The sequence below is a fragment of the Salmo trutta genome, chromosome 10 (assembly GCF_901001165.1).
Source record: "Salmo trutta chromosome 10, fSalTru1.1, whole genome shotgun sequence".
NCBI lineage: Eukaryota > Metazoa > Chordata > Actinopteri > Salmoniformes > Salmonidae > Salmo > Salmo trutta.
Genome location: NC_042966.1, coordinates 31,421,387 through 31,543,282, shown reverse-complemented (window position 1 = coordinate 31,543,282; position 121,896 = coordinate 31,421,387). Strand labels below are relative to the sequence as shown.

The 121,896-nt window shown below is 43.9% G+C and overlaps 2 protein-coding genes and 1 pseudogene across 5 annotated transcripts; 2 read left to right on the top strand and 1 right to left on the bottom strand.

The window, feature by feature from the left end:
• Positions 1–206: 206 nt before the first annotated feature.
• LOC115201556 (proteasome activator complex subunit 4B) lies at positions 207–81,831 on the top strand. 3 transcript variants are annotated; one of them, XM_029765298.1, is made up of 44 exons: positions 207–799; positions 19,882–20,022; positions 20,520–20,636; positions 21,800–21,856; positions 24,109–24,153; positions 31,339–31,488; positions 31,848–31,911; positions 32,402–32,476; positions 34,849–34,971; positions 40,119–40,211; positions 43,674–43,939; positions 44,334–44,520; positions 44,668–44,822; positions 46,979–47,129; positions 47,202–47,370; positions 47,559–47,626; positions 47,955–48,170; positions 57,224–57,381; positions 57,858–57,953; positions 58,079–58,134; positions 58,261–58,317; positions 58,829–58,983; positions 59,203–59,265; positions 59,404–59,499; positions 59,729–59,860; positions 60,123–60,332; positions 60,738–60,868; positions 61,090–61,143; positions 61,436–61,565; positions 61,855–61,936; positions 64,065–64,288; positions 64,633–64,758; positions 65,037–65,189; positions 65,550–65,654; positions 65,919–66,010; positions 66,391–66,522; positions 67,496–67,704; positions 68,051–68,136; positions 68,236–68,364; positions 70,475–70,630; positions 76,933–77,095; positions 77,592–77,725; positions 77,966–78,107; positions 80,172–81,831. In XM_029765298.1, the coding sequence occupies exons 1-43, from the start codon at positions 603–605 to the stop codon at positions 78,098–78,100; spliced, it is 5,538 nt and encodes a 1,845-aa protein (XP_029621158.1). In that variant the 5' UTR covers positions 207–602; the 3' UTR covers positions 78,101–78,107; positions 80,172–81,831. The 3 variants fall into 3 exon arrangements, with proteins under 3 accessions (XP_029621158.1, XP_029621157.1, XP_029621159.1); XM_029765297.1 differs by having other exon boundaries at positions 79,976–81,831; XM_029765299.1 differs by lacking the exon at positions 21,800–21,856 and having other exon boundaries at positions 603–799; positions 79,976–81,831.
• Positions 81,832–90,104: 8,273 nt separating this feature from the next.
• On the top strand, positions 90,105–91,667 carry LOC115200874 (probable G-protein coupled receptor 75; annotated as a pseudogene).
• A 474-nt stretch (positions 91,668–92,141) lies between these two features.
• On the bottom strand, positions 92,142–103,024 carry LOC115201555 (endoplasmic reticulum lectin 1). Of its 2 annotated transcripts, none has more exons than XM_029765296.1 (13): positions 102,453–103,024; positions 102,023–102,127; positions 101,698–101,778; positions 99,562–99,639; positions 99,309–99,437; positions 98,876–99,099; positions 98,229–98,379; positions 97,912–98,073; positions 97,595–97,654; positions 95,741–95,865; positions 95,368–95,445; positions 93,467–93,542; positions 92,142–93,337 (listed from the first exon to the last, which is right to left on the bottom strand). In XM_029765296.1, exons 1-13 carry the CDS (start codon positions 102,594–102,596, stop codon positions 93,266–93,268), a joined length of 1,485 nt encoding a protein of 494 aa, XP_029621156.1. In that variant the 5' UTR covers positions 102,597–103,024; the 3' UTR covers positions 92,142–93,265. The 2 variants fall into 2 exon arrangements, with proteins under 2 accessions (XP_029621156.1, XP_029621155.1); XM_029765295.1 differs by having other exon boundaries at positions 99,309–99,440; positions 102,453–103,019.
• Positions 103,025–121,896: the final 18,872 nt, after the last annotated feature.

Sequence of the window (121,896 nt, the reverse complement as noted above, 5' to 3'; positions counted from 1 at the left end):
ATTAAACCCATAGAAGAAAAAAATTGGTTTCATCGACTTTGCTTGAGTTTTTTTATTTTTATGGGGACGTATCATATCATAAATAATTTAATGTAGGTTGACCGTGAATGGACTCGCATTCCAGTACAGTAAGTGGCGGTGTTTGCACTTTACGATCCGCCAACCCAATCCAGAAGAAGAAGAAACATCTAATGATTGTACCTTGCGAAAATGACTATTGGGGAGGAGCCGAATGCGTGGGATGGGTGTCTGGTAAAGAAACGTTGAAAGTAGTCAGATGGATATAAGTAGCTAGTTAAATGAGAAGGAACCCATTTTAAGTGTTAGCGCACTCTTACAAGAAATCATATTCGACTGAATCGGATATTTACATTTTTGTGTAGTCATATCAATGCCCAAAGTGTGATATTTAGCTAGCATGGTGTTACAAAGGAAACATTAAGATGTTGTAGCTAGCAAGCTAACATTATCAAGAACTTACACAGAAGGATACAAACTGATCATCCAAAGCTAGCTGACATACTACGAGCCAACGTTAGTGAACTACATTATCTTGTCAAGCAACGAAGAGAACCTACAACCTACATTTGGGAAATTATAATATGAAAGAAGACGTGTCGGAGAAATTAGGATTTGTCCCTCAAAAAGACATCGTCTACAACAAACTTCTGCCATACGCGGATATATTAGACGAGGAATCCAATGACCTTTTGGGTAAAATCAAAGGAAACTTGGGCCGGGCTGTCCAGCTTCGAGAGATATGGCCGGGTGTCTTGTTTTGGACAAGGAAACTTTCCACGTAAGTGCTAACGTTAGCTAACCCAGTTCAGTTGTCTGGCTTTCTAGATAGCTACTGTAGATAACTAGTTATTCAATCAAATGTATTTATAAAGCTCTTTTTACATCAGCAGATGTCACAAAGTGCTTATACATAAATCCAGCCTAAAACCCCAAACGGAAAGCAATGCAGATGTAGAAACACGTAGTTAATCATTCACCTGTTCTGTAAGTTAATTTGGGTCGCTAGCTGGCTAGCTACATAATACATTTGCTTCTGCCAAATAGTGTTTAGAAGCTGCCAATAGCTAGCTAAGGCTCGTTTTACGTTGGAGCAAGTGGGCTTCCCACCGGTAGCTAGCTAGCTAACTAACATATCTATTTGATCGGTGTTGGCATCACTGACTGGGCGGGCGGTTATGGATTTAGCTAGCTAGCAGGATTAGCCAGGCCAAGAAACAAGCTCTTACGTGAGGTAGCTAGCTAGATGTGTTTTGTGCTCAAAAGTGTAAGAATGCTAACATAGCCATGCAGCAGAGAGTAAACATTAAAATGTCAAGCCCGAGATAACAAGCAACATAACTAATGCCATGTCACGATATGATTCACGTTAGCAGTGGCCATAAGCAAAGCCATGCTACTACTTGCTGTGTCATTAGAATATGATGCTTGCTAACTGACTTGGCTAATACTCCCTAAGCATCTTGTTTGTAAACATGCTTGTAGTCCTAACTAGTTGGTTGTACTACCGGTAACTTGCCACAGAGTCATTACTTTATATTTCTAACATCAGTTTCCATGTTCCCTAATGGCCCAGCTAGTTAGCTACTTGAGACACTGAGCGAGTTTGTTTTACATTGCTCGGTTAGGCGGGGTTTATTCGATTTAGACCATTTCATTGGTCCAAAGTGAAATTTCCACTCACCCGGGACACCGGGCTATGCAAAACGATTTTGCCCAATGTCACTGACATGACCCTATTGCCCAAATCCCTTTTAACAAACCATGCCTTCACTTAGGCTGGCTAAATTGGCCAGCCATTGCTTAGTCACTGACTGTATCAGAAGCACGTGAAGTCTTAGCAAGTGATCACAACAGCCTTGGTTTAAAAAAATGAATAGGTTTCTTGAGTCGTCCCATTAGATTGTATATATGTGTTGATGGTTTTACATCAAAGTTCCATGATTTAGCTAGCTGTATTGATTAGAGACTACAAAACTAAACAATTTCAGAAAGTGAAACAAACATTTCTTAATTTCCCCAAATATTCCTAAATATAATCAATATTATTTTCCAGTAGGGAGTTCAGGTTTGCTGTCACATGGCATTCAGCTACTGGTCATAACTACACAACACAAGTAGGCTTCCCAAATTACCTTAGTCCCTAGTTCAGGGCTCACTAATTGTTCAATGTTTGCTTTCACACTCACTGTTCACATATAGCCTTATCACTGCCAGTCCTTATATGACATGCAGTCAAACTTAAATTCTGTGTGGTTTCCTGAGGTATTTGGTGACACATATAGTGCATTTGAAAGTTTACAGACTTATTCTAAAATTGATTTAAAAATATATATATATCTCGCTAATCTACACACAATACCCCGTAATGACAAAGTGAAAACAGGTTTAGATTTTTGTTGCAAGTTTATACAAAATAAAAAGCAAATACCTTATTTACATAAGTATTTAGACCCTTTGCTATGGATGCGGTCCAAACGCATAAAAGACAAACCCTCATCCACTTACCCTCGCCTTATGCCCTTGGGGGAATCACTGTCGCCATCTTGGAAGCCGGTCCAAATGATTAGCCAAGCAAGGGAAGTTTACAACGTAAGCCCATCAGCCCTCATTTTTAGTCGGCGTTGCGAGTGTACAATTGTTCACTCGGGCCTGAAACTTCCCATAATTCAATTTGTGACAATTGTACATCCGCTAAGAACAGTCAGTGAAAACTTAAAAACAACATCAATGGAGAAATTAACATACAAGTGTAAGTAAAAACAAATGCAATAAATTAGTAGCACAATTTCTAATGCACATAAAGTAAATGTTTTTGTTTGGTTATCTTAAGGGAATTGTGGAAATGACGTATTTTCCTTCAAGAAGTTCCAGCTAGGCAGGCTAACGTTAGTTAGCTAATTAATTTGCTAGCTATCATACAGTAGGCATATTAATAATATATTTAATATAAGTAGACATGCATTCATAATTGACTGAAGCGCATTTAAAGCACCCACAAGCTACCGGTGGCTGAAAACACAATCATCGCGGGATGAACGAGTGAATTTCCAGCCTAGGGTGGTCTATTTAAAAATCATTCCTCCTTCCCTTGCCCTGCAAGTGTATACTTGTCAGACGCCATGATACGTCATCAGAAGTGTCCACTTAATTTGAGGGCTGAGAGGATAGGGTGTGTCTTAAGTGTTTGGACCGGAGCCCAAGACACTTGAAATTGAGCTCAGGTGCATCCTGTTTCCATTGATCATCCTTGAGATGTTTCTACAACTTGATTGGAGTCCGCCTGATTTGGAAAGGCATGCACCTGTCTATATAAGGTCCCATAGATGAGAGTGCATGTCAGAGCAGAAACCAAGCCATGAGGTCGAAGGAATTGTCCGTAGAGCTCCGAGACAGGATTGTGTCGAGGCACAGATCTGGGGAAGGGTACCAAAACATTTCTGCAACACTGACGGTTCCCAGGAACACAGTGGCCTCCATAATTCTTAAATGGAAGAAGTCTGGCACCACCAAGACTCTTTCTAGAGCTGGCCACCTGGCCAAACTGAGCAGTTTGGGGAGAAGGGACTTGGTCAGGGAGTTGACCAAGAACCCGATGGTCACTCTGACAGAACTCCAGAGTTCGTCTGCAGAGATGGTTGTCCTTCTGGAAGGTTCTCCCATTGCTGCAGCACTCCACCAATCAGGCCTTTATGGTAGAGGGGCCAGACGGAAGCCACTCCTCAGTAAACGGCACATGACAGCCTGCTTGGAGTTTGCCAAAAGGCACCTAAACACTCTCAGACCATGAGAAACAAGATTCTCTGGTCTGATGAAACCAAGATTGAATGCTTTGGCCTGAATGCAAGGCATCATGTCTGGAGGAAACCTGGCACCATCCCTACGGTGAAGCATGGGGGTGGCAGCATCATGCTGTGGGGATGTTTTTCAGCGGCAGGGACTGGGAGACTAGTCAGGCTCGAGGGATAGATGAACGGAGAAAAGTACAGAGATCCTTGATGAAAACCTGCTCCAGAGCACTCAGGACCTAAGACTGGGGTGAAGGTTCACCTTTCAACAGGACAATGACCCTAAGCACACAGCCAAGACAACGCAGGAGTGGCTTCAGGTCAATGCTTTGAATGTCATTGAGTGGCCCAGCCAGAGCCCGGATTTGTACCTGATCGAACATCTCTGGCGAGACCTGAAAATAGCTGTACAACGACGTTCCCCATCCAACCTGACAGAGCTTGAGAGGATCTGCAGAGAAGAATAGGAGAAACTCCCCAAATACAAGTGAGCCAAGCTTGTAATGTCATACCCAAGAAGACTTGAGGCTGTAATCGCTGCCAAAGGTGTTTCAACAAAGGACTGAATAAAGGTTCTGACGCTCGTCGGATATGGCAGAACTTACAAACTATCACAGTTTAGAAAGGGAACCACAACTGCACGCAGTCCAGTGACGCGGGCCTACCAGATGAATTAAACCTCTTTGGGCTAGGGGGCAGTATTTATTTTGACGTCCGGATGAAAAGCGTGCCCAAAGTAAACTGCCTGTTACTCAGGCCCAGAAGCTAGGATATGCATTTAATTGGTAGATTTTGATAGAAAACACTCTAAAGTTTCTAGTGTTAAAATAATGTCTGTGAGTATACCATAACTGATATGGCAGGCGAAACCCCAAGGACAAACCATCCCCCCCCCAAAAAAAATTGGACTACCACTGTTTTTAATGGCTGTCACTTTTATTATAAGGCGAAAACCTCCCAGATTGCAGTTCCTAGGGCTTCCACTAGATGTCAAGTCTTTAGAAAGAGTTTCAGGCTGGTTTTTGGAAAAATGAGCCAGAAGTTGTAGTTTTTCTAAGTGGCTCCCATTTTGGCTGTAGTGTTTCCATGCGCGTGGAGGAAAGCGCTTTCTTTGTTATTTATCTCCGGTAATGAACATACTATTCTCCGTCTTAAAATGTATCGTTTATTTACGTATTAGGGTATCTAAGGTTTGATTATGAACGTTGTTTGACTTGTTTGGATAAGTTTATTGGTAATGTTTGGGATTCATTTTGTATGCATTTTGAAGGAGGGGAAACCAGTGGATCATTGACTGAAGTGCGCCAGCTAAAGTGAGTTTTTATGGATATAAAGGACTTTATTGAACAAAAGGACCATTTGTGATGTAACTGGGATGTTTTGGAGTGCCAACAGAAGATCTTCAAAGTTAAGGCATTTATTATATTGCTCTTTCAGACTTTCGTGTTGCACCTGCCTGGTTGAAAAATGTTTTTCATGGTTTTGTATGCGGGGCGCTGTCCTCAGATAATCGCATGGTGTGCTGTTGCCGTAAAGCCTTTTTGAAATCTGACACAGCGGCTGGATTAACAAGAAGTTAAGCTTTATTTTGATGTATTACACCTGTATTTTCATGCATGTTACATTTTTATATTTCTGTAGTTTGGATTTCACGCTCTGCAATTTCACCGGATGTTGTCGAGGTGGGTCGCTAGCGGAACGCTTGCGCTAGAATTACTATAATTTTTTTGTTGCTTGCTTCAAGGCAAGCAACACTGAACCATTCATGAGAGCTGTTCCGGACTGTGTGATCACTCTCTCCGTAGCCAATGTGAGTAAGACCTTTAAACAGGTTAACATTCGCAAGGCCGCAGGGCCAGATGGATTACCAGGACGCGTACTCAGATCAGCTGGCAAGTGTCTTGACTGACATTTTCACTGACTTATCTACATATTTCAAGCAGACCACCATAGTCCCTGTTCCCAAGAATGCCCAGGTAATCTGTCTAAATGACTATCATCCTATGGCACTCACATCTGTAGCCATGAAATGTTTTAAAAGGCTGGTCATGGCTCACATCAACACCATCAATGCAGACACTGGGGACCCACTCCAATTCGCGCACCGCCCCAACAGATCCACAGATGATGCAATCTCTATTGCACTCCACACTGCCCTTTCCCACCTGGACAAAATTAACACTTATGTGAGAATGCTGTTCATTGAGTACAGCTCAGCGTTCAACGCCATAGCTTAGTGATGAGCTTTGAGGGCACTAAAGACTGGGATTAAAAGCCTCCCTCTGCAACTGGGTCCTGGACTTCCTGATGGGCCGCCCCCAGGTGGTGAGGGTAGGCAACAACACATCTGCCACGATGATCCTTAACACAGGGTTTCCTCAGGGGTGTGTGCTTAGTCCCCTCCTGTTATCCCTGTTCACCCATGACTGTGTGGCTGCGAATGACTCCAACATAGGACTGATCACCGAAGACGATAAGACAGCCTACAGGGAGGAGGTCAGGGACCTGGCGGTGTGGCACTAGCGCAACAACCTCTCAACGTCCACAAGACACAGGAGCTGATCATGGACTATAGGAAACAGAGGGCCGAGCACGCCCCCATTCACATCGATGGGGCTGTAGTGGAGCAGGTCGAGAGCTTCAAGTTCCTTGGCGTCCACATAACTAAGGACCTATAATAGTCCAAACACGTCAACACAGTCGTGATGAGGGCCAGACAATACCTCTTCTTGGCATCCAATCGCAAGTCGTTACTGAGAGTAGTGAGTTTGGCCCACTACGTCACTGTGGCAGAGTTCCCTGCCATCCAGGACCTCTGTACCAGGTGCTGTCAGAGGAAGGCTCTAAGAATGGTCAAAGACTGCAGCCACCCAAGTCATAAACTATTCTCTTTGCTACTGCACAGTAAGTGGTAGTGGAGCGCCAAGTCTGGGACCAAAAGGCTCCTAAACAGCTTCTACCCCCAAGCCATAAGACTGCTGAACAGTTAATGAAATGGCTACCCACACTATTTGCATCAACCTCAATTTTTTTGTTGTACTGGCTCTATGCACACTCACTGGACTCTACTCTTACACACATGCATGTTGACGCCACAGACACACTTTCACACTCTTCACATACTCTGCTGCTACTCTGTTTATTATCTATCTTGATCAGGGCCTAAAATGAACACCTGAAAAATGTGGGTAGATTTTGACATTGGCAGGTAAGATGTCTATTTCACTAGATATGTTGGCAGGTGATCAGGGCTCCAGTGTGAGCATAAAATTTCAATTTTAAAGCAGGATAACATTTATAGCAAAATGTAATGCTGCAGCAGCTGTTTTCAATGTATTTCTGCCATTTTGTTTCATAACTGGCAAATTATTCCGATAAAGTCAAATAACTACAAAACATGTGATAGCCAATCCCACCTCGCACCACAACACTGTCTGGCTTGGGGCTGTGCGCAGGTGAAGAGCTGAGTGAAATATTCTTTTTAGAAGCGCTTCTCACTAGGGATGCACGATATATCGGCGAACATATCAGAATCGGCCTATATTAGCTAAAAATGGCAACGTTATCGGCCGATTTGTCTAGTTTCACGCCGATGTGCAAAACCGATGTCAAAGCTGACATGCATACCTAGGTACAGGTCGTAATGATGCCAAGTAAAATTTTCCGCTACACATGCAACACAGTATTCATAACCTATCCCACAATGTCTGCTGTGTGGATCAAGCAGTCAAGTCTCGCTGAAAATGTCTTACTCTTTCAAATGACTGCTGGACAACTCAGATGGTGAAATCCATTAAAGCCAAGATAATGGAATTTATTGCCCTTGACAATCAACCGTTCTCTGTCGTGGGTGATGTTGGCTTTCACCGACTGGTCGAGCACCGGTACACACTACTAAGTGAGCTATTTTTCAGATGTTGCCCTACCAGAGTTGCACAGTAGTAGCGTCACTACTATTAGCTTAAAGACATGCATACTATGGAGCGCCGTTTGGGTCTTTGTGTGCCAAAAATAGAGTAGCACTGTCAAAGCTGCACAAAAAAGTCTGCAAACACCTGCCACGAACGATGTGTTTACAATACCACGTTGGTAATAAAGCATCATTAGTTTGACCTCAACTTCTGGGGTAGCTAGCTTTAGCTTGGTACCTAGCTAGCACCAATACAACCAGCCTGAAAACAATGACCAGTAGAAACTGCAATAATTTTCATTATTCTTAGCAATGATTTAGGAATCCTTGTAAGTATTGTTGTTTGCCTATTGAAATTGAACTTCAGTTCATGAAAATAGATAGCTAGCCAACTGCTTAATCCTGTTGCCCAAAGATAATGTTATAGGCAGCCAGCTAGCTTCAACTGGCTAGTGAGGCTCAACCGGACTTGGTTATGTGTTGTGAAGCTAGCCACAATAAGGATTAGACACAATAGTGGAATTTGCGGTTTGACTTCAAAATAAAAGTATGTCATTGACAGTGATGCAAATTAATACAGATAGGATAATAATGCTGTACTTTTATTTTGAAGGCTAACCCCAAAGTCTACTATTGTGGCTAATCCTTATTGTGGCTAGCTTCACATAGAGGGGTCCGACCACCATTAATCAAATACAAACTGTCTTATAAATTAGGGTTATTTTAGATGACACCTAGCTATATAGTTAGCTAGCTAACTATATAGCTACTGAAACATGTCATTTTTCTATGTTTTTGGGGAAGAACATTGTTTGCATCCATGAGCTAGATAGCTATTTTTTATGACCAGCAATGTAGGTGCGTGAGACAACTTTACCAGCATCATAGCATACGTATCGATTAATCGTTGTGACAAATACAAGTGATAGTATAATCAATGTGTAATAACTACGTAAAAAAATGAATGAATGTGTTAAATTATGTGACGTGCAGTCATATTCAGGTCCTGATTGGTCAACAAGCTTATTTGACACATCAAATAGTGTTATCAACTGGTCATTGTTTTCTTGTTTGACACGCAAAGATCCAAACGGCGTTCCATAGAAATCCTGGTTGAGAATAAAACGACTGAACAAAGGAACAACGAAACAGCACAGCAAGTAAGTGAAAGAAATAGGTTTTGATTATGTTTTACTGGTGATGGGGACATACGTAAATGCCAACGAAACAACCTTTTGTGTGTGTGTGTGTGTGTGTGTGTGTACCTTTTTTTAACTAGGCAAGTCAGTTAACAAATTCTTATTTACAATGACTGCCTACCCCGGACAATGCTGGGCCAATTGTGCGCCGCCCTATGGGACTTCCGTATCACGGCCGGATGTGATACAGCCTGGATTCGAACCAGGGACTGTCGTGACGCCTCTTGCACTGAGATGCACTGCCTTAGACCGTTGCTTCCGTGTGTGTGTGTGTGTTAACTAACTGTAGAATGCTTAAAAGGCCGCTAAAATTTTTAGTATCTGTTATCGGTATAATTTTTTTTTGCAAGAAAATATCAGGTATCGGCCAAAAATAATATATTGGTGCATCACTAATTCGCACAGGTGTAAAAGTTGGTCTTATTTACTTGAAATAGAAGTCAACCCACCTACGAGTCAGACTCAATCTCACAGGTACGAACATGACTTGAGTTGCGTGCCCTTAAAGGGGCAGGTAGATGTTTGTCTCATCTGCGATCCTTTGGTTAAGACTCAGGTCACTAAATTAAACAGTATACCACATTACTTTTTACTACATATTAATACATTTGTTTTAGGAACATTACAAAGCATGTTCATCTTGTTTTGTGGTTGTCACTTTAGGAGGGAAAGTATTTTGGCTAGTAAAACAATCTGTGGCTGGTGGACAAAAAAGGAAACATCAAAGTATCAAAACAGGACTAAGATTGAATCCTACTACACCGGCTCTGACACTCGTCGGATGTGGCAGGGCTTGTAAACTATTACTGACTACAAAGGGAAACCAAGCCGTGAGCCTACCAGATGAGCTAAATGCCTTTTTTATGCTTGCTTCGAGGCGAGCAACACTGAAGCATGCATAAGAGTACCAGCTGTTCCGGATGACTGTGTGATCACGCTCTCCGTAGGTGATTTGAGCAAGACCTTATAAACAGGTCAACATTCACAAAGCCGCAGGGCCAGACGGATTACCAGGACGTGTACTCAAATCATGCGTTGACCAACTGGTAAGTGACTTCACTGACATTTTCAACTTCTCTCTGACCAAGTCTGTGATGTCTACATGTTTCAAGCAGACCACCATAGTCCCTGTGCCCAAGAAAGCGGAGGTAACCTCCCTAAATAATTACCGCCCCGTAGCACTCACGTCGGTATCCATGAGGTGCTTTGAAAGGCTGGTCATGGCTCAAATCAACAGCATCCTTCCGGATACCCTAGACCCACTCCAATTTGCATACCGCCCCAACAGATCCACAGATGATGCAATCGCACTCCGCACTGCCCTTTCCCATCTGGTCAAAAGGAACACCTGTGTGAGAATGCTGTTCATTGACTACAGCTCAGTGTTCAACACCATAGTGTTCACAAGGTGGTAAGGGTATGCAACAACACATCTGTCACGCTGATCCTCAACACTGGGGCCCCTCGTGTGTGTGTGTGTGTGTGTGTGTGTGTGTGCTTAGTCCCGTCCTGTACTCCCTGTTCACTCATGATTGCACGGCCAGGCACGACTCCAACACCATTAAGTTCGCTGATGACACAACAGTGGTAGGCCTGATCACCGACAACGATGAGACGGCCTATAGCGAGGATGTCTGAGACAACAACCTCTCCCTCAATGTGAGCAAGACAATGGAGCTGATCGTGGACTATAGGAAAAGGAGGGCCGACCAGGCCCCCATTAACATTGACGGGGCTGTAGTGGAGCGGGTCGAGAGTTTTTCAAGTTCCTTGGTGTCCACATTACCAACAAACTATCATGGTCCAAACACAACAAGACAGTTGTGAAGAGGGCATGACAACACATTTTCCCCTCAGGAGACTGAAAAGATTTTGCCTGGGTCCCCAGAGGGTAGTGCGTATGACCCAGTACATCACTGGGGCCAAGCTTCCTGCCATCCAGGACCTATATACTAGATGGTGTCAGAGGAAGGCCCAACAAATTGTCTAACTCCAGCCACCCAAGTCATAGACTGTTCTGCTACCGCACGGCAAGCTGTACTGTAGAGCCAAGTCTAGGTCCAGAAGGCTCCTTGACAGCTTCTACCCCCTTGAACCATACAAATATATCAAATTGCCCCCTGAAATATTTACTTTGACCCCCCCCCCCTTTGTTTTTACACTGCTGCTACTCTCTGTTTATTATCTATGCATAGTCACTTTACCCCTCTTCACTGTTGACCTTGATACTGGTGTTTTGCGGGTACTATTTAATGAAGCTGCATTTGAGGACTTGAGGCGTCTTTCTCAAACTATACACACTAATGTACTTGTCTTGCTCAGTTATGCATGGGGACCTCCCACTCCTCTTTCTATTCTGCTTAGAGACAGTTTGCGCTGTTCTGTGAAGGGAGTAGTACACAGCATTGTACGAGATCTTCAGTTTCTTGGCAATTTCTCGCATGGAATAGCCTTCATTTCTCAGAAGAAGAATAGACTGACGCGTTTCAGAAGAAAGTTCTTTGTTTCTGGCCATTTTGAGTGTCTACTCTAACCCACAAATGCTGATGGTCCAGATATTCAACTAGTCTAAAGAAGGCCAGTTTTCAGCTGTGCTAACATAATTGCAAAAGGGTTTTCTAATGATCGATTAGCTAACATAATGTGCCATTGGAACACAGGAGTGATGGTTGCTGATAATGGACCTCTGTACGCCTATGTACAGTGGGGGAAAAAAGTATTTGATCCCCTGCTGATTTTGTACGTTTGCCCACTGACAAAGAAATGATCAGTCTATCATTTTAATGGTAGGTTTATATGAACAGTGAGAGACAGAATAACAACAAAAATATCCAGAAAAACTTATGTCAAAAATGTTATAAATTGATTTGCATTTTAATGAGGGAAATAAGTATTTGACCCCCTCTCAATCAGAAAGATTTGTGGCTCCCATGTGTCTTTTATTACATTTAAGTCATTTAGCAGACGCTCTTATCCAGAGCGACTTACAAATTGGTGCATTCACCTTATGATATCCAGTGGAACAACCACTTTACAATAGTGCATCTAAAGCTTTTAGGGGGGGGTTAGAAGGATTACTTTATCCTATCCCAGGTATTCCTTAAAGAGGTGGGGTTTCAGGTGTCTCCGGAAGGTGGTGATTGACTCCGCTGTCCTGGCGTCGTGAGGGAGCTTGTTCCACCATTGGGGTGCCAGAGCAGCGAACAGTTTTGACTGGGCTGAGCGGGAACTGTGCTTCCTCAGAGGTAGGGAGGCGAGCAGGCCAGAGGTGGATGAACGCAGTGCCCTTGTTTGGGTGTAGGGCCTGATCAGAGCCTGAAGGTACAGAGGTGCCGTTCCCCTCACAGCTCCGTAGGCAAGCACCATGGACTTCTAGCGGATGCGAGCTTCAACTGGAAGCCAGTGGAGAGAGCGGAGGAGCGGGGTGACGTGAGAGAACTTAGGAAGGTTGAACACCAGATGGGCTGTGGTGTTCTGGATGAGTTGTAGGGGTTTAATGGCACAGGCAGGGAGCCCCGCCAGCAGCGAGTTGCAGTAATCCAGACGGGAGATGACAAGTGCCTGGACTAGGACCTGCGCCGCTTCCTGTATGAGGCAGGGTCGTACTCTGCGAATGTTGTAGAGCATGAACCTACAGGATCGGGTCAACGCCTTGATGTTAGTGGAGAACGACAGGGTGTTGTCCAGGGTCACGCCAAGGTTCTTAGCACTCTGGGAGGAGGACACAAGGGAGTTGTCAACCGTGATGGTGAGATCATGGAACGGGCAGTCCTTCCCCGGGAGGAAGAGCAGCTCCGTCTTGCCGAGGTTCAGCTTGAGGTGGTGATCCGTCATCCTCACTGATATGTCTGCCAGACATGCAGAGATGCGATTCGCCACCTGGTTATCAGAAGGGGGAAAGGAGAAGATTAATTGTGTGTCGTCTGCATAGCAATGATAGGAGAGACCATGTGAGGATATGACAGAGCCAAGTGACTTGGTGTATAGTGAGAATAGGAGAGGGCCTAGAACAGAGCCCTGGGGGACACCAGTGGTGAGAGCACGTGGTGCGGAGACAGATTCTCGCCACGCCACCTGGTAGGAGCGACCTGTCAGGTAGGACGCAATCCAAGCGTGGGCCGCGCCGGAGATGCCCAGCTCGGAGAGGGTGGAGAGGAGGATCTGATGGTTCACAGTATCAAAGGCAGCAGATAGGTCTAGAAGGATGAGAGCAGAGGAGAGAGAGTTAGCTTTAGCAGAGCGGAGAGCCTCCGTGACACAGAGAAGAGCAGTCTCAGTTGAATGCCCAGTCTTGAAACCTGACTGATTAGGATCAAGAAAGTCATTCTGAGAGAGATAGCAGGAGAGCTGGCCAAGGACGGCACGTTCAAGAGTTTTGGAGAGAAAAGAAAGAAGGAATACTGGTCTAGTTGTTGACATCGGAGGGATCGAGTGTAGGTTTTTTCAGAAGGGGGCCAACTCTCGCTCTCTTGAAGACGGAAGGGACGTAGCCAGCGGTCAAGGATGAGTTGATGAGCGAGGTGAGGTAGGGGAGAAGGTCTCCGGAAATGGTCTGGAGAAGAGAGGAGGGGATAGGGTCAAGTGGGCAGGTTGTTGGGCGGCCGGCCGTCACAAGACGCGAGATTTCATCTGGAGAGAGAGGGGAGAAAGAGGTCAAAGCACAGGGTAGGGCAGTGTGAGCAGGACCAGCGGTGTCGTTTGACTTAGCAAACGAGGATCGGATGTCATCAACCTTCTTTTCAAAATGGTTGACGAAGTCATCCGCAGAGAGGGGGGGGAGGGGGATGAGGATTCAGAGGGAGGAGAAGGTAGCAAAGAGCTTCCTAGGGTTAGAGGCAGATGCTTGGAATTTAGAGTGGTAGAAAGTGGCTTTAGCAGCAGAGACAGAAGAGGAAAATGTAGAGAGGAGGGAGTGAAAGGATGCCAGGTCCGCAGGGAGGCTAGTTTTCCTCCATTTCCGCTCGGCTGCCCGGAGCCCTGTTCTGTGAGCTCGCAGTGAGTCGTCGAGCCACGGAGCAGGAGGGGAGGACCGAGCCGGCCTGGAGGATAGGGGACAGAGAAAATCAAAGGATGCAGAAAGGGAGGAGAGGAGGGTTGAGGAGGCAGAATCAGGAGATAGGTTTGAGCAGAGGGAAGAGATGATAGGATGGAAGTGGAGAGAGTAGCGGGAGAGAGAGAGCGAAGGTTGGGACGACGCAATACCATCCGAGTAGGGGCAGAGTGAGAAGTGTTGGATGAGAGCGAGAGTGAAAAGGATACAAGGTAGTGGTCGGAAACTTGGAGGGGAGTTGCAATGAGATTAGTGGAAGAACAGCATCTAGTAAAGATGAGGTCAAGCGTATTGCCTGCCTTGTGAGTAGGGGGGGAAGGTGAGAGGGTGAGGTCAAAAGAGGAGAGGAGTGGAAAGAAGGAGGCAGAGAGGAATGAGTCAAAGGTAGACGTGGGGAGTTTAAAGTCACCCAGAACTGTGAGAGGTGAGCCATCCTCAGGAAAGGAACTTATCAAGGCGTCAAGCTCATTGATGAACTCTCCAAGGGAACCTGGAGGGCGATAAATGATAAGGATGTTAAGCTTGAAAGGGCTGGTAACTGTGACAGCATGGAATTCAAATGAGGAGATAGACAGATGGGTCAGGGGAGAAAGAGAGAATGTCCACTTGGGAGAGATGAGGATTCCAGTGCCACCACCCCGCTGGCTCGATGCTCTAGGGGTATGCGAGAACACGTGGGCAGACGAGGAGAGAGCAGTAGGAGTAGCAGTGTTATCTGTGGTAATCCATGTTTCCGTCAGCGCCAGGAAGTCTAGGGACGGGAGGGTAGCATAGGCTGAGATGAACTCAACCTTGTTGGCCGCAGACCGGCAGTTCCAGAGGCTGCCGGAGACCTGGAACTCCACGTGGGTCATGCGCGCTGGGACCACCAGGTTAGAGTGGCAGCGGCCACGCGGTGTGAAGCGTTTGTATGGCCTGTGCAGAAGGGAGAGAACAGGGATAGACAGACACATAGTTGACAAGCTACAGAAGAGGCTACGCTAATGCAAAGGAGATTGGAATGACAAGTGGACTACACGTCTCGAATGTTCAGAAAGTTAAGCTTACGTTGCGAAAATCTTATTGACTAAAATGACAAATTATACAGTACTGCTGGCTGGTGGAGTAGGCTAGCTAGCAGTGGCTGCGTTGTTGACTTTGTTTGAACGTGTAGCTGGCTAGGTAACCTCGATAGTTTCAGTACTACACCTTGTCATGATACAAAAGCAACTTTGTAGCTAGCTAACATAACACTAATCAAGACGTTCCTTTGTAATGTATTTAGTTTCTACAATGCTGCTCGTCGGTAATAGTTGGCTAGGTATGGAACAATGGCGTCGCGGGGGACGGAAATAGCTGGCTAGCTAACCTAAATAATTACTAAACTACACAATTATCAAGCTATGACAAAGACAACTATGTAGCTAGCTAGCTAACACTGCACTAGTCAAATCGTTTCGTTGTAATGTATTAGTATCTACAGCGCTGCTAGTCGGTAACGGTTGGCTAGCTAGCAAGCCCACTAGATAGCAGTGGGTTTGATGACTAGGTGTGTTGACTAAGTCTGGAGTCTGGACAAGGCGTCGCGGCTGGCTAGCTAACCTCGATAATTACTCTAAAGTACACAATTATCTTAGATGCAAAGACAGCAAAGACAACTATGTAGCTAGCTAACTAACACTACACTAATCAAGTCGTTCCGTTGTAATGTAATAGTTTCTACAGTGCTGCTAGTCGGTAGAGGTTGGCTAGCTAGCAGTGTTGACTAGCTAGCAGTGTTGACTACGTTAGGAGGACGAAAAAATAGCTAGCCTCGATAATTACTCTAATTACTCTAAACTACACAATTATCTTTGATAGCTAAGAAAAATTGCTCAGATCAAACAAACCAAACCGTTGTAATGTAATGAAGTGTAATATTACCTGTGGAGCGAAGCGAAGTGCGACTGCTCGCTCCGGACCGGAAGATTAGGAGCACACTCTTAAAGCGAGTGCTCCTAACCGCAGCTTGTTACCTGTAAAAAAGACATCTGTCCACAGAAGCAATCAATCAATCAGATTCCAAACTCTCCACCATGGCCAAGACCAAAGAGCTCTCCAAGGATGTCAGGGTGAAGATTGTAGACCTACACAAGGCTGGAATGGGCTACAAGACCATCGCCAAGCAGCTTGGTGAGAAGGTGACAACAGTTGGTGCGATTATTCGCAAATGGAAGAAACGCAAAAGAACTGTCAATATCCCTCGGCCTGGGGCTCCATGCAAGATCTCACCTCGTTGAGTTGCAATGATCATGACAACTGTGAGGAATCAGCCCAGAACTACACAGGAAGATATTGTCAATGATCTCAAGATAGCTGGGACCATAGTCACCAAGAAAACAATTGGTAACACACTACGCCGTGAAGGACTGAAATCCTGCAGCGCCCGCAAGGTCCCCCTGCTCAAGAATACATATACAGGCCCGTCTGAAGTCTGCCAATGAACATCTGAATGACTCAGAGGACAACTGGTGAAAGTGGTGTGGTCAGATGAGACCAAAATGGAGCTCTTTGACATCAACTCAACTCGCCGTGTTTGGAGGAGGAGGAATGCTGCCTATGACCCCAAGAACACCATCTCCACCGTCAAACATGGAGGTGGAAACATTATGCTTTGGGGGTGTTTTTCTGCTAAGGGAACAGGACAACTTCACCGCATCAAAGGGAAGATGAACGGGGCCATGTACTGTCAAATCTTGGGTGAGAACCTCCTTCCCTCAGCCAGGGCATTGAAAATGTGTCGCGGATGGGTATTCCAGCATGACAATGACCCAAAACACACGGCCAAGGCAACAAAGGAGTGGCTCAAGAAGAAGCACATTAAGGTCCTGGAGTGGCCTAGCCAGTCTCCAGACCTTAATCCCATAAAAAATCTGTGGAGGGAGCTGAAGGTTCGAGTTGCCAAACGTCAGCCTCGAAACCTTAATGACTTGGAGAAGATCTGCAAAGAGGAGTGGGACAAAATCCCTCCTGAGATGTGTGCAAACCTGGTGGCTAACTACAAGAAACGTCTGACCTCTGTGATTGCCAACAAGGGTTTTGCCACCAAGTACTAAGTCATGTTTTGCAGAGTGGTCAAATACTTATTTCCCTCATTAAAATGCAAATCATTTTATAACATTTTTGACATGCGTTTTTCTGGATTTTTTGGTTGTTATTCTGTCTCTCACTGTTCAAATAAACCTACCATTAAAATGATAGACTGATAATTTCTTTGTCAGTGGGCAAACGTACAAAATCAGCAGGGGATCAAATACTTTTTTCCCCCACTGTAGATATTCCATTAAAAATCAGCCGTTTCCAGCTACAATAATAATTTACAACATTAACAATGTCTACAGTATATTTTGATCAATTTGATGTTATTTTCTTTCCTTTCAAAACAAGGACATTTCTAAGTGATCCCAAACTTTTCAACAGTAGTGTACATGTACAAATGACCACGACTAACCTGTATCCTTGCACATTGACTCGGTATTGGTACCCTCTGTATAGCCTCATTATTGTTGTAATTTTCTTTGTTACTTTTTTAATTAAGGGCTTGTAAGTAAGCATGTCACAGTTAGGTCTACACCTGTTGTATTCGGCGCATGTGACAAATGCATTTGATTTGATTCCTTATTCTGCCTGTCAGATATGCATGTTTGTTCTGATAGTATATTTCTATATGAACGTTCCAGAACGTTTGGTATGGCGGCAGGTAGCCTAGTGGTTAGAGTGTTGGGCCAGTAACCGAAAGGTTGCTAGATCAAATCCCAGAGCTGACCAGGTAAAAATCTGTCGTTCTGCCCATGAGCAAGGCAGTTAACCCACTGTTCCCCGGACGCCGAAGACGTGGATGTCGATTATGGCAGCTACCCGCACCTCTCTGATTCAGAGGGGTTGGGTTAAATGCAGAAGACACATTTCAGTTGAATGCATTGTTGTACAACTGACTAAGTATCCCTGTTTCCTATTGCTGAACGTGCCCCAGGCCTATACCTTCAGTATAGAATAGCCTATACAATTGATACAAATCGATGCACAGTTTTGTGTGAACCATTTCAGAAGTTCTGAATGTAAGGCATTCGTCAGAGCTCCCCAAACCAGCAGAGACCTGTTCCAAATGTATAGGCTCCATCCTGGTTTATGGGAATAGCTGCACATAGACAGTGTCTTCACACCTTGTTAATGTTGTAGCATTACATCAGGTTACTCTGTCTGTGTTGTGTAGGGAATACGGTGCCATTTGGGACTAAGCCTACATGCCGACGCATATGTCCGACCAGGCTATGACTGAGTCACTGCTGGCCCAGACTCAGAGACATGGAAATTCTGCCCTCAATAGTTCTAGAGCTACAATAGATTCTAGAGCTACACAAGTATTTTGGCTCCTCAGCAAGAACAAGAAGCATTCAGTGCAGGCCTATTTCTGTGGTCTGTACAGTTGTTGCCTGGCGCTGAGTACATCAGACGGAAAATATTTACACAAGAAGCAACATAATATCACACAGTCAAACTCTGTCATTTAGTTCACTATTCTGCCATTCTCACTGTTAACTTAGCAATTTAGGCCTAGGTTTAAAACAATATTGTTACTTTGCAAGCTTTGTGTGTGGGAGTTTCTTTCCTTGAGACGGAATCTAGTTAAAGGCCTAGCATCTTCTCCTTCCCGATCTGCTATGCACATACAGTACCAGTCAAAAGTTTGGACACCTATTCATTCAAGAAACACGAGCAATGGACATTAGACCGGTGGAAATCTGTCCTTTTGGTTTGACTCAAAATTTGAGATTTTTGGTTCCAACCGCCGTGTCTTTGAGACAGAGTAGGTGAACGAATGATCTCCGCATGTGTGGTTCCCACCATGAAGCATGGAGGAAGAGGTGTGATGGTGTGGGGGTGCTTTACTGGTGACACTGTCTGTGATTTATTTAGAATTCAAGGCACATTTTAGCAGCATGGCTTCTGCAGCGGTACGCCATCCCATCTGGTTTGCGCTTAGTGGGACTATCATTTGTTTTTCAACAGGACAATGACCCAAAACACACCTCCAGGCTTTGTGATGGAGTGCTGCATTAGATGACCTGGCCTCCACAATCACCCGACCTTACCCCAGTTGAGATGGTTTGGGATGAGTTGGACCGCAGAGTGAAGGAAAAGCAGTTCCCATATGTGGGAACTCCAAGTCTGTTGGAAAATCATTCCTCATGAACCTGGTTGAGAGTGCCAAGAGTGTGCAATGGTGTCATCAATGCAAAGGGTGGCTACTTTGAAGAATCTAAAATATATTTTTATTTAATACTTTTGGTTACTACCTGATTCCATATGTGTTGTTTCATAGTTTTGATGTCTTCACTATTATTCTACAATGTAGAAAAGAGTAAAAATAAAGAACCCTCGTCCTACGTTTCTTATTCACCTGCTCTATACTAGGCTATACCCATAAAGCTGTTTTTGTTGTTCAGGAACATGAGTCTCTGGCAGAATGTTTGCACATATTAATTGTGAAGCAGCAACTGAATATTATATTTAACTTTATATATAGGGATAGGCCAAAGCTCCTTTTCTGTCCATTCTGCGCAATACGAGAAGTCAAGTATATATTATTCCCTGGCTAGCTCACTTTGAATCGTGGATGTTCAGGCTAGCTATAGGCCTAGCCCTACGGCTGCGGCCACACATTTTGTCTGAAAATTCCTTATTTTCCAGTGGGAGGCCTCCTTTGACGGATGTTGGTAAACGGAGTTGAAAACACACTAGACATTAGTCCTTTTTGGATATTCGGCTCGTCTGAGAATAGCTGCGTTGAATTGAACTTTTGACTGGTAAAAACTGACAGTTGTTGAATGAATATATGATCTAATCCGCGTTCATGGGTCTTTGTGGCTATAGCCTAAAGCTGTTCTTCTCTTGTAGGTACATGCGATTGTACGGCAGGAAGTTCAGCAAGGAGGACCATGTGCTGTTCATCAAGCTGCTGTACGAGCTGATCACCATCGACAAGCTGGAGATCAGTATGATGCAAGGCCTAGCCCGGCTACTCATCAACCTCCTCAAGTAAGACCCATGGGCTAAACACACGGTCACGCATACAAACACACACATTGACATGCTGGAGATCGGCATGATGCGAGGTCTGGCCCGCCTCATCAACTTCAAGTTAGCACGGGCTACTGCTACACACACAGTGATGGCTTCGCTCGCTCGTGGAGGGCCTCGCACGCTCGACCTCCTAAAGTAAGCAACACACAAACCCCCATCAACAAGCTTGAGACCAGTATGATGCAAGGTCTTGCCATCGTCATCAGTCAATGTCACATTATAGGACTCTAAACAGCCTTTAATTTATTCATTGGTTTGTCAGTGACTGGCTGTTCTACTGGTTTCCTCATTGTGTGAGAAGTTCAAGTGTCACTCACATTTAAAAGTTGAAATACTCTCTGTAAATTGAGCCCTTCCCTCACCAAGTTGTATGAAGCTCTGAGGCACCAGTGACATAATTTAAATGAAGTCCTTTTACATGTTTTAACCCCACCTACTCTTATTTCTAACAGGAAAAGAGAGCTGCTGTCGCGGGAGGATCTTGAGTTGCCTTGGAGACCCCTGTACGAGCTACAAGACAGGATCCTCTACTCAAAGACTGAACACCTGGGCCTAAACTGGTTCCCCAAGTACGCCCCTCTTCTCTTTTACCAGCACGGTTAAAAACAGCCTTTTAAAAAATAAATAAACTCTGCATATTAACACATTGAAACCAACCTACTCAGCTGTAAAACCTTCAAGGTAAAGTCTGTGTTATGACATCATCATACACTGCCGGGTGACTTCCCGATTAGATTCGTCAACACAATGACATCCAAAAATCATCCAAGACTGCCACTATTGGTTCTTCCCATTTTGAGCCCTTCCTTGAGGCATGCTTGGAAGATTCTAATAGCAGGAAGGTGGCGGTGCCCCGCTTCGCACGATAATGTAATATCGATGAGTCTAACTTTTAAAAAAATAAAATAAAATGGAGCTCAGTCCTGAATCTCTAGTGGTGTTATAAATGGATTTATTGTGAAAAACATTGCTCTATTATGTTGGTATCTGTTGGCGCTGTATAGGTACTGCCTATTGCTATGGTACTGCCTAATACACTTCAGGCCCGCCCTTGATGCATCCTTTCTTACATGCACATATGTTCTGTTGTCCCTGCCCCCAGTTGTTGCCTGGGCTAATTTCTGAATGTGGAGAAATCTGTACCTACCCCCAGGTGGCATATAGCCCTAGAGCCACCTTCCCTGGTCATCACTAGCTTCCACAGCCACAAAGTTGTAAACCCCACCTATTTCTACAATTTTTATCTTCTACATTTTTTTATTTTAAACAAATCCCTAACTTAACCACACTGCTAACCTTGTGCTTAACCCTAACCTTAAATTAAGACCAAAAAGCAAATGTTTGTTTTAATGGCTTTTTACCATATAGCCAGTTTTGGCTGTGGAATCTAGTGGAAACCCCCTCCCACACCTTTTCTCCCAGCAAGCAGTGCGAGGTGCTCTTGTATGGGTCTATGGGAACATTGTGTGTCACTACAAAGCCTTGCTAGCACATAACAGTCATCAGCTCTCTCACCAAGGGAAGCAAGCTGCTACTGTTTACTGATGCTTGGCCCTTTGTTTTTAAAGAAAACGACCAGTGGAAAACAAAAATATTCAGAAAATGTGCAATGCGCTGCTGCAGTACAAAAAAGGTGTTATAATTTTTTTTGATGTATTTAATTGAAATGGATTGGCTTTTCATAGTGTGAATCTGAATGTGTTTTTATGCCTTTGTCTCCTCTCACATTCAGTTCCCTACGGCCTCGTGCTTCCTCTAAACACGTAATGATAAAATTGTTTCAGAGGTGGTAAGGACAACACTTCTCTTTTGTGTTTTTAATTTTTTTTATTTCATCCTTTTATTGAGGCACTCTTTTTGGTTTTAATTTTTCTATGTTGCATGTTGAAAACCAAAAAGCACACTGGACACCCCCACGCAGCTTGTTTGACATAAAATCAACTACAAATCTACCAAAAAGCAATGTTAACATTCCTCTCATATTGGACACTGCCGCACTGCATCTAACTGGACTATGTATCCCCCTCCCCCTTCCTTTGTCAAGTCCCATATGATTTGGTGGATTGACCCACTGTCAGCAACAGGTTTTGCAGCAGCACCCACTAGAGTAGCCTAGCCCATTCTGAAGTCAGCGGTTTCTAAACGGCCATGATGGATAACATCTTTGTGGTACAAAAGAGCACAGATTTGTGCAAAAAAATGCTTGTGGTTCAATGCATATGGTTTTTTGGCCTTAATCATGCTGCCAGATAATAATTACATTTACAGTAGCTTATATCTTTGCGGTTCTGTTCACTTTTGCGCCACAAATGTTGCTGTGAGAGTCATTATAAGGGTAGAAGCTCTTGTATCACGCCCCCCCCCCCCCCCCCCCCCGGTATACTGGTATGAGATAGGGGTGATCATCATCGCGTGACGCCCCCACTTCAAACTCTAAAGGACATTTGGGTGTTCCCCAGGGTTGAGTGTCGGCCGTTGGTAATGGTGTTCTGGTCAGGCTGCTTTGTATTATTACTTTGGTGATTTCAGTGTGGTCTGTGTGGGTTGCATCCCACAAATCTCTCCTTCCTCCTAAAGTGTGCATTCTTTCACTACTTCCCCCAAATTTAAAATCATTATATTTGCTTTGGAATGGGCTAGAGGGAGTCTCCATATAGGCCTAGCAGTCATTTTCCTTTGAAATCCATAAAGGGAAGTGAACAAGTGCACATTTCAGGAGAAAGGAGAGATTAGGCTCTCCTCACTCAAGCCCTGAGATGGAAAGCCAAGAGCCCTTGGCAGAAATCGCTCATGTTTTAGTTCCCATTAGTCTTGAAATAAAGCAATGCAATCAGGTTGATTTGAAAAAGAAATGTAACACAGCTTAGAGCGCGGTTGAATGGGACAGAGGGGCAGTTTAGAACGCATGGCTTGAGCTCAGCATGCATGTACGAGTGGAGGGCAAGGCAGGGGGATTGAGGGTGTTTGAGCGTAATGGCTGGGGTTATATTGGTCCTCAGCTAAATCTTTTGACACTTATGTGACACTGAGTTTAGTCACATGAGTCTAACCTTTACAAGCCATTATATACAGAGGTCCTATTGTAACTGTGCCAAAAATGTAGGCACCAAACAACAAAATGGACAATGGCAGTAAGTAATGCTCATTTCAAGGGACTACTTGAACTTGTCCAAACCGCTTTCTGTTGGAAAGCCTTTACCGTTACATTCCCAAGATATCTTTACTGTTTAGTCAGGCTATGTGATAAAAAGCCTCAATGGCCGAGGGCATCTGCCTAAAGGGCAACTCTCTCCACTGTCAAGGTCAGCATTCATTACAGGTAATAACGGCTAGTCCTACTGTTTACATAAAGCCTCAGGCCTACTCATTCATTACAGGTAATAACGGCTAGTCCTACTGTTTACATAAAGCCTCAGGCCTACTCATTTTCCCTCCTAGACATTTCCCCAAGCCCAATAAAAGGCTTCATTCTGATGATTGTGAATGAACAGAGTAAATCTGTTAATTAGGTACCATTCATGTGCTGCTCTTACACTGCTGGCCCATGGCCATCCAGGACAAAGGTTGAACGGCCCTGGAATAGTCACATTGTTCTAGTCAATGACTTTAGTTCTGTAGATGTGTGGGGCGGGTGTTTCTGTAGTCCTTTTGTCATGCTATGCCAGTTTGTGTGTCCTCGATTGCCTTGCTGTGTGGATGTACACACCTGCCCAACACATCCCTTACTTTTCATCAGTGTTTGAGTTGATCCGGTACATACACTTGTCTCTCTACTGCTTCATTACAGGCACCGTAATATATGAACACTACTGGAAATGATCACCACACCCTAAATGAGTACAGAGCCAGGACTTTTCCCACTTCACTTGATCAGTAGAATTTATATGCAAATCGGCTGTACCTGCAGTCAGTCAGTCATCCTTGTCCTAATTGCATTGGTGTGTTCAGTGTGCTCATTGTTTGATTTAAGTCACCTTAGACACATCTGTCTCTGTTCTGATGTCTCACATTTCTTTTTCTCTTTCCTCCCTCTGTTTCTAGCTCGGTAGAAAACGTTTTGAAAACACTTGTGAGAAGCTGCAGACCGTAAGTATATTTTGAAACCCCTATGATCTATGTATTTGTTAATGAATTCAGTTGCTGAGCTCATGGTTGCATTTAGGCCTACTCTTGGGACACTTGTGGTCAACACTCACACAGTAGGAGGACCATCTTAAGAGTTATTGTGTCTAGGGGTGTGAATGTTATAATGTTTAAATAAAATTGAGATCTTAACATTAAAGATCCCTAACCTAAAACAATCCCCCACACTAAATAAAATCACTGTGCAGTGTGACCACCATTTTCCTCATGCGCCACGACACATCTCCTTCGCACAGAGTTGATCAGGCGTTTGATTGTGTCCTATGGAAGGTTGTCCCACTCTTCTTTAATGGCTGTGCGAAGTTGCTGGATATTGGCCGTAACTGGAACATGTGTCGTATGCGTTGATCCACAGCATCCAAACATGCTCAATCGGTGACATGTCTGGCGAGTATGCAGGCCATGGAAGAACTGGGACATTTTCAGCTTCCAGGAGTTGTGTACAGATCCTTGTGACATGGGCTGTGCATTATCATGCTGAAACATGAGGTGATGGCGGCAGATGAATGGCACGACAATGGACCTTAGGATCTCGTCACAGTATCTCTGTGCATTCAAATTGCCATCGATAAATTGCAATTGTTTGTTGTTCATAGCTTATGCTTGCCCATACCATAACTCCACCAACACCATGGGGCACTGTGTTCACAACGTTGACATCAGAAAACTGAGGCCAGTTGGATGTACAGCCAAATTCTCTAAAGCGACGTTGGCGGCTTATTGTAGAGAAATGAACATTCAATTCTCTGACAACCACTCTGGTGGATATTCCTGCATGCCAATTACACTCTCCCTCAAAGCTTGGCATCTGTGGCGTTGTGACACAACTGCACATGTTAGTGGCCATTTATTGACTCTAGCACAAGGTGCGACTGTGCAGTGTTCATGCTGTTTAATCAGCTTCTTGATATGCCACAGCTGTCAGGTGGATGGGTTATCTAGGAAAAATAGAAATGCTCACTAACAGGGATGTAAACAAATTTGTGCACAACATTTTAGAGGCTTTTTGTGTGTTTAATTTCTGGGATATTTTATTTCAGCTCATGAAACTTGGGACCAACACTTTACATGTTGCATTTATATTTTTATTCAGTGTTGAATAGAGAATATTCTATTTATTTTAGTTCTACCAGTTATCAACATATTGTTCAATGTTGAAAAAAATAATTTATTCTGTGACTTTAGCTAATGCGCTTTTTTTGTTGTTGCCGTGGAATCGTTTTGGTATAAGGTATCAGGATACTAAACCTGGTGTCGAAGTCCAAACTCTGGTAACGTGACGACACTTGTGCAATTATCACAAAACATATTGCAAGGCGAGACACAGATTACCAAGACATTTGTGCACCACAGTTCATTCTGCCTGCCCCCTCCCATTCTCCCTTACCCTGGCAGCATCGCATTAGTGGAAGTCAAGACCGTTTCAGGGCAGGCCTGGTTATAGATAGATATGTTCGAGTCGTGTCATCTGGGACAATTGCTAACCCTTTCCTAACCTTAACCTAATTCTTCTAACCTGCTGTGTTAATTCTCCTAAACTGCTGTGTAAATTCTACAATCCTGCTACGAAAAGTCACTTCTGCTTGTCAAAACTGGAAGACCTGCCCTGAACAATCTTGTTTCCATTAATGTGATAGAGCCTCGCGCTGGCTCGCCCGTTCTCTTCACTAATGATGCGATTGTGTGTTCAGTCTTCGGTCTGTTGCGTGTAGAATATCCTAGCCTTCATTGATGATAGGCCCTGCTTTACTGAAGTTGTGAAACATTGCAAGCCAAGAAATTGTGAGATACAGCATTCCATTGCGAGATGCAGATAGGACCATGCACTAGGCCTTTCTGTATGCCTGCCAGGTGGCCGACCTGCCTCTCCCCTCTTTTTCCATCCCTCGCTAGCTCGCTAGAAAAGATTCAAGTGTTTGTTCTCGGAAGTACGGCAACAAATCAGTCTTTTCTGTTCCAAAATACCTGATTCTTTCACATGGCATGTTAACCAATTGTGCTTACTTCAGCACTCCTGCCATTGAATGATAGATCTAGAGTAGAGATGCAGACAGAGGCACATGTCTACTCTGGATTAAATAAGACACATTCTGTGAAACTGAACTGTCAGGAACAATTCTCCCTTAGGGACTTAGTTTAGGCATATTGACTGACAATTTGTCAATGTCATAATGGCTAGTTCAATCCCTGGATGCAAAGCAAGACTAGGTTTGTGTGTGCATGTGTGTCGAGAAGCTTAGTCACTGAGTCCCTGAGTTGCTAGTGTACCTACTAGTTGGTTAATAATCCTATTAAATCTAATTCTGGCCTGTGGGAGAGTTTCCTGTTACTGTGAGCAGAGAAAACGGAGAGGGAGCGAGAGGTGGAATACAGACATTGTCATCCTACTAGAAACATGGTATAGAGAAGGTGGACCCACTGGTTGCCCTCTAGGTTACAGAGAGCTGGTAGTCCCATCCACCAAACTACCAGGTGTGAAACAGGGAAGTGGCTCAGGGGGTATGCTATTTTGGAATAGAGCAGACCTAACTCGCACTCTTAAATTAATCAAAACGGGTACATTTTACATTTTGGCTAGAAATACTAAAGGAAATGATCTCAACAGAGAAACATATCCTCCTGTGTGCTACCTATAACCCCCCCACTAGAATTCCCATACTTTAATGAAGACGGCTTCTTCATCCTAGAAGGGGAGATCAACCATTTCCAGGCCCAGAGACATGTACTAGTCTTTGGTGACCTAAATACCAGAACTGGACAAGAACCTGACACCCTCAGCACAGACGGGGACAAACAGCTACCTGGAGGTTACAGCGTTCCCTCCCCTAGGCACAACTAGGACAACATAACCAAATAAAATAGGTCACAACTCCTGCAGCTCTTTTTTTAACATTTATTTAACCTCTCTGGGATATGTGGGACGCTAGCGTCCCACCTCGACAACAGCCAGTGAAATTGCTGGGCGCCAAATACAAAATAACAGAAATCTCATAATTAAAATTCCTCAAACATACAAGTATTATACACCATTTTAAAGATAAACTTCTTGTTAATCCAGCCACAGTGTCTGATTTCAAAAAGGCTTTACGGCAAAAGCATACCATAAGATTGTTAGGTCAGTGCCTAGTCACAAAAAAACATACAGCCATTTTCCAGCCAAAGAGAGGAGTCACAAAAAGCAGAAATTGAGATAAAATGAATCACTAACCTTTGATGATCTTCATCAGATGGCATTCATAGGACTTCATGTTACACAATACATGTATGTTTTGTTCGATAAAGTTCATATTTATATCCAAAAATCTCAGTTTACATTCGCAAATTATGTTCAGTAATGTTTTGCCTACAAAACATTCGGTGATTTTGTAGAGAGCCACATCAATTTACAGAAATACTCATCATAAACTTTGATGAAAGATACAGGTGTTATGCATAGGATTATAGATAAACTTCACCTTAATGCAACCGCTGTGTCAGATTTCAAAAAGCTTTACGGTGAAAGCACACCATGCGATAATCTGAGTAAAGCGCTCAGCCACCAAAACAAGCCATACAGATACCCGCCATGTTGTGGAGTCAACAAAAGTCAGAAATAGTGTTATAAATATTCACTTACCTTTGATGATCTTCATTGGAATGCACTCCCAGGAATTCCCAGTTCCACAACAAATGTTTGTTTTGTTTGATAAAGTTAATCTTTATGTCCAAATACCTCCTTTTTGTTTGCGCGTTTAGTTCACTATTCCAAATGCACAAGGCGCGGGCTCGAAGTCCAGACGAAAAGTCAAAAAAGTTCCATTACAGTTTGTAAAAACATGTCAAACGATGTATAGAGTCAATCTTTAGGATGTTTTTATAATAAATCTTCAATAATATTCCAACCGGACAATTCCAACCGGACGAAGCTCGTGTTTACGGCCGCGCGCGTGACTAAACTAAAGGCTTTCAGCCAGACCACTGGTTCAAACAGCTCTTATTCGCTCCCCTTTTACAATAGAAGCCTGAAACAATGTTCTAAAGACTGTTGACATCTAGTGGAAGCCTTATGAAGTGCAATCTGACCAAATGTACACTGTATATTGGATAGGCAATTACTTGAAAAACTACAAACCTCACATTTCCCACTTCCTGGTTGGATTTTTCTCAGGTTTTCGCCTGCCATATGAGCGAATAAGAGCTGTTTGAACCTGGCTGAAAGCCTTTAGTTTAGTCACGCGTGCGGCCATGAGCACGAGCTCCGTTCCCTTTCATTTCTAAAGACAAAGGAATTTACTCTGGGCACCTTATTGATTCAAGCTACTCAATACTGCCCCCCGTTCACAAAGAAGTTAACTAGGCAAGTCAGTTAAGAACAAATTCTTATTTACAATGACGGCCTACCCCAGCCAAACCCGGGCCAATTGTGGGACTCCCAATCACGGCCAGATGTGATGCAGCCTGGCTTTGAACCAGGGACTGCAGTGACTCCTCTTGCATTGAGATGCAGTGTCTTAGACCACTGCGCCACTCTGTCGCACACTGGGTATGTACATAGTCAGTGGTAGACTTCAAGGGGACTCCTACGTTAGGTACACCTATAACTCATCTCTTGGTAGTAGCACTGTAGACTACTTTATTACTGACCTCAACCCAGAGTCTCTGTGTTCAGTCAGCCCACTGACACCCCTTTCAGATCACAGCAAAATCAGTCTACCTGAACAGAGCAATACTCAATCATGAGACATCATAGCCAAAGGAACTGAATAATATTAAGAAATGCTACACAAGGAAGGTAGTGTCGAAACCTACCACAGAACAATTAGGCAACAACAGTCATTTTTACATTTGTCATTTAGCAGACACTCTTATCCAGAGCGACTTACAGTAGTGAATGCAAACATTTCCTTTTTTTTTTTTGTACTTTCCCCCCGTGGGAATCGAACCCACAACCCTGGCGTTGCACACACCATGCTCTACCAACTGAGTCACAGGGAAGACAGTCAATCCCTTTTAGACAACTTCCTCGACAAAACATTTCACTGTAATTGTGAAGGTGTGAACTTGGCAGTAGAATGCCTAAACAGTATATTTGACCTCTCGGCTTCCCTATCAAATGTTTTTTTATATTTTATTTAACTAGGCAATTCAGAACAAATTCTTATTTACGATGACGGCCTACCCCGGCCAAACGCTGGGCCAATTGTGCGCCGTCCTATGGGACTCCCAATCACAGCCAGATGTGACGCAGCCTGGCTTTGAACCAGGGACTGCAGTGACGCCTCTTGCACTGAGATGCAGTGCCTTAGACCGCTGCGCCACTCGGGAGCCTCAAATGGTTTGATGAAGAATGCAAAACCCTAAAAGAGATCGAAACAAATGCATCGAGACCCAGAAAACCTGAGTCTACGCCTTCACTATGGTGAATCACTAAACAATACAGAAATAAACTACGGAAAAAGAAGGAACAGCACATTTGAAACCAACTCAATGTAATTGAAGAATCCATAGAATCTAACCACTTTTGGGAAAATTGGAAAACGCTAAACAAGCAACACGAAGAGTTATCTATCCAAAACGGAGAGGTACGGATAAACTACTAATCCAGTCTTTTTGGCCTTATAACAAAGAACAAACAGCAAAAACATATACATGATAAAATCCAAATCTTAGAATCGACTATTAAAGACTACCAGAACACACTGGATTCTCCAATTACGTTGAATGAACTACAGGACAAAATACAAACCATCCAACCCAAAAAGGCCTGTGGTGTTGATGGTATCCTATTAGAAATTATAACATTTACAGACCACACATTCCAATTGGCTATACTTAAACTCTTTAATAACCTCTACAGGATCGGTGGGTCCCCCCGCAGGATGGTTGAGCTAATGTGATTAGCTTGAGGTTGTAAGTAACAAGAACATTTCCCAGGACATAGACATATCTGATATTGGCAGAAAGCTTAAAATCTTGTTAATCTAACTGCACTGTCCAATTTACAGTAGAGTGCACAGTTATGAACTTGAAAAGTTATTAATTAACCAATTAGACACATTTGGGCAGTCTTGATACATTTTAAACAGACTCAATTGAGCATAGCCTTGCTATTGAGAAAGGTTACCGTAGGTAGACATGGCTCTCGAGAGAAGACAGGGTATGTGTACACTGCCCACAAAATGAGGTGGAAACTGAGCTGCACTTCCTAACCTCCTGACAAATGTATGACCATGTTAGAGAGACATTTCCCTCATTACACAGACCCACAAAGAATATAAAAAATAATTTGATAAACTCCCATATCTATTGGGTGAAATACCAGTGTGCCATCACAGCAGCAAGATTTGTGTCCTATTGCCACAAGAAAAGGGCAACCAGTGAACAAACACCATTGTAAATACAACACATATTTGTTTTTATTTTCCCTTTTTTTTACTGTTTGCTCATTGTTATAACACTCTATTTAGACATAACATTTGAAATGTCTTTGTTCTTTTGGAACTTGTGTGTGATATTTACTGGTCACTTTTTGTTTTTCACTTTTGTTTATCCATTTCACTTGCTGTGGCAGTGTAAACATATGTTTCCCATGCCAATAAAGCCCTTTGAATTGAATAGAGGTGGAGTGAGGTGAGATGGAGGGCTATAACCCTGCATAACAGCTCTTCTGAGGTTGAAGTGCTGTTGACATTGTGTTCACACGTCTTCTCATGATCTGATTCCATTCGCTAAACTAAACACCAGCTTAACTGCCGTTGTTTCATATACCGTGTACAAATGGAATGCTAAGCCACAGCTGCGAAAATATACATTCTATTATAAGGAATATATTTCTGTCTACCAGCCCTTGATTTTGGACAATTTTCTATGTGCAACGCTGCTCTTTGCATGTCTTGGTGTGGGATTAATAAAAAACATTTTTTTTAACCTTTATGCTGTGGGGTCAGTTAGGAAATAGTAAATGAATTAGTTGTGATTATTCTGCAGGTGTTTAAAAATAACTATTGCCATATGCTTATCACATATTGTTAGTCCTTGGCGAGTGGAAATGAATGTATATAGAAATTGTCTTTAGATTGTAGGCATATGGCTCATACACATTACACCAAACTGTAGTCCAATAAATAATATCATTGTTTTATTCTTCAGGTACTTCCCCGAGTCAGCCACCCAGGAGATGTTGGAGGAGTGGCGTCCACTGCTCTGTCCATTTGATGTGACCATGCAGAGAGCTATAGGATACTTAGAGCTCTTCCTTCCCACCACCCTACCCCCAGAGCTGCACCACACGGGCTTCAAGTGAGAACACGCACACGTACGCACGCACACACACACATCTCCACCACGTCATAGTTAATGGAAACCTTCCAAAAGTTCCCAGGTTTTTCATAAATCCCATTTGGTGGATTCCCTTACTGCTTATTCCATCATGATTACAGGAAGGTTTCCAGAATTGATCGTCTCTACGACATCACAAAACTTGACCATTTTAAAATACCATTTCAGTGTTGCCCCCAAAACATGATCAAAATTGTTATTCTCTAATGAAAGGCAAGATAATATCTTGAGCATGCTGTAACTGCCACACGTATGACATTTGTTGTGTGTGTAGCACAGTAAGCGTTAGTGTGACGTTTGACAGACTGTTTGTTCACCAGGTTATGGTTTGATGAACTCATCAGCTTGTGGGTGGCAGTACAGAACCTTCCAGGTTGGGAGGTGGTAAGTTAGACATCGCTCACTTGATTGACACACTGTGTGTGTGTGTGTGTGTGTGTGTGTGTGTGTGTGTGTGGTAGTATTAGCCTGATGCCCGGTGTGTGTGTGTGGTAGTATAAGTCTGATGCCCGGTGTGTGTGTGGTAGTATTAGTCTGATGCCCGGTGTGTGTGTGTGTGATAGTATTAGTCTGATGCCCGGTGTCTGTGTGTGTGTGGTAGTATTAGTCTGATGCCCGGTGTGTGTGTGGTAGTATTAGCCTGATGCCCGGTGTGTGTGTGTGTGTGGTAGTATTAGCCTGATGCCCTGTGTGTGTGTGTGTGTGTGTGTGTGTGTGTGGTAGTATTAGTCTGATGCCCGGTGGGTGTGGTAGTATTGGCAAGATGGCACAAACACATCTGGCACCAGGCTTTTGTAGTACAGTTTTCATCATTACTTTTGATAGAAACGTTGAACGATTCGCTAGTTTATTCCTCAATTAATGTTTTCCTCAGCATCTTGTCAACCTGTTTGCCCGGTTGGCCAACGACAACATTGGCTACATTGACTGGGACCCTTATATACCCAAGGTAAGGACACCTTTGTCTAGCTGGGCCTATAAAACTACCCCATCAATTCCACCCTACCCCATCACACCATTGGTGTCTTCCAGCAGGTCCCAATTCACTCCCTTCCCCTTGGCCTTAAAGTCAACTTTACTTCCTGATTTGGCCTCGTTTTGCATCAATGCTCATTAAGAAATGCTATTGGCAGTGACAGAAGAAAAACAAGAGTTGTCTTGGGGGTGTGGTTTGTGGGTGTTTCTTCGGTGTGTCTTTGCCATTCAATCACAACAAACAAGGACAGTAGCTAGCCAGTTGAGTTATTGAAAGAAATCTGGCAACCTGCATCAAACATGTCACGTTTGCTTGATTATGAGCTAGCTAGCTTACGTTAGCTAGCAGGGATCAAACCTGTCTTCAGGTCCAACGTTAGATATGCAAATCTTCCTCTCATGTTACACGTTAGGGAGAGGATATATATGTAGCTAATTACGTCACATTATTATAGCCTAGTATCATAGTGGCATAGCCTATCAAGTAATGGCATGCCTCCACGTGTTAATGGGCAAAAGGGGGCATGAATTGTTGACATAATTGTAATCCAAACCCAACCTTCATTTACCCATTGTGATGCACTAGGGTTCCATACTCTGTTTTAGACGAGACTGACTTTATGACCAAAATTATCCTATTTACACTTTGTAGTCAATTGTGACACTAGAATCAATGTTTCTGACTCATATCGATGCCACATAAGCTGTTTTATAAGGTGTAAGCTCCAGCACTACTGCTTAAACCTTTCCAGACCCTTCAGATCTGCAAAACATTGAAGGGGAAAGGGTAGTGGCTGCAAAGATCTCATCGCTGATAATTTGACCTGTGACCATTGGTTGTTGGTGTGCATGTTAAAGCACACCAGACATGACCAGACAGCCATTGAAAGTGATACCTGTTAGTGGCATTAACTACTGTATCACATTTCCCTGTTGATCCTCCTGGCTTGTCTTTTAGCGGGTTTGATACAGATACTGTTATCTGACTTAATTATGCCAACAGGCCCTGATCTCAAATGTGATGTAATGGAATGACTGAAAGATTATTTTGGTTTATAATTTTGAGTAGCCCCAAAAATATGAATTAAAAACAATATACAATGCATTCGGAACGTATTCAGACCCCTTGACTTTTTCCACATTTTGTTGCGTTACAGCCGTATTCTAAAATGGAATAAAAAAAATCAATAAATCCTCACCAATCTACACACAATACTCCATAATGACAAAGCGAAAACAGGTTTTTAGAAATGCAAATGTATCAAAAATAAAAAACTGAAATGCTTTATTTACATGAGTATTCAGACCCTTTGCTATGAGACTTGAAATTGGGCTCAGATGCAACCTGTTTCCATTGATCGTCCTTGAGATGTTTCTACAACTTGATTGGAGTCCACCTGTGGTAAATTCAATTAATTAGACATGATTTGGAAAGGCACACAGCTGTCTATATAAGGCCCCACAGTTGACAGTGAATGCCAGAGCAAAAATCAGGCCATGAGGTCGAAGGAATTGTCTGTAGAGCTCCGAGACAGGATTGTGTCAAGGCACTGATCTTGGGAAGTTTACAAAAAAAATGTCTGCAGCATTGAAGGTCCCCAAGAACACAGTGGCCTCCATCTTTCTTAAATGGAAGAAGTTTGGAACCACCAAGACTCTTCCTAGAGCTGGCCTCACGGCCAAACTGAGCAATTGGGGGAGAAGGGACTTGGTCAGAGAGGTGACCAAAAACCTGATGGTCTCTCTGATAGAGCTCCTCTGTGGAGATAGTTGTCCTTCTGGAAGGTTCTCCCATCTCTGCAGCACTCCACCGAGCAGGCCTAAATGGTAGAGTGGCCAGACAGAAGCCACTCCTCAGTAAAAGGCACATGACAGCCCGCTATGAGTTTGCCAAAAGGCACCTAAAGAATCTGACCATGATTTTGCTTTGTCAATATGCGGTATTGTGTAGATTGATGAGGGGGGAAAAAATATTGAATCACTTTTAGAACAAGGCTGTAACGTAACAAAATGTGGGACAAGTCAAGAGGTCTGAATACTTTCCGAATGCACTGTATCCTGTGATCAGAATGTCATTGGCCAGCGGTTGCCAATTCCTGTCCTTGTGTACCACCATCAGTTCACATTTTTATTGTAGCCCCAGACAAGCACAACTGATTCTTGTCAACTAATCATCAGGATCTCAATGAGTTGAATCAGGCGTTTTTTGTCCGGGGATACAACAAAAATGTATGCTGTTGGGTGTACTCAAGGACTGGAGTTGGGAACCCCTGCATTGGACAACACATTCGATGAAAGAACAATAATGTATTAATCTTCACACGGATTGCTCCTTTTTGATTCCAGATCTTCACCAGAATCCTACGTAGTCTGAACCTACCGGTGGGGACCAGTCAGATGCTGCTTCCCAGATACCTGACAAACGCCTACGACGTCGGGCACGTGGTCCTCTGGGTCTCAGCTTTACTGGTCAGTGTACACAATCTGTGTTGCCCAATCAATACGTTTTATTTCTCCAAGTTCATTTCAGTTTTTTTCATGTATAGTTGGCTGATAGACATGAAGTAAATGTATTTTTAGAGCGGGAAAAAAATACTGTAATCATACAATGCAATACCATTAAGCCCTAGTTTATCAGAGAGGTTGGTGCTAAACTAAAGGACGGGGCTACGGCTACGGCACACAGGGATATCGTAGACAACCCTGAAGCTACGGCCAAGGACAGGAACGAGTACAAGAAGTCCCGCTGTGACCTCCAGAGTCATCCTTTTGCTCATTTGATGATGTAGGAATAAGGTGGAATCATACTACAGAGGCTCTGACACCTGCCGCATGCGGCAGGGACTACAGTCCATTATGGATTACAAAGGAAGAACCAGCTATGATCTGCCCAACGATGCCTCTACCAGATAAACTCAATGAATTTTTATGCACACTTTGACAATGATAACATCGTGCCGGGTGTGAGGGCCACCACCGACCCATAGGACTGGGTGATCTCGCTCTCTGAAGCCGACGTGAGTAAGGTCTTTAATCAGGTCAACACCTGCAAAGCCGTGGGGCCCAACAGTATTCAAGAGCACGTTCTCCGAGCATGCGCAGAGTTGCTGGCAGGCATTTTCACAGTAATTTTCGATCTCTCCTTGTCCCAGTCTGTAATCCCCACATGTTTTAAGATGACCACCATCATCCCTGATCCCAAGAACTCTTAAGGCTTCATGCCACAATGGCTATTGGTCTGTAGCAACTTGTGCGATACATTTATACGGACAATTGCTTTGAGGGGCTGGTTATGGCACACATTATCACCAGCATCCTAGACCCACTCCGACCCAACATCCATAGACAGTGCAATGTCAATTGCACTCCACGCTGCCCTCACTTTAACCCACGCTGCCCTCACCCAGAGAAATACCTATGTGGGAATGCTGTTCATTGTCTACAGCTCAGCGTTCAACACCATTGTCCCCTCCAGGGTCGTCACCAAACTTAGGACCCTGGTACTGAACACCTCCCTCTGCAACTGGATCCTGGACAACCTCTCCCTCAATGTCAGCGAGGCAAAGGATCTGATTGTGGACTACAGGAAACGAGAGGCGAGCACTTAAAAGGGTCCGCACACAGTCGTGAAGGTGCGACAGCGCCTATTCCCCGTCAGGAGGTTGAAAAGGTTTGGCATGGGCCGTCAAATCCTCAAAAGGTTCTGCAGCTGAACCATTGAGCGCATATAGACTGGCTGCATCACTGCTTGGTATGTCAATAGCACTGGCTTTGATCACATAGCGCTACAGAGGGCGGTGAGGACAGCCCAATACATCACTGGGGCCGAGCTCACTGCCATCCAGGACCTCTATCTCTCTGCTTCCCCACAGCAAGCGGTACCGGTGCATCAACTCTGACACCAACAGGCTCCTGAACTGAACAGCTTCTATCCCCAAGCCATAAGACGGCTAAATAACTAACAAAATGGCTACATGGACTATCTGAATTGACACTTGCATTGTATATTTTTATTTTTGCACAGTCTATGCACACTCACAGGGCCCTACACACACACACACACACACTCCATCATTAGCTCACACACAATATGCACATACATTTATACGGACACTAGACACTGCCACACCCACTCATATACAATCATCATATACGCTGCTGCTACTCTGTTTATCATATATCCTGATGCCAAGTCACCTTACCCCTATATTGTACATATCTACCTCTATCACTCCAGTATCCCTGCACACTGTAAATATGGTACTGGAACTGACCCTGAATGTAGTATGGTTACATACTTCCTCATGTGTTTTTGTTCTACATTAAGTTATTTTTAGTATTACATTATTGATTACTGCATTATTGGGGTTAGAGCTTGGAAGACAGGCATTTCACTGCACTTGTTCACGTGCCATAAAAATACTTTAACAAGATGCAATAGTACCCCTAAATAAGGTTAAGGAAAAGAAACGTCCTTGCACTGTGAACAATTATATATAATTATATATAAACTCAGCAAAAAAAGAAACGTCCTCGCACTGTCAACTGTGTTTATTTTCAGAAAACTTAACATGTGTAAATATTTGTATGAACATAAGATTCAGCAACTGAGACATAAACTGAACAAGTTCCACAGACGTGACTAACAGAAATGGAATAATGTGTCCCTGAACAAAGGGGGGGTCAAAATCAAAAGAAACAGTCAGTATCTGGTGTGGCCACCAGCTGCATTAAGTACTGCAATGCATCTCCTCCTCATGGACTGCACCAGATTTGCCAGTTCTTGCTGTGAGATGTTACACCAGTCTTCCACCAAGGCACCTGCACGTTCCCGGACATTTCTGGGGGGAAATGGACCTAGCCCTCACCTTCCGATCCAACAGGTCCCAGACATGCTCAATGGAATTGAGAGCCGGGCTCCTCGCTGTCCATGGCAGGAAATCACGCACCGAACGACCAGTATGGCTGGTGGCATTGTCATGCTGGTTCATGTCAGGATGAGCCTGCAGGAAGGGTACCACATGAGGGAGGAGGATGTCTTCCCGTATCGCACAGCATTGAGATTGCCTACAATGACAACAAGCTCAGTCCGATGATGCTGTGACACACCGCCCTAGACCATGATGGACCCTCCACCTCCAAATCGATCCCACGCCAGAGTACAGGCCTCGGTGTAACGCTCATTCCTTCGACGATAAATGCATATCCGACCATCAGCCCTGGTGAGACAAAACCGCAACTCGTCAGTGAAGAGCACATTTTGCCAGTCCTGTCTGGTCCAACGACGGTGGGTTTGTGCCCATAGGCGATGTTGTTGCCGGTGATGTCTGGTGAGGACCTGCCTTACAACAGGCCTACAAGCCCTCAGTCCAGCCTCTCAGCCTATTGCGGACAGTCTGAGCACTGATGGAGTGATTGTGCGTTCCTGGTGTAACTCGGGCAGTTGTTGCCATCCTGTACCTGTCCCGCAAATGTGATGTACCGATCCTGTGCAGGTGTGTTACACGTGGTCTGCCACTGCGAGGACGATCAGCTGTCCGTCATGTCTCCCTGTAGCGCTGTCTTAGGCGTTTCACAGTACGGACATTGCAATTTATTGCCCTAACCACATCTGCAGTCCTCATGCCTCCTTGCATCATGCCTAAAGCACATTCACGCAGATGAGCAGGGACCCCGGGCATCTTTCTTTTGGTGTTTTTCAGAGTCTGTAGAAAGGCCTCTTTAGTGTCCTAAGTTTTCATAACTGTGACCTTAACTGCCACCCGTCTGTAAGCTGTTAGTGTCTTAACGACTGTTCCACAGGTGCATGTTCATTCATTGTTTATGGTTAATTGAACAAGCATGGGAAACTGTTTAAACCCTTTACAATGAAGATCTGTGAAGTTATTTGGATTTTTACAAATTATCTTTGAAAGACAGGCTCCTTACAAAGGGAACTTCTCTTTTTTTGCTGGGTGTTTATATATTCAATGGTGGAAAAAAGTATTTGATCCCCTGCTGATTTTGTATGTTTGCCCCCTTACAAAAAAATGATCAGTCTATAATTTAAATAGTAGGTTTATTTGAACAGTGAGAGACAGAATAACAACCAAGAAATCCAGAGAAACACGTCAAAAAATGTTATAAAATGATTTGCATTTTAATAAGGGAAATATGTTTTGCAGAGGGGTCAAATACTTAACTTAGTACTTTGTGGCAAAACCCTTGTTGGCGATCACAGAGGTCAGACGTTTCTTGTAGATGGCCACCAGGTTTGCACACATCTCAGGAGGGATTTTGTCCCACTCTTCTTCGCAGATCTTCTCCAAGTCATTAAGGTTTCGAGGCTGACGTTTGGCAACTCGAACCTTCAGCTCCCTCCACAGATTTTATATGGGATTAAGGTCTGGAGACTGGCTAGGCCACTCCAGGACCTTAATGTGCTTCTTCTTTAGCCACTCAGTTGTTGCCTTGGCCGTGTGTTTTGGGTCATTGTCATGCTGCAATACCCATCCACAACCCATTTTCAATGCCCTGGCTGAGGGAAGGAGGTTCTTACCCAAGGTTTGACGGTACATGGCCCAGTCCATCGTCCCTTTGATGTGGTGAAGTTGTCCTGTCCCCTTAGCAGAAAAACGCCCCCAAAGCATAATGTTTCCACCTCCATGTTTGACGGTGGAGATGGTGTTCTTGGGGTCATAGGCAGCATTCCTCCTCCTCCAAACACGACGAGTTGAGTTATGTCAAAGAGCTCCATTTTGGTCTCATCTGACCACAACACTTTTACCAGTTGTCCTCTGAGTCATTCAGATGTTCATTGGCAAACTTTAGACGGGCATGTTTATGTGCTTTCTTGAGCAGGGGGACCTTGCGGGCGCTGCAGGATTTCAGTCGTTCACGGCGTAGTGTGGTACCAATTGTTTTCTTGGTGACTATGGTCCCAGCTGCCTTGAGGTCATTGACAAGATCCCGTGTAGTTCTGGGCTGATTCCTCACCGTTCTCATGATCATTGCAACTCCACGAGGTGAGATCTTGCATGGAGCCCCAGGTTGAGGGATATTGACACTTCTTTTGTGTTTCTTCCATTTGCGAATAATCGCACCAAATGTTGTCACCTTCTCACCAAGCTGCTTGGCAATGGTCTTGTAGCCCATTCCAGCCTTGTGTAGGTCTACAATCTTGTCCCTGACATCCTTGGAGAGCTCTTTGGTCTTGGCCATGGTGGAGAGTTTGGAATCTGATTGATTGATTGCTTCTGTGGACATGTCTTTTTTACAGGTAACAAGCTGCTGTTAGGAGCACTCCCTTTAAGAGTGTGCTCCTAATCTCAGCTCGTTACCTGTATAAAAGACACCTGGGAGCCAGAAATCATTCTGATTGAGAGGGGGTCAAATACTTATTTCCCTCATTAAAATGCAAATCAATTTATAACATTTCTGACATGCGTTTTTCTGGATTTTTTGTTGTTGTTCTGTCTCTCACTGTTCAAATAAACCTACCATTCAAATTATAGACTGATCATTTCTTTGTCAGTGGGCAAACGTACAAAATCAGCATGGGATCAAATACTTTTCCCCCCCACTGTATATATTTATTTATTTATTTTAATGTTAAGCATCTGTTTCTGTGATTGCAGGGAGGCCCCAGTAAGCAAGCCCAGGCACAGCTCAGTGGCCTTTTCAACAGCATCACATCTTTCTTCCACCCATCCAACCATGGACGCTGGCTGGTGAGTCACTGGAACTCTCACTTCCTGTGGATGCCTTCTTTGGAAGGCTCAGGATCTGGTAGTACTGCTAGTTCAGAAATAACACCCTGATGACATATGAGAGAGAGGCAGCAACCAGCCGTGCTATAAAAGGTTAACCTGATACCGGGGGCACACGCCATTCTGTTCTAGGAACATCCCCCCCCCTCCGTCATCAGACCAGAGCCTTGGGCTACAGGCAGTGTCTTCAGTCATACACAAATGTTTATTTATGGGTGAGGGACATAGACCTGGGTTCAGATAGCATTACAAATACTAAACCTGGGCTCGATTGAGCATGTCTGACGCAATAGAATGCTCATAAAAGTGCACACCCTGCTCATTTGGCACTCCAGCTAAAGTGAAAGATTTCAAATAGTTTTTGAACCCAGGTCTGGAGGGAGAGTTGTTTGTGACCCCGTTTTGTTGCTGGGAAACCCGAGCAACTCGTGAGATTCTCTCCTGACCCCTCAGATGTTGTTTTATTGCAATTAGGTGAATGTGTACAGACAACCTGACGTTCTTGGGACCTGTGTCCAATTTGAGGGCACTATCTGTCCTGGCTTGGCAAAAGTTGTATTGTGTAATGTAATGGTCATCACTGAAGTGACATAGAAAGACACAGGGTTTGTTTAGGATTAATAAAATGACTTTGGCCTGACATTTGACATTCTGTCAGCCACTTAGGGAGCTGGATCTGTGACAGACATTCCAGATCTTAGTCCGTCAGTCTTTATATAGAGATAAAACTATGCACAATCTAAGGCCATGCTGTCCTGACTGGTTATTGGTTCTAAGGCCATGCTGTCCTGACTAGGGCTGTTATGGTGACCGTATTCCCGCCACACCGAAGGTCACAAGTCATGATGGCAGTCGAATTCCATGTGACCGTTTTGTCATGGTAATTAGGCTTCTCCAAGCTCTGATGCTGCTGATGGTCATTAGTAGCCTACCAAACTTGCTAACTGTCTGGTACTCAGCACTCTATTGTCCCTCTAATCACTCTGACATCAATGAAAATGTATTCGATAATCTAATCAAACGCTTCATGAGTGCCCATGAGCTCATGTTGCCAACATTTCTATAGGCTATGCAATTGCATGAAAAAACAGAGTGATGGCCTTTATTAAAAAGAGGAGGTTCAGCTTTCTATAGGCTAGGCATACTATATTTATTTCTCAACTTTCCTAATATTAAGCACATTGCTTGTCTTTACAACAGGAGTATAGCCTACCTGGCTGGCATGAAAATAAACCACAGGGAAAAGTGTCCTTCATTCACTATTTAATTGCATAGATGACATGTATTTTTTCCCGCTGCCCCTGTTTCGAGACAGGTGCATGATAATGGTCCATTCTAAATCAAACCAAATTTCACACATGTATTATTTAGTATATGTAAAGACCAGATTAAATCAGGAATAGGTTGATGGGTGACAATATTAGCCCATCACTTGTGAATTATATATTATCACTTGTGAATGATGCCCAGCATAAGAAACAATGCCTTTTTTTTGCAATTTTTTCTAATCATAGTCGCACACCTCATGTAGCTTTGCCCGTACGCCTATATGTTTTAGTAAGGTTTGCATCACAACTTAAGTGGCCAAATAACTTAAAATTAAGCATATTAAGCTGCTTTACTTTTTACCTTTATTTAACTATAAGCAGCACGTTAGTCAAGTTTGGGGAAGATCATTTTCACCATAAAAATGCACCTTTATAATAAAAGTATTACACGAATACTCACATTCGTGGTCACTTTTGATAATGGTGTTTTCCCGCTAATGGAACATTTGCTCTTATAGCCTAATGCCATGTCGCATTGCTGCGCTTATAATGTGAAGAAATAGTCTAATAGTTTATCAACATTTTAAGCTAAATGTTCTGGTCTGTTGCGTCAGCCACATTGCGTAAAAAAGTTTTTTTTTGATGCTAGTTTTATTAATTTGGGATGTATCTCATCCCACAACTCTCCCAGGCTATGTTTGGAATATTTGTGTCTCGGACAGAATATAATAGGTAAACCTTTTGTACTATGGGGGATAGTAGATTGACATGGACTAGTGCTTTTGCTGTTTCTTAGGCCTACTCATCTTGTTGTCTAACGAAAAGTAAATGTGGACAGTTCTTCAAATATCTTCAATATGCACCTCTGAATTGGATAAGGATGCACACAGTTGCTTCCCTGATGTGTCGGTCTTCACTTGTAGCCTGTGAGAAAGACCCGATCACGTGATGGAGTGCACTGCACTCTCGGAGAAGGGCATAACGGCCACTGGCCGCAAAAGGCATGGATTTGTTTAGGGTGCATTACGGCCACACGGGATGCCGCCGTAAAATTCTAGGCATTATCAAGTACTTGTCAAATTAAACATAAAGAAATAGGTATTCCTATGTTAACTGCTCAACACAGAATAGCCACATGTGCACACTCCCTCAAATCATTTGGAGAAAATATCCTTTCTATTTTATTCAATTGTATTCTTCATACTATAAAATAATGCCACGGAATTCCACGGTTTCTGTCTTTATGTCCTCCCACCGGTCTCTGTCTTTATGTCCTCCCACCGGTCTCTGTCTTTATGTCCTCCCACCGGTCTCTGTCTTTATGTCCTCCCACCGGTCTCTGTCTTTATGGTCTCTGTCTTTATGTCCTCCCACCGGTCTCTGTCTTTATGGTCTCTGTCTTTATGTCCTCCCACCGGTCTCTGTCTTTATGTCCTCCCACCGGTCTCTGTCTTTATGTCCTCCCACCGGTCTCTGTCTTTATGTCCTCCCACCGGTCTCTGTCTTTATGTCCTCCCACCGGTCTCTGTCTTTATGTCCTCCCACCGGTCTCTGTCTTTATGTCCTCCCACCGGTCTCTGTCTTTATGGTCTCTGTCTTTATGTCCTCCCACCGGTCTCTGTCTTTATGTCCTCCCACCGGTCTCTGTCTTTATGTCCTCCCACCGGTCTCTGTCTTTATGTCCTCCCACCGGTCTCTGTCTTTATGTCCTCCCACCGGTCTCTGTCTTTATGTCCTCCCACCGGTCTCTGTCTTTATGTCCTCCCACCGGTCTCTGTCTTTATGTCCTCCCACCGGTCTCTGTCTTTATGTCCTCCCACCGGTCTCTGTCTTATGTCCTCCCACCGGCTCTGTCTTTATGTCCTCCCACCGGTCTCTGTCTTTATGTCCTCCCACCGGTCTCTGTCTTTATGTCCTCCCACCGGTCTCTGTCTTTATGGTCTCTGTCTTTATGTCCTCCCACCGGTCTCTGTCTTTATGTCCTCCCACCGGTCTCTCAACCAGTGTGTCTCTAACCCTGTCTGTCTCTGTCTTTATGTCCTCCCACCGGTCTCTGTCTTTATGTCCTCCCACCGGTCTCTCAACCAGTGTGTCTCTAACCCTGTCTGTCACTGTCTTTATGTCCTCACACTTGTCTCTGTCTCTCTATCCCCAGATGAAGTTGATGAAGCTGCTGCAGCGCCTCCCGGCCAGTGTGGTGCGGCGTCTCCACCGGGAGCGCTACCGGAAACCCACGTGGCTCACGCCGATACCGGACAGCCACAAGATGACAGAGGCGGACATCACGGCGTTCGTGGAGAGTATGATGCAGCCTGTGCTGCTGGCCATGTTCAGTAAGACGGGTAGTCTGGACGCTGCTCAGGCCCTGCAGAACCTGGCCCTCATGAGGCCCGAACTCGTCATACCACCAGTGCTGGAGAAGTGAGTCAAATCAAACAGTCTGTCTGATTAGTGGATGGGCAGTGTTTCCTCTTTCATTGTATAGATGGGGCGGGCCCAACAACATCTGTTGTCCCCTTCAGTTGATTTCTATTTAACTTTAGACTCCCTAAATATTAAATCGGGACTTGTGTGCTCTGCCTGGAAAATAGGCTAATCTATGGGAAACACTGGGTAGAGGTTACAGAGGGAAGAATTGGAATTGGGTTCTGTATTCCAAGAGGCAGATTAACTAAAGTTCTAAGGCAAATGCCACAAAAACCGTAAACAAAGCTATTTGTCTTAGGGCTGGGCAATATAGCCAAAATATCATATCACAATATTTTTGGCAGTATTTGACATTGTTTCTCCATTCTGTCTTGTCCTCTCTTTATAGAACCTACCCTGCTATGGAGACACTGACAGAGCCCCACCAACTGACTGCCACCCTGAGCTGTATGATCGGCGTGGCTCGCAGCCTGGTGTCTGGGGGCCAGCGCTTCCCCGAGGGCCCCACACACATGATGCCCCTCCTCATGCGGGCCCTTCCCGGGGTCGACCCCAACGACTTCAGCAAGTGCATGGTGGGTAATGGAGTTCAGGGGAAAGAAGAAGCTCTCGTAGGCCTACACTGGGTTATCTTGGGTACAGAGATTGTCATCAATTTGGAAGTGTGTGTGTGTGTGTGTGTGTTGCAGGTCTAACTTTTTTGCTCTCCCTCCTTTCTGCAGATAACATTCCAATTCATTGCTACGTTTGCGACTCTTGTGCCTTTGGTGGACTGTTCATCTGCTGTTCATGAAAGGAGCGACCTGACAGAGGTGGAGAGAGAGCTGTGCTCAGCCTCTGCAGAGTTTGAGGACTTTGTTCTTCAGTTCATGGACAGGTATGAGTATGGAGAACGAAGTCAATGTACACTACCCCTTCAAATGAGTGGATTTGGTTATTTCAGCCACACCCATTGCTGACAGTTGTATAAAATCGAGCACACAGCCATGCAATCACCATAGACAAACATTGTCAGTAGAATGGCCTTACTGAAGAGCTCGGTGACTTTCAACGTGGCACCGTCATAGGATGCCACCTTTGTAACAAGTCAGTTGGTCAAATTTCTGCCCTGCAAGAGCTGCCCCGGTCAACTGGTAAGTGCTGTTGTAAAGTGGAAACGTCTAGGAGCAACAACGGCTCAGCCACGAAGTGGTAGGCCACACAAGCTCACAGAACGGGACCGCGAGGGTTGAAGCGCGTACAAATCTTCTGTCCTCTGTTGCAACCCTCACTACTGAGTTCCAAACTGCCTTTGGAAGCAACGTCAGCTTCATGAAGCTCCCAACTGTTCATCTGGAGCGTCATGAAATGGGTTTCCATGGCCGTGCAGCCGCACACAAGTCTAATATCACAATGCCAAGAGTCGGCTGGAGTTGTGTAAAGTTCACCGCCATTAGACTCTGGAGCAGTGGAAACGCGTTCTCTGGAATGATGAATCACACTTCACCATCTGGCAGTCCAACGGACAAATCTGGGTTTGGCGGATGCCAGGAGAGGGCTACCTGCCCCAATGCATAGTGCTTACTGTAAAGTTTGGTGGCGAAGGAATAATGGTCTGGGGCTATTTTTCATAGTTTGGGCTAGGCCCCTTCCAGTGAAGGAAAATCTTATCGCTACAGCATACAATGACATTCTAGACGAATTTGTGCTTCCAACTTTGTGGCAACAGTTTGGGGAAGGCCCTTTTTTGTTTCAGCATGAAAAGGCCCCTGTGCACAAAGCAAGGTCCATGCAGAAATGGTTTGTCGAGATTGGTGTAGAAGAACTTGACAGGCCGACAGAGTCCTGACTAGAGGTCGACCGATTATTCGGCATTACAAGATTATTCGATTTCAAGTTTTCATAACAATCGGTATTTTTGGACACCGATTATGGCCGATTACATTGCACTCCAGGAGGAGACTGCGTGGCAGGCTGACCACCTGTTACGCGAGTGCAGCAAGGAGCCAAGGTAAGTTGCTAGCTAGCATTAAACTTATCTTGTAAAAAAAATCTATCTTAACATAATCACTAGTTAACTACACATGGCTGATGATATTACTAGTTTAACTAGCTTGTCCTGCATTGCTAATAATCAATGCGGTGCCTGTTAATTTATCATTGAATCACAGCCTACTTCATCAATTGTCTTTGCACCAATGTACCTAACCATAAACGTCAATGCCTGCCTGCCTTATATTTTTTTTGAACCTGCATATTTAGTGAAAATAAATTCATGTTAGCAGGCAATATTAACTAGGGAAATTGTGTCACTTTTGAGTTCTGTGCAAGCAGAGTCAGGGTATATGCAACAGTTTGGGCCGCCTGGCTCGTTGCGAACTGTGTGAAGACCATTTCTTCCTTACAAAGACCATAATTAATTTGTCTGAATTTTACATAATTATGACTTAACATTATAGGTTGTGCAATGTAACAGCAATATTTAGACTTAGGGAAGCCACCCGTTTGATAAAATACGGAACGGTTCTGTATTTCACTGAAAGAATAAACGTTTTGTTTTCGAAATGATAAGTTTCCAGATTCGACCATATTAATGACCAAAGGCTCATATTTCTGTGTTTTATTATTTTATAATTAAGTCTATGATTTGATATTTGATAGAGCAGTCTGACTGAGCAGTGGTAGGCAGCAGCAGGCTCGTAAGCATTCATTCAAACAGCACTTTCCTGCGTTTGCCAGCAGCTCTTCGCAATGCTTCAAGCACAGCGCTGTTTGACTTCAAGTCTATCAACTCCTGAGATTAGGCCGGCAATACTATAGTGCCTATCCAATTGAATCCAAAGGTGTTTGCGGGATTGAGGTCAGGACTAGAGTCTGTAATAGCAGTGAATTTGGGACCAACTCCATAACAATGCCCATGATTTTGGAATGAGAGGTTCGATGAGCAGGTGTCCACATACTTTTGGTGATGTATGTAGCCTATGTATGTGTGCATGTCATCAGTGGAACAGTATAGCAGTTCTAAACTGTGTCTGTGTGTTTGGCTCTGTCCAGGTGTTTTGCCCTGATAGACAGCAGTACTCTAGAGCAGACCAGAGAGGAGACAGAGACAGAGAAGATGACCCATCTGGAGAGCCTGGTGGAGCTGGGACTATCTTCTACCTTCAGCACCATCCTCACACAGTGCTCCATAGACATCTTCAAGGTAGGACTCACTCACTCACTCACTCATTCACTCACTCACACTCAACCGTTTGTTTCTCCTGGCTGTACTCAGGTGGCTCTGGAGAAGGTCTTCAACTTTGCCACCACCAACATCTTTGAGACTCGTGTGGCTGGCAGGATGGTGGCTGACATGTGCAGAGCAGCCTCCAAGTGTCACCCGGCACAGTCTCTGAAGCTTTTTGTGCCCCACTGCTGCAATGCCATAAACCAGATCGCTGTCAGTAAGTATTCACTAAGTAGGAAGTGTGTTCTGTTTATGTGCAGGGATATAAATCCATGCTGTGTTTTGATTTGCTATGGAGGGCTTAGAGTTGGGGAGAAGTGGGAATCATTGGGTCCTTGTTCTGAGTTGGCCTCAGAGTATCTCACTATCTCTGTCATGTTATTGTTCTTGATGATGATTTTCCAGATGAAGAGGTGTTGAGTGAGGAGGAACTGGATAAGGAGTTACTATGGAACCTTCAGCTACTGTCAGAGGTGAGGTCATCATCCTGCATTCATACCGACTGGACTGAGAGACTCTTGTTCCCTTCACCTGTCAGTAGACACAGGAAAACATTTTTGAAATGCGGGAGTTACTAACCTAATGTTGTCTGATAAGAAAGCTTCTTTTTGTTTTCTGTAGCAAAATATATATATATATATATATATATATATATATATATATATATATATATATATATATATATATATATATATATATATATATATATATATATATATATATATATATAGTCTTTTTGTTCCCTAATGAACAGAACACAGGTGGAGTCTGTATTTTCTCTCCTAACCTTGTTCTCCCCAGGTGACTCGTGTGGACGGGGACAAGATCCTCCCCTATAGCACCCAGCTGGTTCAGATCCTGCAGCTGACCCTCCATCTGAAGTGTAAACAGGGCTACACCCTGGCCTGTAATCTGCTGCATCATATCCTGAGGTCTACAGCCCTCATCTACCCCACAGAATACTGCAGTGTACCGGGAGGCTTTCAGCAGCCCACACAGGACTACCTGCCCATCAAGGTACAGGGTTAGGGTTAGTGGTACATGCAGGGCTGGTGTTAGGGGTAACACATCTATCTACCCCACAGAGTACTGCAGTGTACCAGGTGACTTTCAACAGCCCATATAGGACTACCTACTCATCAAGGTATCAAGTTCAAAACTTTAGTTTTATATTTTTTCAGATTCCTGCCTGCCAAATTTCTGCTACATATTCTTTGGTAGGAATATATTTTTATAACCCAGAAGACCCCAAAAAATGGTGATTATCGAGCACTTCTGTCCATTTCTACATTTACATTACATTTTAGTCATTTCAGACACTCTTATCCAGAGCGACTTACAGTAGTGAATGCATACCTTTTTTTTTTTTTTTTTTTTCTCGTACATTTCTATCACACATGGTGTTATTTTATAACTTTTTACATTATCTTCTTGATTGGTCTTATCATTTATCAGTCACTCTGGACCTTCGGAAAGAAAGTGTGTCAAAGGAACCAGACCAGACTAGTAGAGTGGTCCAGGGCATAACATGCCTCTGCCCTGTTAACTCTCTATTTCTCCCCCCTCCCTTCCTCATTTACTCTCCTCAGCCCTCCCCCTGTCCACTTAGTCAGTGAGAAGGGTCCATAGAGATGGATAGAGGACACCTATCTTTGCCCATAGGAAGTCCAATGGTGAAATCCCAGCCCACACTAAAAGGCCTTTGTGGCAAGTGCACCCTCTATCCATCTCTATGGAAGGGCCTGGAGTGTGATCCTATTATGTCTTAGGTAGAGACATAACCTTTCTCCCCGAAGTGGGCACTTGTTCACTTCCCTTCATGGATTTGAAAGGAAATACCTGGTATATGGAAACTCACTTCAGGCCATGCCTTTTAACAATCCAATGCTTTAAAATGTGTGTGGAGTAGTGAACGAACGTTCACTTCAGGACGAAGGAGTGATTATTGGGACGCACCCCAGGGCAGCTTGTTGGCTAGCTCAATGGATTAAAGCCTGTATGGCAGTAGATGCCAAATAAGGTGTCTTGCCTGCTGTTCTTAGAATTGATGTCAGGACTACAAGACAAGCGCGTGTGTGTGTATTTTGTATGTCTCTGTGTTATTTGCGTGCATGTCAATGACTATATATGAATGGACAAAACCATTGATCATGTGACACCATTCATTTCTATGTGAATACTCAATAGTGCATTTAGGCCAAATGAAGTTGGTTAAGATGGCATCTCATGGAGACACAACATGCGCAGTTTGAGCAACTCCAGGAAGTGATGTTGCTGGCTCGCTCAGTGCTGCCCCCTTTCATTGAGTAAATGCGTCAGCATGCTTCAGTTTGGCTAGCCAAAGTCGGCTAGGCAACCCGAACGAGTGCTCGCATACTCCCTTAAAAGACATTCGCTTGAAAAACAAGAAAAAAGCGTCAATAGTACTGTTTGTCCAGTATACACTTCCTCAAAATAGTCTGAATTAGTCTAAGATGACTCAAGAAATCTGTCATTGATTTCAAGGTTTTTGCTGAGGAGATTTTAGTCGTACATCTAACTAAGATGTTTGGTGCAGTATTTCTAAATGACAAAATGTGCATGAAAACGAGTCTTCTCTTGTTGAACGACAACAAAGACCTTACTGAAGAATCCCAACTGTTGACCAATCACCGACTTGGGCTTGCGTCAAGACAAAATGTGTAGCCGAACAACTGGGGGAAAAAAACAAACAAGAACTTTACAGTGTCGTCATAATATATGCACAAAGTGTTTCGGCTGGGAAGCATGCGGATGCCTTAACTCCAATTGAAAGCTGACCAGTGTACTGCAGGCTGCCTGCCATTAGCAACTCAATTATCTTACATTTTGAAATAATGCTGTGGGGAGTTCACATAGGTCCTTTTATAAACATATGGCATAGGTCCTTTATAAACATATGGCGTAAGGCTGCATAGGTCAAGACATGATTATAATGCATTGATAGCCATGACTTAGTGGACCAGGCACCACTGAGATTATACTATGTGGTTTGAATAGACATGTTCTCTTTACAGTCCACAATCCACATGACTATAGTTAACCTCTTTTGATTGTGTACAGTGCATTCGGAAAGTATTCAGACCCCTTGACTTTTTCCACATTTTGTTACGTTACAGCCTTATTCTAACATTGGACATTTTTTTATTTAATCAATCTACACAACATACCCCATAATGACAAAGCGAAAACAGAAATTGTTGCACATTTATAAAATATAGAAAACAGAAATACCTTATTTACATGTATTCAGACCCTTTGCTATGAGACTCATTGAGCTCAGGTGCATCCTGTTTTCATTCATCATCCATGATGTTTCTGCAACTTGATTGGAGTCCACCTGTGGTAACTTCAATTGATTAGATATGATTTGGAAAGGCACACACCTGTCTATATGAGGTCCCACAGTTGACAGTGCATGTCAGAGCAAAAACCAAGCCATGAGGTCGAAGGAATTGTCCGTAGAGCTCCGAGACAGGATTGTGTCGAGGCACAGATCTGGGGAAGGGTATCAAAACATTTCTGCAACACTGACAGTCCCCAGGAACACAGTGGCCTCCACGGCCAAACTGAGCAATCGGGGGAGAAGGGACTTGGTCAGAGAGGTGGCCAAGAACCCGATGGTCACTCGACAGAGCTCCAGACTTCCTCTGTGGAGATGGGAGAACCTTCCAGAAGGACAACCATCTCTCCAGCACTCCACCAAGCATGCCTTTATGATAGTGTGGCCGGATGGAAGCCGTGACAAGCGGGCATATGACAGCCCGCTTGGGGTTTGCCAAAAGGCACCTAAAGGACTCCCAGACCACGAGAAAGATTCTCTGGTCTGATGAAACCAAGATTGAACTCTTTGGCCTGAATGCCAAGCCTCATGACTGGAGGAAACCTGACACCATCCCTACGGTGAAGCATGGTGGTGGCAGCATCATGCTGTGGGGATGTTTTTCAGTGGCAGGGACTGGGAGACTAGTCAGGGTCAAGGGAAAGATGAACGGAGCAAAGTACAGAGATCATTGATGGAAACCTGCTCCAGAGTACTCAGGACCTCAGACTGGGGCAAAGGTTGACCTTCCAACAGGACAACAACCCTAAGCACACAGCCAAGACAACACGAGTGGCTTTGGGACAAGTCTATGAATGTCCTTGAGTGGCCCAGCCAGAGCCCGGACTTGAACCCGATCGAACATCTCTGGAGAGACCTGAAAATAGCTGTACAGCGACACTCCCCATCCAACCTGACAGAGATTGAGAGGATCTGCAGAGAAGAATGGGAGAAACTCCCCAAATACAGGTGTTCCAAGCTTGTAGCGTCATACCCAAGAAGATTTGAGTCTGTAATCGCTGCCAAAGGTGCTTCAACATAGTACTGAGTAAAGGGGCTAAATACACTGCTCAAAAAAATAAAGGGAACACTAAAATAACACATCCTAGATCTGAATGAATGAAATAATCTTATTAAATACTTTTTTCTTTACATAGTTGAATGTGCTGACAACAAAATCACACAAAAATAATCAATGGAAATCCAATTTATCAACCCATGGAGGTCTGGATTTGGAGTCACACTCAAAATTAAAGTGGAAAACCACACTACAGGCTGATCCAACTTTGATGTAATGTCCTTAAAACAAGTCAAAATGAGGCTCAGTAGTGTGTGTGGCCTCCACGTGCCTGTATGACCTCCCTACAACGCCTGGGCATGCTCCTGATGAGGTGGCGGATGGTCTCCTGAGGGATCTCCTCCCAGACCTGGACTAAAGCATCCGCCAACTCCTGGACAGTCTGTGGTGCAACGTGGCGTTGGTGGATGGAGCGAGACATGATGTCCCAGATATGCTCAATTGGATTCAGGTCTGGGGAACGGGCGGGCCAGTCCATAGCATCAATGCCTTCCTCTTGCAGGAACTGCTGACACACTCCAGCCACATGAGGCCTAGCATTGTCTTGCATTAGGAGGAACCCAGGGCCAACCGCACCAGCATATGGTCTCACAAGGTGTCTGAGGATCTCATCTCGGTACCTAATGGCAGTCAGGCTACCACTGGTGAGCACATGGAGGGCTGTGCGGCCCCCCAAAGAAATGCCACCTCACACCATGACTGACCCACAGCCAAACCGGTCATGCTGGAGGATGTTGCAGGCAGCAGAACGTTCTCCACAGCGTCTCCAGACTCTGTCACATCTGTCACATGTGCTCAGTGTGAACCTGCTTTCATCTGTGAAGAGCACAGGGCGCCAGTGGCGAATTTGCCAATCTTGGTGTTCTCTGGCAAATGCCAAACATCCTGCACGGTGTTGGGCTGTAAGCACAACCCCCACCTGTGGACGTCGGGCCCTCATACCACCCTCATGGAGTCTGTTTCTGACCGTTTGAGCAGACACATGCACATTTGTGGCCTGCTGGAGGTCATTTTGCAGGGCTATGGCAGTGCTCCTCCTGCTCCTCCTTGCACAAAGGCAGAGGTAGCGGTCCTGCTGCTGGGTTGTTGCCCTCCTACGGCCTCCTCCACGTCTCCTGATGTACTGGCCTGTCTCCTGGTAGCGCCTCCATGCTCTGGACACTACGCTGACAGACACAGCAAACCTTCTTGCCACAGCTCGCATTGATGTGCCATCCTGGATGAGCTGCACTACCTGAGCCACTTGTGTGGGTTGTAGACGCCGTCTCATGTTACCACTAGAGTGAAAGCACCGCCAGCATTCAAAAGTGACCAAAACATCAGCCAGGAAGCATAGGAACTGAGAAGTGGTCTGTGGTCACCACCTGCAGAACCACTCCTTTATTGGGGTTGTCTTGCTAATTGCCTATAATTTCCACCTGTTGTCTATTCCATTTGCACAACAGCATGGGAAATTTATTGTCAATCAGTGTTGCTTCCTAAGTGGACAGTTTGATTTCACAGAAGTGTGATTGACTTGGAGTTACATTGTGTTTAAGTGTTCCCTTTATTTTTTTGAGCAGTGTACTTATGTAAATGTGATATTTTAGTTTGTATATTATTAAGGATTACATATTGACCCAAACCTTCCGGTTTTCTTTCTGCATAGAAACGTCTTGGGTGGGCTGCAGTGTAAAACAATTTGTATATTTTTAAATACATTTTTGCAATGTAAAAACACTTTCAGTGTAGAAAAGATAATAGACCTATATATTTTTTCATAATAAATATTTGAGAACTAACAACTTTTGAGCATAAGAAAACAGCATTAGCCATGGCAGAGTGCATAAAGTTGCAGGAAATTTGCTTAAAAGCTGAAAAATGTATTTCAGCTCCAAGGCAAAATGTGTAGAATTGCAGGAAATTTGCTTTAAATTGAAAAATGTCTCTAAGCTTCTGAAGAAATGTGTAGAATGCAGGAAATTGGCTTTAAAACACCAAAATTCTCTCCACCGCCAAGATGGGAACCTAAAATATTATTTCCTAGCGGTCAGACAAATTTCAGCTGTGCTGACAGACCGACCATGGCCATTGCCATGCCCAGTAGCGTAGCTTAATCATGACGGGCCCAGGTGCCCAAAAGAATTACAGTCCCCTGTCACCACCCATATTTCCCTTAAAATGTAAATAATTTTGTTGTTAAGGCTGTGCATTTAATATTACTAAGCATTGTAACAGCAGAGCAGAACCTAATCTAAGGGCATATTTGAAGCTGTTACCAGAGAAGCCGCAATATAGCCAATACATTCAGCACCATGGACGACGGTCAGAAATTAACCACGGAAAGCACAAAGCGGTCAAAAAACACCCTATTTTATCTGCAAATAATAGGCAATAGCCTATATTATTAAATATATAGATCAATCTCTTGACTGAAACACAGCTAATGACCCAGTACATGCTCGCTGAAGTTATGCAGGGCGGCAAAACTGACATACCGCTATTTCAAATGATCTGCCTCCCGCAGAGGCCTATAGCAAAAACGCCAGCGAATCAATCAAGTGGAGCATTCAAACAGATTGCTTAAATGTCAGCATGCCTTTTAACAGTATATGATGTGTATGTGCTTACTATTATTCTTATAGCCTAGTTAAACGTATAGGCTATGATGACAATGAAATGGCTCAGCGGCCGCGCACCAGAAAATGGTTTCCAAAGACAGATCGCGCATCATCGTAGATTGACAAGCAATGTACATTAATCTCAATTAAGCTTGATTTATATAGGCTGTCTGGGTAGCCTGCCCTGTAAAAATAAAAGCTTACTCACTCATCTGATTGGCATTCGACGGGACTTGCGCTCTGCGAAGTCGTTGACTATGGCATTCAAATCCATGGTCCTGGCCATGGTGTTTTCAATGGACAGAATGGCCAAACCACTGTCTCCCCTGTCCCATGCTGCTCCTCAGCATGCTGCTCCTCAGCATGCTGCTCCATGATTTAATTATTTTCCGTTTGGAAAAGGAGCGCTCGGCACTGGCTACTGTTACAGGCAGAGTCACAAAAAGGAGCATCGCTGTAACTACTTCCCTAAATGTAGCAGTGACTGAATTGTAATCCAAAATGAGCATCTTGGCCAGGTCTCTCACTGTAGTGTGCTTTGCTATTTCCTTCTTAAAACAGGCCCTGAAAGAGAGTCATTGGCCAGGGAAGCTTGCTGATATATCTTTGCTGTAATGTTCAGCCACCCGGCTGGCGGTCGGGTCGCATCATCTGCGTTGGCCAGGGTGGTGGGATGGTTGGAGTCAAACAGACTCGATGTTGCCCGCAGACTTTTAAATATGTTTGACAGCTGGTGGATAACGATGTCAAGGTTTGCCTTAAAGACCTTGACTCTAAAACGACTCTCCCCATCAGACAGTCGCTCGTCCTCACATAGCTCATCAAAATGACGCCTCGCCTTCCTTCTCCGAGTGTCTTCAAATGCGTTCTGAGCTCCCCATTTGTCGGCAAGGGTCTTTGCAGTGACTTTGGCCTTCTCAAAAACTTGTCGGAATCAGGACAGGACCTCTGTCTTTGAGTAGGCTGACTGTCCTGTGCAGGTCTGCGTCTTTGGCCTGTAGCATTTTGGAGACGACGTTCACATTTTCTAAAACCTTAGACTGCAGAATGACTAAAAGTTCATTTTTCCATTTTCCTTTTCAATGCTGCTGCATCATCCCTCTCGTTCTTCTTGTCACTTAAGAGCACAATCTTGGTGAGGGCCTTCATTACGTCCACATATCTGTATCTCAGGGCGGCAAGGGACTCATATCTAGATGACCAGCGGGTGGGACACAGTCTTTTAGAGATACATTTTTATTTTTTTGATGCAAAATCAAATATACCACTCAACATTGACCATCTCTTTATGCTATGCCCGAAGGTGTATAACAGTTCAACAGTATCATAAAACTGTTTAATCGCTGGCACATTTTTGACAGTCGTTGAGAGCCAGGTTAAGACTGCACCACGCACAATGCACATAAACAGCAAGCTGCTCTTTTTCGGATATTCTGGCCTGCCCACCCGAATAGACCCTGCTCATGTTAGCAGCTCCATCATACCCCTGCCCAGGACATTTTGAAATATCCAGGCCATTATCCTCTATGCTGCCCAGGACATTTTGAAATATCCAGGCCATTATCCTCTATGCTGCCCAGGACATTTTGAAATATCCAGCCCATTATCCTCTAAGCTGCCCAGGACATTTTGAAATATCCAGCCCATCATCCTCTATGCTGCCCAGGACATTTTGAAATATCCAGCCCATTATCCTCTAAGCTGCCCAGGACATTTTGAAATATCCAGCCCATCATCCTCTATGCTGCCCAGGACACTTTGAAATATCCAGCCCATTATCCTCAATGCTGCCGAGGACATTTTGAAATATCCAGCCCATTATCCTCTATGCTGCCCAGAATTTTATGTTGAAGCTCAGCTGCTGATGTGTCAGCAGTCTTCAGAAATCCCCAAAACGACTCTGTGATGGTCAGATCTGTGGCGACATTATTTGCATCCCTTGTCACTCTCACATAGCGATAAACTTGGCTTAACTGGTCTACTTTGGATACATCTGTTGTGGTGTCCATAATAATAATAATAATAATAATAATAATAATAAAAAATGGGGCTTCCTGCATCTCTCCCTGAATGTCACTCTTCACTCGCTCAGCTAAGGTATAAATCGGCTCATTTTGGATTTGAGGGCTGAGATAAAGTTCTTTCAGAACTGGGTCGTAAAATGACAGCAGTTCAATTAGACTGAGAAAATTCCCACTGTTGGCCTGCTCCAGCTTTTCACAGTGCCATCTGAACGCCAAATTACATGACGTAAGTATGGGAGTTACATTAACTATGCGCTCCAACACCTGTCGCCAGAAATCGGCCATTGTCTCTTGATAGCTAGCTCAACTATTGCTTTGAACGATGACAGAAACAACAACAATCCCATAATGCATTTCATTATCTTAATATGGTTTTGAATAATATGATTTATTTAGCAAATTAATTTGATTTATTGTTATCAATACACAAAAATATCATGCTTACTTACGTAGTGGCAAAAAAACATTTTGTTGGTGATCATTTATCATATAGCCTACTTTAAAGAAAGATCTTCTCGTCAAATCGTATACGAGATGGACCTGCGTCAACAATTAATACTTGGGCATGGTGGGGCGGTATTCAAATTACATAGGGGGCATGGCTCCACAGATCTGGGCCCGGTATGGTGTGACTGCACCGGCTGAAGCTACGCCACTGGCCACGCCCACAGCCCAACCAATGTTTTTTTTGGGGGGGGACAAAACGTACTGATGCTGATTATACTGTTTTACTGCAAAGAAATGAAAAAGTATAATTTTCCCACACTCAATTCTCACCCAAAAGAGAAATTGTCTAATACATTGTTACAATAAGACATAATGAGAATGGCCGCAAGTGTTCAGATTAGCATGAGATTAGTTTGTTTCATCATATTTATTGAATATTGGTTATCGATAGAATTATTGACCGACGTATCAGTAAAAGGACAATATCGTCTGATATATCGGTTGGGCTCTACTCACGCCCACCACCTAAGCCCCTGTTTGATCCAGAATAAAACCATGTTTCTCTCCCTCTGTGTCTCCAGGATTGGGGTCGTCCGGGGGACCTATGGAACCTGAACATCCAGTGGCACGTCCCCAGAGTGGAGGAGACCAGCTTTGTGTTCTACGTTCTAGACCTGATTCTACAGCCAGAGCTGCTCCGACTGCAGAGATACGCCCAGGGGGAACGGGACATGACCAGGTGAGGGATAAACTAACTAAAAGACTATTCATATTCATCTGTTATCAAACAGAAGGAAACAGACAAACACAGAAGGACTACATAAACTTTCCCAATTAGAGAAACAAGTTTTACCAGGTTGAAGACACATTAAACAGTGTGTCAGCGACAGGTAAAGTCTGGAGTAGAAAGGTGGAGGTGCAAGGATAGGATACTGTACATCCAAGAATAAGCTAACCTTTTTATGCTCTTCTGAACCAGAAGCAGGAACACCATTTTAAAACAAGCCTGGGTCTCTACTACACCACTACTTCAGTAATACACACAGTAGCAAAAACGTTTTGCAGTGGACAAGTGAGCTATTGTCCTGAAATGTTTAGCTGCTACCTCCATTTCAAAACGTTTTCGCCCTGCTGAACACAACCCTGTTCTGCTCTATAATGTGTAGTCGGTGTTATGTGGACCCTGCCTGTAACTGTCTTAATTCTGTTTTTCAGGGATGACGTCCTACAGAGTTTGTCCATTGTACAGCACTGCCTTCTGGGAGCAGGTAGCCTGTTGCCCCTGCTGCAAGGAGAGCCCATCCCTGAACTGTGAGTAGGACACATTTAATTTGCGAACAAGCTTAATCAATAAAATGTATTTATAAAGTCATTTCTTTGTCACAAAGTGTTTTACCAACAGTGTGTTTTAACTTTGAAACCTCTTTCTCCATCAGGGTGACTAGCATGGTGAATCTGGGGGAGACTAACCTCTTCACAGGGATGGCCGATGGTAGGGAGAATTACAGTTAGCTGTGCTCTGATTTTCTTTGTGTGGGCAGTCATATTGGGACTGGGATGTGTTCATAGTGTGGCAAGCCAGAGTTATAATGCCTCAACTCTCTCTCCCTCCCTGCAGATGTGTCCAGAGAGAACTACAGAAACGTTATCTGCAGAGTGATGAGGCAGCTGCTACGTGAGTAGTGTCCGCTTCCCTCCTGCCGCTGTAACCACAACCCCACCTAACATTACATTCACATCCTCTCTGCCTCTGTAACAACACCACACCCAAGAACAAACCCTTGTCCCCTCCTGTTTTGTAACCACAGCACAACCACACACCCAACATCAAACTACAGCCACCCAAACAACTGTTGTTATACTATGTGGCACTAACCTTCCAGATACTGTGTCCTGTCATCGACTGCGGTATTATCATTCTCTTGGCAAGATTACTTTATTGTCCAATGTACACAGAAGTTCAACGGAAACTTGTCTTCTGCTGTACTTGGTTTTTCTGCACATGTCCAGATCTAACACAGAAAGTGTAAACCTGTCCAGATCATTTCCCTTCCTAGAAGTGTCATGTTTTTTTAAATTGCTTTGTGTCCACCACCTTATGACGCTCTTCACATATTAAGATTGAATAAACCTTCTCTAAAACATATCCAGATCATGGAATGGATTGTTCTGTTTTATTTCCTCAGATCACATTCTGGAGCACTCAGAGGACGACACCAAGTCTCTGTTCTCCATCATCAAGATCATCAGTGACCTGCTGCACTTCAAAGGCTCCCACAAACAAGAGTTTGACTCTCGCTGGAAGAGCTTCAACCTGGTCAAGAAGTCCATGGAGAACAGGGTGAGAGAGATGGCTAGAACACCATACTGGAGCCATGGCTGAGGTTGTGGTGGAACTCCCAAATTAAGTTGTATTTCTCAAGTGAATGAATGCTGGTCGTTCACAGCACCCACATACTTATCTGACATATCTTTTGTAAGAGTTGAGTTTTGCATTTTTTTATTGATTCTGGTGCTGACCCGTAATCACTTACTCATTTGTCTTCTAATATACCTACAGCTTCACGGCAGGAAGCAGCACATCCGAGCCCTGCTAATCGACAGAGTCATGCTACAGCACGAGGTAGGGTCTCTCTCCCTCCTCTCTTCTCTTTCTGCCCTCTCTCTGTTCTGTCCATTCTCATGTGTCTGCTGCTGTCATGGAAGAATGTGTGTGTTTACCCCAGGTTGTAACCTAGCTGCTGTGTTTTGTGTTGTCCAGCTGCGTAAGCTAACAGTGGAGGGGTGTGAGTACAGGAGTATCCACCAGGAACTGATGCGGGATCTGCTGCGGCTCTCTACCAGCACCTACAGTCAGGTTAGCTCAGTTCACTACCACACATGTTTGTTTTAGTAGCTCCAGCAGGTAAACAAAACATTACTGTGGTGAGAGAGATGATTTATCAATTTTGGCTTCTTTTCCTTGATTCCTCTCTCCTCGCCACCTCAACACATTCATCTCCTCTGATGTTTTTTGAGGAGGCGGCGAGGAGACAGGATGCAAGGCATCAAACATTTGAGGGTATGTACCTTGTGTGTCCCTCCAGGTGCGTAGCCGGGCTCAGAGTGTGCTGTTCACAGCTCTGGGGACCTATAACTTCTGCTGCAGGGACCTGATCCCCCGTGTGCTGGAGTTCCTGGAGCCAGACCGCTCCGACGTCACACAGCAGCAATTCAAAGTACGACTGGCCTGTCTCTGTCCTGTCTCTCTCTTATCTTGACCACAAACACTCCCCTACCTCATCCACACACACATACACATGGTCTAGGCTGGTTATTGCAGATTGATTATTGATATTAATTGATCAATCGATTGATTGACTGACTAAATGACTGACTGACTGGATGGTGTAAATCGAGAAATGGAATATAACTTTGAGTCCTCATATTCGCCATCCTTCATTATTTTCCTCATCCTCCCCCTGTCTCTTCTCTCTCCAGGGTGCCTTGTACTGTCTCTTGGGGAACCACAGTGGGGTGTGCCTGGCCAACCTGCACGACTGGGACTGCATCACCCTGACCTGGCCTGCCATCGTCCGCTCAGGACTCAGCTCAGCTATGTCCCTGGAGAAGCCCTCCATCGTCCGCCTGTTTGACGACCTCGCTGACAAGGTCCACCGCCAATACGAGACCATTGGCATCGACTTTGCTGTAAGATACCCTTCCTGCTTTTCCACTGGTGGAAATTGTCATTGCTACCATCTAGTTGTGAATGGTTTGTAATGACGTAATTTCAACTTGATCTGATTGTAAACTGAAAGTAAGGATGTCATTTCAATCAACTTAGCCCGCTGGCTTTACTCTCAACTCTTTTTTTTCAATGAATGACAAAATGTATATACTATTGCCTGTTCGGCGTATAGAAGTACGGTGTGACATAAGCCTTCGAGAGTAAAGCTTTGTGACTGAATAGGCTTCAAACATGTCTCTGAAGTTCAATCTACAGGTCATCTATATATTCGTGTGCTTGGCCTGAGATGACCTGTCTTTACCTCCACTATATATCCCATCATATATAATAATTTATGATTAAACTAAATGTTATCTCTCTTGTAGATCCCGTCAGAATGTTGTGCGGTGGCGGTGCAGCTCCAGACCTCCGGTGTTCCTCAGGACCCTGTCCCCTCAGACCAAGAAGAAGCAGAGGGCCTCAGGAAGCAGGCGGAGAAGAACCTCGACTCAGTTCAGTAAGTACCAGAGGAAGAGCTTTCTCTGCTAATGAATAAACACTACAATGCTGTTGATGAACTGTACACAAAATCTTCAAATTACAGTCCTATTGGTGTCTTATTGCAGTCTAGCAAAGGTCTGCCGTTCCTGTTGTTAAACTCATTTCTCAGTTATGTCTACAGTATAATGTCCCCAGTAAAAGCCACTTTACAAGCTACTACTGGTCTGTCTCCCTCAGGAAATATGAGAGCCTGGTTGGTGAACTTCTGGACTGCCTCAACGACAGAAACATGTAGGTTCACCTTGTCTCAATGACTGAAACAAGCATAGAAATGTATTGTGTTTAACAGATATGATAGTCTGTGGTATAGAACAAGGGAATCATGTCTGCTCTGTTCCTTACGTTTCTAACTGCAACATTTTCAACTTCCTATTCATCAGTGCACTCTGTAGCAAAACGTTGCGCAACGGAAACCATTTACATCATGTTGTACAAAGATTTTCTACTAATGAATACGACCCCGGTAGTACCTCCCTTCACTCCGTCTCAAAACGTTTTTCACCCGCTGCTCTGTATGTTGCAGGCCCTGGAAGTTTGAGCACAATGCCATTGGATTCCTGTCTCTGTTGCTGAGAGATGACCACCCTCTCCCCTCCCCTGCTGTCCTGTTCTTTGTCAAGAGCCTCAACCACGACTCCCTCCTGGTCCGCAAGGTGGGCGCTGCCACACAACCACTATCCATACACACACACACACATGGGCTAAACACAGAATCACTAACGGACAGACCCAGTCATGCATTCAGTTTCATTCACTACATTGAGAGAAAATCTATTTTGCATGAGAACTCTTCAAGATGGCAGCAGTCAACAACGTTACAGTAAATGTGAATTTGTGTGAGAAACTTTATCTTCAAACATCAGCCATGTATGCATAATCCTCGTTATAGTGTTTCATTTTAAGATATAGAAACATTTTTTTTTTGTTTATTTCCCCCACTAGTTGGCGATATCAGCAGTGGCAGGGATCATGAAGCAACTCAAGAGGCCGCATAAAAAAGTACCAGTCAGCCCCAACGAGCTCTGTAAGTAAACACTCTCGAGTTGCACTTCCTGTCTCCTCGCTCACTAGTCCCCTTATCTGTGTTTAAATAGTATTTGTTTCAAGCTGTACTTGATTGGGCTTGCTCTGGTGCAATGGAACCAAAGGAATAGTCCCAAAATTGCAAACCCTTTCTGTTAACTCGAAATGACACAATGACAAGGTTCCAGTTTAACAAAGTTTACTATACTGTATGAACACACTACAAGGTAGCCATTCCACTCTCGGCTAGGTCCATCAACCACAAGACTCCCTGCGCAGGCGCACTCTTGACTGAGTGATAGCCCCGTAATAATAGAAATGTAGGGATACTTAAAACATGAACTTAACACTTTCCATCTGGCACTTCAGGTAGGCTCTATAAAATTATTTCAATCAAATGTATTTATAAAGCCCTTTTTACATCAGCAGTGCTGATACAGAAACCCAGCCTAAACCCCCAAACAGCAAGCAATGCAGATATGTAGAAGCACCTACAGTACCTGTCAAAAATGTATTTATTTTTACATTTTAGACTAATAGTGAAGACATCAAAACTATGAAATAACACATGGAATCATGTAGTAACCAAAAAAGGTGTTAAACAAATCAAAATAGTTTTGATTTGAAATTCTTCAAAGTAGCCACACTTTGCCTTGATGACAGCTTTGCACACTCTTGGCATTCTTTCAACCAGCTTCATGAGGTCAGTCAATCTGGAAAATGTCGATAACTTTTCTTCAAGTGCAGTCGTAAAAACCAAGTGCTTTGATGAAACCGGCTCTCATGAGGACCGCCACAGGAAAAGAAGACCCAGAGTTACCTCTGCTGCAGAGGATAAGTTCATTAATTACCAGCCAAAGAAATTGCAGCCCAAATAAATGCTTCACAGAGTTCAAGTAACAGACACATCTCAACATCAACTGTTCAGAGGAGACTGCGTGAATCAGGCCTTCATGGTCGATTTGTTGCAAAGAAACCACTACTAAAGGATACCAATAAGAAGAAGAGACTTGCTTGGGCAAAGAAACACCGTCAATGGACATTAAACTGGTGGAAATATGTCCTTTGGTCTGATGAGTCTAAATTTTAGGTTTTTGGTTCCAACCGCCGTGTCTTTGTGAGACAGAGTAGGTGAATGGATGATCTGCTCATGTGTGGTTCCCACTGTGAAGCATGGAGGTGGTGGTGTGGGGGTGCTTTGCTAGTAACACGCTCAGTGATTTATTTAGATTTCAAGGCACACTTAACCAGCATGGCTACCACAGCATTCTGCAGCGACACGACCATCCCATCTGGTTTGCGCTTAGTGGGACGGTGATTTGTTTTTCAACAGGACAATGACCCAAAACACACCTCCAGGCTGTGTAAGGGCTATTTGACAAAGAAGGAGAGTGATGGAGTGCTGCATCAGATGACCTGGCCTCCACAATCACCCGACCTCAACCCAATTGAGATGGTTTGGGAAGAGTTGGACCGCAGAGTGAAGGAAAAGCAGCCAACAAGTCCTCAGTATATGTGGGAACTCCTTCAAGACTGTTGGAAAATGATTCCTCATGAAGCTGGTTGAGAGAATGCCAAGAGTGGCTACTTTGAAGAATCTAAAATATATTTTGATTTAACACTTTTTGGTTACTACATGATTCCATATGTGTTTCATAGTTTTGATGTCTTCACTATTATTTTACAATGTAGAAAATAGTACAAATAAAGAGAAACCCTTGAATGAGTAGGTGTGTCAACTTTTTCACTGGTACTGTATTTGAAAGTAAACAAATACTATTTGACCCCAGGTCTGATTCTAACAGCTATACAGCATGTATCTCAACACCTCTCTCCTCTCCTGCTGGTATGATAGCAGGAGACAGGCCTGATAACCAGTGGCCCAGTATAACAGTATGGTCCTCACTGCCTCTCTCCCTCTACCAGGTGGTTTAAAGGAGCCGGCTGGTATGATGGCAGGAGACAGGCCTGATGACCAGTGGCCCAGTATAACAGTATGGTCCTCACTGCCTCTCTCCCTCTACCAGGTGGTCTAAAGGAGCTGGCTGGTATGATAGCAGGAGACAGGCCTGATGACCAGTGGCTCCAGTATAACAGTATGGTCCTCACTGCCTCTCTCCCTCTACCAGGTGGTCTAAAGGAGCCAGCTGGTATGATAGCAGGAGACAGGCCTGATAACCAGTGGCTCCAGTATAACAGTAGCAGTCTGCCTCGTACCCAGCAGGACTGGGAGGGCTGTACATTCGTAGAGAAGACCCACTGGGGATACTACAGCTGGCCACAGAAACTCATGATGTACTCTCCCTCTGAGGAGCAGCCCAAACAAGGACTGACCAGAGAGGAGATGACAGAGGTGAGGAGATGACACGCGCACGCACACACACACACACACACACACACACACACACACAATGGCCACAGTCCAATTCGCCACCCTTGTCCCGAAGTGTATACTTGGACACTCCTCCCTGATTGATGTGAAATGAATGTATTAGTGTAAGGAATATGGTGGAAACTCCCTCCAGCCATGCACGCTTTTAAATGTATGAGCAGGAGTGAACAAGTGCACACTTCTGGCTGAAGGTTAGAGAATCAGAATGCAGTCTCTCACTCTTTGAAAACGCTATATAACATCCTCTGCTGTAAAATGTGATATCTCCGGTCCACTGTAATAAGTTTCTTCTTCTCTCCTTCCAGCGAGAGCAGATCATCTACGACCACTTTTCAGACCCAGTGTTCATCAACCAGCTGATTGAATTCCTCTCTCTGGAGGATCGGAAGGGCAAGGACAAGTTCAGCCCCCGCAGGTTCTGCCTTTTCAAGGTGAGGGGGAGAGCGATCAGGATTTAAGACCCTCCCAATCTGAGATATTTCCTGAACCTTCATTAATACCTTGTTCTCTATCCCGCCTCTTGTTCAAAACATCGGAGGACGTGAGTTCCTTAATAGTCTATTCGCTTCCGTCTGACGTTTTGAAAAGGTGACTGCAAGGAACGAGGTTGTGAGGAACGAGGGAAGGATAAACCCAGGAGGGTTTTATTTGTAAGCCAAATCTTTAGGCTTCCGTAACACTGTCTTACTGCCACTCCTCTATCTTTCAGGGTCTCTTCCGTAACTTCAACGATGCCTTTCTGCCCGTGCTGAAACCACACATGGAGCGTCTGGTGGCCGACACACACGAGAGCAAACAGCGCTGTGTGGCAGAGATCACTTCTGGACTGATCAGAGGCAGCAAGCACTGGAGCTTCGGCAAGGTAGGAACGAACACACACACTCTCTGGAGCTACGGCAAGGTAGGAACGAACACACACACCACACTCTGGAGCTACGGCAAGGTCGGAACGAACACACACACACTCTGGAGCTACGGCAAGGTCGGAACGAGCACACACACACACACACACACACACACTGGAGCTACGGCAAGGTAGGAGAGATACATACACCATGGTCAAATGCGCGCGCACACACCAGACTCATAATCAGTACTTTACATTTCTCCACTTGCCAGGCAAATAAGAATGTGTGTGTATATCTGACTTACCTGGATAAATACAAGTTAAATATTTTTGAAGTTCTTGACCTTTGACTCTGGACCTGTGTTCCCCTCGCAGGTTGAGAGTCTGTGGGAGCTCTTGTGTCCTCTGCTCCGTACAGCACTGAACAACATCACTGTAGAGACCTACGCTGACTGGGGCACCTGCATCGCCACTGCCTGTGTAAGCCTCGAGCCCTCATCTCATTCAGCAGTCCATTTCTTTCAGCTTCTTTCTCAATCAGTAGTTCCTCCATTCCCGATTGCATCCTATCTCCTTGCTTCTTTCTCAAAACGCATTAGAGGAGAAGGCCAGAACGGGAAGGACCTTGGATCTTCTCTTCCAATGCATTTAATGAGGCGAGGAGTGAGGAAAGACTGTCCCATCTGACATGATTCTGTTTCCCTGCATCCACATCTTTCACCTTTGTGTGTTTGTGTGGTACAGGAGAGCAGAGACCCCAGGAAGCTCCACTGGCTGTTTGAGATGCTGATGGAATCTCTAGTCAACGGGGAGGGGGGATCCTTCGTAGATGCCTGGTGAATAGAAACTTTACCAACCCTTGAACTGTCAGATAGACAGATCTCTGTACAGTCTTTCTCCTAGATTATGAACTGTCAGATAGACAGATCTCTCTCCTCCCTCTCTCTCTCTCCTCTCTCTCTCCTCCCTCTCTCTCTCTCTCCTCCCTCTCTCTCTCTCTCTCCTCCCTCTCCTAGATTATGTTCCATGCACACGCAAAGGCCCCCAAAGCAACATTCAGGCTCTTGTCAATTGAAACCAATAAAAACTGAACTCTTTTAGGTGGTGGTGGTGGGTGGGGGGAAAAAGAGCTAGGCAGTGTCCCCCCACATGTACAACGGTAGGTAGGGGAAACACTTTATTTTTGTGTTAGTGTGTATAACTCTCCTCTCTCCAGTCGTCTGTATGTGCTGCAGGGAGGCCTGGCTCAGCAGGAGTGGAGAGTCCCTGAGCTGCTCCACAGACTGCTGCAGTACCTAGAGCCCAAACTCACACAGGTCTACAAGAACGTCCGCGAGCGCATCGGCAGGTAGGACCTCTCTTACATCCATTGACAGAACACTGATGCAGTATTTTAAAAGTATACTATCGATATACTTTTCAAATGGCGTATTTCCACTAAGACTTATCCCAGTGTTTTACCCAAAAGGCTGACTTGTTTCCACCTCCACTGCCTGGCCCCAGGTTCTCACTGAGCCATGTTCCTGCTCTGACTTGGAGCTAAGGCCCTGGCCTCTGGTACTTTTCATCTGGCATTTACTTAACAATGGCTGACTGTGAACATGGATGGAATACCTTCCATGGTTAACAACTAGTCACAACAAACTGTCTTGATGATGCAGAGGTTGTTTATTCTGCTCTTCACAAGTCCTGTGTCAGCCCTGGCTATATGGAAACACAGTTCCCAAAAAATAACACTAGAGCCTACGTAATCATAATCACTGGCAACATGCTGGTGGTGTAATGGTCCCTCCTCTCTCGCCCTCCTCTCTCGCCCTCCTCTCTCGCCCTCCTCTCTCGCCCTCCTCTCTCGCCCTCCTCTCTCGCCCTCCTCTCTCGCCCTCCTCTCTCCCTCTCCTCCCTCCCTCTCCTCCCTCCCTCTCCTCCCTCCCTCTCCTCCCTCCCTCTCTCTCTCTCTCTCTCTCCTCCCTCTCTCTCTCTCTCTCTCTCCTCCCTCTCCTCCCTCTCTCTCTCTGTCCTCCCTCTCTCTCTCTGTCCTCCCTCTCTCTCTCTGTCCTCCCTCTCTCTCTCTCTCCTCCCTCCCCTCCCTCTCCTCCCTCCCCTCTGTCCTCCCTCTCTCTCTCTCTCTCCTCCCTCTCTCCCTCTCTCTCTCTCTCTCTCTCTCTCTCTCTCCTCCCTCTCTCTCTCTGTCCTCCCTCTCTCTCTCTGTCCTCCCTCTCTCTCTCTCTCCTCCCTCCCCTCCCTCTCCTCCCTCCCTCTGTCCTTCCCTTCTCTGTCCGTCCTCTCTCTGTCCGTCCATCCCTCCTCTCTCTCTTCCCCAGCGTCCTCACCTACATCTTCATGATAGACGTCAACCTGCCGTATACCCAGCCCACAGCCTCGCCTCGCATCAAAGAGTTCACAGAGCGGGTACTGCTGCGCCTCAAACCCCTGATGGAGGGGGACGAGGAGATCCAGAACCACGTGGTAGAAGAGAACGTGGAGGGGGAGCAGGACGAGAGGACACAGGCAATCAAACTACTGAAGACAGGTACGACCCCTAACACAGGCCATCAAACTACTGGAGACAGGTACGACCCCTAACACAGGCCATCAAACTACTGGAGACAGGTACGACCCCTAACACAGGCCATCAAACTACTGGAGACAGGTACGACCCCTAACACAGGCCATCAAACTACTGAAGAGAGGTAAGAGAACAGAGGATAGGGAGAGCGAGAGCATATTGATGATGATAAACCCAGTTGTAAAGCAAAAGAAAAGTCTCTGCACATCTAAGATCAATGCACATTTGTCATTTTAATGTGTCAACCTTTTGGTTACAATGACCTTTGTCAGAGCATACAATGTAGTAAAGGTTTTCTATTTGTTTCCAGTACTCAAGTGGCTGATGGCCAGTGCTGGACGCTCCTTCTCCACGGCTGTTCCAGAGCAGCTCCAGTTGCTGCCACTGCTGTTCAAGGTGGGTGTGTCAAGGAAGGAAGACACCTGGAGAGGAACCAGACTCAAAGGGGGAGGCCTATCCCTAATCCCTCTTCACTCTCCTCTCTTCCTGTTGTAGATCGCTCCGGTGGAGAATGATGACAGTTATGATGAGCTGAAGAGGGACGCTAAGACCTGTCTGTCTCTGATGTCCCAGGGACTGCTCTACACAGAGCAGATACCACTGGTCCTACTGGCCCTGCAAGAGGTAGGGACACTCATGCTCTGCAGGTGGTAGGTGACCACACACCCACGTGCACTCAGTGTGGGAAGTGAGTCACTGGGCCATGCGCCTTTCATTTCTGACACACACACTTTTTCCACATTTTGTTACATCACAGCCTTATTCTAAAAGGGATTAAATAAAAAATCCTCAGCAATCTACAATACCCCATAATGACAAAGCAAAAACAACAGTTTTTTTTTTTTTTTTTTTGTGCCTCGACACAATCCTGTCTTGTAACTCTACGGACAATTCTTTCGACCTCATGGCTTGGTTTTTGCTCTGACATGCACTGTCAACTGTGGGGCCTTATATAGACAGGGGGGTGCCTTTCCAAATCATGTCCAATCAATAGAATTTACCAGGTGGACTCCAATGAAGTTGTAGAAACATCTCAAGGATGATCAATGGAAACAGGATGCACCTGAGCTCAATTTCAAGTCTCTTAGCAAAGGGTCTGAATACTTATGTAAATAAGGTATTTAAGTTTCTTTTTAATACATTTGCAAAAATGTCTAAACCTGTTTTCACTTCGTCACTATGGGGTGTTGTGTGTAGATTGCTGAGGATTTTGTTTTTGTAATCAATTTTAGAATAAAGCTGTAACAAAATGTGGAAAAAGTCAAGGTCTGAATGCTACCTGACGGCACTGTAATTAAACCACTAGGCCTATAGGCTATACCTACGCTGCGTTGTATGCTTCTTGAGTAAATCTGAGCAGGAAAAAACATTGTAGGCTATTCCATTCAAACAACTAGACCCTACGCACACATTGTAATCAAATTCCAAATCTTAATTGGTGCATTTCAAACTTCTTTTGTGATGTGCAGCCGGGAACAAGTTCCGTATGATGGCGAGTGGTGGGGTCGAGAAATCAGATTTGAAGGATCCGCCATCATTGTTTAAATCTCCAGTTTGGGAACGTTTTGGCTTTCCAATAGAATCAAAAATGTATTGAACTTTGTAGGATATCAACGAAATTGATTTATTAGACCATTCCATTAATTTGACAAAGATAATAAGACATGCATAAGTGATTCAAATTTTCCTTCAACTTTCTGAAGTGGCAACAGCGTGTGAATTCCCCCGTCTGTATGCGCATCTGCTACTTTGTAGCCGTTAGCGATTATGCTAATGACTACTGTCTTCTAGTAGATGGAAAGGCTCTTCCAAAAACCTACAAAGTAGTCTATGCTGACCTGGCAGAATGTTATCAGGATTAGTTACATCAATTCAGGGGTGATTTGTTCAGCAAACTCTGCAATCACGTGTGCTACAGAAACAACGCTAACCAAGCAAGGCTCTTGCTGGTGCGCACCTACATTGCTTTATTTAACTAGGCAAGTCCGTTAAGTACAAATTCTTATTTACAATGACGGCCTACCAAAAGGCCTCCTGCGGGGACGGGGCTGGGATAAAAATTTTTATAAAATATAGGACAAAACACACATCACGACAAGAGAGACAACACAAACTACATAAAGAGAGACCTAAGACAACAACATAGCAAGGCAGCAACACATAACAACACAGCATGGTAGAAACACATGACAACAACATGGTAGCAGCACAAAACATGTTACAAACATTATTGGGCACAGACAACAGCACAAAGGGCAAGAAGGTAGACAATACATCACACGAAACAGCCACAACTGTCAGTAAGAGTTTTCAGTCAAATTCAAGTTCAAGGGTATCTAAATATATTATTATATTATAATATTATGAATATTTATTTTCACCAGACCACAAAAATGGTCTCCTGATGGGGTTGAAGCATTGTGGGCTTAGAACCTCCAATTGTGTTGTTTTTCTGTTAAAGAAGTTTGATTTTGAGACTGAACCTGAAAAACAGGTAAAAATCTGAAAGTGGAATAACTGAATTAGGGGCTAAGTAAAACATGTTATAGGGCCCGACATTATATCGCTCATCTATTCCTTTCTTAGTTTTGCATGTTTTACCCCCAACAATGTAACCTGCTGTACCGAAACCGAACCGTGACCCCAAAACCTCAGATGTGTACCAAACCGTGGGTTTGGTGAACCTTTACACCCACGGTTGTTGTTTTGTAATTAACATTCTGTTACGTTCCAGATAGCGGGCAGCAGTTCGTGGCATGCTCGCTACACGGTGCTGACATATCTACAGATCATGGTCTTCTACAACCTGTTCACCTTTCTGAGCGACCAGGGAGCCGTCAACGACGTCAGAGCACTGGTCATACGCCTGCTGGAGGACGAGCAGCTAGAGGTAACACACACACACACACACACACACACACACACACACACACACACACACACACACACAGACGTATACTGCATGCACAGACACACACACACATACTGTACACACACACATACTGTACGCACACAGACATGTACTGTACACACACACACAGACATGTACTGTACACACACACACACACACACAGACATGTACTGTGCACACACACACACAGACATGTACTGTACGCACACACAGGAAATGAATGTAGAAAAGGAGTTGAACAGGCATGAGTGGATGATCATTATACGGAACAAAGACATGGATATGTAGACTGTTTAATGCCAGATAACATCATGGCTGAAAGAGCGGGGACATAGCAGTGTGGGGAGGTAGGCCTATTGGTTACAGATCACATTGTGTAATTTCTGAGCAATCTGTCACAGAGGGTGGGGGGGTGCTCACAGGCCCTTTCCTCCGTTTTACAGTTCTATGTATGTAGGGATTAGGCACTCTTCCTCGCTCTGTCTACCTCCTCTTTCTCCCCCTCTGGTCCCTCTCTCACTTGTTGCTATGGAAACCACTGGCTGCAGGTGTATTCTGTTTCTATGTGGAGGAGATTAAGGGGGAGGGGGTGAACAGATGGATTTAGCCATTTCTGTCTTTCTATCCAACTGTCCTCTAGGGAGGGCTGTAACGATTATGGAATTTTAGGTAACGATTAATTGTCATGCAAATGGACATGGTAATTGTAGTAAAGGTTTTTTTTAATGGTATGTTTTGAGATTATAATGCATCTTTGAAAATTAACTACGTCTAAAAAAAGAATAATAATAATGATTTTGCCGACCTTGGAACTTTTGAAAATGAACCTTCTCCTCACTACCGTGTCGTTCTGCTCGTAAAATGATAACCAACTTTGCCCACTTAATGTCAAAACAGAAGAACTGCTATTGGGTAAACTATTTAGTTGAAGTTGAATCCAGCCTTCTCCTAAAATGAGTGTATTAAGACGATTATGACAACAACAAAATGAGTTCACGGTTATTGTCCGTAATTACACCAGCCTTCCTCTGGAGCCTAATATATTGACTTTCCTTGGCTGCTTGACACCTCTCGTTGCTAGGTGACATAAATTGGTTCACTCAATCAGTGACAGGATTGGGTTTAATACTGTTGTGTAAACGTTGGACCGTGAGTGTGTCTGTTTAATAACATACATATACTGATCAGGAGCTGCGAAGTCACATGGATACAATTTATTCATAATTATTTTCTAACGACAAGTCCAGCAACACAAAAGGCCTGATGCTGGTTGCAGCTGTAGATTCCTCTTCCCCAGCCCACCATACAGTACACAGCCTCTGACCACCTCTTCCCCAGCCCACCGTACAGTACACAGCCTCTGACCTCCTCTTCCCCAGCCCACCATACAGTACACAGCCTCTGACCACCTCTTCCCCAGCCCACCGTACAGTACACAGCCTCTGACCTCCTCTTCCCCAGCCCACCGTACAGTACACAGCCTCTGACCACCTCTTCCCCAGCCCACCGTACAGTACACAGCCTCTGACCTCTTCCCCAGCCCACCATACAGTACACAGCCTCTGACCTCCTCTTCCCCAGCCCACCGTACAGTACACAGCCTCTGACCTCCTCTTCCCCAGCCCACCGTACAGTACACAGCCTCTGACCACCTCTTCCCCAGCCCACCATACAGTACACAGCCTCTGACCACCTCTTCCCCAGCCCACCGTACAGTACACAGCCTCTGACCTCTTCCCCAGCCCACCGTACAGTACACAGCCTCTGACCTCCTCTTCCCCAGCCCACCGTACAGTACACAGCCTCTGACCTCTTCCCCAGCCCACCGTACAGTACACAGCCTCTGACCTCCTCTTCCCCAGCCCACCGTACAGTACACAGCCTCTGACCTCCTCTTCCCAGCCCACCGTACAGTACACAGCCTCTGACCTCCTCTTCCCAGCCCACCATACAGTACACAGCCTCTGACACCTCTTCCCCAGCCCACCGTACAGTACACAGCCTCTGACCTCCTCTTCCCAGCCCACCGTACAGTACACAGCCTCTGACACCTCTTCCCCAGCCCACCGTACAGTACACAGCCTCTGACCTCTTCCCCAGCCCACCGTACAGTACACAGCCTCTGACCTCTTCCCCAGCCCACCGTACAGTACACAGCCTCTGACCTCCTCTTCCCCAGCCCACCGTACAGTACACAGCCTCTGACCTCCTCTTCCCCAGCCCACCGTACAGTACACAGCCTCTGACCTCTTCCCCAGCCCACCGTACAGTACACAGCCTCTGACCTCCTCCCCAGCCCACCGTACAGTACACAGCCTCTGACCTCCTCTTCCCCAGCCCACCGTACAGTACACAGCCTCTGACCACCTCTTCCCCAGCCCACCGTACAGTACACAGCCTCTGACCTCTTCCCCAGCCCACCGTACAGTACACAGCCTCTGACCTCCTCTTCCCCAGCCCACCGTACAGTACACAGCCTCTGACCACCTCTTCCCCAGCCCACCGTACAGTACACAGCCTCTGACCACCTCTTCCCCAGCCCACCGTACAGTACACAGCCTCTGACCTCCTCTTCCCCAGCCCACCGTACAGTACACAGCCTCTGACCACCTCTTCCCCAGCCCACCGTACAGTACACAGCCTCTGACCTCCTCTTCCCCAGCCCACCGTACAGTACACAGCCTAGCTACAAAACAGCCCTGAGCCTTTGTGCGCTCAATGGTGAGACTGAATCACTCAAAGAACTCCAGTCTCCCTGTTCTGTTTTCTCTCTCTAGCTCCATCTAAATTATTCCTTCTGTGATTCCTCGCTTCCCATCTCCTTGCCAACAGTGTTGTTGAAGGTCCAAGGTTACTCCCCTTAAGACCTTCTCCAATGCATTTTGAGGAGGCGGCGAGGAGGAGAATTTGGATAGAGCTTCTGAGTTGAGCCGTGGTAGTCAGTACAGACTGGGCCACCCAGCTCCATACAGTTTAAGTCGGAAGTTTACAGTGAGGGGGAAAAAGTATTTGATCCCCTGCTGATTTTGTACGTTTGCCCGCTGACAAAGAAATGATCAGTCTATAATTTTAATGGTAGGTTTATTTGAACAGTGACAGACAGAATAACAACAAAAAAATCCAGAAAAACGCATGTCAAAAATGTTAGAAATTGATTTGCATTTTAATGAGGGAAATAAGTATTTGACCCCTCTGCAAAACATGACTTAATACTTGGTGGCAAAACCCTTGTTGGCAATCAGAGGTCAGACGTTTCTTGTAGTTGGCCACCAGGTTTGCACACATTTCAGGAGGGATTTTGTCCCACTCCTCTTTGCAGATCTTCTCCAAGTCATTAAGGTTTCGAGGCTGACGTTTGGTAACTCGAACCTGCAGCTCCCTCCACAGATTTTCTATGGGATTAAGGTCTGGAGACTGGCTAGGCCACTCCAGGACCTTAATGTGCTTCTTCTTTAGCCCCTCTTTTGTTGCCTTGGCCGTGTGTTTTGGGTCATTGTCATGCTGGAACACCCATCCACGACCCATTTTCAATGCCCTGGCTGAGGGAAGGAGGTTTGATGGTACATGGCCCCGTCCATCGTCCCTTTGATGCGGTGAAGTTGTCCTGGCCCCTTCGCAGAAAAACACCCCCAAAGCATAATGTTTCCACCTCCATGTTTGACGGTGGGGATGGTGTTCTTGGGGTCATAGGCAGCATTCCTCCTCCTCCAAACACGGCGAGTTGAGTTGATGCCAAAGAGCTCCATTTTGGTCTCATCTGACCACAACACTTTCATCCAGTTGTCCTCTGAATCATTCAGGTGTTCATTGGCAAACTTCAGACGGGCATGTATATGTGCTTTCTTGAGCAGGGGGACCTTGCGGGCGCTGCAGGATTTCAGTCCTTCACGGCGTAGTGTGTTACTAATTGTTTTCTTGGTGACTATGATCCCAGCTGCCCTGAGATCATTGACAAGATCCTCCCGTGTAGTTCTGGGCTGATTCCTCACCGTTCTCATGATCATTGCAACTCCACAAGGTGAGATCTTGCATGGAGCCCCAGGCCGAGGGAGATTGACAGTTCTTTTGTGTTTCTTCCATTTGCAAATAATCGCACCAACTGTTGTCACCTTCTCACCAAGCTGCTTTGCGATGGTCTTGTAGCCCATTCCAGCCTTGTGTAGGTCTACAATCTTGTCCCTGACATCCTTGGAGAGCTCTTTGGTCTTGACCATGGTGGAGAGTTTGGAATCTGATTGATTGTTTGCTTCTGTGGACAGGTGTCTTTTATACAGGTAACAAGCTGCGGTTAGGAGCACTCCCTTTAAGAGTGTGCTCCTAATCTCAGTTCGTTACCTGTATAAAAGACACCTGGGAGCCAGAAATCTTTCTGATTGAGAGGGGGTCAAATACTTATTTCCCTCATTAAAATGCAAATCAATTTATTACATTTTTGACATGCGTTTTTTCTGGATTATTTTGTTATTCTGTCTCTCACTGTTCAAATAAGCCTACCATTAAAATTATAGACTGATCATTTCTTTGTCAGTGGGCAAACGTACAATATCAGCAGGGGATCAAATACTTTTTTCCCTCACTGTACATACACTTAGGTTGGACTCTTTAAATCTCGTTTTTTAACCACACCACAAATTTCTTGTTAACAAACTGTATTTTTGGCAAGTAGGTTAGGACATCTACTTTGTGCATGACACAAGTAATTTTTCCAACAATTGTTTACAGACAGATTATTTCACTTATAATTCACTCTATCACAATTCCAGTGGGTCAGAAGTTTACATACACTAAGTTGACTGTGCCTTTAAACAGTTTGGAAAATTCCAGAAAATGTCATGGCTTTAGAAGCTTCTGATAGGCTAATTGACATCATTTGAGTCAATTGGAGGTGTACATGTGGGTGTATTTCAAGGCCTAGCTTCAAACTCAGTGGCTCTTTGCTTGACATCATGGGAAAATCAAAAGAAATCAGCCAAGACCTCAGAAAAGAAATTGTAGACCTCCACAAGTGGTTCATCCTTGGGAGCAATTTCCAAACGCCTGAAGGTACCACGTTCATCTGTACAAACCATAGTACGCAAGTATATGGGACCACGCAGCCGTCATACCGCTCAGGAAGGAGACGCGTTCTGTCTCCTAGAGATGAACGTACTTTGGTGCGAAAAGTGCAAATCAATCCCAGAACAACAGCAAAGGACCTTGTGAAGATGCTGGAGGAAACAGGTACAAAAGTATCTATATCCACAGTAAAACAAGTCCTATATCGACATAACCTGAAAGGCCGCTCAGCAAGGAAGAAGCCACTGCTCCGAAACCGCCATAAAAAAGCCAGACTACGGTTTGCAACTGCACATGGGGACAAAGATCATACTTTTTGGAGAAATGTCCTCTGGTCTGATGAAACAAAAATAGAACTTTTTGGTCATAATGACCATCGGTATGTTTGGAGGAAAAAGGGGGAGGCTTGCAAGCCAAAGAACACCATCCCAACCGTGAAACACAGGGGTGGCAGCATCATGTTGTGGGGGTGCTTTGCTGCAGGAGGGACTGGTGCACTTCACAAAATAGATGGCATCATGAGGATGGAAAATTATGTGGATATGTTGAAGCAACATCTCAAGACATCAGTCAGAAAGTTAAAGATTGGTCGCAAATGGGTCTTCCAAATGGACAATGACCCCAAGCATACTTCCAAAGTTGTGGCAAAATGGCTTAAGGACAACAAAGTCAAGGTATTCGAGTGGCCATCCCAAAGCCCTGACCTCAATCCTATAGAAACTGTGTGGGCAGAACTGAAAAGGTGTGTGTGTGTGTGTGTGTGTGAGCAAGGAGGCCTACAAACCTGACTCAGTCACACCAGCTCTGTCAGGAGGAATGGGCCAAAATTCACCCAACTAATTGTGGGAAGCTTGTGGAAGGCTACCTGAAACATTTGACCCCAAGTTCAACAATTTCAAGGCAATGCTACCAAATACTAATTGAGTGTATGTAAACTTCTGACCCACTGGGAATGTGATGAAAGAAATAAAAGCTGAAATCATTCTCTCTACTATTATTCTGACATTTCACAGTCTTCAAATAAAGTGGTTTTCCTAACTGACCCAAGACAGGTCATTTTTATTAGGATTAAATGTCAGGAATTGTGAAACTGAGATTAAATGTATTTGGCTATGGTGTATGTAAACTTCCGACTTCAACTGCATATGGACACACTGTCACATTGTGTAAATAATGAACTCTTTCCCCCTCTTCTTCTCTACCTTCGTTCTCCCTCTGTCCCCCAGGTGAGGGAGATGGCTGCCACCACGTTGAGCGGTTTCCTCCAGTGTAACTTCCTGTCCATAGAGGGCCCCATGCAGAGCCACTTTGAGGCCCTCTGCAAGACCCGCCTGCCCAAGAAGAGGAAGAGGGAGCTGGGCTCCGTGGTGGACACCATCCCCTCCGGAGGTAGCTACTAACACAACTGTCCAATGCTTTACTTAGCACGCATACTGTTCCTGGTAGTGCTGCAAGCATACTGGCTCGGTTCCAATATCCACACTAGAATGGCCAATGCATAGCTGCATTCTACGTGCTATTGCTAGTGTGGATATTGAAACAACCACTGTCTACATCAGCGTTTCCCAAACTCGGTCCTCGGGACCCCAGGGGGTACATGTTTTTGATTTTGCCTTAACACTACACATCTGATTCAAATGATCAAATCTTGATGAATAGTTGATTACTTTAATCAGCTGTGTAGTTGCTAGCGCAAAAGCCAAAACGTGCACCCCAGGGTTTAGGAAACCCTGGTCAACATGCAACGGTCCATTGCCTTACCTGGAACAGTTGCCATGATTGTGTTAGATGGTCTTCTAGATTGTAGTTTCCTTGACCTTACTAAACCTGTTATACCTCAGCTTTTCAATGCTCCTTTTCAGTCTTTTCCTCCCTGTGTGTGTAGATCTGGTGCGGCGTCATGCTGGAGTGTTAGGTCTGAGTGCCTGTATCCTGTCCAGCCCCTACGATGTTCCCACCTGGATGCCCCGACTACTGATGAACCTCAGTGCCCACCTCAATGACACACAGCCCATTGAGGTGAGGAGGACACACACACACACACACACACACACACACCTCAACGACACACAGCCCATTGAGGTGAGGAGGACTCACACACACAGAGAGAGGAAGAAGAAACACACACACTGCTCTCACACAAACACACACACCTCAACGACACACAGCCTATAGAGATGAGGGGGACCCCAAACCCATGTCTCTCTCCCCATTCCCGGTCATCTTGTTCCTGAATGCGTCTTGTGTCTACTCCTGCAGATGACAGTGAAGAAGACCCTGTCTAACTTTAGGCGGACTCATCATGACAACTGGCAGGAGCATAAACAGCAGTTCACTGATGACCAGCTGCTGGTTCTGACCGACCTGCTGGTCTCTCCATGCTACTACGCCTAGATCCCTGGTACGTAAACATACAGCAGCTAACAGTAACACCCACACACCTGCTGGTCTCTCCCTGATACTAAACCTAGATCCCTGGTACGTAAACATCCAGCAGCTAACAGTAACACCCACACACCTGCTGGTCTCTCCCTGATACTAAACCTAGATCCCTGGTACGTAAACATACAGCAGCTAACAGTAACACCCACACACCTGCTGGTCTCTCCCTGATACTAAACCTAGATCCCTGGTACGTAAACATACAGCAGCTAACAGTAACACCCACACACCTGCTGGTCTCTCCCTGATACTAAACCTAGATCCCTGGTACGTAAACATACAGCAGCTAACAGTAACACCCACACACCTGCTGGTCTCTCCCTGATACTAAACCTAGATCCCTGGTACGTAAACATACAGCAGCTAACAGTAACACCCACACACCTGCTGGTCTCTCCCTGATACTAAACCTAGATCCCTGGTACGTAAACATACAGCAGCTAACAGTAACACCCACACACCTGCTGGTCTCTCCCTGATACTAAACCTAGATCCCTGGTACGTAAACATACAGCAGCTAACAGTAACACCCACACACCTGCTGGTCTCTCCATGCTACTACGCCTAGATCCCTGGTACGTAAACATACAGCAGCTAACAGTAACACCCACACACCTGCTGGTCTCTCCCTGATACTAAACCTAGATCCCTGGTACGTAAACATACAGCAGCTAACAGTAACACCCACACACCTGCTGGTCTCTCCCTGATACTAAACCTAGATCCCTGGTACGTAAACATACAGCAGCTAACAGTAACACCCACACACCTGCTGGTCTCTCCCTGATACTAAACCTAGATCCCTGGTATGTAAACATACAGCAGCTAACAGTAACACCCACACACCTGCTGGTCTCTCCCTGATACTAAACCTAGATCCTTGGTACGTAAACATACAGCAGCTAACAGTAACACCCACACACCTGCTGGTCTCTCCCTGATACTAAACCTAGATCCCTGGTACGTAAACATACAGCAGCTAACAGTAACACCCACACACCTGCTGGTCTCTCCCTGATACTAAACCTAGATCCCTGGTACGTAAACATACAGCAGCTAACAGTAACACCCACACACCTGCTGGTCTCTCCCTGATACTAAACCTAGATCCCTGGTACGTAAACATACATTAACACCCACACACCTGCTGGTCTCTCCCTGATACTAAACCTAGATACCTGGTACATAAACATACAGCAGCTAACAGTAACACCCACACACCTGCTGGTCTCTCCATGCTATTAAACCTAGATACCTGGTACATATGCACGCACACACACACAATTTAAACGTATGCTTGGGTGGAAAAATTCCCACACAAATTACAGTACATTATAAACTATACAAGGCACCAAGCATTAATCCCACCATCCATTCTGTCTCTCTTTAGGCCCAAGCAATAATCTCACTATCCATTCTGTCTCTATTTAGGGCCAAGCAATAATCTCACTATCCATTCTGTCTTTATTTAGGGCCAAGCATTAATCCCACTATCCATTCTGTCTCTTTAGAGCCAAGCATTAATCCCGCTATCCATTCTGCCTCTTTAGAGCCAAGCATTAATCCCGCTATCCATTCTGTCTCTATTTAGGGCCAAGCATTAATCCCGCTATCCATTCTGCCTCTTTAGAGCCAAGCATTAATCCCGCTATCCATTCTGTCTCTTTAGAGCCAAGCATTAATCCCGCTATCCATTCTGCCTCTTTAGAGCCAAGCATTAATCCCGCTATCCATTCTGTCTCTTTAGAGCCAAGCATTAATCCCGCTATCCATTCTGTCTCTTTAGAGCCAAGCATTAATCCCGCTATCCATTCTGTTTCTCTTTAGGGCCCTGTTCAACTTTCAGGAGATTTTTATGTTTTCTTAACGGAGGAACGTCACCCTCGATGCCCTCTTTGAGCCACTTGACAATTCCTCACTCTGGCATTAGACTGGGAAGGCCTCAGACTGAACAGAACAGGGCCCGTATTCAAAAAGCGGTTTAGAGTAGGATTGCTGATCTAGGATCAGTTTTGCCTTTCAGATCATATTGACTACCATTATATGGACAGGGCGGCCTGATTCTCGATCAGCACCGCTACTCTGAGACGCTGTGTGAATACAGGCCCAGAACAGAACACAGCAGCCTGCATGAGGGTAGACCGAGTCCTCACATCCAGGCCCCTGCACTCTGGCCAGACCAACGGACAACATCTGGGTCGTATTCATTAGGCATCAAACGGAAGACAACAGCATGAAAAACAGGGAGGAACTACCTGGGACTTGTCCATTAAGAACCGCTTGTTTTTTGTGGGGGGGGGGGTTCCTTTTTTTTCTCCTTTTTTTTATGATGTACCCTGAGGACCCTGAAAAGGGGGGACGGGGGGAACACGAATGCATAATGGTTGAATGGATGGAATAAAAGTTGTGTATTTAGCGCTGAATTACATTTTTACTATACTTAATATTTAAGGATAAACCATAGCAGGGATGATTGTCCTGCGGTTTGTAATACTACTGTACAGTTTTTCTTAAATTTTTATTTTCTTTATTGCTTGCGTGTGTTTGTGGAATGCTTGATGATACCCTACCTCTGGTCCAAGGTGTAGTGTGCGTTCCTCCACTAATGCACCACCACTTGTGGAGGAGTGGACGCTACGCCCTGGACCAGAGCTAGTCCCTGTCCCCCTGTACTATTGCTCTCAGCTCAAAATCCCCTCAATGTTATCAACTCTGAGCCAACTAACTGTATTATCCCAGTAGAGGGTAGAAACCGTACTGTTCCAGTTCTCCTATAGTGAAGTGTTCTTAGCCACAGTCTGTTTGCGTTTAGATTAGATTGAGAATGTATCCCAAATGGTAGCCTATTTGTTTTAGTGCACTACTTTTGACTACAGCCCATAGGGCTCTGGTCAAAAGTAGTGCACTATATAGGGAATAGGGTGCCATTTGGGACTTGTTTAATCTATATATGATATGTGCATATTTTATAATGTGTATATAGCATATGAATATAACATAAATGCACAAACATGTATTTATTTATTTATTGGTTTGAAGTGCTGATATTATTCTTAGAGTTGCTGGTAATGAAAGATTTTGGGTTTGTGAGTAAATAGGTTGTTCAGCTTTTTAGTGACAGAGCTTTTGATTTCATCCTGCTCTCTCATGGGCAATGGTATATATGCAGTAGATGGAGTGATTGTGTATGTTCATTCCCCAAGGCTGTATGTGTGTGCTGTGTTGAGCTGATGAGCGCAGTTTTATCGTCATGGCATGTGTCTAAACACCTCTCAGAACCCCAAGGGACTGGTAATTCCTTGACACAGATAATTAGAGAGTCTCCATTGAAACAAGGCTTTTCCAGGACAAAAAAGCCAAAGTCCAGGACTAGGCTAAATCTGTGTCCGGGAAACAGGCCCAAGGAATAACCAAACCTCCTGTCCACCACCTTAGCATCACACCCCTTCCTCTACTCTACAATATTATTCTCCATACTTTTTTTAAAACCCTAGTGAGTTATTTTTTGTTCAATATTTTGTTTATCCATGAAGACTTGAAAAGCTAGTCTCATTGAAGCATCGGTTCAGTTTAGTACTTCACTCATGTGTAGTGCCAAAACTGCATTGATTTTTTTTTATTTTAGATGTACTGTTTGCTTATATTTAATGAAGAAAATAAATAAATGGGTTGCTTGTAACACATTTCTAGTGTGTGTGTCTGTGCCAGTTGGTTTTGAGATGACTCATATTGAAGTTAGTCACAGCTGGGGCCATATGCATCCTCATGAATAGGGCAGCAATAGAAAATATGGTATATCAAGTAGACACGTCTTGGATATGCAGTGCAATATAAAGTAGCACTTTGACTGGTTTAACTGTACCATGTTGAGAGGGTTCTTTTATCTTACACCAAGGTCTAGGAGTTGGGTCTCAATGTACAGTGGTAGCCTATATAACAAAGCCACTGTAACCTACAGAGGGGATTCAAGAATGAGTCGGACCCCATTGTTCCCAAGGTATTTCTAGACTAAATGGTGTGACTTATTCTCCCATGAGAATGGGTTTGTTATTCTTATGATTTCGTTAGGGACAGTTGGAAATGTACATGGGGGGGGGGGGTCCAAAATAGGACAGTGTTTGTTTTTATTGGGTACAAGGGAGGGTAGTGTGTTTTCCCTGTTTTACATTCACTATTTTGCATGTTTTACTATATAATTTCTTCCATCCTTGACAAATGTCCTAATTTGCTTGAATGCACCTCTATATCAAGGTGTTTTGGTACTTCCCTTATGCACTACGCTTTTCCGCGTGCTAACTTTTACAATACCACAGGTCAAAATAGTCTGTCCATCCTGCCCTCTATCCACCATTCATCGTGACATTAGTGGTAGGTGGATCGTTTGTCAGATCGGCAATAGGCTAACTAGCAATCTTAAAACGCATAAAAACAATCAAAGCTACACCAATTTTGTATTTGAATCCACAAGAACAAATACAAATAGCTGATAGGCAGCGGAGAGGCCAGGCTCATCATTGCTCATGAAGGAACCGTGAAGACATGACATGCAGCTCAAAAAGCTCCCCTATTGATCTTGTTAAGGGACAATACAATTATCCTACCTAGACTAACACCACAATGCAATGAACAATTCTATTGTTTTCAAGCGAGTACAAAATTGTACTCTAAGCTGCAGTTTAATGTAAATAATGGAGCAAAAGCACTGTGATTTGAATTTTTCACTCCATTTGAATCAGTTGTGGGTCGACTCGACAGTTTAAGGTCTAGAAAGGCACAGTAGCAGGCCAGTCTGGCTTTATTTTTACATCTAAAACTGATATGCGCAATCTGTTGCAGATCATCATTTTCCCAAGTCGTCCTATAAGAATGTGGCCACGCCATGTATTTATGTAAAAAGTAGGGACAACAATGGATATATAGTATGTTCGACTTTATTGTACAATCCCAGTCACTTAAACAAATATTTGTACTGTGTATATTTTTTTTAACTGACAAATAAAATCAATCGCAAACTTTGCAGCGGCCATTTGACATTTGATAAATATAAAGATCCGTTACAAAACACAAAAGTTTAATGATGTGGAGATTGTCAAACCCAGGATTCCATACTGGGTAGTCCTACAAGGTAGGGAGGGGTGTATTTTCTGTTTGTTGAGATTGACATTGTCTATTTATAGTAGTGTTGAAAACGCAAACCATAATATCGAAGCGCCTGAAGTTGGTATGGTTTGTTTATTGGTTGTGTCTTGCATTGGCACAGAAAGCTGTTGGTGGAAAATGTGTTGCATATATTTGATATTCTTAAAAATATAGCATCAAAATGTTCAATCTGATTTCCCCCCTAGCTGATCATTGTCTGCAGCTGGCTATGATCATAGTGTAGGCCTCATGGAATAAGCAGGAGAGTGGGCTTGTTCGTGGTGGTCAGCCAACCCCCATAGATAGCCCTGCTTGGCATCAGCTGTGCCACAAAAGCATGCTAATTGGCAAAGTCCATATTCACGTTTATAAACACTGGGTGGTTTTTAGGACAACCCTGTCACGAGAATTTCTATCCCAATGTTCTAACTGATCTATTTTATATCTCTGTCTAATTCCTGAAGGTCGAAATCTTCAGTTCAAGAAATAGTCTCAGCCTGCAATAGATCAATACTTTATTCCGAGAGCGCTCTGCCCTTGAAGTGCAGAGCGAATCTTTTATATACACACACACACAAGTTCAAATCTTAAGCTACGCCTTGCTCAGACAGTTACTTTTCCACGACACATACATTATTTATCATATTCTGCAACATGTTTCAGAATTTTCTGCAAGCCTAACAATTTCTCCCCTCCACGGGTGGGGACAGAATGTCCTGTTATTGGTTTCACAGTAGCACAACTTGTCTGTCGATAGCTTCTCTTATCCTTTGTTTCACACTTGCACCCTGCTTATATAGCTAAACAGGAACAAAATGTCCTGGTTCTAATTCTGACTAAAACTACACACATCATCAGACTATAGTTTTATGAATCTAATACATTTCACACAATTATATGGTTTCAGGGTGGAATACTTTAGTCATTATCTTAAACATACAAATTATTCTATCACCCCCCACCCCGAGTAAATTTTGATTTGTCCATTAGAGAGAGACGTTGAAGCTAGAGAGGTGGACATCCCGAGGTGGTACCTGATACCCTCACGCGCCGCACGTCTCCCATGACTTCACACACTCATCTCCCACCTCTTGTCGATGTACAGCGCGCCGCCATCGTCTTCTCCAGGATATTTTTGGGGGATCACATTAACAAGAAAATAAAAAACATACATTTTTTTATGATATAGTGTGAATAAAAATGCATGTGGTTATTATGGAGGCGGACGGTAAGTTTCCAATTCCAAATATGAAAATGTACGGGTTATATATCAACGATGTACATTTTCGCATATTGTTTTCTCTAGCCTACACATCAATATGCCAATGTCTATCATTTTTCTAGATGTGCTTTTTCAAGTAACCGCAATATTAGGTTGCATTCAGAATAGATAGGCTATATGGTCTATTATTGCTTCTGATCATCACCTGTGAAGGAATACTTTTTCCTTTGTAATGCCTGTAGCTGGGATGAGGCAGGGATGGAGAGAGGAAACCTTCCGTAGGCTATTGTATTTGTTTTCATCATACGTAATTAAATGACCATGATGACACATTTACTCTCTTGACATTGAAATGCTTTTACATCACAGAGCATTCACACGAACAAATGGATACATGCAAATGCGGTAGGCAGGGGTGCCGCCAGGGATTTTGGGCCCCATGAAAAGATATTACATTGGGCCCCACCACCACAGGCCACACCAACCCTGCGTAATTGCTGTAACCACACACCTCCAGAATCCAATCGACACATTCAAAGCTTTAAATAACTCTACCTTTGCAGGCTTGCAACTCTCTTGTATTCCAATATTTACTGTACGATATTTACTGACGGTGAGATGTGAAAATATAACACTGTGCAGACATGCATGCAACATTCTACATACAGTGAAATTCATTATTTGATGCAAGACTGATACCCTCTATGCTAAAGGCCATCTTACAGTCTAAATGTAATTTTAGTGGTACAATTCTTGAATGGAAAATTCTCTTAACATTAATGAATAACTTAAAATAAATATAACATGAACCTCTTCAATTCAAATAAATGAACATTATCATCTATAGAATGATATAACAAACAAAATAATAAAATCAGCAGCAGATTTTTGAACTAAGTCTACAGTTGAAGTCGGACGTTTACATACACCTTAGCCAAATACATTTAATCTCAGTTATACAATTCCTGACATTTAATCCCAGTAAAAATTCCCTGTCTTAGGTCAGTTAGGATCACCACTTTATTTTAAGAATGTGAAATGTCAGAATAATAGTAGAGAGAATGATTTATTTCAGCTTTTATTTCTTTCATCACATTCCCAGTGGGTCAGAAGTTTACATACACTCAAATAGTATTTGGTAGCATTGCCTTTAAATTGTTGAACTTGGGTCAAATGTTTCAGGTAGCCTTCCACAAGCTTCCCACAATAAGTTGGGTGAATTTTGGCCCATTCCTCCTGACAGAGCTGGTGTGACTGAGTCAGGTTTGTAGGCCTCCTTGCTCACACATGCCTTTTCAGTTCTGCCCACACAGTTTCTATAGGATTGAGGTCAGGGCTTTGTGATGGCTACTCCAATACCTTCACTTTGTTGTCCTTAAGCCATTTTCCCACAACTTTGGAAGTATGCTTGGGGTCATTGTCCATTTGGAAGACCCATTTGTGACCAAGCTTTGACTTCTTTGGGATAAGGGGCAGGATTTTCACGGCCGGATAAAAAACGTACCGATTTAATCTGGTTACTACTCCTGCCCAGAAACTAGAATATGCATATAATTAGTAGATTTGGATAGAAAACACTCTAAAGTTTCTAAAACTGTTTGAATGGTGTCTGTGAGTATAACAGAACTCATATGGCAGGCCAAAAACCTGAGAAAAATCTAACCGGGAAGTGAGAATTCTGGTGCTTGTAGTCCTTTCAAGTCCTTGCCTTTCTAACAGTGAGTTAGGGTTCATTTTGCACTTCCTAAGCCTTCCACTAGATGTCAACAGTCTTCAGAGAGTTGTTTGAGTCATCTATGATGAACAGAGACCGAATGAGAAGGCTGGGAACTTGGTGATCCACGTTCCAAAACGTTTTTCAAGAAACTGGTTTCATCCGGTTGGAATATTACTGAATCTTCACGTTCTAAAGGCCCTAAAGATTGATGCTTTACAATGTTTGATATGTTTGAACGATCGTAAATATATATATTTTTTTTACTTTTCTTCGTGACATTCTCCTCGCACGTCCTACATTTGGAGTAGCTGAACTGAACGCGCGAACAACAAGGAGCTATTTGGACATAAATGATGGAGTTTATTGAACAAAACAACCATTTATTGTGCACCTGGGATCCCTGGAAGTGCCTTCTGATGAAGATTACTAAAGGTAAGTGAATATTTCTAGTTTTATTTATGCTTTTAGATGACTCAAAAATGGCGGCTATCTGTATTGCTTGATGTCTTTTTCTGACCGCAGTACTTAGATTATTGCAAAGTGTGCTTTCCACGTAAAGTTATTTTGAAATCGGACAACGTGGTTGGATTCAGGAGATGTTTATCTATAATTCTTTGAATAACAATTTTATATTTTATCAATGTTTATGAATAGTATTTTTGTAAATCGGTGTGCTGATTCACCGGCAGTTTTGGAGGCAAAATATTTTCTGAACGTCACGAGCCATTGTAAAATGCTGTTGGTGAAGCGGATGCAACAATGTGGACAAGTTTGCCACAAACTTTCCGTAATAGTTCAGGAGCCCCAAAAATGACCTCAGCTCTGATATAAGGTGCTCTCCAATGGTTGGTGCTGACACGAGGATGTCGTCCATGAAGCACACAACATTGTCTATACCATCCATGATCTGATCCATTGTGTGTTGGAATATCGCTGGAGCTGTCGAGATTCCATAGGCCAAGCGATTGAATCTGAATAGCCCCTTGTGTGTATTGACGGTCAGATACTGTTCTGACTCCGGATCCAGCTTCAGTTGCTGTGTAACGCTTGTCGTGTGTGGAGGACCAAGACGCAACAGGGAAGTGTATACTCATCTTCTTTTTAATATTGAAGACGGAGAAACAAATGAAACACGTATACAATTAACAGAAACGACACTAACAGTTCTGTCAGGTGATAAGCACAAAACAGAATACAACTACCCACAATACACAATACAAACAAACCCCTAATTAACGAGGAGCCGCTGCTTCCAATTGAAGGTCAAGAACAAAACTGCACATAGAAACAGAGTGACGAGAATAAACATAGAAAATGCCCTAACATAGAACATATACCAAAACTCTAGACCACTCTAATCAAACACCCCTTGTCTATACACATAGACTAACAATCCCCGAAACATATAAACAAAATACCCCCTGCCACGTCCTGACCATACTAAACACTAACAAATAACACCTTTACAGGTCCCACCAGCTAGAGTGGCAAATAGATCTTTAGCGTTTGGTAATGGATATTCCTCTGGTAGTATGCAGCGATTTACTGTGACCTTGTAGTCTCCGCACATTCTGACGGTCTTGTCTTTCTTTGGGACTACAACGATCGGAGCGGCCCAGTCGCTCCTCGCTACTTTCATGAAAATGTTATTCTTCTGTAGGCGGTCCAGTTCCTTCTCTACTGCTTCCTTAAAAGCATAGGGAACTGGACGTGGTTTGTGAAAGATAGGCTTGGTTCCTTCTTGCACTCTGACTTTTGCTGTGAAGTCTTGTATTTCGCCGTAGCCATCTTTGAAAAGTTCTTTGTGCTTCTCCAGCATGTTAGTGAGTGTAGCCTGACTCACTGGTTTGTCATTTCTCAGACTGAAGATTTCTCCCCAGTTCAACTTGATCTTTGGTAGCCAGTTTCTGCCTAGCAAGGCTGATTTTTCTCCTTTAACAATGACAAGCGGTAGCGTCCACTCCTTCCCCTCATACCGGACTGGTACTTGGATCTGCCCTAACACAGGAATAGTGTCACCAGTGTATGAAGAAAGGCGGATGGACGCTGGCTGAAGAGGGCACTCTTTCAGTTTTTCTTTGTAGAGTCTCTCTGGAACCAGAGATACAGACGCTCCGGTGTCCAGCTGCATTTTTACTGGTTTTCCCGCTAACTCCATGCTGAGATAGATTCCATCTTTTTGTTGTTGAGCTGTGTACACTGAACAGTTCCAATACTGTTTCAGTTGTAACTTCATCTTCTTGTGCTGCGTCTGACACTTTGTGCGCTCTTGCTGTGCGTTTTGGAGCTTTACACACTCTCTGTAAATGTTCAACCTTTCCACAATTGTGGCACTTTTCATTTTGGAATCGACATTCACTGTGCTGATGATTATCTCCCCCACATCTGTAGCAACTTGGCTTAGACCTTTGAGATGTGGGCTGCTTTGTTCTTGTGTAACCTTGAGGACGGGACTGAGAAAAGTGTGACTTTTGTGAGCCTTTTTCACCACGTGCATCACTGACCTTGTGAACACCTTTCTGACGTTCTGCATGTCCCGATAGCTCAATAGTATCCCTGTCGGCAAGCTCGAATCCAAGTGCGATATCACAGGCTTTCTTAAAGGTCAGGTCCTTCTCTGACAGAAGCCTTCTGTGATATGCTTCACCTGTGAGACCCCATACAAACTTGTCTCGAAGAGCAACATCAAGAAATCGTGCGAAGTCACATGTACTTGCCAGCCTTTTCAAAGCAAGGATGTAGTCAGCCACGGTTTCCCCTTGACTGGTGACGTTGGTAAAATCTGAAACGTTCTGCAATGAGAATTTGCTTAGGCTTGAAATGCCTTGAAGAGTTTCAGTCAGTTCTGCGTAGTTCAACTCCACTGCTTTTATTGGTTCAATGAGACCTTTCAGCAATCTATACTCAGTTGGACCCAAAACACTGAGAAATATTCTGCTTTCTTTTCATCTTTGATTTCATTGGCAGCCAGCCAACGCTCAAAACGCTCCAAACAGGAATCAAAATCCTCTTTTGTAGCCTCAAACTCTGGTACTTGACTAATGGTTGCAATTTTCACTGTTTATTGTTCAGTTTCCTTATTCCTTGTATTCTTTAATTTTCTGAATTTCCGTCTAATTCTTTACTTCAGAAGTTTCTGCAATTACTTCATTCACTGCACTCATTTGTAATAATGTACACACCGTGTTACGTTTCTTCTTCCTTTTTTTTTCTTGACAATATTTCGCCACTGAGATCGCCTAATTTCAATGGGTTCAATGAGTTTGTTTTATTTAACCACCAGAGGGCAGTGTCGCTATTCTGGACTCCAATAGTCTTGCTACTTGGCAGCTCCTGAATACTGTACCTACTAGCAGTGGTTAGCCTTTTCTACTGGCGAAAGAAAATACAAAATAACTGACGAATTACATAATTATTTTGAGTTTCATTACGCAACATTCTTCCCTTCAAGCAAGTTTAATCACCTCGTCGCCACTGTAATATTTGTGTTGTGGAGAAATTACCAGGCAGTAGACGGGAGTACAGTTAGTTTTCGTTTAGTCAAAACCTCTCGTGCTCTACAGCCCCCGGCCCAATAGTGCGCATGTGCATTTCCTAGTAACACTGCCGTAATACATTACTGCTTAGTAACAGCATAGTAAATAATATAAACACATGTAGATCCCAGATACAACAAGCAGCTGTGTTGACACTGCCGTATTGATCTGAGCCTTGCTGTTGGAAAACTACTACACTGTCTGACTTTCGGTTCTCACAGATGCAACTCTGCGAACTTCACTTGCCGACTTTCGTCAACAGTCGGCTTCGTTAGCCTTACTGCTCGAACACACCCTTTGAAATGATTTTTACAAGTATTTGAACCCAGGTCTGATTCTTGAAAGTTTGCAAAAGTCTTAAGAGTATACTTTTTGTCTCTGGAAACGCTAGCTGTGATCACCCTCAGAAGGCTCCGTATGGTCCTGGACCAGCAGCCCAACGGCATGGCCTCGCTTCCCTGTACTCCGCCCTCCTCTGGACCTCCAGCTTCACCATAGCTACCCTGTGAGCCCTGTGAGCCTTCCCCACAAAGGAGGAACCTTGCCTGCCTCACTTCGGCCTAACGGGGGTGCTAGGGTGGTTCTATTATGTCTACCTGGTGGACTTTGCCTTCTGCGTGGCAGTGGTGTCTATCTGTTACCTGATGATCGCTCAGACGCTAAGGAAGAACGCACAGGTGGGAGGGAGAGGGAGAGAGAGGGAGGGTGGGAGGAGGGGGGAGAGGGAGGGAGAGACAGGGAGGGAAAGAGGGTTAGAGGTAATGCAGTGTGCTGTCCAGGTTCCTTCGCTCTACCTCAAGCAGGCCTACAACAACCTACAACTCATTCAGACTCACTCCTACACTAACAGACCCACTAGCCAGGGTCTAGTACCTGGGGCTGTCCAGGGAGCTACCTGCTGCCAACTAGTCTCTACTGTCAACCTGGCCACAGTCAAGGACTCCAAGGTTGTAGTAACCTGTGTGGTGATTGTATTCTCCGTCCTCCTTTGTTGTCTCCCCATGGGCGTCGTGTTAGCCCAGGACATCCTTTCCCCCGGAGAGCAGCTTCGCTCACTACCAGTTTGAACTGTGCAGTTTCGCGCTCATCTTCTTTAAGTCGTGCATCAACCCGTTCGTGTACTCCCGCAACAGCGCCGGGCTCTGCCGCCGCATCCTCTGCTGCCTCCAATGGGTGGCTCTGGTGTTCCTCTGCTGCAACACACGACACGGCTCCACGCCATGGGCAAAGGCAGTCTCGAGGTCAACCGTAACAAGTCCTCGCACCACGAGACCAACTCAGCCTGTCCTCTCACCCAAGCTCCAAAAGAGACTGGTGGATCAAGCCTGTGGACCCAGTCATTCCCGGGACTTTGCTTGGCTCCCCAAGCTAATGCTAATAGGTTTTAGCTCAGTGGTCCAACATAGTCTTGCGGTTCTGCCAGACTTTGAGAGCACCTCAGTGCATCAGATAGATCCCCATACCTTCAGACTAACTTACCAACTTGATGTATAGATTCATTGATTGGTTGATTGATCAGCTACTGCACCTTCAGTCTAACCTGGAGAGGGTTTGGGCATATAGGTCAGTGATACTAAGGGGGGTCACTATATTGTTATACCACCATTACTGTTAGACACCAGAGAGTAAACAGATGCTCATTTTCTGAATATCATGTGGTATTGAACTGTTTTTTTTGAGGTGGAAAAGTGAAGGTATAGAATAACCCCCCTTGACTTTACCCTGGAATATAAAGATAGGTATCCTAGTCCAGAGGGGAAAGCGTGAAGAATAGAGAGATATCTTATTGACATTGTTGAACTGACTGGAATCTTTTTTTACACTGACATGTCTTTCTCTTCATAATAATACAGTATTTATGAGTCTCATACATTTTCTATGATATCAATAAATATTTAGCAAGTGCAATGTGTCCAGTGCGCCCCTGCCAAAGAACATACAGTATATTAGAAATTCTTCGTTTTATAGTGTTTCATGTACAGACGTTATATTACATTGTATAACGTAAATAATCATATAAATTCCTCAAGTTTAGACAATTAGCAGCAGGAGTTATGGAATTACTCCTCTGATTTTCAGGTCAAATTGAAGATCCGTAAAGGTGAACAGCACCTTTTATAAGGGAAAATATCAGAGCCCTCTGGTGATCAGCTAATCAACCTGCATCTCAAGCTTTTGTCATATGACAGTTATGCACAGTGCATGTGTCTATCCATAGAGCTCTCTACTTGGAAATAACCCGTTTTTGGACCACTTCAAAATAGAGAGCCTTAATGGCGCTGCCCATGCTCTCAGACGACCATAATGGGACAGATACAACGATGAGTCGTCTAACTTAGTCTGTGGCATCAAATAAGCTACCGGTGATCAAACAGAATTTTCTGTTCAGTTTGCCTTTTACTAAATGTATAATGGTTCAAACTGAATGCTAGTTAAACAAGAGCTTTATTATATTGTGGCTAGCTCTCTCAGACAACAGAGTATGATTATCAATCATTTTTGTTATGATTTAATGATTTCTTATTTCAGTGTATCCCTCATTTTAACCATAGAACACACCAGATTTAGAAATCCACAGGAAACATCTGATTCAGTACATAACAAATGTTCATCAGAACTCGTCAATTACATCAGGGGATTTGAATTCACAGCACATCAAGTTAAGTTACTCTCACTCACCCTGTAACATGACAACCATGGTTGGGGTCAATTCAGGAAGTAAACTGAAATTCAAATCCCAATTTAACTTATTGCTTTTGAATGAGGAAATACTGTAGCATTTGGAATTTCAGTTTACTTCCTGAATCGACTGAATTGAAATGGAATTGATCCCAACCATGACACCAGAACCCCAATCTTACTATACCCACAGTTAGTTTGTCTGCACATTTTAAAATTCAAACCTTCCTTGCTCAAATATATCTACAAAACCAAAGTGTCACAGATAAGCATCAAATCAAACTGAAATAAATTAAGATAATTTAGAATGTTGACAATAAAACCAACTACAAGATGGAAGCTGGTTCTCCTGATGAGGTCATCTGAATGATTGGTGGTTCTCTGTCCTGGCATATGGCCAGAAAAGACACTAGAACTAATGTGCCAAAGATAAGGCATACAAGGAAGATATGAAGTCCAGGCCATAGATCCACTGCCTTGTGGAGTGAGCAGGGTCACATTTTGTGAGTCTCTGTCCCATTTAGAATAGGATTTCCATGCTTTTATCATAAGGCTTTTGAAGCAGAATGGGTCTGGTACAGTCCATAGAGGAGGTCTAAGCCAGGGCATTAGCTAGGGACTGTGGTCCTGGCTTCCAGGGGCCGTTCCAGGATCAACACTTTCTCTATGTCTGTCTGAACATCCTGAGCAGTGCCATGGGCCTTGGTGCATCCATTCTTCAGTTGTCCATTTTATGTAGCCTAAATCCATGTCCTTTTCTATTGCGCTTCTTATTCCCCTCTGCTCATCCCTCCTCTTCTCCGTCTCTCTGGCCTTCTGTTCTGTTAGCTGGAGACAGATAGAAGGCCTTTCTCATCAGCTGTGTCCAGGATCTGGCATATGACTGGAGACTCAACCTGATTGAGAAAAAATAACAGGGTTGAGTTTATTTGCCATGTGTAGTGAATACATTGGAAATCTGCAACAATGTGTTCAAGTGTTGAACCATAAGACGATGTGACAGTGATGTGTGTATGCAGTCTCACCCCAAGGACGTACTGACAGGTCTGAGGCTCCAGCATGTACACAGTGACGGCATGGGGAGACTCAGACTCCTTACACCTGAGGCAGAGGAGAGGAAAAAGACATGACTCGCGGTGTATTCAGTGATATGAAACGTTCTGAACGTTGCAGATAGAAATGGAATCTTGTCAGCTCTACTGATTCTCTGTTCTACACCATACATTTCTATCTGATGAGCGTATAAGCTCCGCATGTCACTCCAATGGAGAAGTGGTCCTCTGTAGCTCAGTTGGTAGAGCATGGCGCTTGCAATGCCAGGATAGTGGGTTTGATTCCCGCGACCAGCCGTACGTAAAATGCATGCACGCATGACTAAGTTGCTTTGGATAAAAGCGTCTGCTAAATGGCATATATGAAAGTATGTGGACACCCCTTCAAATTAGTGTATTTGGCTATTTCAGCCACACCCGTTGCTAACCGGGATATGAAATTGAGCAAGCAGCCATACAATCTCCATAGACAAACATTGGCAGTAGAATGGCCTTACTGAAGAGCTCAGTGTGTCACCGTCATAGGTTGCCACCTTTCCAACAAGTCAGTTCGTCAAATTTCTACCCTGCTAAAGCTGCCCCGGTCAACTGTAAGTGCTGTTATTATGAAATGGAAACGTCTAGGAGCAACAACAGCTCAGCCAAGAAGTGGTAGGACACACTAGCTCATAGAACGGGACAGCTGAAACGCAAAAAAAAATAGTCTGTCCTCGGTTAAAAACACTCACTACCGGGCAACGTCAGCACAAGAACTGTTCGTTGGAAGCTTCAAGAAATGGGTTTCCATGACTGAGCAGTCGCACACAAGCCTAAGATCGCAATGCCAAGTGTCGGCTGGAGTGGTGTAAAGCTCGCAGCCACTAGACTCTGGAGCAGTGGAAACGTGTTCTCTGGAGTGATAAATAACGCTTCACCATCTGGCAGTCTGACGGACGAATCTGGGTTTGGCGGATGCCAGGAGAACGCTACCTGCCCAAAGCATAGTGCCAACTCTAAAGTTTGGTGGAGGGGGAATGGGCCTGTTTTTCATGGTTCAGGCTAGGCCCCTTAGTTCCAGTGAAAGGAAATCTTAACGCTACAGCATACAATGACATTCTAGATGATTCGGTGCTTCCAATGTTGTGGCAACAGTTTGGGGAAGGCCCTTTCCTGTTTCAGTATGACAATGCCCCCGTGCACAAAGCGAGGTCGATACAGAAATGGTTTGCCGAGATCGGTGTGGAAGAACTTGACTGACCTGCACAGAGCCCTGACCTCAACCCCATCGAATACCTTTGGGATTAATTGGACCGCCGACTTCGAGCCATGCCTAATTGCCCAACATCAGTGCCCGACCTCACTAATGCTCGTGGCTGAATGGAAGCAAGTCCCCGCAGTAATGTTCCAACTCCATATTAATCCCCATGACTTTTGAATGAGATGTTCGATGAGCAGGTGTCCACAATATACATGTAGTGTATATTGAAGATGCACTATGCAGCAATCACTTCGCCATTTCCTGGTTGCTAAAATTCTAATGGTTCTAATTTCAGTTTGTGACAAAACAAGCAAGTATAGTGTAGAGAATCATTGTACCATCTAAACCGCTGTGAAATATATTTTCCATAACCAAAAATCTTTTATTTTCAGCTGTTTGAATCTGGTGTACAAAGCTGAAAGTAAAAGACGCAATAACAAAACTTTTAGACGGGAAGGCATAGAAATATGCACATAGAATAAATATCCCGCTTTCAATGAGAATGACAGATCTATAACTTAGATTTCTATGTGAATTTGGTCGGGTCGACCCAAAAAATGACATATTGCAGCTTTAAGTGTCAATACTAGACCAGGCCTCTCTCAGGAAGAGAGTGGAAAGACTAATGATGACCCACTTGAGCTTGACGATGACCTGTCTGGGTTTCCCCGTCATGTCACACACATCCCCGTGGCCGTAGAAGTGAGACACCAGTCTGGGGAGAAGAAAGTACAACAACCATGAAATCGTCATTATCAATCACAAATGTGTTCTTCTCATTAAACATGTTTAGGTTTCCTGGAAACAGGTGAATTCTATTACTGAATTAAAAGGCCCTTTCAATCGATATTCTCCATCGAGCATGCTTTCAAGTCCAGGGGTAGGCTTCATCTTTGTCCCGGAAACCAGCCTCTAATGCCCTATTTCTAAAATAGTGGTACATTCATTATCAACATACTGCAGGTCAGTGTGATCTTTTAATAAACTGATTGTAGAGCTGGCTGACATACTTGACTTTCTGCACCCCATCGTTTTTGAGCTGGTAGGACCGGGCCACGTTCTTCTGGGCCCACTCCAGGTGTTCCTCAGTGTTCCAACTGCCCACTACCACCATGTTCTTCCCCTGCTCCTTATCCTGGGAGAGAACACATACATAAATCAACCATCCTATATTATACTGAACAAAAATATAAAACGCAAGTGTTAATCCCATGTTTCATGAACTGAAATAAAAGATCCCAGAAATGTTCCATAAGCCCAAAAAGCTTATTTCTCTCAAATGTGCACAAATTTGTTTACATCTCTATTAGTGATTATTTCTCCTTCGCCAAGATAATCCATCCACCTGACAGGTGTGGCATATCAAGAAGCTGATTAAATAGCATGATCAATACACAGGTGCACCTTGTGCTGGGGACAGTAAAAGGCCACACTAAAATGTGCAGTTGTCACACATAACACAATGCCACAGATGTGTCAAATTTTGAGGAAGTGTGCAATTGGCATGCTGATTGCAGGAATGTCCACCAGAGCTGTTGCCAAAGAATTGAACATTAATTTCTCTACCATAAGCCACCCCCAACATCATTTTTTTTAAAGAATTTGGCAGTACGTCCAACCGGCCTCACAGACCACGTGTAACCACGCCAGTAGAGGACCTCAACATCCAGCTTCTTCACCTGCGGGATCATCTGAGACCAGCCACCCGGATTGCACAACCTGTCAGAAACTATCTCAGGGAAGCTCATCTGTTTGCTCGTCATCCCCACCAGGGGCTTAACCTGACTGCAGTTCGGTGTTATAACTGACTTTAGTGGGCAAATGCTCACCTTCGATGATCACTGGCACACTGGAGAAGTGTGCTCTTCATGGATGAATCCCGGTTTCAACTGTACTGGGCAGATGGCGTCGTGTGGGCGAGCAGTTTGCGGATGTCAACGTTGTGAACAGAGTGCCCCATGGTGGTTGTGGGGTTATGGTATGGGCTACGGACATCGAACACAATTGAATTTTATCGATGGCAATTTGAATGCACAGAGATACCGTGATGAGATCTTGAGGCCCATTGTCGTGCCATTAATCTGCCGCCATCACCTCATGTTTCAGCATGATAATGCACAGCCCCATGTCGCAAGGATCTGTACACAATTCCTGGAAGCTGAAAATGTCCCAGTTCTTCCATGGCCTGCATACTCACCAGACATGTCACCCATTGAGCATGTTTGGGATGCTCTGGATCGACGTGTATGACAGTGTTCCAGCTCCAGTCAATATCCAGCAACTTCGCACAGCCATTGAAGAGGAGTGGGACAACATTCCACAGGCCACAATCAACTCCATGTGAAGGAGATGTGTCGGGCTGCATGAGACAAATGGTGGTCACACCAGATACTGACTGGTTGTCTGATCCATTTCCTTATTTAACCTTTATTTAACTAGGCAAGCCAGTTAAGAACAAATTCTTTTTTTACAATGATGACCTACACCGGCCAAACCCTAACCCGGACGACACTGGGTCAATTGTGATACAGCCTGGAATCAAACCAGGGTCTGTAGTGACGCCACTCGAGAGCCCTAATATGAACTGTAACTGAGTAAAATCTTTTAAATTGTTGCGTATTGTGTTTATTTTTGTTTAGTGTAGATATTTTGAACGCACCAAAAAATACATGATGCACCCAAGTACAGGAAATATTTAGCTTTAAGCATTTTAACATTACCAAGCTACTAAGTAGAGAACAGGGGAGGCTGGTGGGGGGGGGGCTATAGGAGGACAGGCTCATTGTAAGGGCTGGGATGGAATCAATGGAATGGAGTCAAACACATTGTTTCCATAAGTTTGATACACGATAGAGAACCCTTACCTCATGGTACTGATGCACATGCTTCCCATAGCAGAACTCATACTTCCACCATCCCACTCCCTGGAACACACAGACATCAGACAGATGCTACAGTATGAGCTACAGAAGAGGTGTGTGTTACTTGAGCACCTCTTCTAACCTCCTCTGTCAGTTCCCCTTTTGGTATGTATACATGTAATACATCAGGGAACAATAACGTTCTATTCAATTGAATTGAATAAACAACAGCAGCCAATGAGCAGTAGCCAATATGGGGCTATAGCCAATGAGCGGGTGTCTTCTTCAACAGCCAGCCAATCAGCATGCCTCATACTAACCCCATGGAGACAGTAGGAGCCACTCAGGAACTCTTTGATCAGCTGCTCGTCCGTCAGGCGGGAGATATGGGTGGTTCCCACTGTAATATGAGTCTGCCCGCCCACCACCAGGGGCTTATGGGTAGAGGAGGCCTCCTCTCTCACCGGGGACATACTCTCCTCCTGAAGGAAAAAAGGGAGGGGAGGTGGTTGGCTTCTAAACCTGAGTCTTGTTCAGTAGAGTAGGGAGGAATGCAAAATGCTTTACCATAGTGTGGCCTACTAGTCCTCCACTACCACTGCCTCTTCCCCTCTCCCTCCCTCCTCCCCCCTCTCACCTCTCTCTCCATCTCCGGGGCAGTAGGAGCAGTGAAGGGAGGTTTCAGTAGCTGTTCCTGCTCCCGGTTCATCTGAGAGAGACTGTGAGGCTGCAGGGGAGAACCAGACAGGGCCTGGCAGAAGATGGCATTCACTGGGGACGACTTGAACCTAACACACCATGGGATAAAGATATGACTCCATTACATCTCAAACATGGGACAATATACTAATGTTTTTGAGAAAGATAATTATTAAAAAAAATTGAGCACAATTATTTATTGGTTTATTTTCATTTTAGATAAGAAAATTCATTACATTTTAGGCTATTTGTTGATGCAAATAAATATACAGATTTTAAGGTTGTCATATTGGGGTCTCGAGAAATTATTGCGAACAAAAACGGGTTCCCCAGAAATTCCAGTGGAAAACATGGGGTCCCAAAAGTTTGAATACCACTGCCGTAACTTATACTAACTACGAGACTATTCACTATGTCATTCTGTAAATGAGTTAAATCAGCTATGCTAGTTCTGAAATAGATCAAACAAGGGAAACTGATTGGGTAGATCTGCTGCCACCTGTATTTGGGGTGTGCACCTCATACTTGTACACACACCTGTATTTGGGGTGTGCACCTCCTACTTGTACACACACACACACACACCTGTATTTGGGGTGTGCACAGATCAGATGGGTCAGCACCACTACTTCGTACTCGCAGGTAGTGACCTCAGCGATAGAGAGGATCTCATGCTTTGCTTCGGGGTGGCAGACATACAGCACGTTGATGGAGCGTGGCGTGTTCTGTTTCAGGACGCAGGCCGTCCCGTGGCCCATCAACACCGGGTAGTATGGAGCGAGCTGGCCCTCCACGTTCTTAGTGGGAACCTAAAGACATTTATATTTGTGTCTTTTAACAGAGATAATCGGTGTATTCAACTTAGGTAGATAAACAAACCAGATCACAGCAAGTAAGGTAGAGACCAATGATTAGAAAGAGAAATTAAACGAAAATAAGACAAAAGATTCAAAGTCTTATCAGGTGTTTTTTCAAATGTATATGAGCCAAACTGCTGGGTCGCTGTCAAACAACAAACCTCTTTCTCCGGTTCTGACTTAGGATCCGTCTCCTCAACTTTCTCTGCCTCTGCAGTCTCTGTTCCTGAAGTGGTTGAAGACTCAGTCTTCTTGGTCATGCTTCCCAAGATGTACTCCTGAAGTTTGATCTGCTAGATAAAACAGAAAAATATAAATTTCACCTTTCACATTGATAGCTTTTTTTCTATGTGTTGCAACATACTTAAATGGTAGACAATTTAATTATGGTGAAAGTAACAATTTCCCACTGACCTGTCCCGTCTCCTTCTCTTCATGGTATTGTCTCACATGCTTCCCATGACACACCTCATACGTCCAGTATGACTCGATCTACAATTAACACCACAACACATGCCAGAAGAGAGTGGTTAGCCTATCCAAAGTGACTGACAGCACAGTGAGTACATTAAGGGTAGTGTTGTCACGATGCCAAAACGTTACTAACGATATGATACCCCCTTGATATCACGATACCAAGGGGGAAACAATTCAGAGTGGCCTAGCGCCCTTTTTGCCCCGTCCCCCGGATGTTTTACCCCATTTACGCAAAAACCTGTCACTGAAATTCACACTTCTACTCAATACAACACACTGACTGTAACTTCACACGGTTCAGCATATAATAGAATGGCCGATTTGCTCATATTTTCAAATGCCTAGCTGTGATTTGGCTGGAGGAATGGGAGGAAGGAGGATACATGCATAATGATCTGCATGTCATTGTGGCAGTAAAGGAAAACACTGCATGAAACCTTTACTCTTCAGTTAACACAGACACATACCTCCCTCCCTTCCTCACACACACACACTGTCTCCCTCCCTCTTATAAACACACACACACACACACACACCTCTCTCTCTTTCACTCTCTCCCACAAACACACACTGCTACCAACTTTTAAAATGTTAGGCACCAAACAGAATTCAAGGATCACCAGAAAGAGATTGTATCTATGATATAGTTTAGGTTTCAATTAGTCCTACATGAATCCTACCTCTGAAGCACATCTCATGAGTAGCAGACTCGTTTTCATTCTTCCTGTGCCAATCGAATTTGCCTAAACCTACTGTCAATTTACAGGGTTATTAGCTAGCAAGGTAGCGTGACTGAACAACGTTGTTTGTTATCAAACCAATAATAAGCGACCAGGGATTAGTTCAAAACAGCCTGCGACATGGATTGTGAAATTATATCAAATGAGCACAAATCCCGATAGAAAGAAAAAAGGTATATTGGTAATATGGGTCATATACTGTATTTTCAACCGTTTAGGCTAGAGACAAGCCGTTTTCTCTGCTGTAAAGCTGCAAGCATGGCTGTCGTGAAGCTCTGCTCAATTTTCGGTTTCTGGCACTCAGAGGCTGTGTGACAGCGAACTTGCAGTCTACTCAGACTGGCCTGTGCCCATGTTTATAACAGGCGATGAAATTATACAATGTATCAACTTTGCTCGCTCTGCTTCAATGTAAAAAAAAAACAATTACAATTATAACAACAGAAGACTCATCAGGGTCTACAATCCCGCTCACATCACTGCTAAATTATATTTTAAAAACTGATGGAGGAATAGACGCGCACAGAGAGAAGCATGTGAGTGAGGGCTGGTAGGGGATACTGAGAGAAGCATGTGAGTGAGGGCTGGTAGGGGATACTGAGAGAAGCATGTGAGTGAGGGCTGGTAGGGGATACTGAGAGAAGCATGTGAGTGAGGGCTGGTAGGGGATACTGAGAGAAGCAGGTGAGTGGGGGCTGGTAGGGGATGCTGAGAGAAACAGGTGAATGAGGGGTGGTAGAGGATGCTGAGAGAAGCAGGTGAGTGAGGGCTGGTAGGGGATGCTGAGAGAAGCAGGTGAGTGAGGGCTGGTAGGGGATGCTGAGAGAAGCATGTGAGTGAGGGCTGGTAGGGGATACTGAGAGAAGCAGGTGAGTGAAGGCTGGTAGGGGATGCTGAGAGAGGCAGGTGAGTGAGGGCTGGTAGGGGATGCTGAGAGAAGCAGGTGAGTGAGGGCTGGTAGAGGATGAGGCTGATTGATTACAGCTGCCACGCGTGATATGCACATGAAAGTGATGTTGATATCATTGGACCAGTGCATACTAATGGCTGTTGCTTAAATTCAACTGAATTTATGAACAACACTGATTTCATAAACATTTTATAACAGGAGCCAGCTGAAAAACCTGGTAGTATCATATGAAACGGTACGCTAAAATGTTGGTATCATAAGTATCATGACCTTTTGGTACCGTGATTTTACCATTGTACCAGTGTCCCGTGCAACACTACCTAAGGGGGTTAAACCCATGACATTGGTGTTGCTAGTATTGCAGTGGTACTCAAGATAGCCTATATTTAGACAGAAGTAGAAGTGAAACTGGGCGGTTCTCACTCTGTAGGAGCAGCTGCTCTGTTTGAACAGTGGTTCCAGTAGATCACCTGGAGTGGGACCAGCGTACTCCTTGACATCATCCTGAGAGACAGAAATAGAGGGAGAAGAGAGAGAGGGGAGATAGAGAGAGGAGAGACAGCAAGAGAGCGATGGAGAGAGGGAGAGGAGAGACGGCAAGAGAGAGAGGGAGAGGAGAGACGGTGAGAAGGGGGGAGAGAGTGAGAGAGACGGAGACCAGGAGAGGAGGAGGATAAGTGAGAAGCAATAATTGAAAAAAGGAGCGAAACATCATTCTTTATCTAGCTAGTCTAATCTTTATACTCACGTCGTCTCCATTTGACAAGGAAGGCAGGAGACATTTGTATGTCTCCTTCTCTGTTGTTGTCATGATGACAAAGTCATCATCTTTGTAGAGGGCACCGGAGGTTGGCTATGGAAGGACATATTTTGGGTCAGTTAATAATACTGTACTGAAATCATGCATGTTTACTGGCTACATCATCTCAGATTGTAAATGTTGTGGAGGTGCAACCCTTTACAGGAGTCATAACAGGCAATGACAGAGACTATTGACAATCATATGTCAACAGCCATAACATGGAATCATGCTTTATCACCATTTAAAACAAACGTTTGTCAATAAATCATTTTCTTTTTAAAAGCCATGATTTAACACACACACACACACACACACACACACACAGAGAGAGAGAGAGAGAGAGAGAGAGAGCGAGAGACAGACAGACAACACTCACCAAGGTGAATTCGTCCCCGGGCCAGTTGATTTTGAATGGGATTTCATCAGTAAACGAAGGAGATCCCCCTCTGTTAGCTGACACATGAAAACACAACTCCAACAAACCCCCAAACAACACGAACAGCAGCCTAGTCCAGTCCATTGCCTCTGCAAGGCTGGTTCGCTAACTACCTTCTATGGTGCCTGTCAATGCGTAAGAAAGCTAACCACAGTTAAAACTGGTTTAGTTTCCGGGTAATTGTACAATTATGAATCCATCTGGCTGTCTCTTTCGTTTGTCAACATAGCAACCAGGAAGTAGCTCGTCGCTTGCCACGTGTATTTCCGGTACATCCGTGTTAGCATTTACTGAAACTGAAAAGTAAGTCAAAATATATTACCCAGTTCTCTGGTTATAGTTCAGTTTGAAGCACATCTGACATATCGGCTTCACTAACCACGTTTCCATGCTTGTAAAGTCTAACCGTATACAAACATGTCACGACCGTTGTGACGGAAACAGGAAGTGTCGGTAAATTGTAAAACATGCTACATATAATTTATTCATTCGACATTATGTGGGCAAAATGTATTATGCGAGAAATGGCGGTGGAAACGCCTTTATGCGCAAATACTGATATAATAACCATCATATCGATGCAAACTTTGAGTCACGCGATAATATGGTGTGTTCCTCCCACGATGACTCGGGAAGCCATGCAGTTCTTTAGGATACATATTAAGTAAATGATGAAGAATTAACTTCACAGGGTGTTGAAAGTGCACGCTATAAATTTGATGCTCCTTTCCAATAAATATCGAGGGTCATATTCTAGTGACATGACCCTCGATGTGACTGCTGTTTGACAAATGGTTTTTATCCATGATCTCATTATTTGGGCGGCAGGTAGCCTGGTGGTAGAGTGTTGAGCCAGTAACCGAAAGGTTGCTAGATGGAAAGGAGCCGACAAGGTAAACATCTGCCGTTCTGCCCCTGAACAAGGCAGTTAACCCACTGTTCCTAGGCCGTCATTGAAAATAAGAATTTGTTCTTAACTGACTTGCCTAGTTAAATAAAATAAAACATTGACTAACCTTCATGCACAGCCTAACCTCACTGTGTCTGGCAGCTGAACGACTAAAAAAACTGGTGGAAAAAGTAGCTAATTGTCACACTTAAGTAAAAGTAGCCCTTAATAGAAAATGACTCGTGAAAGTCACCCAGTAAAATAATACTGTCTAAAAGTATTAAAAGTAAATGTAATTGCTAAAATATACTTAACTATTTCTAATTACTATTTCAATGTAAGCAAACCAGACTGCACAATTTTAGTTTTTTATTTATCGATAGCCAGGGGGGGACACCAAACCAATAATTTGTGTTTAGTGAGTCTGCCAGATCAGAGGCATTAGGGATGACCAGGGTTGTTCTCTTGATAAGTGTGTGAATTGGACAATTTTCCTGTCCTGCTAAGCATTCAAAATGTAACAAGTACTTTTGGGTGTCAGGGAAAATGTATGGAGTAAAAAGTACACTATTTTCTTTAGGGATGTAGTGAAGTAAAAGTTGTCAAAATATAAATAATAAAGCAAAGTACAGATACCACTATTTTTACTTAAGTACTTTACACCACTGCTAAAAAACACGCTATGGAAAAGCGAAGCTAAAAGGATTGGTTTTAAAATCTTTTTAATATGTCCACAGTTTCAGCCCCCCTCAGGTTCTCTGGCAGGCTATTCCAGAGGCTGGGGGCATAGTAACTAAAGGCTGCCTCTCAATGCCTCTTGGTCCTAGGATTTGGGATAGTTAAAAGGCCAGTGCCAGAGGGACCTATTGGGTACATAACTGAAAAGCATGTCTGACATGTATTGGGGTGCACAATCGTGGATTGATTTAAAAACAAATAGAATAACCTTAAAATCAATTCTTAAATGTACAGGAAGACAGTGCAGAGACCTTAAAACCTGTGTAATGTGTGCTCTCCATCTGGTCTTGGTCAGTACGCATGCTGCAGCATTCTGTATGTTTTGCAAATGGCTTTCTTGGGTAGACCAGACAGGAGAGCATTACAGAAGTCAAGCCTGCCTGTATTAAAAGCATGGATGAGCCTCTCTGTATCAGCCTGAATGAGAAATTGATGCACCGTGGGATGTTCCTCAGGTGGTAAAAAGCTATTTTGGTCACATTCCTAATGTGATTTGAAATAGAGTTCAGAATCTAAAATAATACCTAGGTTTTTTACCTGGTGTTTTATCTATATTGCCTGTGAATTAAAATGTGCGGACAGATTCTCTCTCTGTGCTTTGGCTCCAACAATAAGTACCTCAGTCTTGTCTTAATTTAGCTGGAGGACGTTGTGAGCCATCCAGGTATTTAAATCACTAATACAGTAATAATTTATTTGTGGAGCTAAAATCATCTGGTGACACAGAAATGTATAGTTGTGTATTGTCCCACAGTTGCGTCAAATTGTCTGGATGTCCTTTGGGTGGTGGACCATTCTTAATACACACGGGAAACTGTTGAGCAGCGTTGCCGTTCTTGACACACATCGGTGCGCCTGGCACCTACTATCATACCCCGTTCAAAGGCACTTAAATCTTTTGTCTTGCCAATTCACCTATGAATGGCACATATACACAATCCATGTACCAAATATCTCAAGGCTTAAAATCATTATTTAACCTGTCTCCTCCCTTCATCTACACTGATTGAAGAGGATTTAATAAGTGACATCAATAAGGGATCATAGGTTTCACCTGGATTCACCTGGTCAGTCTATGTCAAGCAGAAGAGTGCACCCTGGTGACACCATTTGGAAACTCAGGGTTTTCTCTAAACTGGCTTTTTTCTAGCAACCTTTCTAATATTCACAAAATGGAAAATGTTAATGCAAATATTGATATTTGGCAGCTGCATACTGTAAAGAAAAGTAATGAATTGTACAATTTCTATAACATGCTTTTGTACCTGCATTTGTCTTGAACTTTGTGTGCAGAAAACTGTTTCAAGTTTTATTAGTCATATGCACAGGATACACATGGTACACAGTACACCAATGAAATGCTTACTTGCAAGTTCCTTCTCGAAAATGCAACAGCAATAAGAAATAATAAAATATACAAATACGAACGTAAAGTAAATGGCTCAGTAGAATAGAATACATTTATTAGCATACGTATAATACAGGAAGGTACAATTTATTGTCCAATATTTACACGTGTTGTGGGGAAGGGGGGATTGGGGGGCAAGTGTTTAAATTGTGCAGTATTTTTGCAAGTCTGGTAGCAGCAGTTGTGATGTGTGTGTAGCATGAACATATACTGTATATATGTGTGAAAAAAAATGTGCCATTATATTAACAAAATTTTAATTGAAGGTGGTGGAACCATCTGTGCAATGTCAGTTTCATTCTAAAACACAGAGAGAGTGATAGAGAGAGAGTCATTATCTCACTTCCCTTTAGCAACAGTGGCTTTGTCATTCATGCTGAGAGAGAGCGAGAGACTCCAGCCAGGCAGGTGCACTGTGCTCATTAGGATTCCTCTTCCCCCAGCAGGCAGGCAGGTTCTCAGTTCCCCAGACACACAGACGACGTACTCTGATGGTCCTGTCTCTGGGGGATGGGGAAAGTGTGTGTGTTTCGTTCTCTGAGTGTGTATGTGTCTCTAGGGGACAGGACACATTCATGTTACGACAGCCACAGAGGAATGGGTCGGTCTCCTCCACAAGCTCTTACTGTAAATTGGAAAAATTATGCTGGAATAAAGACTGAGCAGAGGGGAGAAGAGGAGAAGGTAGAGGTAAGTGAGGGCTCATTTAAATGGCTGTTCTCAATGGCTGAACTTCCTCAATCCTGCTGTTGTTCAACTACTTTTTCTGGTCTGGTCTGCTTTGACATTGGATGTATTTAATGATGTTGGAAAGGCATCATCTATATGTGGGACATAGGCCTCTTTTAGTGATTTGCCATCCAGCCTCTTAGGCTATTGCTTTATCAAAAAATGTATGCCTCAAAGAATAAGATCATATTCAAGTTAAGTTATAGTATAAATACTTTTAGTGAACTACTTATTAAAAATAGATACAGCAAACCAGTGTTACAGACAAGATTATATTTTGTACATATCATTCTACCCTTCTTACTAAAATCCTGAAAGAATGTTTATCAGACAAATAAATACTTACTCTTCTGCCTTTTTTATAAAACATTCTGTGCAGTCCACTTTCTGCTTGAGGTGTTTTTTTGAGTGTGTCCTCCTGCATCATTTGTCTTGTGGAGAATGGACACACCTTCAGGCACAATACCTTGCTAGACTATGCCTCAACTCTCCCCCCAGTGGATATTTTTTAGAACAGCAGATTGAGGCGTTGAGTGGCGCTGCAGCCAATATCAATTGTGTAGCCAGAGCAGCAACTTAGAGTACTTCCCAAATGGCACCTTATTTCCTATTTAGTGCACTACTTTTGACCAGAGCTGTATGGGATCTGGTCAAAATTAGTCTACTATATAGAGAATAGGGTGCCATTTGGGACACATCATTACAAACAGAAGATCTAATCTCAGCCACACAAAAACTGCACCGACAGAGAGACTATCTGCATGGCTGCTGTAAGATCATATCATATTTCACGTCTCTATAGGCATTTATTACCGTCCTTGTTTTCTCAATTGTGCAGCTATTCATGTCGTTCATATTCTGCTTGGTCAGCATCTTCTGGCTCGGCCCTTCCAGAGCAAGAGATACATGTCAGAGATGAGCCAAGGAGGAGGCAGATACTGTGTCCCAAATGGCACCCTATTCCCTACATAGTGCACTACTTTTGACCAGGGCCATAGTGCTCTGGTCAAAACGAGGGCACTATGTTGGGAATGTGATGCCATTTGGGATGAACCCACAGGAAAGGGAGTATTTACTATAAATGGACGCATTGACTGGAAGACAGAACACATACTGTAAATACAGACAAGATGAGGAAGTCAAACAAACTTTTCCACAGCTTACATGATCATCAGTATGTCTTAATTGTTTGTTTGTCTATTGCTAACCAATTTTATATATTTAAAACCTGAAGAAAGTACTTATTGGATAGTATTTGCATGCATTTAAGATTTATTCTGTATATGTATTTATATGGGGGGGAAAGCCCAATTAGCTATCTTAGAGAAACAGTCTTTTATGTTGGGAGATGTCAGTGGGCAGATTGAGGGTTATGATGGAGAGAGAGATGCATGTGAGGAAGCTTTCTCTACCTCTAGGTGGAGCTGTTGACATGGCTGAGAAAGGGATGGAAGGAGAAAGGGAGGAAGAGGGAAAGAGAGAGAACAGGAGGCAGGAGAGGAGAGATTACAGCAGAGATTTAGAGACAAAGAGTGAGAGGCTTAGGATGAGAAAGGGATACGGAGGAACAGGGTAGGATACATATAGAGAGAGGAACACAGGAGAGAGTCTTTTCCCTCCCTCCCTCCCTCCCTCCCTCCCTCCCTCCCTCCCTCCCTCCCTCCCTCCCTCCCTCCCTCCCTCCCTCCCTCCCTTGCATACATACACGTAGCATGTCTCCATGCTACTCACCCACACACTCCTACTCCCATCCTGGATGCTCCCTCTCTATTTCTGTCTCACTCACATTGTTCACTGTTCTTTTTCCTCTTTTCTTGAAGTCGTGAACCATATAGCAAACAAACACACACACGCACACTCACACACAGGCACGTCAACTCCAATCAACAGAAACCGGATCATTTATGTTTTGTACCTTTATTGCTTTAGTGTCTTCTATTTATACTCAAGTACCTTCCTTTATTATGGAGACTTACAGTAAGCAATTATATTATGTTTCTTATTCCATGTTTCCATAGTAACTGTGCCCATATTCCACCATGCAGAGTGATGAGATGTCACATAATTAATTTTCTTGATTTTGTTTATAATTATAATTTTTTAAGCACACGCACATCTGAGTAATCTTGTTTCCAGTGCGTGGGAATGTGATTACTTCAAAGAAAAGAGAAACCAGCACACTGCTCAAAACACAGACATTTATTAGATTTTGTTTAGAAATCTCAGGCAGTTCCCACATTTTCTCTTGAGTAGATAACGTTTGTGTGTCTGTGTGTGTGTCTGTCTCTGTGTATCTATTTGTGTGTGTCTGTCTGTGTGTGTGTGTGTGTGTGTGTGTGTCTCTCTCTCAGTGTGTGTAGGCGTGTGAGTGTGCAGATAAAGTGGGTGGAAAGGGATAATGTTTTTCTGTTCCTCAGAGAGATAGGCTGATTGAATCCCTCCTGCACAAGATGGAAATAAATTAGAAGTTAAACATTGAGATCAATTGTATGGCTGTCTGGCACTCCACTAGCTTCCAATTAATATAAAATTGCATCATGCCAACAAAGATACACTTAATTCAAAGCAATCAGTAGCATACACTTACAAAGCTTCAAGCTTAGAATACTGAGATGCACAAACCATGTCATGTTACACGATTCATGTATCTCAAAATCCTCTTTTCACAAACCCTTTCTTCATGAAGCTGTGGAACCACACCTTTGTTAACTCAACCACCTGTTGTTTCACTTAACCACCACATTCTGAAAGAGAATCCCCAGCATTGCAATTGAATCTTTCTTCATCATGTAATTTACAACTGCACCTTGAACAACAGCTATGAAACTACACATTTGTTACCGTAACTCGAGCACCTGTTAGCTTAACCACACTCCACCATATTGCAAATGAGTCTGTCTGTAACCACAAAGTCAATGAACCAGTTCATTCTTAAACAACATCAGACGTCAAGCAACAAAACCAATCAGTTGAACTGTGAGACATGAAAGCAAAGAGAGCTGGAGGGTTTAACAGAGAGAAACTTCGCCAGCCTGATCAGCGATAGAGCTAGGCTACTGTGTGTGTGCGCGTGTGCATGCGTGTGTGTAATACTGTACTGTAGTGACTTTACACACCGCTACCGAGAGAAGCTTTTGTTTCTAAAACTGACTCAGAAACAATCTCTAGCCCCTTCCCCCTAGGTATAAACAATCTAGTAGTTTGATATTGTCACCTGATAGGCAAGGTGGACATTTTGCATATCGCTTATCTTTTCAGATATACTGATCTAAGAGTTGTGGCTAGGGGGCTATGTGCTAGGGCACCAGGGGGAAGGGCTAGGGGGCTATGTGCTAGGGCACCAGGGGGAAGGGCTAGGGGGCTATGTGCTAGGGCACCAGGGGGATGGGCTAGGGGGCCATGTGCTAGGGCACCAGGGGGAAGGGCTAGGGGGCCGTGTGCTAGGGCACCAGGGGGGAAGGGCTAGGGGCTATGTGCTAGGGCACCAGGGGGGAAGGGCTAGGGGGCTATGTGCTAGGGCACCAGGGGGAAGGGCTAGGGGGCTATGTGCTAGGGCACCAGGGGGGAAGGGCTAGGGGGCTATGTGCTAGGGCACCAGGGGGGAAGGGCTAGGGGGCTATGTGCTAGGGCACCAGGGGGGAAGGCTAGGGGGCTATGTGCTAGGGCACCAGAGGGAAGGGCTAGGGGGCTATGTGCTAGGGCACCAGGGGGGAAGGGCTAGGGGGCTATGTGCTAGGGCACCAGGGGGGAAGGGCTAGAGGGCTGTGTGCTAGGGCACCAGGGGGGGAGGGCTAGGGGGCTATGTGCTAGGGCACGAGGGGGGAAAGACTAAGGGGCTATGTGCTAGGGCACCAGGGGGAAGGGCTAGGCGCTAGGGAAGACGGACTAGGGGCTAGGAGGGGAAGGGGCTAGGGGGGAAGGATTAGGAACTAGGAGGGAAGGACTAGGGGCTAGGAGGGAAGGTGCTAGAGGGGAAGGGGAGTCAGGGCTAGGGGCTAAGTGGTTGCTTCTGTACAGAGAGCCTAAGTAACCTACCAGAAAAAGTAGAGGGGGGCGGGGTCAGCCGAGTGGGAACACCAATACTGCTGAGACTGACTCAGACACCACCCACAGAGGAGATGATGCAACGTGAGGACATTGAGTCTTGTCAACCCCACCATGTAAACCTCTAAGGTCTTTATAATTACATGAGTGGGAGGAGTAGTGTGTGCGTGTGCGTGTTTCTCCAGAAACCCGCCTTTGTCATCCAGTCTATTTGGGCCACCCTTGATGAAAATCAAGACACACACACTTTGGCTATAGTGTTGCTATGTCTGCAATTTCATGTTAAATTGAGTAGCTTATAGTCATTTTAGGCCTATAGGCATTTCCTTTTTTTTTCTAGGCAGACTGCGCTACTGAGGTTCCAGGCTTGCCTCCCTTGATACTTAATACAATTGGAACTAGGTAGAAAACACTCACCAAGAAATATCTTGCTCTCACACGTTCAACTTTTCTGGTAATTTCTAGAGGACTTATGTTTTACAAATTTAGTTAGAATTAGAACTCAAATAAAGAACAGAACACACTCTTGGAATGTGTTACCCATTTAGGTACATAAGTGTTGTAATATATAACCTAATGTGTTCCCCATTAGGTTATATATTGCATTCCACTGAGGCTATATAGGCTGTTTCAGGGAACTATGAACAAACTCCTTGAATAGCTGCACTTGAGTGAAAAATTGCTCAAACCCCCAGAAGTACATTTTGTCTTTAAACTAGAATGGAAAGTGGGTTAACCGCCTTGAAAATGCAGCCTAAGCAGTGTGCATAAGCTGGAAGAGCTTAGGGAGGATGGAGAGAATTTTCAGAGAGAGTGAAAGTCGTTCAGTGTTTCCAGTGCAGAAAGTGAATTGTTAGAAGTGCTGTGTGGATTGGTGTGGTGATGTCAGCGAACGGAAGTCATTGTAGAACAAAAAGTTTTAAATGCTGTTATAAACTCAGAGCCATGACCATCCAATATGCTGGAAAATGAAATGTCACTCTCTCTCTCTTTAGAGAGGTTTCTCCTCAATTCAACTCAGACACATCAAGTGCCTTTGGGATTTGACTTATTTCTAAAACAGTGGCGGTCGGTGCCGTTTATGATGAGGGAGGATGATTATTTGTTTTATGATGTTAGGTTCTGACAAAGAGTGAAAAACTAACGGACAACTAGTCAAAGCTCAAAACAACTTTATTCACCCACTGGGTCAATTAGCTGAGAAGACAAGACATGTTTGCACAAGCACATATACTATACTCTCCTTCAAGGCGGAGTTTCCTCCTTGCACATCTAGACAGCCAATACATCTCTGTTGCTAGGCAGGAACTTAATTGGTTCCTCTCATTGGTGTTGTCATGGCCCTGCCTCCTATGTGTGTATGTCATAGGACTGTTCCTTCTCACTTCATCTGACCTGATCTCGGGTTGAATTCCTCACTCCTGCCTAATCCACGGCTATCCAACCTTATCAGTGACTGAAACCAGACTGTTGCCCTTTGCCTCTCTCATTAGGAGCCATGAGACTTAACAATAACATGTTCTGACAGAATGTAAACTTTCTGCGCTCCCCCTAATCCACCCTCCATTGACCCCAATATATATATTCATTATACACCACCATTGAAAAGTTTGGGGCCACTTTTAAATGTCCTTGTTTTTGAAAGAAAAGCACATTTTTTGTCCATTAAAATAAGATCAAATTGATCAGAAACACAGCGTAGACATTGTTAATGTTGTAATTGACTATTGTAGCTGGAAACGGCTGATTTAAAAAAATATATTTTTTAAATGGAATATCTACATAGGCGTACAGAGGCCCTTTATCAGCAACCATCACTCCTGTGTTCCAATGGCACATTGTGTTCGCTAATGCAAGTTCATAATTTTAAAAGCCTAATTGATCATTAGAAAACCCTTTTGCAATTATGTTAGCACAGCTGAAAACTGGCCTCCTTTAGACTAGTTGAGTATCTGGAGCATCAGAATTTGTGGGTTCGATTACAGGCTCAAAATGGCCAGAAATAAATAACTTTCTTCTGAAACTCGTCAGTCTATTCTTGTTCTGAGAAATGAAGGCTATTCCATGTGAGAAATTGCCATGAAACTGAAGATATTGTGCAAGGCTGATATTGTACTACTCCCTTCACACAACAGCACAAGCTGGCTCTAACCAGAATAGAAAGAGGAGTGGGAGGCCCTGGTGCACAACTGAGCAAGAGGACAAGTACATTAGAGTGTCTAGTTTGAGAAACAGACGCCTCACAAGTCCTCAACTTGCAGCTTCATTAAATAGTAACTTGCAAAACACCAGTCTCAATGTCAACAGTGAAGAGGTGACTCCGGGATGCTGGACTTCTAGGCAGAGTTGCAAAGAAAAAGTCATATCTCAGACTGGCCAATAAAAATAAAATATTAAGATGGGCAAAAGAACACAGACACTGGACAGAGGAACTCTGCCTAGAAGGCCAGGATCCTGGAGTCGCCTCTTTACAGTTGACGTTGAGACTGGTGCTTTGCGGGTACTATTTAATGAAGCTGCCAGTTGAGGACTTGTGAGGCAAAGGACATCAGGCTCGGCCATTCATAAATATGTTGGGCTAACTCATAAATTATATGCATGCAATTCATTAATAGAGTGAATTTGTTCTATAAAGTGTACATAAATAAATAAAAAAGAAAGATAAAAACCTAATACACCTCTAGACAAAGAGTAAATGGATACATTAATATAGTAAAACAGTGGACCTGAGAAACTTTAGTTAACTATGGAATATAGATGCTGTCTCTCTTTATATGTGGTAGTAATTAACTAACAGACGCATGTATGTATTTCCAGTCATGTGAAATTCATAGATTAGGGCCCAATTAAGTTATTTCAATTGATAGATTTCCTCATATGAACTGTAACTCAGTAAAATCTTTGAAATTGTTGCGTGTTGCGTTTTATATTTTTGTTCAGTATAGTAAAACAGTGGACCTGAGAGAATAAGTTAACTAGGGATATAGACGTAGTCTTGTCCACCAACCACCTCTCTTTATATGTGGTAGTAATTAACCTGTGGACGAGGTAACAACACTACAAAAAGGGGTTTTCAGAGAACAAAAGGGAGTCGAAATGGAGTCTGAATCTTTTTCCTGTTCTGTCTGTTCTGCACCACTGAGGCCGAGACAGCTTTCTGTCTTCTTCATTGAGACAATGAGAAGCTGCACCTAATTAAAATGACTGGAGTGTGTGTGGATCTGAGCTCCTTGCCTTTGACCATGCATAACTAATACCTTTTAATTAGACAAGAAAAATATAGACAAAAGTGTGTGTATGCGTGCGTAGGGTGAAACATGTGATTTGGTACATATGAGTCATTCATACATGGGCTACATCAATGTGATTCAATTAATTTGATTGCATCTCAGATTTCTTAATAATGCCTCCAGTGTATAGTTGTACTTTTGTATAATTATTTTCGAATTAAGCCACGTGTATGGTTTTACTTGAATCACAATATGATTTTATCGTTAATGCAACAGTTTGATATTATAGGGGGAAGAGAATAGTTTGGTATTTCTGTACAAATAGAGAGTAATTGACTCAACAACACCCACACAATAAGATATTTTTAAACACTTCTTACTGTATGCATACACCCACACAGAGCATGATGGTCATAGTCAAATGTATTCAGATAAAGGCCTAGTTGGCGTGGCTGGGAGTATCCAACTCAGAGGGCCTTCACACACAGTCTTGTACAGCGTGTTGCGTTTTATATTTTTGTTCAGTATAGTAAAACAGTGGACCTGAGAGAATAAGTTAACTAGGGATATAGATGTAGTCTTGTCCACCAACCACCTCTCTTTATATGTGGTAGTAATTAACCTGTGGACGAGGTAACAACACTACAAAAAGGGGTTTTCAGAGAACAAAAGGGAGTCGAAATGGAGTCTGAATCTTTTTCCTGTTCTGTCTGTTCTGCACCACTGAGGCCGAGACAGCTTTATGACTTCTTCACTGAGAAGCTGCACCTAATTAAAACTACTGGAGTCTGCTGTGTGTGTGTGTGTGTGTGTGTGTGTGTGTGTGTGTGTGTGTGTGTGTGTGTGTGTGTGTGTGTGTGTGTGTGTGTGTGTGTGTGTGTGTGTGTGGACTTATTGACTGTGTCTCAAATGGCACCCTGTTCACTATAGTGTACTACATTTGACATTTGCCCATTTAACCATAGAGTTACACGTGCTGTCTGGAAAATGTGAACATGCTCCAACCATACATGCATCAAGGAGATTCAATACATTTAGGACATCTCTGATTTCTTTTATATGCCTTTGTGTGTAAATATATATTTCTTTCTTCTAATTTCTTCTAATTATTTTATAATTAAACCACGTGTCTATGGAATCACAGTATGATTGTACCATTAATGGAACAGTTTCATATAATAGCAGAAGAGAACTGTTTGGTATTGCCGTCCAATTAGAGAATAATTGACTCAACACCCAAACGATTAGATATTTCTAAAAATCTCTTATGCATACACCCACAAAGAGCATGATAGTCATGACCAAATGTATTGGCATATAGCCCTAGTTGGCGTGACTGGGAGTATCCATCTCAGTGGGCCCTGACACACACACACACACACACACACACATGAAATATGATAACCAGAAGCTCATTAAAATGGCTATTTGCATTGACCCCCATTTTTTTTGCACTGACATTCTTTCACTGGACTCACCCAAACTCTCACACATACTTTATTGACATTCCAACACACACACACACACACACACATTGACGTCACACACACATTCACACAGACACTTTCACACTCTGTTAATCCTGATTGCCTAGTGACCTTTACCCCTATCTACATGTACATATTACCTCAATCACCTCAACTACCTCATACTACTGCACATTGACTCAGTTCCGGTACTCCTTGTTTAAAGCCTTGTTATTGTTTTTATCTTGTTACTATTTTAATAATTTTTTTGCTAATCTTTTATTAGTTTTTAACTCTGCATTGTTGGGACAGCGCTCCTAAGTAAGCATTTCACCATAAAGTCTGCACCTCTTCTATTCGTCGCATGTGACAAATAACATTTTATTTGGTTTGATTTGAACTGCGTTAGAGCTGTCAAATCAGCAAATGGCTTTGGGGATAACCGACAACTGTAGAGCAGTTCCATTGTTTTTATTTAGACAGCGTCGGAGGTGTTAGAGCCTTGAAATCAGTAAATGTCTCCCGGCATTATACCCATCAAGAACCTGGCCATTGGATGCGCCGACTCACATTAGTAATAATCCCATGCAGAATTGTTACAAGTTGGAGTGTGTGTTGTAATTTACACCTCGATTAGGCTGATATAAATCCTTATTATTTCGTTTTATGATTTCAATTCAAGTGTCGTTATTTCTATATAGCCTACATGTTCTCATTCTGAACTTCTAATGTGAGTGGGATGGGTGTGGCTTCACAAGCAACCTCTCACCGATTTGACAGCTCGAATGCAGTTACAACTCTGACACCGCCAAAACACCAGCTATGCCGGTGTCGGCTATTCCGGGTTAACGCTTGAGCTGATTAAGTCTAGGCTTATGTTTCTACTTTTCCCGGCCTTGTCCTCTCCCCGTGGTCAATGCCCATGTTCAACCCCCACCCTAGGGCACAACCCAAGATCCTTTCCTCCAGCCAAGTCTCCAGTGGTCAAAGGAGACAAAAGAAGAGGCCTGTATAATGCAGAGAAGAAACTTTACTGAAGTATGTACAATACATATATTATACAGGTAGGTGCAGTTCATCTCCAGGTAGTCCCACATTGTCTCCCTCTTCTCCGCCCATCGCTGGTTATCGACTGACCAGCAGCAATGCCTTATCAATATGGTTAGATTTTTTTGTCTGTTTTTCTATTTACATTTAAAAGCGTACAGTATTATAAGACTGCAGAGGCTATATTCAATTACAGTGCATTTGGAAAGTAATCAGACCCCTTCACTTTTCCACATTTTGTTACATTACAGCCTTATTCCAAAATTGATTCTATATTTTTTTCCCTCATTAATCTACACACTATACCCCATAATGACAAAGCGAAAAAATAAATATTTGGACATTTTTGCTAATATATATATATATATATATATATATAAAAAACAGATACCTTACTTACATAAGTATACAGACCCTTTTGCTATTAGAGCTCAGGTGTATCCTGTTTTTTTTTAACTAGGCAAGTCAGCTAAGAACAAATTCTTATTTACAATGATAGCCTAGGAACAGTGTAACTGCCTTGTTCAGGGGTAGAACAGCAGATTTTTACCTTGTCAGCTCGGGGATGCGATCTAGCAACCTTTCAGATACTGGCCCAACACGCTAACCACTAGGCTACCCGCCGCCCCTATTTTCATTGATAATTCTTGAGATGTTTCTACAACTTGATTGGAGTCCACCTGTGGTAAATTCAATTGATTGGACTTGATTTGGAAAGGCACACACCTGTCTCTATAAGGTCCCACAGTTGACAGTGCATGTCAGAGCAAACACCAAGCTGTGAGGTCGAAGGAAATGTCCGCAGAGCTCAGAGACAGGATCAAAACATTTCTTCTGCATTGAAGGTCCCCAAGAACACAGTGGCCTCCATCATTCTTAAATGGAAGAAGTTTGGAACCACAAAGACTCTTCCTAGAGCTGGCCGCCCGGCCAAACTGAGCAATCTGGGGAGAAGGGCCTTGGTCAGGGAGGTGATCAAGAACCTGATGGTCACTCTTGACAGAGCTCCGGAGTTGCTCTGTGGAGATGGGAGAACCTTCCAGAAGGACAACCATCTCTGCAGCACTCCACCAATCAGGCCTTTAGGGTTGAGCGGCCAGACGGAAGCCACTCCTCAGTAAAAGGCACATGACTGCCCACTTGGAGTTTGCCAAAAGGCACCTAAAGACTCTCAGACCATGAGAAACAAGATTCTCTGATCTGATGAAACCAAGATTGAACTCTTTGGCCTGAATGCCAAGCGTCATGTCTGGAGGAAACCTGGTACCATCCCTATGGTGAAGCATGGTGGTGGCAGCATCATGCTGTGGGGATGTTTTTCAGTGGCAGGGACGGCGAGACTCGTCAGGATCACGGGAAAGATGAACGGAGCAATGTACAGAGAGATCATTGGGGCGAAGGTTCTACTTCCAACAGGACAACGACCCTAAGCACATAGCCAAGACAACGTAGGAGTGGCTTCGGGACAAGTCTCTGAATGTGGCCCATCCAGAGCCCGGACTTGAACCCGATCTAACATCTCTGGAGAGACCTGAAAATAGCTGTGCAGCAACGCTCCCCATCTAACCTGACAGAGCTTGAGAGGATCTGCAGAGAAGAATGGGTGAAACTATCCAAATACAGGTGTGCCAAGCTTGTAGCGTCATACCCAAGAAGACTCAATTCTGTAATTACTGCCATAGGTGCTTCAACAAAGTACTGAGTAAAGGGTCTGAATACTTATTTAAATGTGATATTTCAGTTTTTTTATTTGATACATTTGCTAAAATTTCTAAAAACCTGTTTTTGCTTTGTCATTATTGGGTATTGTGTGTAGATTGATGAGGGACGAAAACTATTTAATACATTTTAGAATAAGGCTGTAACATAACAAAATGTGAAAAAGTAAAGTGGTCTCAATACTTTCCAAATGCACTGTAGGTATGAGTAGTTAGGTAAAAGATGCAGTGCCTCCTTATCTAATTCAGTGTTTTAATACAACAGATTTCCACCTCTCTGGATTAAAATGTCCATTCAATGTATATCTCTGGACTCTCTTCTCTTCCACTGACTTCCCACAGAATCAGTGCTGATGGTATGCTAGCCGGGTGTGAGATAGCTGGCCGATGCCATCTCACATTGATGAGACGGTGATATCATAATAAATAGGTAATATTTTTCTTAAAACTTGCATGACATACCAGCAGTCACCTTCACACACTGAATACCATCCTCCATTTAAACAAACTGAAGCGCTTGAGGCAGAAGGCCACAGTTGTGTTCAATCAGCTATTTAGCAATGCTTGAAAGTGGCCCTTTAACAATTAAAGGGATATTCCACTCAATCTAACATTGAAACAAACAGGTAAAGGCTGAGCTGATTGGAAAATATAAATTAACCGGATGTGATAATACATTGACATTTTAGGATACTAGATATATAAACACAATATAAATACATTGAAACAAATTACAGTGATGCTCCTTCACAGCTGGCTTGCCTCATTATCTTTTCATACTGGTGAGTATAGAAATTAACCTTTGCCAGTCAATTTGGAGTCCTGTCATGGCAAATTTAAATTGAACATTTATCAAAGCATCTTGACGGGAATTGAATGATTGAACCTTCTCCCCTCACCCTTCCAGTCTGTTAGGCTACAAACATCCCACCATGCACCCTTGATTGTGCCTTTATGGTCTCTGTTAGTTGACGTTTAAATGTTTTCACACCATGTTAAATGTATGATACGAGAGAAAAGTAAAAGGTTGTTTTCTTTTAGTCTAGTAATGTTTTGTAATTCAATTCTCAATAAATGAAATGAGATTCATACATAATTTGTGCAGTTATTGAGTTTCAACTTGAAAAGAGGAAAGCTGATTGGGTATTGACAGTTTGGCATCAGTCTGCTTCTCTTCCAAATGGCACAGACAGGGAGTTTGCCCTTTCAATGATCCCTATGCTGTCAGAGCATGCCCTTTTTGGAATAGATCCCATGTAGTGCAGTCTAGGTTAAAACCTCTAAAAACTCACTCACTTCTCAAACAACTCAGCATTGAAAGCCAATCTGTGAGCAAAATCATTAAAAAAAGGTTAAAATGGGTCAGTTTATGGCTCGGATGATTCAGAGTTGCTATAACAATGATAAAGGTTAATAAATCATGAAATAAACTCTAAAATAAGTTTGGTAAGCTTTACTTAAAGGGCCAATCAACAGTTGAAACAATACCAAAGTTCTGTCCCTGACAATGTTTTGGTCAAAAGCTGAGGAGGGATGGGGCTTAAAGGAATCACTGGCCACTTTAAGGAATGGAACACTACCACTTTAATAATGTTTACATATCTGGCATTACTCATCTCATATGTATATACTGTATTCTATACTATTCTATGGTGTCTTAGTTACTTAATGATGTTTACATATCTTGCATTACTCATCTCATGTGTATATACTGTTTTTTATACTATTCTACAGTATCTCATTAGCATATTTATGCATACATATCTTGCATTTCTTCATCTCATATGGATATACTGTTTTCACTACACTCGCAATAACATCTGCTAATCGTGTGTATGTGATCGATAACATTTGATTTGATAAAGGGGCAGTGCAGTTAAAAATGTGATTTCTGGCCTCCCGAGTGGCGCAGTGGTCTAAGGCACTGCATCGCAGTGCTAGCTGTGTCACTAGAGATCCTGGTTTGAGTCCAGGCTCTGTCGCAGCCGGCCGCAACCGGGAGACCTATGGGGCGGCGCACAATTGGCCCAGCGTCGTCCGGGTTAGGGGAGTGTTTGGCTGGCAGGGATATCTTTGTCCCATCGCGCTTTAGTGATGGCGCATACACACTGACATGGTTGCCAGGTGTACGGTGTTTCCCCCGACATATTGGTGTGGCTGGCTTTTGGGTTAAGCGGGCATTGTGTCAATTAGCAGTGCGGCTTTTTTGGGTTATGTTTTGGAGGACGCACAGCTCTCGAGCTTCGCCTCTCCCGAGTCTGTACGGGAGTTGCAACGATGAGACAAGACTGTAACTACCAATTGGATACCACGAAAATTGGTGAGAAAAAGGGTTTAAAAAAAGTTATTTCTTTTAGGATATTTCCACACTATGAGGTCGAAATTACACTCTGAAATTGTGAAAATAATGATAATGCTCTTTTTGTGTAAGAGCTGTTTGAAAAATTGCATTATCATTATTTTTACAATGTGATCTGATTATAATAGACCAATGACTGTTCATCTGGGTAAGGGGGTGGGCTCTAAACCATCCTATCAGCCATACAAGTGATGATTTAAAAATAACATTACAAAGACTGCATGGGGGCTTCAATCAATCAATCACATTTATTTTATAAAGCCCTTTTTACAACAGCAGTTGTCACAAAGTGCATCTACAGATATCCAGCCTAAACCCCCAAAGAGCAAGCAATGTAGATGTAGAAGCACAGTGGCTAGAAAAAACTCTCTAGAACGGTAGGAACCTAGGAAAAACCTAGAGAGGAACTAGGCTCCGAAGGGTGGCCAGTCCTCTTCTGGCTGTGCTGGGTGGAGATTAAGAGAGTACATGGCCATTAATGCAAGACCATATTTTGAGGATATACAGTGTTTGTTTACATTTACTTTGTTTACAACATTGGAGTAAAACAAACGTATATATTGGGTTCTGATGGGGTACGACATTTAAACTAAGCTCATGAGGCAATTCTATTCTTCAAGAATCAAATGGGTACATATAATTAATTTAGTCCAAAACTTAATGTAGCCCACTGCTGAATGTCCCTTTAAAGCTTGCAGTTAACATGTTTTATAACTTGCTATAAACATGAACCTGAATATGTCTATATCTGCCTCACATGCTGCCCATTGGTTACGGCAGGCAGCTGAACTTCGAATATAGCATGAACCAACGCAAAACAAAAACCTAACCTAATCCAATTCAGCAGCACTTAACAAATAAAGACATCGCCAGAATTGATTTGTCTCTCTTCCAGTGAATGACAGAAAATTCAATCCAAGACAGCACTATTCTTCCACTAAAACACCCACCTAAATTCTGTCTATGCTTTTATCCTCCAGACCTTTAACTTCTTATCCTGCGAGTGGAGGAGGAGAATCAATTCACTTCTGCTTCTAGTTCTTAAGTTATTTTAGCTGGTGTAGTGGGAGGAGGGGGAGGACAGGAGGTGGAGAGGAGGCAAAGAGAGGAGAGGGGGGAGAAGAGAGGAGAAGAGCGGACTGGTTCCCCGGAGGATCCAGGTGAGTTTGTTAGCCTGTCGGGCCGTTGGCGGCTTGGCCCTAAGGCGCTTCAGATGTCACAGGTTCATTATCCTGGAGCAGCCATCTGCCACTTGGTCCTAGCGGGGCCTGCCGGACCCACACACACGGTCGCACACACACACGGTCTGGTCTGAGTGACAGAAGCCATGCTGCTCTCCTTCCCCCATACCCACACACCTCCACCTGGCTGCAGAACTCTTCATGATGGGGATGGGTTGGGATGGATGGAGGAGGGAGCAGGGAGGAAAGAGGACGGAGGAGAGAAGAGGGAGGTCACACACAAGGTACACAAAGGGGAGCTCTGAAGTCTTTAACCCACAAACCAAACCCAAGTAATTAACGATGCATTCGTTGTTTTTAACTCCCTCTCCCACAGTGGCTGAACTGATGGGCCGTTTGGCTCCTCATTTCAGTGCAGCTGGGATAGAAGGAGGCTTGTTGCCATCCTGAACTCACCTCCACAACAGAGAGAAAGAGAGAGAGAGAGACTTGACTTCTTGTCTTCATTACACTAAAACCACCACCCCCATCAAAACGCATAGCATGCCACTACAACCTCCACAAAATCACATTAC

Excerpts from the sequence above, each read along its gene's own strand:
- LOC115201556 (XM_029765298.1), top strand. The coding sequence starts at position 603 with ATGAAAGAAGACGTGTCGGAGAAATTAGGATTTGTCCCTCAAAAAGAC. Across the intron at positions 60,333-60,737 it reads CCATTGGCATCGACTTTGCT|ATCCCGTCAGAATGTTGTGC; the intron begins GTAAGATACCCT and ends TCTCTCTTGTAG. Across the intron at positions 61,566-61,854 it reads ACTCCCTCCTGGTCCGCAAG|TTGGCGATATCAGCAGTGGC; the intron begins GTGGGCGCTGCC and ends TTCCCCCACTAG.
- LOC115201555 (XM_029765295.1), bottom strand. The coding sequence starts at position 102,596 with ATGGACTGGACTAGGCTGCTGTTCGTGTTGTTTGGGGGTTTGTTGGAG. Across the intron at positions 101,779-102,022 it reads CCTTGTCAAATGGAGACGAC|GATGATGTCAAGGAGTACGC; the intron begins GTGAGTATAAAG and ends TCTGTCTCTCAG. Across the intron at positions 99,640-101,697 it reads AGAGCAGCTGCTCCTACAGA|ATCGAGTCATACTGGACGTA; the intron begins GTGAGAACCGCC and ends TGTTAATTGTAG.